The 112,005-nt window shown below is 41.4% G+C and overlaps 1 protein-coding gene across 3 annotated transcripts; it reads left to right on the top strand.

Annotated features, from left to right (window-relative positions):
- The first annotated feature begins 36,582 nt into the window (after positions 1-36,582).
- On the top strand, positions 36,583-107,501 carry rad51 (RAD51 recombinase). 3 transcript variants are annotated; one of them, XM_080202032.1, is made up of 10 exons: positions 36,583-36,726; positions 41,591-41,672; positions 55,113-55,250; positions 58,507-58,624; positions 83,422-83,513; positions 84,077-84,171; positions 90,318-90,431; positions 92,653-92,782; positions 96,574-96,695; positions 106,467-107,501. In XM_080202032.1, exons 2-10 carry the CDS (start codon positions 41,592-41,594, stop codon positions 106,588-106,590), a joined length of 1,014 nt encoding a protein of 337 aa, XP_080058158.1. In that variant the 5' UTR covers positions 36,583-36,726; position 41,591; the 3' UTR covers positions 106,591-107,501. The 3 variants fall into 3 exon arrangements, with proteins under 3 accessions (XP_080058158.1, XP_080058157.1, XP_080058159.1); XM_080202031.1 differs by having other exon boundaries at positions 41,570-41,672; XM_080202033.1 differs by lacking the exon at positions 36,583-36,726 and adding an exon at positions 38,063-38,078 and having other exon boundaries at positions 41,570-41,672.
- Positions 107,502-112,005: the final 4,504 nt, after the last annotated feature.

Raw genomic sequence — 112,005 nt, 5'->3', positions numbered from 1 at the left:
TTCTAAACTGCACCCCCCCCCCCCCCCCCCCCACTTATCTTGACGCTGTGCCCTCTAGTCCTGCTGTCCTTTCTGAGCGGGAAGAATCTATTGACCTCTACCCTATCCATCCCTTTCATTATCTTATACGTCTCTATAAGATCCCCCCTCATCCTTCTAAACTCCAGCGAGTACAGACCCAGTCTACTTAGTCTCTCTTCATAGTCTAACCCCCTCATCTCCGGTATCAGCCTAGTGAACATAAGAACATAAGAAATAGGAGCAGGAGTAGGCCATCCAGCCCTTCGAGCCTGCCCTGCCATTCAATAAGATCATGGCTGATCTGTCGCTGCTCAGTTCCACTTTCCCGCCCTCTCCCCATAACCCTTAATCCCCTCTCCTATCAAAAACCCATCAACCCGCGTCTTAAAAATATTTAGCGAGGCAGCCTCCACCACTTCAACGGGCAGAGAATTCCAGAGATTCACCACCCTTTGAGTGAAGAAGTTCCTCCTCAACTCCGTTCTAAACCGCCCCCCTTTTATCTTGAGGCTGTGCCCCCTAGTCCTAGTGTCTTTTTTGAGCGGGAAGAGTCTTTCCACCTCTATCCTATCCATCCCATTCATCATCTTATACGTCTCAATGAGATCTCCTCTCATTCTTCTAAACTCTAACGAGTACAAGCCCAGTTTATTCAGCCTCTCCTCATAGCTCAACCCCCTCAACTCCGGTATCAGCTTAGTAAACCTCCTCTGCACTCCCTCCAAGGCCAAAATATCTTTGCGTAGGTGCGGCGCCCAAAAATGCACACAGTATTCCAGTTGCAGCCTCACCAATGCCCTATACAGCTGCAGCAAGACCTCCCTACTTTTATATTCAATCCCCTTCGCTATGAAGGCCAGCATCCCATTCGCCTTCCTGACCACCTGCTGCACCTGCAAGCTGGGTTTTTGCGACTCATGCACAAGGACCCCGAGGTCCCTCTGCACCGTCGCCTGCTGCAGTTTTTCGCCTCGTAAGTAATAGTCCTTCCTACCATTTTTCCTACCAAAGTGGACCACCTCACACTTGCCAACATTAAATTCCATTTGCCATTTCCTGGCCCATTCGCCCAGCCTATCTAGATCCTTCTGCAGACTCTCAACACCCTCCGCACAATTTGCCGTTCCCCCAATCTTGGTGTCATCAGCAAATTTCGACACTCTACACTCGGTTCCCTCCTCCAGATCATCTATATAAATGGTAAAAAGCTGAGGCCCCAGCACCGACCCCTGGGGCACTCCACTAGTCACCATCCGCCAATCCGAATAGCACCCGTTGACCCCCACTCTCTGCCTCCTATTTGACAACCAATCCTTTATCCACGCTAACACCCTACCCCCAACTCCATGTCCCTCGACCTTCCCTCGAACCTCCCCTGCACTCCCTCCAACGCCAAAATATCCTTGCGCAAGTGCGGCGACCAAAACTGCACACAGTACTCCAGCTGCGGCCTCACCAATGCCCTGTACAGTTGCAGCAAGACCTCCCTGCTTTTATATTCTATCCCCCTCGCTATAAAGGCCAGCATCCCATTCGCCTTCTTGATCACCTGCTGCACCTGCAGACTGGGTTTTTGCGACTCATGCACAAGGACCCCCAGGTCCCTCTGCACCGTAACATGCTTCAGCTTTTCGCCCTTTAAACAGTAATCCCTCCTACTATTGTTCCTGCCAAAGTGGATAACCTCACACTTGCTAAAATTGTACTCCATCTGCCAGGTCCTCACTCAGTCGCTCAGCCTATCTCGATCCCTCTGCAGACTTTCCACACCCTCCGCACAATTTGCTTTTCCACTCATCTTTGTGTCATCAGCAAATTTTGTCACCCTACACTCAGCCTAAGGAAAGCGAAATCTGTATTGTTGGAATGGCTTTCATTTCAATGGCATCGGGATCAGTGTTCTGGCAAATTAATTAACTAGAGCTGTAGAAAAGACTTTAAATAATGGCAGGGAGGGCTCACATGAGGGGAGATGTAGACAGTTAACAAGGTCAGGGTAATAGTACAGGCTAGTGATATGATTAATGATAACCAGACTGTGACATGGAGAGAGGATACAAAGGTAAGAGTGCACAAAGTAGGGGAAAATAGTAAAAAGAACAGAAGGTTTAGAACGGAGTTGAGGAGGAACTTCTTCACTCAAAGGGTGGTGAATCTCTGGAATTCTCTGCCCGTTGAAGTGGTGGAGGCTGCCTCGCTAAATATTTTTAAGAAGCGGGTTGATGGGTTCTTGATAAGAGAGGGGATTAAGGGTTATGGGGAGAGGGCGGGAAAGTGGAACTGAGCCACGACAGATCAGCCATGATCTTATTGAATGGCGGGGCAGGCTCGAAGGGCTAGATGGCCTACTCCTGCTCCTATTTCTTATGTTCTTATGTTCTTATTAAGGTTCTTTATCTAACAAGATTGATAACAGGATTAATGAATTGACAGCATTAAGAGCTATACAGATGTCTGGTTGCAAGATGACCAAGGCTGGGACTGAATATTCAAGGTATCTGATATTTTGGAAGGATTAAAGGGAACCAAAAGGAGGTGGGGAAGCTCAGTTAATAAAGTATGAGGTCAATACAATGGTGAGAAATGATTTTGGCTTGGAAGATCAAGATGTGGAATCTTATTGGAGTTATTGATAGGAGTAGTTCATAGGCCCTTTAACAGCAGTTATACATTAGGATAGAGTATAAATCAAGAAATAATGGGGGCTTGTGTTATGACACAGAAGTTGACCCCTTTTTGAGAAGTATCGCTGAATCCCCCAAAGAGGAATACCTCACCTCGTAATCTGTTAATTGCGTGGGAAGGTGTGAACTGTTCTTTGGTGGGGTTTAGTGGTTAACTGGCAAAAATATGTGACATTCACTTTAAAATGAACACTTAATTTATTTATTTAACTAACAGGGAACTTTAACTAGACAAGTAACGTACCGAATAAAATAAGATTCTAAGGGAATGCTGTTCAAATAAATACAATACTCATTCACCAAAAAAGTTATAATAATGGAATTCAGTCACAATCAGAAATACAACCAGGTTTGTGGCTTTCGAAGTTCTTACTGATCTGGTACCTTATGCTAATTAGATGAGATATCTGAAGCTGGCAAAGTTGAGAGCTGCTCTCTGCCTCTCAAGGCTTGAGAGGTGGCAGTTCTGTTGCTCTCCTATTTTTTACTCCCTAGACTCCCTTTGATACCTGTGATAACCTATCAATTTTCCTACAATAGGATTGGTCTGATGTTGTCAACACCATCAAATTCAGATTTTATAGGTTCCTGGTACTGAGTGCCTGCTTTAAATTGATTAGACTAAATTCAAAAAAACAAGTTGTCTTGCCACGACTACTGCTTGACTTTTTGATACGTGGTGCAGCTTGGACCCTTTGTACTTTGCATTTTAAACCTCCAAGCACCGAAACACCACAATGATTTTTCCTTCTAACATTTTAAAATTTCTTTTACCAACACTAAATTCCAATTTCACAAGTTCAAATAAAGAGGGATGTGCTGGTGTTGAAAAGGGTCCAGAGAGATTCACAAGAATGAACCCTGGAATGAAGAGCTTGTCATATGAGGAACGGTTGAGGACTCTAGATCTGTACTCATTGGAGTTTAGAAGAAGTGGGGATCTTACTGAAACTTACAGGATACTGCAAGGCCTGGATAGAGAGGATGTGGAAAGGATGTTTCCACTGCTAGGAAAAACTAGAACCAGGGGGCACAACCTCAGATGAAAGGGACGATCCTTTAAAACAAAGATGAGGAGGAATTTCTTCACCCAGAGAGTGGTGAATCTGTGGAACTCTGCTGCAGAAGGCTATAGGGGCTAGGTCAATGAGTGTCTTCAAGAAAGAGATAAGTTCGTGATTAATAAGGGGACCAAGGGTATGGGGAAAGGCAGGAGAATGTGGAAAAGTAAAATATCAGCTATGACAGAATGGCGGAGAAGACTCGATGGGCCATGTGACTTAATTCTGCTCCAATGTCTTATGGTCAACTTTGCAACACTTGAAAGAAACAATCTGCAACAAACATAGGATATTTTAATCTTCATTGAGATTGGACAAATCAAAATGGCAAAGGTAAACTTGAAGATGAATTCGTAGTGTGTTCAGGACAGCTTAGAACAATTTTTTCTAGAACCAATCAGGGAACAGGCTATCTTAGATAAAAGCAAATTACTGTTGATACTAGAATCTGAAACATAAGCAGGAAATGCTGGAAAATCTCAGCAGGTCTGACCAAATTTGTGGAGTGAGAACAGAGTTCACATTTCAAATCTGAAAAACCTTTCGTAAGAGCTCTGATGAAAAAATCATCCAGACTCTAAACATTGGTTCTGTTCTCTTTCCACAGATGCTGTCAGACTTGCTGAGATTTTCCAGCATTTTCTGTTTTTGTAACAGGCTATCTTAGACTTGGGTATGTGTAAGGGTACAGGATAAAGACCCTGTAGTATATGATCCTCCAGGCAAGATCAGAATATGACTGAGTCAAACTAGTGTCTTAAACTTAAAATCATATTATGCAGGTAAGAAAACAAGAGTTCACAGTATCTCCAAATTATTACAGCGCAGAAGGAGGCTATTTAGCCTTTAAGTGTCTATGCCTCTCCAAATAAGCAAATCACTTAGTGCCATTCCCCACCTTTCTGAAACCCTATACATTCTTCCTTTTCAGAAAACAGTCACATTTCCTCCTACACCTCTGTTCAGCCATTCGTGCATTCTGATCACTTAATGGAAACTTCTTAGTACCTTCTTAGCCTTCTATATCCTTATTTATATTCCCTTTGATCCATTCCACCCCCACCCTCATAGTATAAATCTCTACTGATTCTCCTTGCTTATAGCTCTGTCGAAGGGTTATCCAGACTTGAAACATTGGCTCTATTCTCTCTCCACAGATGCTGTCAGGCCTGCTGAGATTTTCCAGCATTTTTTGTTTTTGTTTTGGATTCCAGCATCCGCAGTATTTTAATTTAAATTTCCTTTTGAATTCACTACACCACAGAGCTGTGGAATCTGTGTCATTAAATATATTCAAGGCTGAGTTAGACATATTTTGCTCAATAAAGGAGTCAAGAGTAATGGGTGGCAGCCATAATCAACACCTATGATCCTACTGAATGGTGGTGCATGTAGAAAGGGCTAAATGGCCTATTCCCATCTCTTTTTACGTTAATACCCAAAAATCAAAGCACCTTGGTTTTGAATGTGTTTATTGACTGAATATAGCTCTGGGTTAGAGAATTCCGAAGATTCACAACTGTTTGAAGAAATTTCCCTGAATGGCTGATCTCCTATCCTCAGACTCTGCACCCCATCCCTTCCATTCTAGATTCTCCAGTCATATGAAATAACCTCTCATCACCTAAGCAATGTTAAGCCCCTTAAGATTGTTATCTTTCATTGAGATAATCTTTAAACTCCAGAGAAATACAAGCCTTTTTTGTTCAATCTCCTCTTAGAAGACAACCCTTTCCCATAATATTCTCTTTAATAAGAATATTGTCGAGATAGTGATTTAAACATTTGAGGTAAGGTACAACAACTGATGAAGAAAATGAGAGAAAGGGACATAGGAGCAGGGTATACCATGTAATTGGGAATAATCGTCGTGTATTGTGTGCAGAATAAATAGCAACATGGACATGTTTGGCAAAATGTTTGTTTTGTAACTCATTTGAAATTCTTTGTATTCTTTAACTTTAGTTAGTAGTAATTTGCATAACATGCCTTGAATGCCAGATATGGTTCAGTCAATAGTATTCCTTCATCAGTGGGTTGTGGATTCAAGGGGTTGAGGATTCAAGTCTCAATCCAAGACTTGAGTACAAAAGTCATGGCTGACAATGTAATGCTCTTCAATGCTGCATTGCAGTGGTGTTGTCTTTTAGGTGAGATGTTAAACCAAGGCTTGCACTCTCCTAAAGTGGATGTAAATGATCCCATCATCATATTTTGAAGAGTAGTGAATTACTCCCAGCATCCTGGTAAAATATATTGCTCAATCAATGCCACAAAAACAAGATCTTGCCTTTATCACATTGTTGTTTGTGTTAATTTACTGTGCACAAATTGGTGCTGTTTGCTTCTTTACAACAAAGTTAAAGTTTATTTATTAGCCACAAGTAGACTTACATCAACACTGCAAAGTTACTGTGAGAATCCCCAAGTCACCACACTCTGGGGACATGGGGAGAACATGCAAACTCTGCACAGACAGTGACCCGAGCTGGGAATCAAACCTAGGTCCCTGGTGGTGTGTGGTAGCAGTGCTAACCACTATGCCACCGCATCACCTTAATGACCACACTTAAAGTACTTAAGGGTCATAGATGTTTACAGTATGGAAACAGGCCTTTCAGCCCAACTTATCCATGCTGCCCTTTTTTTTAAACCCCTAATCTAATCCCAAATAGCTGCATTTGGCTCATATCCCTCTGTACCTATCTTACTCATGTGACTGTCTACTTGATTTTTAAAAGACAAAATTATACCTGCCTCTATTACTACCTCTGGCAGCTTGTTCCAGACATTCACCACCCTCTATGTGAAAAAATTGCCCCTCTGGACACTTTTGTAACTCTTCCCCTCTCACCTTAAACCTATGCCCTCTAGTTTTAGACTCCCCTACTTTTTGGAAAAGATATTGACTACGTAGCTGATCTGTGCCCCTCATTATTTTATAGACTTCTATAAGATCACCACTCAGCCTTCTACAGTCCAGAAAAAAGTCTATCCAGCCTCTCCTTATAACTCAAACCATCAAGATCCAGTAGCATCCTAGTAAATCTTTTCTGCACTCATTCAAGTTTAGTGATATCCTTTCTATAATAGGGTAACCTGAACTGTACACAGTATTCCAACTGTGGCCTTACCAATGTCTTGTACAACTTCAACAAGACGTCCCAACTCCTATATTCAATGTTCTGACCAATGAAACCAAGCATGCTGAATGCCTTCTTCACCACTCTGTCCACCTGTGACTCCACTTTCAAGGAGCTATGAACATGTACCCCTAGATCTCTTTGTTCTGTAATTCCCCCCAATACCATCCCATTAACTAAATAAGTCCTGCCCTGGTTCAATCTACCAAAATGCATCACTTCGCATTTATCTAAATTAAACTCCATCTGCCATTTGTCAGCCCACTGGCCCAATTGATTTATTGATTGTAAAGCACTTTGGGATCTTTTATGGTTGTGAAAGGTGTCATATAAACGCAGGTATTTTTCTTTGTTGGCTTTTCTCTTTGCTCTCCAGCAAAACATATTAACATTTACCAAAATATGGATGAAATCTATTATTGACCAGTACCTACATTGGCCAATAGAGGGAGCTTGTGTCATACTACATATGTTGGTGTTCACTCTTTCTATAGCACTGTCTGCATTTGACGTGGTAGAGAATGACCCAATGCTCATTCATGTCCCCAAATCCCTATGACGCTAATCTTTGTCTCTTCTTCGGACACAGGTGAGGTCCCAGAGGACTGGAGGGTAGCTAATGTGGTACCAATGTTTAAAAAGGGTCGTAGGGATAACCCTGGTAATTATAGACCAGTGAGTTTGACATCGGTGGTAGGAAAATTATTGGAAAAAATTCTTAGGGATAGGATGTATGAGCATTTGGAGCGTTGCGATCTGATTAGGGATACGCAACATGGCTTTGTTCAGGGGAGGTCTTGCCTTATGAATCTGGTAGAATTTTTTGAGGAGGTGACAAGAATGGTTGACGATGGGCGAGCCGTTGATGTCATCTATATGGATTTCAGTAAGGCGTTTGACAAAGTCCCTCACGGTAGGCTGGTAGAAAAGGTTAAGGCACATGGAATACAAGGACAGGTAGCTAGATGGATTGAAAACTGGCTGGGCAGTAGGAGACAGAGAGTAGTAGTGGGTCAGTAGTAGGTCAGTCACCAGTGGTGTGATGCAGGGCTCAGTATTGGGACCTCTCCTCTTTGTAGTATATATAAACGACTTGGAAAAGGGCGTACGTGGTGTGATCAGCAAGTTTGCAGATGACACCAAGATGGCAGGATTGGCAGATACTGAGGAAGACTGTCAGGTGACACAGCAGGATATAGATGGGTTGGTATATTGGGCAGATAGATGGCAGGTGGCATTTAATCCTGAGAAATGCGAGGTAACGCATTTTGGAAGGAATAATGCAGGGAGGAGTTACATGATAAAAGGTAGACCGATTAAGAGTATAGAAATACAGAGGGACCTGGGGGTGCAGGTGCACAAGTCTCTGAAGGTGTCAACACAGGTAGAGAAGGTTGTGAAGAAAGCTTACGGAATGCTAGCCTTTATAGGAAGGGGTATAGATTATAAGAACTGTCGTCTAATGCTTCAGTTGTACAGAATGTTGGTTAGGCCGCAATTGGAGTACTGCGTCCAGTTCTGGTCACCTTACTACCGGAAGGACGTGGAGAGGGTGCAGAGGATGTTTACCAGGATGTTGCCTGGCATGGAAGGACTGAGTTACGAGGAAAGGTTGGAAAAACTGGGGCTCTTCTCCTTAGAAAGATGGAGATTAAGGGGGGATCTGATAGAGGTGTATAAAATAATGAAGGGAATAGATAGAGTCAACAGTGGTAGGCTTTTCCCTAGATTGGGGACAACTATTACGAGAGGTCATGATCTAAGGGTGAGGGGGGAGAAGTATAATTTAGATACTAGAGGAAGGTTTTTCACGCAGAGGGTCGTGGGGGTATGGAACATGCTACCAAGTAAGGTAGTGGAGGCAGGCACGTTGGACTTGTTTAAGGTTTACTTAGATAGACACATGAGCGAAACAGGGATGGAGGGTTATAGTAGACAGTATTAAAAAGGGTCAGAGCCTCGGGACGACACTGGAAATGTAGTATTACATGTTAATGTTTTTGTCTCTTTTAATCCACAGGTGTCGGTCCACCTTGTTGTCAAACGAGGGGCATGCACACGGTGGGTCGTGCGTGGGCTGCTCTTGGAGGTTTCGAGAGTGGCCTAGTACTTCGTGTCGCTGTGTGTGCTTAATCCTGGACCAGCAGACGGGCACCACAACAGCTCAGTGGCTATCACTGCTAGCTGTGCAGATACATGGATTTGGGCCTGTGTCTGTGGGAGTTTGCGCATTCTCCCTGTGGTTGCGTGGGTTTCCTCTGGGTGCTCCGGTTTCCTCCCACACCCCAAAGATGTGCTCTTAGGCTGATTGGTGTACCAAATTGACCCTACACTATTCTCCCCTGAACCTGGCTACATTAGGGGTTCCATTCACTTACACATGGGGCAGGGTAGGTGTAGGAAAATGCTTTGTTGAAATGGCGGCGCGGGCTCGTTGGGCCGAAGGGCCTGTTTCCCGTGCTGGGTTGTTCTTTGTTCTTTGTATGTACGATGAAGTGATTTGACACAGGACTGGTCCTGTAACGTACATAGTGAGGCCCAGTCTCAATTAAATTGACTTAGGGAAGCAATGAGCAAAGTTGTTATAACAAGTTAAAAGAAAATATCACTTCACCCCTTTATAGCCAAGTAAGCAATTTGAACAGAACTAGTTATGTATGAAGTAATGTGAGATTTTGTGAAGATTTCCACTTTTCAGTGTTTACCAGTATGTTTATCTGGGAAATGTTTCTTTTTCTTGTTACTTAAATGGTGTCCATCTGAATATCAGAGCTGAGAAATTTAGTGCAACAGAGTTGCACTCCCCATGGCTTCCAGGAGCTTTGAAACGATTTTGTGGGAAAACAGGAATGACCAAAGTCTGGCTTTAATTCTGACTTTTGGATAGGCTTGATGTTCACCATCTCCTGACAAGAGAAATGAAGTAGGTGGTCCCTCCACATCAACGTTTTAGTTAAGAAAACCCACCAATGTGTCTGCTTTCACAGAAGACTAAGGAAATTAGGCATGTCCACTACAACACTCATCAACTTTTACAGATGCACCATAGCAAGCATTCTTTCTGGTTGTATCACAGGTTGGCATGACTCCTGCTCTGTCCAAAACCACAAGAAACTACAAAAGGGTTATGAACGAAGCCGTCACGCAAACAAGCCTCCCATCCATTGATTCTATGTAAGAAATGAGGTTGAGTATGAGGTTATATACCAGCTAACTCAAGAACAGCTCCTTCCTTGCTGCCATAAGTCTTTTGAATGGACCTACCTCATTAAGTTGATCTTTCTCTACACCCCAGCTATGACTGTAACACTACTTTCTGCATCCTCTTTTCCTTTGATATGAGCAGTGTGCTTTGTCTTTATAGTGCGCAAGAAATCATACTTTTGACTGTATACTAATGCATGTGATGATAATAAATCAATCAACTTAAGTGTCAAAGTCATATCTGAAGAACTGCCATCATGATATGCTGGAATCCAATTTATGAAGAAACTGTTTTTTTTTGATTGAGTTGTATTTTTGGTACTTGACCTTGCATTTCTGAAAGATTTAGCGAGTGCAGTGTTTTCTTGAGAAAGAACACAGATTTGGCTGTCTTCTATCAATACTGTCAATGGATCATGTAATTTGAAACTGACCTTGTGCAGATGCCTAATCTCTCACAGCTACCAGAGCATTTGTCCTTTATTTGGCTGAAATCCCATGATTTACTTCAGCCAACATCAAAGTTGTTTGGAATGGACATGGTGCCCTGTAGCACCAGATGTGAATCTACTTGGCATGAACCCAGATGGGCTTTTTGATTGGTAGATGTGATGCCAGTCTGCAGTCATAACTTCTTGCTTGATAGGATTCCAACTGGCCATATCCTTCTGCCAGACCTTGCACATAATCAAGGATCTATTTACTTCCCTTTTTCTGAATCCTTCAAAACAATCAGCATCCACTGTACTGCAGGACTGTTTATTTATCATTGGCAAGAAGTGCATTTTAATTGCTGGCATCACAGAGATTTTTGAGTTGAAATTCACAACATGAATCTGCAGCTGTGTGCATATATTCTTGCCTCCCTGTTTTAATGGTCCTCATCATGCAGTAAAATGAATCAATGCAATACCCTGAGACTGGCAGTTCCAGCTTATACATTTTAAGATGGCATAAGTGCCATTATAATGCAATAATTCAGTCCCATGTGTAAAGTTTGAGTGCATCTTGCAATTTCAAATACAGATTGGAAGTTAAATTTATCTCTTAGCTTATTCTTAAAGAAAGTGGACATTTCATATTTTCTTCCATATCCTCCAATATCCTTGAGAATGTGCTGGAGGTTCTACTGAATTTAACATATTAATTTGGTGACAGGCTCATTGCCAAATATAATGGCAAAAACAGTCTACTGATAAAAGCATCATGGATCATGATGTGTTTGCATTGATGGATTCTTATTTTGAGTTTTGATCTTATTCAGTACAGTACTGCAGTTGTTTTATTACTGGACTAATAATGCAGAGAAGTTTATTGACAGTTTGAGAATTTAAGTTTTAAAATCTGGAAATAAAATGTTGGTTTTTCCAGTGACATCTAATAAATCAAAGTTACTCGTTTGGATTATGCTTATGTTCTTTTTCAGTCTATTTAGGAAATTAGTTGTGTTTAAAACTTACAACTTACATGATGGAGATGGCAGTTTCTGTATGGTGTTTCCTAGTGTACTAGCCATAAATAATATTTGCCATGAAGAATAGTTTGGTGACTAAAGGGAACTTAATGAAACATAAGCTTGATTGGACAGGTTGAAAGTTAGCCCAGAGAAAATGGCCAGTCATACACTTTGCTGGGAAATCACTTAAATTAGTATGGGAAAAGCTGATGCATACCAACATACAGAAATTAAATACAGCAAAAGACTCAGGAGAGAATTTTAACCCCAAGTATGAGTAGTGTGGGAGAAAGTATGAAGATTAAATTCTCAAGCCTAACTCAATTCGCCACCAATTTCCAAATGCAGGTGACTAACCCTCTGGCAGGTCACTAACCCCCGGCAGGTCACTCGTTTTCATTTTTTGAGGAGACTGTGTGCCTCTATTTTAACTAGCTTTTATTTATAATATGCAAGAATTCCGATTCCTGGAGGTGAGAAGGGCCACTTCCATGCGATAAGTGCACTTACAGCAAAGCAAAAGTGTTTCATCCATGCCTAACAAGCTTACTTCCATACAATCAGATTCCCATAATTGGCTGATCAGTCCATGTGATGTTGCTTGGGAATGGGCCCTCTCACAATGACATCCAATTCTCTTCCCACCTCCACCGCCCTGCAAAGTTCAAAGCCCACCACCACCACCCATGCTTTTACAATGTCTAATTTTCCCTTTCCTGCAATATAAGACTCAGCTGGCATCAGTTCCCTGGTTGTAATCGTACCTGACAAATTGTCAGCCTATCAATCCTCTTCAAACTGTTGAACTAGAAACCTATTGAGAAAGTGTAAAAGACATCCTGTGCCTTATTTCTGCAGAGTGACAATCATCTGGAAATTCTTCGCACACTCCTTTCTTCCTGGCCATGTGTCAACTTCAGAGGCCTATTCCCCGCACAGTCATTATACTTTGTGAATCACAATTCATACACTCATAAAATACACTCGTGGCCATGAGATCCCTCAGGCAAGGTTTACAGAAGATACCAATGCAGGCAAATTAGAGGGATTGGGGAAATACTGGAAAATTTCTCTCCAACCCTCAAGTTAATATGTTATCCTCAATCACATGGATCCTAATCCTGTGCAATAAACTCGAGTGGCACCTTATCTAATACTTCTTGAAAATTCATCCACAGGTATCCTCTTACTTGTTGTGAACATATGAATTAGGAGTAAGCCATTCGGCCTCTCATGCCTGCTCTACCATTTAAAATTATGATTCCTCTGATCGTGGGCTCAACTCCACATTCCACCTATTCCTGATAGATTCTTGACTGACAAGGGAGTCAAAAGTTATGTACCTCTCTCCCTCTGGGGGAGGGCGTTTCAATGATTCATGACCCTCAAAGAAAAACTTCTAATATCCATCTTAAATGGCAGACCCCTTATTTTTAAACTGTGCTTTTCATTCTAGTCTCTCCCACAAGGAGAAACATACTTACAACATTTGCCTCAGCAAGTCCTCTCAGGATCTTAAATGATTGAGTAAGATCACATCTCAATCTTTTAAACTCCAATGGACACAAGCTCAGCCTGTCCAACCTTTCCTCATAGGATAATCCAATCCATCCCAGGTATTGGGTGAATGAACCTTCTCTGAACAGCTTCAAAAGCATTTATATCCTTCCTTAAATTTGGACACCAGAACTGTACACATGGTCTCACCAAATGTAGTAAAACTTCCCTACTTTTATATTCCATTCCCTTTGCAGGAAATGATATTCAATTTGCCTCCCGAATCACATGTTGTACCTGCATACTATATTTTATGATTCGTATACCAGGACACCGAAACCCCTCTGTACTTCAAATTCTGCAATTTCTCTCCATTTAAATATACTGCTTTTCTATTCTTCCTGCCAAAGTGGGTAAGTTCACATTTTCCCACATTATACTCCATCTGCCAATTTTTTTACATGTTCATATGTCCCTTTGCAAACTCCTTTTCTTCATATTTTCCTACCTATCTTTGTGTCATCATCAAGTCATTGACATAAATTCCAAATTGTTGAGGTCCCAGCATTAATCCCGGTAGCACTTCACTCTTCCATGATTGCCAACTCCAAAAAGACACATTTATCCCTATTCTGTTTCCCCTTAGTTAACAAGTCCTCTACCCATGCTAATATGCCCCAGATCCCATGAGCTTTTAATTTGTCTAGTGATCTTTGATGTGGCATCTTGTCAAATGCATTTAGGAAATTAGTTTCAGCACTTCCACAGATCTCCCTTTATTGACGTTGCTTGTTATTTCCTCAAAAAACTCTTAATGGATTTCATAGAATCTCTACAGTGCAGAAGAGGGCCTTTGGTCCATTAACCACACCATCGACTTGCACCAACCACAACGCCACCCAGATCCTATCCCCTTAACACCATGTATTTTCCCTTGCTAGTCCCCCTTGTTAAGGGGTAATTTAGCATGGCCAATCTACCTAACCTACACATTTTTGGACTGTGGGAGGAAACCAGAGGATCTGGAGGAAACCCATGTAGTCATGGGGAGAATGTGCAACTCCACACAGACAGTGACCCAGGCCAGGAATTGAAGCCAGGCCCCTGACACTGAGGCAGCAGTGCTAATCACCATGCCATCCCTGGATTTGTCAAACATGATTCCCCTAACATAAAACAGTGTTGACCTTGTTTAATCATTATGAATTTTTTAAGTGTAAATGCTGTTACAACCGCAGCTGATATTAATGCTCCTCCAATCTCAGACTGAAATCCGAATGACCTAATCTTAAAGTTAAAGTTCATTTATTAGTCACAAGTAAGATTTATGTTAACACTGCAATGAAGTTACTGTGAAATTCCCTTAGTCACCACACTCAGGCACTTGTTTGGGTCAATGCATTTAACCAGCACATCTTTCAGACTGTGGGAGGAAACCTGTGCACCTGGAACCCACACAGATTTTGGGATAACGTGCAAACTACACACAGTCAGTGACCCAAGCCGGAAATCGAACCCAGGTCTCTGGTGTTGTGAGGCAGCAGTATTAACCACTGTGCCACCATGATGTTCATTGGAGACCAATGAAAATTTAGGAGTTGTTGCTGAATTGTAGAAATGAGGAAAGAAAGCTACTGAACTCAAAAGCATGGGACTCCAGTCATGATCTTTAAAATTTGAAGAATTAAAATGTTTATTAAACAGAAGAAAATCTAAACACAAGATTGAGGTGACAATGACTGCCTTTGACATTTAGGCAGCATTTAGAAGAGTATAGCATCAAGGAGCCCCAGCAAAACTAGAGTTAATGGGAATTAGAGGGGAACCCTCCATTGTCATACTGGGCACAAAGAAAAATAGTTGCAGGGACTGAAGGTCAGTCACCTCATTTCCAGAGCATCACTGCAGGAGTCTCTCAGTGTAGTGGTGTAGGCCCAACCGTCTTCAACTGCTCCAATGCTCATGGGGTCAGAGATGGGGATATTCGCTGATCACCACCACCATGTTCAGCACCATTTGCTGTGACTCAGATACTGAAGCAGACAATGTGTAAATGCATCAAGATCTGGACAATATCCAGGTTTGGGTTGACAAGTGGCAAGTAACACCCGTTCCAAGGCAATGACCATCTCCAACAAGTGAGGATCAAACCATTGCAACATGACATTCAATGGCATTACCATCGCTGAATCTCCCACAATATCAGTCTCCTGGAAGTTACCATTGACCAGAACCAGAACTGGACTCGCCATGTAAATACTGTGGCTTCAAGAGCAGATCAAAGGCTAGGAATTCTAACGTGAGTAATTCACCTCCTGACTCCCCAAACCATGTCCACCATGTACAAGGCAGAAGTCAGGAGTGTGATGGAATGCTCAACTTGCTTGGATGAGTACAGCTCCAACACACTTAGGAAGCTCAATACCATCGAAAACAAAGCAGTCTGCTTCATTGCTACCCCTTCCACAAACATTTAATCTGTCCACTACTGACAAACTGGCAGAAGTGTATAGCATCTACAAGATGCACTGCAGGAATTCACCAAGGTTCCTTAGGCAGCATTTTCCAAACCCACAACCTCTACCATCTAGCAGCACAAGGGCAGCAGATACCTGAAGACACTATCGCTTGGAGGCCCCCCTCCTTATTTATTCACCATACTACCATTCCAGTATTGTTCCTGGGTCAACATCCTGGAATTCCTTCCCTACCAGTATTGTAGGTACACCTATACCTCAGGGACTGCAGCAATTCAAGGTGGTAACTCACCATCACCTCAAGGGCAAATAGGGATGGGCAATAAATATTGGCTGAGCCAGCGATGCCCACATCACATAAATGAATAACAATTTTTTTTGAAGATACACAGTTAGAAATAAATCTTACAAAATAACCCCCAAAATGCTTTATCAAAACAAAAAGCCTTTATAGATTCTTAACCACAAAATCCAGGAAATATTACTCAAACCAAAAAAGTGTTTTCAATTTAAACAGAAGTACAATCCACAACTTCCCAGGGGTAGTCCACATTGATGTGTTTTTCCAAAGGGAGAATCAAAACCAACTGCTTCTCTGGGCAAATCTGGTCCAAAAGTGACCTTCACAGTTTTTTAACATACTGCAAAAGTTTCAGTTGAATCTTCCTCCACAGCAACTACCTTCATCTGAAAAAACGTTTTCATAAATACTTGTACTCCCTTTTCATCTTGGCTCTCCATTTTCTTTAAATGTCCCTTCCAAAACACAGCTTTTAAAATATTAAAACCTTTCATGTTCCTATTTTGATTCTATTTTGGGTCAGTAAATTTTAAAATTCACCCCCCTCCCGTTTACACTGCAATGAAATTACTGTAAAAACACCTAGTTGCCACACTCCGATGCCTGTTCGGATACACTGAGGGAGAATATAGCACAGCCAATGCATCTAACCAGCACGTCTTTCTGACTGTGGGAGGAAACCGGAGCACCCGGAGGGAACACGGGGAGAACATGCAGACTCGGCACAGTGACCCAAGCTGGAATTGAACCCTTACTGTGGTGCTGTGAGGCAGCAGCGCTAACTACTGTGCCACTATTTACTCATGGATCTTCTGAAAACATGCAATGTTATTTAGCACCTTTGAGATTCCTTTGAAATGCAACCTTCAAATTTCAACACACCTTCAAATTCAAATGTCAGATCTACTCTGTTTACTTGTACATTAGACCCACCGTAGGGCTTCATTACAAAAAATAGGGTGTTTTATCTTTCATCCTTTAGATTCTACAATCAAACTCCAAAATATCACCATTTATTTACCCTGAGCACATACTGATATAGCTTTATCTTACTTACATAGTATATATACATAAACACAGAAATGTAAAATATGTACCTATCTCATCACAGTTACCACATCCCTAATAATAGACTAGCATTTTATGATTACAGATGTTTAGCTAACTAGTCAATATTCCCTGTCTCTTCCCCTACCTTCCTCAGGGAGGGGATGAGGAATAGAGGGAAACAAAGTCACTAGTGAGAGTGGTCTATTGGCTCCTTATTACTAAACTCATCTCCAAATTCCATGGCCAACCCTTGGCACCTCCCTCTGTGACTGGATTCTGAACTTCCTAACTCACAGACCACAATCAGTAAGGATAGGCAATAACATCTCCTCCACGATCATCCTCAACACCAATAACCCACAAGGTTGTGTTCTCAGTGCCCTACTATACTCTTTATACACCTATGACTGTGTGGCCAAATTCCCCTCCAATTTGATTTTCAAGTTTGCTGACGACACCTCCATAGTGGATCGAATCTCAAACAATGACAAGACAGAGTACTGTAATGAGATAGACAATCTGGTGCGGCAACGATAATCTCTCCTTCAATGTCAACAAAACAAAGGAGATTGTCATTGACTTCAGGAAGTATAAAGAAGAACACGCCTCTGTCTACATCAACGGGAACGAAGTAAAAAGGGTTGAGAGCTTCAAGTTTTCATGTGTCCTGGTCCCCCCATGTCAACACTACAGTTAAGAAAGCCCACCAATGCCTCAACTTTCTCAGAAGACTAAGGAAATTTGGCACGTCACCTATGACTCTCACCAACTTTTACAGATGCACCATAGAAAGCATTCTTTATGGCTGTATCACAGCTTGGTATGGTGGCTCCTGCTCTGCCCAAGACTGCAAGGAACGTACCCCAATCCATCACACAAACCAGCCTCCCATCCATAGACTATGTCTACATGTCCCGTTGCCTCAGCAAAGCAGCCTGCATAATTAAGGACCCCACAAAGCCCAGACAATCTCTCTTCCACCTTCTTCCATTGGGAAAAAGATACAAAAGTCTGACATCACGTACCCACCGATTCAAGAACAGCTTCTTCTCTGCTGCTCTCAGACTTTTGAATGGACTTACCTTGCATTAAATTGATCTTTCTCTACACCCTAGCTACGACTGTATCATTGCATTCTGCACTGTCTTGTTTCCTTCTCTACGAACGGTATGTTTTGTCTGTATAGCATGCAACAAACAATACTTTTCACTGTATGTTAATACATGCGACAATAATAAATCAAATCGTACTACAATGTAGGACAAAGTATACTAGAAATTTTGGGGGCTTCTGATAAAGGGACAGCAATAATCATTGTGATATTAATCTACATAGAAGACTTTGTTGTCGAGTTCATAGAATGCTTTTGAGATAGTTTCGTAGAAAAATGCATTCTGGAACCAACCAGAGAACAGATTATTTTAGAGTTGGTATTCATACAACCATAGAATCTATAGAGTGCAGAAGGAGGCCATTTGGTCCCTCAAGTCTTCACCGACACTCCAACAGAGCACCCTACCCGGGTCCAAAGGTATAAACTCCAGACAAACACATTGTGCAATGTGACTGGAGTAATTAATGCCCTCAGAATCAAGGCACCCTTAGATAGCAATGACCACAATATGAATGGATTTTAAATTCAGTATGAAAGGGAGAAGAGTAGGATTAAGGCTAGTATTTTAAACTTAAATAATGGCAAACTATTTGGACATGAAAGCTCAGTTAGTTGATGTTAACTGGGATAAAAAACAGAGAAGCAGTGGCAGATATTTTGGGGAAATTTCAGAATACTCAGCATAAATACATTTGAAGAAAAATACTAAAGGGAGGACCCACCATCTGTGGTTACCTAAAAAGATTAGGGAAAGCATCAAAATAAGGAAAAAGCATTACTATGCAAAGGTGAATGGGAGGTCAGATGATTGGTCAGAATATAATGAACAGTAGAGAATGACTAAAAGGTTAATCAGGAAATTAGCCAAGAGGATATCGATATACATGAAAAAAAGAGTCTGAGGTTTTAGTCTGCTGACAAAAGGAAGAGCTTGTTAGATCACACAGTTCGAACGCACAGCTGAAGAGACAACAATAAGACCAAGGTAAATCCGACACAGGAAAAGACAATGCTACAGCTGATTGGAACTTTTGTGTTCAACTGAACTGACTCTCTACTCTCCTGTCTTTGTAAAGTATCACGTTTTGTGCTTATTGTGAAATATCTTAATAATCTGTTGGGCCTATTCCAACTCACCTGTGTCAGAGTGGTCTATGGTTAGCCACGGATGGGTCTTTTATCCAGACATAGCTGGAAACATACAACTAAATTGGTCTAATAGTAAATGTCCTCTGCACCCTTTCTCATTTCTTGACATCCTTCCTAAATTCAGCAATACTCTAGCTGAAAGGTAACCAGTGATTTATGAAGCTTTACCATATCTTCCTTTTTAATTCTACGCAAGTATTTATAAATTCCACTGTGTTCTGCCAAATGCTTTTTAAACAGCCTTGAAAACTCGCTTGCAACCTTAAAAAAATTGTGCTGTTAGTCCTCAGGTTCCTGAGCCCATTTGAAATTGTACTATATAATATACTTCATATTTCTTCCAAAATGCATCACGTCACACTTCTCTACATTAAATTGACTTTAAATCAGCAGTATCCAAAAACAAAGAAGAAAAATATTGGCAGAAAAGAAAATGTAAAAATGCTAAAATGGAAGAAAACTAACAAATGCCTAGATGAAATACAGGAAAGGAGCCATGAATGAGGATTATTTTTCACCTGAAAATATTTTCTCTTTAGTGGTTGAATTTCCCCAACCTCCTGTCAGGCTACTTTTTAAAAAGCAACTCATGTTATGGGTGAAAGCTTGGAACTTGCAAACTTCAGATGCCTGACAACTGAATATGAGCTTTCCACATGCAAATAAGGTTGAATTACGATAGAGTTTTAAAAAATTCCAATCCCTAAATATGATTTCATATTCAATGTCTTGTGAATCACTCAAGAGACTCATAAAATTTACCCTTGCATCTACTGTGCATGGTGTCTGAGAGTGCTTGATCATGATGTAGGACGAGAAATGGAAGAATGCTCTATTCACCAACGCTCTTCACTTGAAGTGTAAAATAGGGGAGCCAAGGAATAGCTCTATCAGGTACTTTTCTGGAGTTGGGATTGATAAACATTTATAATGGAATCACAGTACCAGTGGGTCTACAACAGCATTTCCCAAACTATGTTCCAATGTTATCCCATTTTAACACCTGAATAATAACGTGTTCCCAGATGCCAGCAAAGGCACAAAACAATAAAGCAGCACTTAACATTCATTATATAATTACTAAAGCTCATGTATTATAGTTTAACATATTACAATACCATATGTACTTTAAAGTACTTCTTTAAAAAAAATTTGTGTGCTTTGATAGGTTCTGGCTAAGTTCTCCATATTTCCTGGTGACAGATTTAAGTGAAGCCCTTTGTCCTTAATTCCCAAGCACAATTTGTAATCACCCCCTCCCACCAACACATAGGTACACAAAGAGACATACTGGTCTCTCTTCCCAACCCCCTACTAATTCACTGAGCAGCCCCTCTTTCCAAGACCCTTAACTTGTCTCATACATACACTCACTATCCCCTCACTCCTTTCCTTTTGGGTCTAATTGCTCATGCCTGTGAAACAGGGTTGGTATCCTGGAGTAAGGAGCCTGTGTAAATATTAATTTGATCCCAAGCCTGATGGTGAAATATGGAACTAGATACCAATACTTTTATTGATAAGTTTATTTACAGTATGCAACATTACGTATGTCTGCTTCATAGCTGGTGCCCAAGTGTCCCAGCAGTCCAGGATTCAAAGTACATGGGGCGGAGGATGAACTTGGGGTGACAAATGAGAGAAACATTGCTTCAGTGCGTGGAAGAGACAGAATCTGTGAGGAGATGCTGCTCCAATCTACTCCAATCACAGCTTCTGGGTACAATCTTACCAACAGTTCTGCTGGCTGATGGCTGTGGTGAGCCAGTAAGATTGCACGAGAGTCAAGAAGTCAGGTTCTTGCCCAATTTCTCATCTCTTGCAATCTTACTTGCGCTGGACATGTCTGCCTGACACTGCCCAGGGGGCAGGGCCTGAAGAGGGCAGGGTCTTCTTGGGGAGGGAGAGTGGTGTGGATGGGTGCTGCACACTTTGCAGTTGTGATCAGTGGAAAAGGGAGGGGGGCTTCGCTGTCACTCTGCAGGTGATTGGCGGGCAAGGAAGGGGGCACCCAGCTGCCACTCTGCAGATCGATGGGGGTTGGTGCCCCGTTACCACTCTAGGTGATCGGTGAGGGAGGAAGGGAGGTCATTTGGTCTGGGCGGCGATGTGACTGGGTGGGGGGGGTGGTTGGTGGTGGCAAGGGTGATATTTCTGGGCAGTGTGGGACTCACAATCGGCCATGGGTCCCCAGGTATGAGGCTTCTCAGATGTGTCAGACTGGTTGCCATTGCACATGTGCAGCCAGAGGTCTCCACTGCTACAGCTGGCTGACTGGCAATCTTAGCCCCGCCACCTTCCCCAACAGGCGAGGAATGGCTGAGTCCATCTTTTTTCATGCACTCAGAATTTGAACCCGCCCAAAAAAACAGATGAGAAATTCTCCTGTTTTCCCACCCATCCTGGATTTTGAATTCGTTTGGTAAGATTGTACCCCCTCCCTCCTGGTCATTTACTCCTGCTTCTCCAATCACAAGTTCCTCTCTCCCACTCTTGCTACTTCTCAAGAGGCAGAGGGTGCAATCATATGACATCAACCCGCCCGACTTTCAGTAAGGTGACAAGATCGGGTGAGAGGCAAAAAATGAGAAACATGCCCGTTTTTTCACCTATCCAAATTGTACCCACCCTGTTTTGCCGGTGAAATCAGCTTGATGCCCAGTAAGGGCATGAAGTGGATTTAAATATTAATGACAACTGTGATGGCCTTGCCGGGGGTATCAGAGGCCATTGAAGCCCTGCAGATGGTTCAGGGGGTAAGGCCAGGTGTGCCCATGGGGCTGTGCCAGCTTTGGGGGTGGGAAGGGGGAACACAGGAGAGCTCTGGGAGATCGGGGCACCTGCGTAATGGTGCTCCAGGAACTCAGCAGCCGGCTTTCTCAGCAAGCTCAGACTCTGCTCATACCCCTGCTGGTGAGACTCGCACCCTAGGACTTTTTATTGCACGAAGTGCCGTAAGATTGAGACTCGAAATGCGCAAAAAAACTGGCAAGATTCTCTCCTATTTTCTTGCTCATTCAGCACATAGAATTTTTTTCATATGATTGAGTCTAGAATTCAGTTTGGAGGAGTAGCAAATGAGGGAAAGACGGAACCTATAATTGTAGGAGCTGCAACAGTTATTCTGGTTTGTTCTGCTGCCACCATCACCAATCACTTTGAGAGAAGGTACTTTTGGAGAGAAGGGCTTCTGCTCTTAGGCTTAGATATCCTACATAAATTAGGGTAGGGTTTGCATTTGGTGAATTCAGTTGGTGTTAGATAAATGAGCTAAATTAGCTATATTAGGTACAGTGGTTCTTTTTCAATCATCAAATCTTTACACTTGATTTGATTTAGATTATTATTGTCACATGTCTTAGCGTACAGTGAAAAATATTGTTGCTTGCTTGCTATACAGACAAAGCATACCATGCATAGAGAAGGAAAGGAGAGGGTGCAGAATGCAGTTGGACAGTCATAGCTAGGGTGTAGAGAAAGATCAACTTAATGCAAGGTATGTCCATTCAAAAGTCTGGTAGCAGCAGGGAAGAAGCTGCTCTTGAGTCAGAGAAGGTGGGAGAAAGTTTATCCGGGATGCATGGGGTCCTTGATCATACTGGCTGCTTTTCCAAGGCAGCGGGAAATGTAGGCAGAATCAATGGTTGAGAGGTTGGTTTGCATAATGAACTAGGCTTTGTTCATGACCTTTTGTAGTTTCTTGCGGTCTTGGACGCAGCGGGAGTCATACCAAGCTGTGCTACAAACAGAAAGAATGCTTTCTTTGGTGCATCTGTAAAAATTGGTGAGTGGAAAATTTCCTTAATGTCCTGAGAAAGTAGGGATGTTGGTGGGCATGGAGGGATGAGGACAAGCTGCTGGTGATCCGAACACCTAGAAACTTTATGCTCTTGACCATTTCCACTTCGTCCCTGCTGATGTAGACAGGGGCATGCTCTCCACTACCCTTCCTGAAAGCTATAACTATCTCCTGAAGGAGAGATTATCATCATCACATCAGTTCACCAGATTCTGTCTTGTACTCTGTCCCATTGTTATTTGAGACCCACAATTGTGGTGTCATCAGCAAATCTGAAAATCGTGCTGGAGACGAATTTGACCACACAGGTGTATAAGGAGCTGATGACACTTCCTTGTGAACCACTGGTGTTGAGGATGATCGTTTAAGAGGTTTTATTGCCTATCCTTAGTGATTGTCATCTGTGGATTAGGAAGTCTCGGATCCAGTTGCAGAAGGTGGAGGTGAGCCCCAGGCCTTGGAAGTTTGGAGATGGGTTTTGTAGGAATAATGGTGTTAAAGGCTGAGCCGTAGTCAATAAATAGGAGAATGACATAGGTGTCCTTGTTATCTAGGTGTTCCAGGTTCAGTGAAACAGGGAGGTGGCGTCTATTGTGGACCTGTTGTGACGATAGGCAAACAGTAGTGGATCTAGGCAATTTGGAAGACTGGAATTGATTTGTGCCATGACTAACATTTTGAAGCACTTCATAATGATGGCTATCAGAGCTAATGATTGATAGTCATTAAGGCACACTGCCTGGCTTTTGTTCGGTACAGGGATGATGGTCATCTTCTTGAAGCAGATAGGGACTGCAGATTGGTGTAAGGAGAGGTTAAAGATGTTTGCAAATACCCCTAGCAGCTGACCTGCACAGGATCTGGTTGCTCATCCAGATAGTCCATCCAGGCCAGTCGCTTTCTCTGGGTTCACTTTTGCAAAGGCTGATCTGACGTCTGTGAGGTTTGGCCGAGGCTTCTGAGGTGGAGGGCATGTTCTCACTGACCTCTTGCTCAAAACAGGCATGGAATGCGTTGAACTCATCAGGGAGGGGTGCATTGGTGCCAGGGATCCTACATGCCTTCATCTTGTAGCCTGTTACGTCATGCAGACCTTGCCATAGTAGTTGGGAGTCCATGTAGCTAGCCTGGGACTCTCGCTTGGTCCAATACTCTCTTTTGACATCTTTGATGGATCTCTGTAGTCGTATCTGGATTTCACTCTCTGCCCCTCATGTTTTGGAGAATATACCACATCCAGTGCAGCAACTTTCCTGCTTCTGGCATGCAGGTGATCAGATCTGTTATCTCTTTACATTATATATTAATTATCTGGAAGAGGGAACTGAATGTATTATTTCCAAATTTGCAGATGATACAAAGTTTGGTGGGAGGGTGAGCTATGAGGAAGATGCAGAGATGCTTCAGCACAATTTGGACAGGCTGAGTGTATGGGCATCTGCATGGCAAATGCAGTATAATGTGGATAAATGTGAGGTTATCCACTTCGGTAGCAATAATAGGAAGACAGATTAATATTTGAATGGATGTAAAGTAAGAGAGGTGGATGGATACTCAATGAGACCTTGGAGTCCTCGTGCATCAGTCACTGAAAGTAATCATCCAAACACAGCAAGCAGTGAAGAAGGCAAATGGTATGTTGGCCTTCATAGCAAGAGGAATTGAGTATAGGGATAAGGATGTTTTGCTGCAATTGTGTAAGGCATTGGTGAGGCCACAGCTCGAGTATTGTGTGCAGTTTTGGTATCCTTCTCTAAGGAAGGATGTCCTTGCATTAGAGGGAGTACAGTGAAGGTTTACCAGGCTGATTCCTGGATTGGCAGGTCTGTCAATGTGAGGAGAGATTAAGTTGGTTAGGATTATATTCACTGGAGTTTGGAAGAGCGAGAGGGGATCTCATATAAACTTAGAAAATTCTAACAGGATTAGACAGGGTAGATTCAGAAAGAATGTTCCCAATGGCCGGGGAGTCCAGAACTTGGGGTCATAGTTTGAGGATAAGGGGTAAATCTTTTAGAACTGAGATGAGAAATTTCTTCACCTAGAAGGTGGTGAATGTGTGGAATTCACTACCACAGAAAGTAGTTGAGACCAAAACGTTATCTGATTTCAAAAAGAAATTAGATATTGCCCTCGGAGTTAAAGAGATCAAAGGGTATGGAGAGAAGGGGGAATCAGGATATTTAATTCAATGATCAGCCATGATCAAGATGAATGGTGGAGCAGGCTTGAAGGACCAAATGGCTTACTCCTGCTTCTAATTCCTATGTTTCTATGTTATGATATTCTCTAGGAAAACCTTCAGGACATTCAGAATACAAGTGTATGTCAGTTATTTAAAGAAAAACTTCATTTGCTAGCTTAAGCCTATTGTTTTTTGCCAATTTAATGCAATGTCTATTATAAAAAGTATGGCATTTGGGGTTACGGTTTGTGAGTTAACCATTTCTATAAAGTGTTTTAAATACAATTAGGGTGTACTTATGCTTATCTATGTCTTATTAAAGAAAGAATGATTATGTGAGCAGATGCATTAGCTTGGGGAAAATACATCATTGAAATGTGAAGTACATGTGAATTAAACAATTTGTATCTGACAGTTAGCTTGGTACTGCAAAATTAATTCACATGTATTCCCCTTGTTGCGTATTTGGAAATCAGCATTCTAATGTCAACAAGAGAAAATGTTGGAAAATCTCAGCAGGTCTGGCAGCATTTGTAAGGAGAGAAAAGAGCTGATATTGTGACTCCAGGTGACCCTTTGTGAAAGCTAAAAGGCATAGAAAGTGGGAGGTATTTATACTGTAGGGTGAGCGAATGAAAGATGAGTCATAGCCACAGAAACCAGGGGAAAAGACTGCTAATGGCAGTCCATAGAGAAAGTAAAGGGTACGAATGGTCAAATGGCAGAGAAGCTGTAACTGATGAAGACGTTTGGGAGAGGGGAGGGAGATCAGACAGAGACAAAATGTACAAAAGGGGAAGCGGGGGGAGAAAAGATAAGGGGAGGGGAATAAAGTGGGGGGAAAGAGTGGAGGGGGGAGGAGGAAAGAAAAATGAAGAACAACAAGGAATAAAAGGTAGAGAAGAGTAAAATTTTAAAATAGAATGAAAACAAAGGGGATCGAGGTGGGGTACAGCAAATCATCTGAAGTTGTTGAATTTGATGTTGAGACCAGAAGGTTGTAAAGTGCCGAGCCAGACAAGGAAATGCTGTTCCTCCAGTTTGCATTGAGCTTCATTGGAACATTGCAGCAAGCCAAGGACAGGTATGTGGGCATAGGAGCAGGATCGTGTGTTAAAATGGCAAGCAACTGGAAGGTCAGGGTCCTGACTGCACATAGATCGAAGCTGCTCAGCAAAGCGATCACCCAGTCTCTCCAATATAGAAGAGACCACATTGGGAGCAACAAATGCAATACACCAGATTGAAACACTGCTTAACCTGAAATGAATGTTTTGGACCTTGGATGGTAAGCATAGAAGAGGTAAAGGGACAGATGTGGCACTTTCTGTGATTACATGGGAAGGAGCCATGAGTGATAGGAGAGGTGTTGGGTATAGTAGAGGAGTAGACTAGGTTATCCTGGAGGGAATGGTCTTTGCAGAATGCTGACAGGGAAGGGAAGATGTGTTTGGTGGTGGCATGGCAGAGGTGGTGCTTTGCATGCAGAGGCTGGCGGAGTGAAATGTGAGAACAGGGGGGACTCTATCCTTGTTCGGGGAGAGAAGGGATGAGGGTTGTGGAGCGGGAGGTGGACTGCACACTGGTGAGGACCCTGTTGACAACTGTAGATGGGAATCCATGGTTGAGAAAAAAGCACATATTAGGAGCACCACTTTGGAAAGTGGCATCATCAGAACAAATGCAACGGAGGTTAAGGAGCTGAAAGGGATGGAACTTTACAGGATGTGAAGTGTGAAGAGCTATAGGCCAGATAGCTGGGGAGTCAGTGGGCTTGTAATGATATTGGTAGATAGTTTATTGCCGAAAATGGAGACAGACCAGGTGAAGGCAATGGAGGGGTGGAAACTGGAAGCAAAGTTGACTAATTTTTCGAGTTGACTAATTTTTGATTTGGAGAAAGTGGGATGAGTTAAAGGAGCAGGAGAGAAAGAAGGAGTTCAGCCAGGCAAAGGAGTGGTGGTGGTGGATAGGAATTTTTCAGGCCTCTTTTCAAGAATGAAGAACTCTCAGGCTATCCTGGTGTAGGATGGATGTGTAGAGAGATTGCACATCATTAGTGAATAGGAGACAGTTAGGGCCCGAGAACTGGAAGCTGTCAACATGACACAGGGCATCAGAGCAATCCTGGATGTAAGTGGGAAGGGAATGGACCAGGGGAATGAGGATGGAGTCAAGATAAGAAGAAATAAGTTCAGTGGGGCAAGAGCATTCTGACATAATACATTTACCAGGACAATCCTTTTTATGGATTTTAGGAAGTAGTAGAAGCGAGCTGTCTGGGGTTGGGAGACTATGAGGTTGGAAGCTGTGGGAGGAAGGCATCTGGAGGAAATGAGGTTGATGACGGTGTTGGAGATAAATGGCTTGATGTTCAGTGGTGTGGTCATGGTCCAGGGGGAGGTGGGAGGAAGTATCTGAGACTTGGTGCTTAGCCTCTGCAAGGTACAGATCAGTATGCTGGATGACAACAGCACCCCTTTGTCAGCAGGCTTAATGATAATGTCAGAGTTGGATCTGAGGGAGCAAAGGGTGGAAAGTTTGGAAGGAGAGAGGTTGGAATGGGTGAGGGGGGCAGAAAAATTAAGACGGCCAATGTCCTGATGGCAGTTCCCAATGAAAAGATCGAGGGCAGGTAATTGTACCGGTGGGGTGTCCAATTGGAGGCAGAATGTTGGAGGCATGTGGAAAGATCTGTGGAACAGGGGGAAGACTCTTGCCCAAAGAAGTGGGCACGGAGATGAAGGCAGTGGAAGGAGTACAACATCATGTTGAGCCCAGAATTGAGGTGGGGACGTAAGGGTACAAAACTGAGTCCTTTGGTGAGAACAGCACGCTCAGCCTCAGAGAGGGGAAGGTCAGAGAATATGACGAAGACATGGCAAGGGCTGGGACTTGAAGAAATGGAGTTCGAGGGATTGGGACTGGTGGAGAACCTGGAATGGGCAGTGGTTGTGATAAGTTATTGAAGCTTGCATTCCTTTACATCTGCAAGAAACAGGAAAAGTTTTTTGTTAAGATGTCAAATGACGCGGAGGATGAAATGAAACTGATGACAGGGACAACTTTGAGACAGAGTAAGATGGTGTTGCCGGAGAGAGATGTCGAGTGTCTTCATGTGGCAGCGCATGGAACTGAGTGTGGCTTTCAGGATGCTGTAAAAACAGTGGTTCGAAGAATGCTGTATATCCTGGAGGTATCTTTAATCCTGGAGGTTACATGCATGGTGGAATTTGAGTTGAAATCCAGGTGGAGTAAGTCGGAGACGAAGACAGTCACTGAGGAAGGAAATGTGGCTATGAAAGTGAGTCTTGATGAGTACCTTGTCCAACACTAAGAAAGAAATGGAAAGCAGTGAAGGTGGCTAGATGGGGGAGAGACATATAGAAATCCTATTGGACAGGAGATCAGTACTTCTTCTGGGTAGGCATTCCTGGAAGTGGCAGTGAGTTAAACACTTGATAAAAGCAAATTACTGTGGCTTGTAATTTGCTTTTATCAAGCATTCTAACGTGTTTGTTAGCACTTGCTTTAAACAGAAATATATATTTTTAAGAAACATGAAATTGGCAGAAGAATACTGGCGCACAGGTTGGTATCCTCGAAGAGCCCCACCAGGTAAGCTTCACTGGTCTCCTGCAGGGCCATGATGGCCGAGCTTTGGAAATCCTGGATCTCCCACACCAGGCACTGGAAAGGCAGTTTGCGAATTAACAGCTCAGTGGGCTTCTGGTAATGGTGGATCTCCTGCTGGGCTACAGTGCCGGGGTGCTGGATCTCTTGGTCTACAAAAAAGATTGATATTACTCAAAGATGATCCTAATGGACTGTGTGGAGTTTACATATCCACTCAACTCAGTTGAATGTCTTTTCCAGATCCACAAGTTTTCCCGTTGCTGAACATTAAAATTTTAAAAAAATCATTTGAGAGATAATGAGTCACTGGCAAGGCCAGCATTTATTGTCAATCTCTATTTGCAAGGTGGTTGTGACTTCTTGAACTACTGTAATCCATGTGAACTAAGTACACTCATACAATTATTAGGAAAGGAGTTCCAGGATTTTGACCCAACGACAGCTAAGGAACAACATTATATTTCCAAATTAGGATAGTGCCTGGCTTGTAGGGCAATTTTCAGGTGGTGGTGTTCCTTATGTCTGTTGGTCTTTTCCTTCCAGGTAGTTGAAGTTGTAAGTTTGGAAGGTGCTTGCCAAAGGAGCCTTCACTGATTGCTGCAGTGCATCTTGCAGATCACACACATTTTTGCCACTGTGGGCTAACGGTCTACATGGCAAATGTTTAAGGTGGTGGATATGTACCTTCTTAGAATAACATATTAAACTAGAGAATGTGTTGATGCAGTCTGATGGCACTTTTTCCATTGCTAAGTCTTTCTTATTTGGTAGACAATTTTTAAAATAACTGATAAGCCTTTTGTGGTATTTAACATTACACAGTGCTCTCTATTCTGTGCTGCAATCATCTCTAACTCTACTTACCAAATTGCATGAAATTACTTGTTGGTATGTTCTATCAAAGTAGTTGTTTTTACTCATTATTGTAAAGTGCCCAAACATCCTGGAATCATAGAAAGGTTGCAGCACAGAAGGCGGCAACCTTTTGTCCTGTCAAGCCCATGCCTCTCTGTAAAAGTGACTTAGCTGGTACCACTGCTCTGTCCTTTCCCTATAACCTTCTCATAAATCGTTTCTGGATCCTTTCTAAAGTCTTCATGTCCTTCCTAAGTGTCATGTTTAGAATTGGACAGAATACTTCAATTGAGGCTGTAAAAGTGCTTTATAAAGGTTCATCATAGTTTTCTTGATTTTGTATTCAATATCTCCATTTATAAAGTCCAGGATCCTATATGCCTTTTAAACCATTTTCTCAATCTGCCCTGCCACTTTCAATAACTTATATGTGTGTACTCATTACTTCCTCTAGCACCCTTAGAAATGTACTCTCCTCATTTTGTTTATGCCTCTCCTCATTCCTCATACCAAAATATATTGTTTCAAATTGTTACAAATTTGGGTACAGTAATTGTAGATTGGTGTAAAATTGTAAAATGCTTAGGGAGAAAGCAATGTATGGTCCCTTTAAAAGATGGTGCTTTTTCTGAGCTTATGAGAGTTTAAAAAATGCAAGTACACAGGGAGCCCCAAATTGAAACAGTTGCAAAGAAAGGCCAAGCAGCAGTTTTTATCAAGACGACAGGCTTTTGGATTTAGCCAATCTAATTTGAATCAGGCAGTTAGATACCAAGATCTTAATCTTACCAAGAATTTAAATCTAATGGTTTTGACAACCTAGGACCAATCCTATTTTGGGAAATATTGATATGTGATCACAGGTATAAAAGGGGATTGTGGGACAAAAAGAGAGACCAACTGCCACCTGCCAGAGTTAACAGCTCACAGCTCTGAGAGATAGAGAATTCTTGGCTCTCATAGCTTCATCTAGATAGCAAAGGTACCAAAGGAAGAAGTTCCAGACAGAAAAATCAACAGAGAAGGCCCAGAATATTCCAGAAGACACAAAACCTGATTGTAATCTCAAGAATGACTAAATTTTATTTTTGTTAATGAGTGGGAATTGTAGTTATTGGAACAGCATACTATTAGAATTTGTTTTATTTGGGAACAGTTAGAAGCAACTTATTTCCTTGTTAAGAATTTAGTTAATTTGTTCACTGTTAGTTAGGTAAATAAATTGTTGTGTTGATTTTAGAGTGCGTGTCAGGGGTTTATTTTGTATTTAACCACTAGAAGTTGCTGAAACGCAGGTCACACCACTTCACACACACTTTTTACAGATTATAAGGCGTGGTACTCCTCTTTGAGTGTTTCAATGTTAGCTCGCAGGGGGAAGGTCATCCTCCGCTTTATAACAGAATTTTTCTGCAGTAAATTTTATCTGTCATGTGTTCACCAATTGCACCCGTATGTTTATGTTCCCTTGAAATTCATCATTATACTCACAGTTGACAATACTTCCACCTTTTGCAAAATTATGCTCTGTACACTAAGTTTATATCATTGTTATATATCAAAAAAATGCACTAATGTTAAACTTTGGGAAATCTCACTTTATACCTCATTTCAGTCTGAAAAACAAACAACCAATCACCACTACTACCTGTTTCCTGTCACTCAGCCAACTCCCTATACATGCTGCCATTGTTCCACTTATTCCATGAGCTTCATTTTTGCTGACAAGCTTGTTACGTTGTACTTTATCAAATGCCTTTTGGAACACCATGGACCAGTGGTTTCCAACTGCTGTGCCGCAGCATACTGGTGTGCTGTGAGAAGGATGTGAGTGTGCCAAGGCCATTGGCACTCCTGCACACATGCCCCTTATATTTTAAGCCACCCAATAAGCCCCAGCAGTTTTTCTCAGTGACTGCCCAACTAGCTGCTGCTCAAATGTTGCGTTCTCTTCCCAACAGCTGCCTTGATTTCTGTGATTGCACATTACCCTTATCCCATGATCCAAGGAGCGAAGCAGTTCAACATCTTTCTCTCTCTCTCTCTCTCTTGCTGACTGCTTGTAATTAGTCTTCAGCCATGGCTTTCCCTCACTTAGAAATCTTCTGCTGTCCCATCATAAGGCTGTGACCAATTTTGTGCTGGGCTTCCAGCCTGTCTTCTTTAACGCCATCTGTATCGCCAGCGCTAGTCTGAGTCTGATTGGCACCCTCTGTCAGGTCATGCCAAAAAGACTTGGCAATGCAGATTCAGCCAGTGGTTGACACAGCATTTTTTAAATTGTTTTCTAAGTTGAGTAAAATATTATGTTTAGTGTCATTAACTAATGCTTTATAACCAATCAGAGCGATTCTTATTTACAATAATGTATTGCTGTTTTATTCATGAAGAAATGACATAAACATTGAAATAGGCATAGTTTGAATTGATGTCTTGCATTAATACGTGTCAGCAGCAAGCACCAACAATAACAAGATGCCTTTTAACAGTTGGGGTTGGGTAGTACACAAAAAGCAAAATACTGCAGTTGCTGTAAATCTGAAACAAAAAAACTGCCCTAGAAAATGCTGCCAACACTCAGCAGGTCAGATGGCATCTGTGGCGATTACAGACAAGATGGGATTGATTTTAACATGGAAATGGGTTGGGCAAGATGTAGGGTGGGAAGAATACAGGGTAGTAGGGATTAACCTTCTCCTCAAATTATTCATCATTTCCCCATTTCTCTACCCCATGCCATTTTAACTTCTGGGTCTCATTAGCATTTGACAGGGCCATCTCCTGTTCAAAACAGGTGAGAACAGGAACTTGGGTGGGTGCTCAAAGTTGCCACAGTCCCAAGGGAACAGTCTCTGGAATAAAGACAGTGTTGGGTGTGTGTGGCTGGTGTTTAAGGGAACCCCACCCCCCACGGAATCCACCACCCCATTTCTGAATCTCTATAACAGAAGTCTCCTCAGAAGTGCTCCCTGTTATCGATATATGGACCATTCAAAATAACTTTTTGGAATTTACTTCATGAGTTGCTCACAATTTGGCGACATCTTCATCAGTTATTCTATTAACTTTGGTGGTTCTAATTTTTTTTTTAGTCTTCTTATTTTGAAAGTTTTTCATCAGTGGTCATGAATTTTCTTTATAATATAAACACAAAATACTGCAGACGCTGGAATCTGAAACAAAAACAGAAGAATGCTGGAAAATCTCAGCAGGTCTGACGGTATCAATGGAGAGACCAACATTTTGAGTCTGGATGGCCCTTCATCTGAGCATTTTCTTTATCTCTCTACGGTCTTTACAACAAACTTGTATTAACTCAGCATAGGACGGGAGATGAGCCTGGACTCTAGTTGGGCGAGGGGAGGGTTGTTCCATTTTGGGGATGGCTGAGTTGGAAGGGGCTTGCCGAGTGCAGGCCTGCACAGGGGCAAGACCAGTAGGTAAGTGGGGAGGGGAAGATTCACTTCCCTTAACCTCAAAGGGAGGGATGGACAAGCCGCTCCATTGGTGCAGAATCTGCGGTCTGGGCTCGAACGTTCACAACCATCGTCTTAAGTCACTCACTTCTTTACCTCAGAATAAATGAGTGATGCATGCCCTCTGCTCATGGCTAGCGGCTGTCTGTTAATAAGCTGTGATTCTCTCTATGGCCTTGTTACCCTTATGAAAGCAGAGTTCTTCTCTATTTTCACTGAGGCTTAACCACTCAGTTGTATAGGTTCATTATTATCTCCTTTATATGCTATATGCCTTTTTATATAAATCTAGAATCTCATATACTCTTGCAGATTTATCACTTGTCTTTACTCCTTTAAAGATTTATGTTCTTCTGCTCATTTTAAAGTTTTATCAGATGGTATACTTCCTCTTGTTATTCTTCCTCAAAAAAATCAACCCAATCTTTTTTGTTTAAAATTTCATCTGATGCTTAGATACTTAATCTGCTAACTTTTATTCATCACTCTTAAATCACTTGAAGTCCTCTTCATAGTTAGCCAGAGTCCTTATTTTTATGTTGCCTACAAAATTTGATATTGTATACATTATATCTAAGTTCATATCATTTATCAATGTCCATATCATTTAGCTATACTGATATCAATGGTCTCAACACTGATCTTTGGAGGACACCACTCTACATCTGACCAATCCAAAAAATGTCTACCAACTGCTACCCTGTTTTTCAAGTTTTTAAAAAATTAATTAATTCAAGCAATGTGGACCTTGCTGGCAAGGCCAGCATTCATTGCCCATCCCTAATTGCCCTTGAGTTCCTATCTTTGTTGCCACACTCCTGTTAATAATATGCCTTCACTTCAATGCCTCCAATGCAGCATCTTATTAAATGACTTTTTGAAACTTGCAGCAAAGTTGTTTAAGAGAACTACAAAATAAGCACTCCAAATCTGTTGGATCCACAATATGTTGACAATGAATGGTAACAAGAATGCTCATGAATGGTTTCTAGATTTAATCATTGGCCTTCTTGTAATAATGCTACTATCATTTTCAAGGTGAAGTAAGCGATTTTTTTTACCCATATGTTGACTTCATGATGCAAAAGCAAATTTGGCCATATTCCTTAAAACCTTAACCAACTGAGAGTAAATGGATGCTTCAATAGATTTAGGAGGCAAGTGGTTAAATGATGTTTTGGCTTCCAAAATTAGAACCATAATCATACTTGAACATCGTATAGCTTTCAATCCCTCATATATCTGCAACATGAGATCATAATTTTTCTCATAATACATGGTTTGGACAGGAAATCACAATTCCTTCTAATAAATGGCTCATGGTGTTCTGTAGCACAGAACATATGTTAACCTCCAAGAGGTCCTTGGTTTATTTATTTATTAGTCACAAGTAAGGCTTACATTAACACCACAATGAAGTTACTATGAAATTCCCCTAGTCGCCACACTCTGGCACCTGTTCAGGTCAGTGCACCTAACCACATCTTTCAGACTGCAGGAGGAAACAGGACCAGCCAGAGGAAACTCACGCAGACATGAGAAGAACGTGCAAATTCCATATAGACAGTGACCCAAGCCAGGAATCGAACCTGGGTCCCTGGCGCTTAATGTGCTTCCGTGTTGCCCTAGGTAGAAAAAGATAGATTTTAAGGGGGGTCTTAAAAGGAGGTAAGTGATATGGAGGGATGTAAGGAGTCTGGGGCCTTGACAACTGAAGCTACAACAATCAAGGCAGGTATGATTGGAAATGCACAACAAGCCAGAATTTTGGATCAAGATTATGGAAGGTAGAATGTGGAAGATCTGCAATGAGTACATTCGAATAGTCAACTCTGGAAGTAACAAAGGGACAGGTGAGCATTTCAGCAGCAGACGAGTTGAGTCAGTAGCAAAGTTGAGCAATGTTACCGGGGTGGAAAAAAGTGATCTTGAGAGTTGGCATGAACGAGGTCAGAAGCTCATCTCAGGATCAACCTCGGTTGCACCAACATCACGAAAAATGATTATCTGATCCATTCAACCTAGGATGATCTGGTTTTTCTGGGACAGTCCCACAGTGCCCTGAACATTGTTCAAATGTCCCCCCACTTCAGCCTTTTCCCTTTTTGGCCAACTTCAAATTATGGCAATGGGAACAAGGTGGTGGCAAAATAATGATGCAACCTGGGCAGTGGGAGGAACTACCCTGAAATGACTGACAGCTGGACTTGCACTCCAGGAACTCACAGGACATCTGTCTGGGTTACTTTCTCTGGTGTGGTTTTGACAGCAACACTGAGGAACCATGAGCTCACTGATGGCGGATGACATTAGCAGGTGACATGTGGCAGATGGTGCAGCTTCAGACAGAAGCTTGTACTCAATGAGGGGTAGCCAATGAGGTTTCACTGAAGCTTTACCTGATGCAATTTTTCAAAGCCATCTTGTCTTTTGGCTAAGATGAAGTGTTAGTTCAAGCTGGGGAAGGGATTTAATGCCTCATCCTGTCAGCTTGGGTCTTGTTTGACTGAGCCTAAGATGGGATGCAATGCCTTGTCTTGTCAGCTTGGATCTGGTTAGTCCCTGGTGTGGGGACTATAATTGGATTTAATTTGAACTGGCTTTTTTAATTAAAATTAAAGTTTATGTTTATTATTAATGTCACAAAGAGGCTTACATGAACATTGTATTGAAGTTACAGAGAAAATCTCCCTTGTTGCCATACTCTGGTGCACAGAAAGAGAATTTAGCATGGCAAATCCATGTCCAGAGCACCCGGAGAACATACAGATTCCACAGTGACCCAAGCCGGGAATCAAATCCAGGTCCCTGGCGCTGTGAGGCAGCAGTGCTAATTATTTTGCCACCCGAAAGTACCAAACGAAAAAAATGAGGTGGCCTGAGGAGAGAGAAACAGTCCAATGCCACATTAAAATTGCGCACAAGTACAGACTCTCATCGCTCTTTAAATGTGAAACTCTCAAAGGCAATTCGAATGGGCAATAAACGGCAGTCTACCCTACAATATAATTAAAAAAAACTTCGATCAGATCAGTGTGAACTGGTTTTGACTTTTGAAAATCTGTTCACCTTGTTTCATGCAAAAAACATTACGCGATCCATTCATGCGAGGACAGTGCTTGGCTCAAGCCGGCTGTCCAACTTGCTGCTGGCTTTAGATCGTCTCTCCAGGCGCGCCATGGGGCCCAACCGCCCCCAGCTGGGCGCCTGCCAGTGGGCGGACAGCACGCACGCGCGCTGGTGTGGGAGGGCGGACCGCGCGCGCGCGCGCCCACGCCGGCGGGGGGGGTGGATAACGCGCATGCGCGCCTGTGCGGGTAGTGTTGGCTAACCCGCACGCGCCGTCGTTGGACAGCGCGTATGCACACTGGTGTGCAGCGTCGGTCAGCGCGCACGCGCGCCAGTGGGTATCGTTGGGTAGCGCACGCGCGCTGGTGTGGGGGTCGGACGGCGTTTGGCGTACGGCGTGCGTGCGTCAGAACGCCACAGTGAAGTGGCGCGCTTTATGGAATAGTCAACAGTCCCACTCGTGAGGCGGCGCGAGAGTCGGGGCGGTTAACCGAGAACGGCTGGCGTGAGCGGAGGGCGGTTGACTGTCCGTCAACCTCTTATTCCGAGGTAAAGGAGTGAGTGATTTCATGCGGTGGCTGTTGGCCGCTGCGACCCACACTGCTGGAGCGGTTAGCCCATCCCACTCTCTTGGGATTAAGGGGATTGAAGTTCTCCTCACCCGGGCCGGCTTGTGCTCGAGCCGAAGCGATCATCGGCAATAACAGAACAATCCTCTCTCAACTAGAGTCCAGGCCCATCTCCTGGTTTGTTAACTGGTGAAGTTAACTAATGCAAATTTTTAGTAAAGCAGTTCCGATCGACATTCTGGGCCGAGGATCCAGGAAGAGAAAGGAGTTGGCCCACTGGACCTTAATAGAAAATAAACTAACCATCCAACTAGCAAGAGTTTGACTTTGAATGCTGGCTGCGATGTATGCTGTAGTTGAATAGTCTCCAAGATGGTGTCTCCCAGCCAAAAACCCCTTTCCTCCTCTGTTGAGGTTCTGGACCTCAGTGCTCCAGAGAGGGATCAAGAACATTGAAGAACACCAACATGGGGATGGTGGACTCGCCGACTATTTTAAACCATTTGTTATTGTTTTCAGTGAAAGCAGGATTATCAGATTCAAATTTGACATTGTTACCTGGTATCAGCCACATGACACAGATTATATGGAGACAATGGGGTAGAAGGTTGTTGATTTTGTGGCCATGGATCAAGTGTAATTTAGACCAATTTCTGGATGCAAAATCCTGAACTTAATCTGATGCACTATATTGAGCCTCACTTTTTAAGTATCACGTGTCCACTGAAATCAACACTGGATTGATTTAAATATAGAAAAAGTGCCCATGACCTGTTCATTCTTTACTCCTGTGCTTGCTGGCTTACTTTGCACCCCCTGACCCCGAATCATCTAAAAAGTCTGAAAACACCAGGTTTTAGTCCAACCGATTTATTTGATAATAGACTCACAAGCTTTCGGGTTAGTCCCTTCGTCAGGTGAATGGAGAGTTCTGGCCTCAGACAGAGCATATAAAGCACAGACATCCTGAGATTGCGAAACGTGCTAGAGAAATAAATTTATTTTCTTCCTCCATATATGCTCTGTCTGAGGCCATTCACCTGACGAAGGGACTAACCCGAAAGCTTGTGAGTCTATTATCAAATAAATCGGTTGGACTAAAACCTGGTGTTGTCAGACTTTTTACTGTGTTTACGCCAGTCCAATGCTGGCATACCCACATCATGCCCAAATCACCTGACAGTGCCTTGTTTTAAATCCCACATTATTGTTTTCAAATGCTCCATGGCTTCGTTCACTGACATTTCTGTAACCGCCTCAAGCCTTCACAATTTTTCTCCTCCAAAGCTGATCTCTTGTGCATTGCTGATTTTAAAGGTTTCACAATAGGAGGTTGGTACCTAAAGTGGCTTTGGCTCAAAATTCTGAAACTCCTTCCTGAAACCTCTGCCTCTTTTTTTCCCCCTGCCCTATCCCTGGGTTTTAAGATGGTTCATTGAAACTTCCTTTTGTCTGAATGTCCTGACGTCTATCCTGATATCTCCTGTGGCTGTTTATTATGCTCTAGTTGAATCTCTCAAGTTGTTTTCCTAAGTTAAAGGTCCTACATGAATGCAAGTTATTGCTGATTGCTGAAGAAGTGGTAGTGAAAATGTGTCCCTCGGCTCCAAAACACCTCAATCTCCTTAGAATTAGAATTTCTTGATCTTTCATCCTATTGTAGTTTCATCAGTACCTTTTATAACCCCCTGCCCTAAATCCTGGTCTTTAGCACTATTCATCCAGCACCATGTCTCTCCACATTTCCTGTCACTGTGGTGTACAGTTCAAATACATTAGAATCTGAAAATAGGGGAAGATTTGATAGAGCACATTGTGAACTAGGTGGAACTGTTCTGCAGTTGGTGTTTGACACTCCTGAATTAAAATTTATTATAATTTATTTGGGCTATATTGGAGGAAGAAAATAAATCTATTTCTCTAGCACGTTTCGCAATCTCAGGATGTCTGCTTTCGCAGCAATTTAAGTCCTTTTTGAGGTGAAGTGACTCATTTTAGTAGATTTGTGAACAGCTTCATCCCAAAAGCAACCATGAGTTAGAACACTAAATAATCTGTTTTGGTAATATGGTTTACAACAACAACAAATTTTAGTTATATGGCACATTTGATGTAATAAAACATTTCAAAGCATTCATGGGATGTTATAAAGCAAAATGTGGCACTGAGCCACCCAAGGTGATATTAGAGCAGATGACCAAAAACTTAGTCAGAAATAAGTGGAGAGGTTTAGGGAGGGAATTTCAGAGCTTGGAAAACCCCAGAGTTTGAGGCAACACCCCTGCTTTGTGAATGGTACAATTGGAACTTTTATTCCACCCAAGAGTATCAGTAGGCCTTTCGTTTAATACCCTGAAAAAGGACACTTGTTACAATAAAGTACACCTCCAGTATTGCCCTCAAGTGTCAGTTTAGACAACATATTCAAGTTTATTGAAGTGCTTAATCCCACAATTTCCAGAGTTTGATGGGAGAAAGATACTAATTTGCCATTAATATAGAATAGGCTGTAGAGTAAATTTTCATGTATTTTGTTTATCCTAACAGTAGTTTTCCTCATTGTCCACAGTTGGTTCAGTCATAGCATATGAAATAATATAGTTCTCAAAAGTAATGGAATATTTAAACACTGCTACTATGCCATTAGTGCCACCCATGAATGATTTTTCTATTACATAAGTGCTGCATAAATATAAGTTGTTTAAGTTGTTTATTAGTGTCATAAGTCCGTTTACATTTAACACCGCAATGAAGTGACTGTGAAAACACCCGAGTAGCCACACTCACGCGCCTGTTTGGGTACACCGAGGGAGAATTGAGCATGGCCTATGCACCTAACCAGGAAACTGGAGCACTTGGAGGAAATCTGTGCAAACACGGGGAGAACGTACAGACTCAGCACAGACAGTGACCCAAGCAGGCCATCGAACACAGGTTCCTGGTGCTGAGGCAGCAGTGCTAACCAGTGTGCCTCCATGCTGCCTTATAATATAAATATAAGTAAATGTATATTTATATCCTATGATTGTTTAACAGGACCCATCAACTTAGAATAATTTTGGACAGCTTTATACAATAATAATTGGTAAAGCAGATAAGTATGACAATTTCTTCTCGTAGGTGCATCTGGAACAAGGGGTGCTAATCTTAAATTTCAAATTAATTTAATTAAATTTAAACTTAAAAAATATATTTGAGAAAGAGAGTTGGAAATTTGGATTAAAGAACAAGATGTCACTGCTGACAATGGCAGAGCAGGCAGAGGTCAACCAAATAACTTCTGGGAATATCTTCATAGGGTTGCTCTTCATTCTACTTCATTCTACTTTCCATTAATTTCCTGATAACCAAGTTTAGATTAACATCTCTAATTACAGCTGAGTCTCCGTTGTCTATCTCGAATGAGAACATTTCCAGTTTTTCAGTTGTCAGATCATTCCAATGTATCTCTGAGAGTTTTCACATTCCCTGTAGAGATTGAAATTTTTAAAAAGAAATTCAAATTTCCATTTAATAGCTGTAAGAATTTCAAGGTTTAAGATGCTTATGGTAACAAATTACTAAATTACTAAGTAAACACTATATTTGTAGGCAACTTGTATTTGAAGATGAGTGGATTCCCCTTATTCTTAGCCCAACTAAAACAGTACACTTCACAGGTATATTTTACACTATTCTTTAGATAGAATTCAGATTTCCCAAAATCAATCCAAAGTAATTTTCCGCTCCTGAGGGTTTGTTCCTGTTCATTTCTCAGCCTTGTAACTTATAATCTTCGAACTGCCATTCCCATGAGACTTTCGTATCCCAGAGACCATGCGTCTAGGTCAAGCCAAACTCTTCCAGCCTCATTTTAACTCTCCACAAATTTGGTCTCTTTGTCCAAGCATAAGTTTGCACTTGCATTCCCACATTGCGAATCATTGACACCCTTTTGCTCCTTCTTTTCTGGATCTGGGCAAACACAAAACATTGTGACGTTCTGGGAAACCCTGTAACCTTGGTCTGTGCAGTGGCTTCCTCTGCATCCTTCATCATGGCAAGGTGAACCACGTGGGTCTTGTATCTAAGTAGAGGTGTTAATTAGCTATGTTTGAAAGCCCAACTGTCTTTCATGTTGGACCTAAATGAAATTAAAGCACAACTGTTTAGAAACCAACATTGTCAACACTTCTGGGACTTTGGAGACCCTCCAGTCTCCACACACATTGCTACCATCAGTCTTTCTTTGATCTTTAATAATCAAATCACACAGGCTTATCATCAGACAGACTTCAAAACAGATTGCATGGCCCCTTCATTTTGCCTTAAATTTAAAGACAAAGCCTCTAAATATAACAATCTTATAAACACCGTAATTGTGAACGAGTCAGCGCTTCATGAATCTCTGTTGAACTTACCTAGAATGTATGCCTGTTGATGTTGAAGTCTTAAAGGAGCATGCGCACCATGTATTTCAAGTTTGACATTATCCAATTAATGATTCACAGGAACTATTGAAGGATTTCACATTTATCACCCTTACCTTCTCATTTTGATTTTCCAGTGAACTTCTTGAAGGTCTAGTTCCTCTCTGAGTATTTTATTTCACACTATTGTGCAATTCCTAATGAACTCCAAAGCTTATGATTCATTTTGGATAGGTCTGTGTTAACTCATTCACAGCTTTTCACAGCTTTGCCTTGTAGCAATCTATTCTGAGTTTAAGTACAACTGTTGGCTTGGTGCAGGGCACGGTTTGTGGCAGCAATGTGACAAAATTGTTGAAATGTTGATGCTATCTACATAATCGTTTGTCAGTTTTAACTGTTTTTAAATTTCAGCTTCTGTACTTGAAATTCCAGAATGGCAATGCAAGTACGAACTGAGGAGAATGCTGCAGTTGAAGAGGAAAGTTTTGGGCCTCAAGCTATATCTCGTTTGGAGGTAAATGTTACAAAAAAGTTTTGATAATTGAAGGAGCTTAATGCGACCCTTTTTCTAACTCAAGTACGTCAGATCATGTTGTGTAGCATTTACTAATTGGTTGGGTCTGTTTTGCTCATGACTTTACATTGAGACTGATCTGCTCCAATTTTTCAGTCAGTATTAAGATTTTGTTCAAGTGTAATGATGGATCTGTAAAATGTTTTTACTATATTCACTTAAGAGTGGCAAAGCATCCAGCAGTTCAGTTTAATTTCATGTGCTTTTTCTCTCCTCATCCTCCTTTCCCTCACTCCCCAAATCTGTAATGGCATTTTTGCTGATGTCAGTGCAATAAATTGTTCCTTCGTTTCTGTTTTTTGAAGCTGTTATTCCAGGTACCCACTTCAGGATCATACTGGAAGGCAAGATCAATCTGAGGATTCATTTCCCCATGCCTAACTATTTAATCAAATCCCTTTTCTCCTGCCTTCCATCTTTATCTGCAATACTTAATACAAAGGAACCATGGAATTTATTGTCTTAGATTTAAACCAAGTTCGTATCTGCTTTTGCCACCCTTCGTTCCCCCATTCCATCCTCATTCTCTTGTGGCTTGAGTCACTGTCTGTGTGGAGTTTGCATGTTCTCCCCATGTCTGCGTGGGCTTCCTCCATGTGCTCCGGTTTCCCCCCACTCTCCAAACATGTGCGACTCAGGTTAATTGGCCATGCTAAATTGCCCTTAGTGTGGGGGAATAGCTAGGGTAAATACATGGGTTATGGGGATAGGATCTGGGTGTGACTGTGCAATTTCTTTCCCATTTCCCCCTTGTGTTTACCATACAGTTGTGATGAAACCTACCTTTAATTTTCTTCATCATTTAGCTTCCCAATTTAGCAGTGTTAAAAGAAAATATTTAAATGAAAGGAGTATGATAAAGAATGACAAAGGAAGGAAAGATAGAGTATGAAACTAAACTAGCTCTAAATATAAAAAATGATAGTAAAAGTTTTTACAAATATATAAAGAAGAAAAGAATGGCTAGAGTGAATGTTGGACACTTGGAGGACAAGAGGGGGATTTAATGGTGGGAAACGAGGAAATGGCTGAGACTAAGTTTTTTGTGTCGGTCTTCACAGAGGAGGACACAAATAGCTTACCAAATATTAAAAACAGAGAGGGTTGGTAGGGGATGAGGTCCTTAATACAATTACTGTTACTAGAGAGGTGGTGCTTGGTAGACTAACGGGACTGAAGGTAGACAAGTCCCCGGGACTGGATGGAATGCATCCCAGGGTTCTGAAAGAAATGGCAGAAGTAATAGCAGATGCGTTAGTAGTTATTTATCAAAATTTGTTGGACTCTGGGGAAGTGCCGGCAGATTGGAAAACAGCTACTGTTATGCCGCTGTTTAAAAAAGGTAACGGACAAAAGGCAGGTAACAGGCCGGTTAGCTTAACATCCGTAGTTGGGAAAATGCTAGAATCCATCATTAAAGAAGAAATAGCAGGACACCTAGAAAAGAACGGTTCGATCAAGCAGACGCAGCATGGATTCGTGAAGGGGAAGTCCTGTTTGACGAATTTACTGGATCTTATGAAGGTGTGACTAATGCGGTAGACAGAGGGGAACTGGTGGATGTGTTTTTAGATTTCCAAAAAGTGTTTGATAAGGTGCCTCACAAAAGGTTGCTGCAGAAGGTTAGGGTACACAGAGTTGGGGGTAAGTGTTAGCGTGGATTGAAGATTGGCTATCTAACAGGAAGCAGAGGGTTGGAATAAATGGGTGCTTTTCTGGTTGGCAGTTGGTGACTAATGGTGTGCCGCAGGGATTGGTGCTTGGGGCCTCAACTGTTTACCATATACATAACCGATGTGGAGGAGGGGGCTGAACGTAGGGTAACAAAATTTGCTGATGACATGAAGATGAGTGGAAAAGCGAATTGCATGGAGGATGCAGGAAGTCTGCAGAGAGACCTGGATAGGCTGAGTGAGTGGGCAAGGACCTGGGAGGTGGAGTATAACGTTAGCAAATCTGAGGTTATCCACTTTGGAAGAAATAACGATAGGATGGAATATTATTTAAATGGTGAAAAGTTGCAGCATGCTGCTGCGCAGAGGGACCTGGGGGTCCTTGTGCACGAACCGCAAAAACTCAGTCTGCAGGTGATCAAGAAGGCGAATGGAATGTTGGCCTTTATCGCGAAGGGGATAGAATATAAAAGCAGGGAGGTCTTGCTGCAACTGTACAAGGCACTGGTGAGGCCACAACTGGAGTACTGTGTGCAGTTTTGGTCCCCTTATTTGTGAAAGGATATATTGGCCTTGGAGGGAATACAGAGAAAGTTCACCAGGCTGATCCCAGAGATAAGGGGTTAGCTTATGAGGAGAGATTCAATAGACTGGGCCTGTACTCGTTGGAGTTTAGAAGGCTGAGGGGGGATCTTATAGAGACTTACAAGATAATGAAGGGGCTAGATAGGGTAGAGGTAGAGAGATTCTTTCCGCTTAGAAAGGAAACCAGAACTAGAGGGCACAGCCTCAAAATAAGGAGGGGGCAGTTTAGAACAGAGTTGAGGAGGAACTTCTTCACTCAGAGGGTGGTGAATCTCGAATTCTCTGCCCATTGAAGTGGTGGAGGCTACCTCATTGAATATGTTTAAGTCATGGGTAGATAGACTTCTGATAGACAAGGGAATTAAGGATTATGGGGAGCAGGCGGGAAAGTGGAACTGATCCACTTCAGATCAGCCATGATCTTATTGAATGGGGGGCAGGCTCGAAGGGCTAGATGGCCTATTGCTGCTCCTATTTCTTATGTTCTTATGTTAGTATGCCTCTCAAGATCAATCAGTGCACAAGAGATAAGGGAGGTGATTAACATTACAACTGTTGGTGGCGCAGTGTCACGGGTGGCATGGTGGCACATCGGTTAACACTGCTGTTTCACAGTCCCAGGGATCTGCATTCAATTCCTGGCTTGGGTCACAGTCTGTGTGGAGTTTGCACGTTCTCCCCATGTCTGCATGGGCTTTCTCCATGTGCTCCGCTTTCTTCCCACTCTCCAAATGTGTGCGACTCAGGTATTGGCCATGCTAAATTGCCCTTCGTGTCGGGGAAATAGCTAGGGTAAATACATGGGGTTATGGGGATAGGTTCTGAGTGTGGTTGTCATTGGTGTAGAGTGGATGGGCCAAATGGCCTCTTTCTGCACTGTCTGATTCTATGATTGTTGCTATTGAACTAATAAGAAAACATGGATCCTGTAATCCCTCGATACACTGGCTTATAAACTGTGCCAAGCCAGTCAAACTTACAATTCATAATATATTTCTTTCCTTTTTACTGTAAATGTGTTTAATAAAACATTTTCTGAATGAGGAAACAAAGGTAGACTGCCTCTAAATCCATGGGTTCATCTTAACTGTAATACAGATGCTCAGGTGGTCTTCTCTGTTTGATGTGGGTTACGGTGGACTTCCTAGTTGCCACACTCTGGCACCTGTTTGGGTACACCGAGGGAAAATTTAGCATGGCCAATGTACCTAACCAGCATGTCTTTTGGACTATGGGAGGAAGCCGGAGGAAACCCATGCAGACATGGGGAGAATGTGCAAATGCCACACACACAGTGATCCAAGCCGGGAATGGAACCCAGGTCCCTGGTGCTGTGAGGCAGTAGTGCTACCCACTGTACCACTGTAATGTTCATTGGAGACCAATGAAAATTTAAAAGTTGTGGCTGAATTTGAAGTCTTATCTAATGCCGGTGAAGATGAGACAACTTCAAGTTCATTCAAGCTGGAGTGAGAAGGTGAGACTGTTGGCATTCCTTGATTTTGAGATGGCTCACTGAGGGGCACTCTATCGCTATCTATCTATCTATCCTGACTTGGAACTATGTAGCATTTCCTTCACTGTCGCTGGAACTGCCTTCCTAATAACACTGTGGGTGTATCTACACCACATGGACTGCAGTAGTTCACAAAGGTGATTCACCACCAACAATAAGTGCTGACTGACAAAATCAAAGTGAAACAGCAAAGCCAAATTTCACTTTGATAGAGCTGTCAAATTATTGCCAGTGCTCGGAATTGGAGGCTGCTCTCCCCCTTTTTGAGAGAGAAAACTGATTGGTGGTAATTTTAAGCTAAGAATCACTACACATCAGGCAAGGAGCAAGGTTCAGCAGGCTGGCTTTCATGAATAACCTGTGTCCCGTGGACAAAAATAAATGTTCTGTGGAAGGATCATGTGGACTTTAAATATTATTATTAATTTTTTATGTCTGCACAGATGCTGACAGACCAACGGAGTTTATTATTTAAAAACTTGTGGCGTCGGGCACAGACTCAATGTTTATCCGCTGCAATCGCTGTCGACTAAAACAAAGTACTATATCTTTCCTTCCACTTCTTCAAAGAAATTGACTTGTACTCATTAAAAATTTCTTGTGTCTGCTCGTGAAATGATAGGATCTCATTTTGAGGTACAGTTTACAACTTATTGCCAGTTTTTCAATATCTCTATTTACTTTTGAATATCAAAAATGGCTTCTTGCTACTGCCTTTATGTGGACTATCCCTGGTGCACTCTTGATGAAGTTAATCTAACAATCTATTTTTAAGCCTTGGAAGAAAAATGGCTCTTAAACCCACAGGAGAAAGCTTTAATTTATACTATTCGTTTCTACATGTAAAATACTTCTGCAGTTTCTCAATACATATTCTTTGAGCCAATCATGGAATAATTGAGCACTTTACTAAACAGCACATCCTTGCAAGCTTTTTAACCGATTCACAGATAACAAACTAGAAATGAATCCATCTTCGTGGGAGATCTTGAATGAAGACCCACAATGTGCATGATCTGCTGTCTTTATAGAATGGGATATCTTAATATTGGCTAATTTTATCATTTGGTCTTCCTTGCTCAAAGACCACTTTGTTCTCTGCTAGTGCTTCTCCAGTGACGTATGTACTGATTCGTTCTGCAAGTAGCTTGATCTAGTTTAGCTGTATTTTCTGAAGCGTACTCCTTCCCATCAAGAAGACTGTTCCCTCCTACTACTACCTGTGACCGGTATTAGGGTGTATTACCATATTATAACCTAAAGTTAATTTCACCTCACACTGAAATACTGTTACGGGAGTAACAAGTTAATTTTACACCGGTTTTGCATAAGAAAATGGCCCTTAAACCCACAGGAGAAAGCCTTAATTTACACTCAGTTCATTTCCTTCAGAGGGAAGGAATGCCCTCCCTCCGAAAGAGACACTACTGCAGGTGTATGAGTGATGATGTTCATTTGTTGTTATTGTGAAGGCAGAAAATAAATTTTGAGCCCTTTAATTCTCATCTTTCATGTGCTGTTTTACTTGTTTTCTGATTATAGCTCTTGACTATTGTGCTTGATAATAGCAATTTTTGTTTCCATATCTAACATATCTATCACATTGGTTTAGCTCAGTTGTCTGGATGACTGATTAGTGATGTAGAGCAATGCCAACAGCGCAGGTTCAATTTCTGTATTGGCTGAGGTTATTCATGAAGGCGAGCCTGCTGAACCTTGCTCCTTGCCTGAGGTGTAGTGATTCTTAGCTTAAAATTACCACCAATCAGTTTTCTCTCTCAAAAAGGGGGAGAGCAGCCTCCAATTCCGAGCACTGGCAATAATTTGACAGCTCTATCAAAGTGAAATTTGGCTTTGCTGTTTCACTTTGATTTTGTCAGCCACGGCTGTTGCTAGTTCTAGCTTTGGTAGTGTTTTAGCTAATGGAAGAGTAGCTTAGGTGCAGTGTGTTATGGTTGCTGAACTGGGCTGCTTTCCACGCCCTCAGTGGGTGTGTTTTTCCTCAAGGGTTGCCTTATACACGTCTGTGCTGGAACTACTTGACTATTTGACAGTTTGGAAATTTTCACTGCTGCCTCAGCCTTTCCATTTGACTGAGGACAATATGGAGATAATGTGTAGTGCTGAATTTCCTAATCATTTACAAGGCACCAGAATTCTTTGCTCAGGAATCGAAGACCATTGTCACTCATCACATGTCATAATAACTGAAGTATGGTTTCAGACGTTCTGCGATGTGACAAATCATTGACATCAGCTTGTCTAATTACCAATAGTATAAATAATTGTCAATGTTGACAAGGTAGTCAGTTCAAAGAGAGGTCTATTCCAAGTTTCATCTATGGTCTTTCTGGGATGTCACAAGCTGCTTTTTAGTTTGCATAGCCTGATGTTCATTATAAGTGCTGCACTGACTAATATGGGTTTTGATCACATTGCTTATGTTTGATTGATGGAGCACTTATCTTGCCTTCCTCAGACTAGACTCAATTCCTTTACGGCTTTCATGGATTTTCTTCTGCATTTATTTCCTGATCTCGTTAAGGATGATGACACTAATTCCTTTGTACAAGATGCCACCTTGAGCAATTGTTTCATCCTATTTACCTAGATTTACATAGATGTGTGCTTGATCATTTCTGACATCCTTTTATTGCTACTTTCTGCAGTACTTGGAGAGTTACAGCTCATCGTGTAGTTTGCTTGACCTGAGAAAAGAGCTGTCTGTCAGATTCAGTGTTTCTTTTGGTTTAATGACTTCTGGACAATATCGATGTTACTTCTCATTGAATCTGGGAGATTTTGCACTCTAGTTCTAGCATCAGCAACTTTTTTTTTCAAAGGGAGCAGCTCTCAATAATACATCGACAATGTACATCCACTTGTTTGTTCTTCCAAATGATATCACTGCAAATGATGTAACATTCTTTGCAGGATGCTTTGGAGTGGTTAGAAATTATTTAAGAAAGATAGTTTAGTGGCTTGTTATCCAACTCTAACATCACAAACAAAGGACATAGCCATCAACTTCAGGAAACCCAGTGGAGGATGTGTCCCTGTTTACATCAATGGTGATAAAGTGGAAATGGTCTTGAGCTTTAAGTTTCTTGATGTTCAGATCACCAACTGTCCTTTCCTGGTTCCTCCATGCCGACACCATAATTAAGAAAGCACAACAACGCCTCTACTTTCTCAGGAGGCTAAGGAAATTTGGCATGTCTGCTGTGACTCTCACCAATTTTTACAGATGCACCATAAAAAGCATCTGTTCTGGATGTATCACAGCTTGGTATGACTTCTGCTCTGACCAAGACCGCAAGAAACTACAAAGAGTTATGAACACAGCCCAATCCATGCAAACCAATCTCCCATCTATTGACTCTGTCTATGTTTCTTGCTGTTTCGGAAAAGCAGCCAGCATAATCAAGGACCCCATGCAATCCAGACATGGTCTTTCATGTTCTTCAGTCAGGAAAAAGGGATAACAATCTGAGTCGTGTACCAACGAACTCGAGAACAATTTCTTCCCTGCTGCTGTCAGACATTTGAATGGACCTATTAAATATTAAATTGATCTTTCTCTTCACTCTAGCTGTAACTGCAACATTATCTTCTGCACCCTCTCCTTTCCTTGTATGTTTTTGTCTGTGTAGCACAAGAAACAATAATTTTCACTATGTCCCAACACATGTGATAATAATAAATAAAATTAAATTGAAACTTTGTCTTCTTAAACAGGGACTAATTAAAATGTTCCCATTGCAAAGACAATAGCCAGGCACACTTTCTTGATCTGTCCAAGGTACCATTTAGTTTGATTTAACACTGTGATGAGAACAAAACTAATTGGCTTTGCAGTATGAGGGTTGCACTAAGTCCTGTCTCGCTGACATCACACTGTTGGGTAACTTCATCATGGCACCTAAGCACTGGCATTTTCATCATTTGTTGTCTGATGTGAGTGAAAGCTACTTCTGTCCTGTGTCCAAATACCATTAAACATCCCTTGCATTGAGTTTGTGTAGTGCCTCACGTTCTGATGAGTTGAGAACGAACTTTGCTCGATACTTCATAATTCCCAACAAATCATTGTACTGCCTTCTGGGTCATAGCTCTTACCTTATCCAGAACAGGGGAAACTCCTTTTGTTGTCTACATGACCAATGTACTCCAGCATCTTCAGTTGCAATTTCTTCTAGTTCAGGTTCATCTGGTGAGCTCGTCCTAGCAGTCTTAGTAGATTCTGATCATGATCCTCGATGGCTTTTTTCATCTTATCTCCACACCCATAGACTAACAGATGACCTCCAATCACTTCCACTTCGGAAATGAACGTTAATTGTCTCATGCTGTCAGTGTTGATGCTCTTCCGGAGCAATAGAAATGCTAAATGGCATGCGCAGCCATATATATCTCCTAAATAATGTCCAGAAAGTAGTCAGAAAACTGTTGATTTCATCCAATGTCACTTCGCAGTATCAATCCTTCGCATCCAGGGTGGTAAGTTGTGGCAAAGTTTCTTTAGAAGTTTGCATAGGGTAGTGAGAGTCCTCCAAATCTTTACTGAAATCCTTTGGATCTGTGCATACTCAGCTTTCCAGAATTTTTAGCTGCTACTGTGTTGTTAATCCAGTCCGAAGGAGTGGTCGCTTTCTCAATTATTCGTATATTTTTAAGCTCCTTTATCTTTCAAACACCTGGAATTCATGTTGGAAGATTTGAGTTGATCGCACACATTCATCCACTTCAAGATTATAGGAAGATATCCAAGATCTGTGAAAACATCTTTGTAATTTCTTAGAATTTGTTCAGCGGTCAATGACTTTGTGCCGTATGAAACATTGTAAATCTCTTCTGTTACTTGGAGGGTTCAGCTGTGATGAGCGGATTTTGCTTCATGTCTACTATTTGGAACTAGAAATTTTCTTTATTCCCTTTACATTGGGTTCTCAGCTTAGTTTGCCCCCTTGGGTAACATTGTTCCATCATATAGCTTCAACTTTACTGTTAGCAGCTTCATTTGTAGTTACAATCTTGAGCAATTTCACACAGGTCTGCAAAGTTGAATGTTGCATGAAGTGTCTGTCTGACTGATACTTCATATTAATTTGATGCTGTCCATACATAGTCATCCATGTAGTAGTCATAAACCTTTTTTTCTTTGAGACTTGAGGATGTCAACCTGTTCTAAAGTGTAAAGCTATTCATCATGTTCAAATTGATTGGAGATAGTCAGCATGGTTTTGTAGCGGGTAGGTCGTGCCTTACTAACCTTATTGAGTTTTTTGAGAAAGTGACCAAAGAGGTGGATGGGTGTAAGGCAGTTGATGTGGTATATATGGATTTTAGTAAGGCGTTTGATAAGGTTCACCATGGAAGGCTTCTGCAGAAAATGCAGATGTATGGGATTGAGGGTAGTCTAGGAAATTGGATCAGGAATTGGCTAGCAGATAGGAGACAGAGGGTGGTGGTTGATGGTAAATATTCGTCATGGAGTTCGGTTACGAGTGGTGTGCCTCAGGGATCTGTTTTGGGGCCACTGCTGTTTGTAATTTTTATTAATGATCTGGATGAGGGTATAGTTGGGTGGATTAGTAAATTTGCTGATGACACCAAAGTCGGAGGTGTGGTAGATTGTGAGGAAGGGTGTCATAGTTTGCAGGGAGACTTAGACAGGTTGCAGAGCTGGGCCGAGAGGTGGCGGATGGAGTTTAATGCGGAGAAGTGTGAGGTAATTCACTTTGGTAGGAATAACAGATGTGTCGAGTATAGGGCTAACGGGAGGACTTTGAATAGTGTGGATGAACAGAGGGATCTAGGTGTATGTGTACATAGATCCCTGGAAGTTGGGAATCAAGTAGATAAGGTTGTTAAGAAGGCATACAGTGTCTTAGCGTTTATTGGTAGGGGGATTGAATTTAGGAGTCGCAGTGTCATGTTGCAACTGTACACAACTCTGGTGCGGCCGCACTTGGAGTACTGTGTGCAGCTCTGGTCCCCTCATTACAGGAAGGATGTGGAGGCTTTGGAGAGGGTGCAGAGGAGGTTTACCAGGATGTTGCCTGGTATGGAGGGGAGGTCCTATGTGGAGAGACTGAGGGATTTGGGGTTGTTTTCGCTAGAAAGAAGGCGGCTAAGAGGGGATCTTATTGAAACATATAAGATGATTAGAGGTTTAGATAGGGTGGATAGTGATAGCCTTTTTTCTCGGATGGAGAAAGCTAGCATGAGGGGGCATGGCTTTAAATTAAGGGGGGGTAGTTATAGGACGGATGTCAGGGGTAGGTTCTTTACCCAGAGGGTGGTGAGGGATTGGAATGCCCTGCCTGCTGCAGTTGTAAATGCGCCTAGTTTGGGGGCGTTTAAGAGATCCGTGGATAGGTTTATGGACGAAAAGGGATTGGTTTAGATTAGTGGATCATTGTTTTTTTTTTAACTGGTCGGCGCAACATCGTGGGCCGAAGGGCCTGTTCTGCGCTGTAATGTTCTATGTTCTATTATTCAACTCCTCTCCGGCAATCATCTTTTTAGGCTTGTTTTCCTTCTTTGCAGCAAAACATCCATACAAAGTGATTCAATTTCTTGCAGTTGGAGCATGGCTATCCCTGTGCTGAACATGCTTCCTTTTTTTGTGTGGTGTCTTCCATAGTACTTGCATCGGTACCCTGGCCTTGATCTGTCTGTTGGCTCTTCTGGAAGTGGTTCTTCCATCAAGGTTTGCTGCCCTAACCTCAAAATCTGGAAGTTGAACTCTGTCAGCTGACTATACTTTATACTGTTGTAGTTATCTGGGATGTGGGAAGCGAACTGGAGTTTTCATATGACACAAGATGTGTTGCACTGGATGGGACTAAAGTGTTCTGCCATACCTCTATTTACATTCTTAACAAAACTCCATAAAAACCCCAAACACTTAGAAAAAAAAGCTACTCATCACTCAGCATATTCCCTTGTGGTGTCTTCATTTAGGTTTTTTTACATTTCCCTGAAATGGACACTTTCTCTACGTTGCCAGATTGAAGCCTACTCTGAGGGCCTTGCTGATAATCCTGTTTAGCTGCTCTGCTGTTTGACTCGAGCTCCTTTAGGTGCACGCTTTTATTTCTAGGCTCTCGGCTTTTATGCATAATTTTCTTATTAAGTGGAGAACTCTGACCGTTCAATTATTAGGGACTTGAATCCCTAACCTTCTGACTGAGTTTGTCTCAGGAGTGGCACTCTTGGATCTGACAGAGTAGGGCTAATTTAGCCTTAGCTAGGCTAGTTTAGATAATTTCCCTATTTGTAATCCACATTAAATATGGGCATTAAATATTTTGTGCGGATGGAAATTGGAGAAATGGTACTTTTTCTACCATTGATTTCTCAATTAAATACTAAATTTAAGTTTAAGCCTCCAAGTTTCCCAGTGTTGCATTTGGGGTATTTCACTGATGCGCCAGGGAATCCCTGTAAGAAGTTCCCACGTAAAGGTTTACCTGGGAACTGTCCAGAAGGTCTAACTTCCCTTGGACAATTCCACTGGGTTGGGAACCCAACCTGACTGGACATCCCATTCCTTCCACCACAACTCCTTGTCCGTTCCAACTCCACTCATGTCAGGGCTTCCTCCCGTTCTTTGTCTGTCTGTCATGCTCTCACCAAATCCCCGTGCCCCCTGTTCATGTCTCCCTCACTTGCTTTATGGCAGCTTGTGCTGTAAAAAGAGGTGCATCTTTCCTCTCTGCGCCTCACACTGATGCAACCAGGGGGCATGCTTCATTGCTCCTGTCTTACTGAGCCTGAGAAAGGAAGGTTGTGCAAGGCAGTAGCTTTGGAATTTCAACGAGGACAGGTCCTCCAGTGGATATCCACTGGTGATTGCCAATCCAAGGAAGTTATTGACCATAATTTTTTTGATTGGGGAGGATATATTTCACAATGTCCAGGTGTAATTTTTGTTGTGCATGGCAACAAAATATCTCAATATCCATTGTTCAGCTGAGTTCATTCCTCAATGTTGCAGGAGATTCAACTGTCTGGCTTTGTGCATTGCAGTCCAGTCAGTCCCATTCCTCCATTAATGCCTTTAGTTCTGAAAGTTAATTTCCCTCAAGCAGCTATCCACTTTTCTTTTGAAATCATTGCTTCTCTCCACTTCCACCATCCTTGAAGGCAGTGAGTTCCGGATCATTACCACTCTCAGCGAAAAAATGTTGTTTTTCGTGTACCTCTTGTCCACAGATTTAAAACTGTTTCCTCTAGTACAACAATCAGCAACTTTTTTAACTGAAGAGCCTTTAAACAAAAAAAATTTGCAAGGCAAAAATTCAGTATTTCTGAATCAAATGTCTGACATATTACCAGGTGTCTCTGGTACAATGCATAATTTGGATGTATAGTCAGATACAAGTATTGAATTTTAAATATATTTTGAATTTATGTATCAATAGAAAAAAATTAAAAAGACAGGCTTTTTGTCTTTCACCCAAATTTTATCAGTAAAGTTATCTTTAAAACAAATTTTAACTTGGGGTATAGAATGAAGAATTTTTTCGACTATTGATTTTCATGATTTAAAAACAATGCTTCCAATAGCACATTCAGAAATAATTTATCAAATCAGCTATATTAGAAACAATAACAATTACAACCAGAGGCATTGTGTATAACTGTATTGCAGCTATACTGTTCACTTTATCTAGCTTTTAATTCTCACGATTAAAAAAAATGCTGAAACTTATTTCTTGGCATAATTTTTTTAGACTTTTTCATGTTAAGGTGATCAACTGGAAATGGTTGAAAGCTGTAAATCAGATTTTAAAGAGTTGCATGTGACTTTGAAACCAGATTGCAGACCCCTGCACTCGTCCTTGTTTGGTCAACTAATGGAAACAGTCTTTACTTCTCTATCTGATATATATCTGTCGTAATCTCCCTTCCATTTCCTTTGCTCCAAGGAGAGCAAGCCCAACTTTTCCAAACTAACCTTGGAGCTAGAATCCATCATATCGGAAACCAATCTCCTCTGCACGCTTTCAAGAACCCTCGCATCCTTCCTAATTTGTAATGACCAGAACAGTACTAGTTGAGGCCCAATTAGACTTTCAGGAAGTTCAGGATTAGTTCCCTGATTTTGTACTCAACACCTCTACTTATGCTCTGCTAACTACTCTCAAAGTATCCTGGCACCTTCAGTGACCTATGCACGGGAATCCCCATGTCCCTCTGTACTTGTGCACTCTTTACAGCTGTGTCAGCAAATCTATATTGCCTTCCTGTATCCCTTTTGCCAAAGTGCCTCACCTCTCAATTCACCACTGTCTCACCCAGTTTGCCTCAATAACTTTGTTCTGTTTTCTTTTCACTTGCACTCCTAACTTCTAACAGCCTACTTCTCATTCCCCATCCCCTTCCCTTCACCAGTGGCATCTATGTTGCAGTTCACATGCCGCGACCTCTGTAACTGCCTTTCAAAGCTCCTCTACCTTATCTCTTCTTTCCAAATTCTACAGCAATCTATTATACTTGCAAATTTACTGTATGTGTGAGATTCAATATTAACTTGTGGCAATTTTATAGATTGCTATTCCTATAAAATTAAATTGACTTTGCTTCTATTCTTAGCAATGTGGGATCAGTGCTAATGATGTGAAAAAACTGGAAGAGGCTGGTTTCCATACAGTGGAGGCAGTGGCCTATGCTCCAAAGAAGGAACTGCTAAATATTAAGGGCATCAGTGAAGCTAAAGCGGAGAAGATACTGGTAAGAGTGGAACTAGACTGTGTATTCATTTCAATTTCTTTTTGAAAGTGAGGGGAAAATATTTTCTGGTAAGTTGTTCCTCCTGAAAACTGTAAAACCTGTATAGTTAACAAGTAAAGAAAATTCTGGATTTTAAATGCTAGCTGTTGATGTTTTATGCCGATTTTCTAAAGCACTAGTTGTTGTACGTTAGGTTTATAGGTCCAGTTTAAATGTGTGAGAATGGGTTGGTGGCGGGGAGGATATGGGCGACAGTGGGGATTGGAAAGGGTGGTGGGGTATGGAGTAATCGATTCTGGTTAGGGGGTTTGTTGGATCTGGTCGGAGGGGCCGGGGTAGTTGGGACTGGTTGGAGGGGATTGGGGTAGTTGGCACTGGTTGGGATCGCGTGGGGTAGTTGGGACTGGTGGCGAGCAAATGAGGTAGTCAGGATTGGTCAACGTGGGTGGGTAGTCTGGACGGCTGGGATAGTCTGGAATGAACTGAGTGGGTGGGAGAGATGGGTCTGGTGGATAGGACGGGGAGTGTGGGGTAGTTGGGTCAAGTGGAAATAAGTGGGATAGTCGAGTCTGGTCCAGGGAGTCCGAGTAGTTGGGTGTTGTGATATTCATATTAGTTTGGGGGGGGGGGGGGGGGATGCGTGTCAAGTGGTCAGGAGAGGCAGTTAGTCTCGTTGGGATTCAGTGGAGTTGTCAAGATATAGTCGGGGTAGGGCAGAGGGTTGGAGGGAAGAGTTGGTCAGTGTGAGTGATTGGATGGCGTTAGTTTCGGAGTTACAATGTGATTTTTCTATCACATTTCCTGGGTAACTATTTCAATAAGTACATTACAACTGTCAGAAGTCTCTAACTGTCGCCCTGAATTGGAGACATTCACGGAGAGTCCAGGAAATCAGGGGGATTGCTCATTGTAAGTTCAAATTTCTCAGCTTGGGGGAGGTCAGTGATAGAACAATGTAATATTGGTTTCTTCCATCTTATGGTTTCATGAAAGCTTGCACTAACCCAACTGATGGTGGCAGCAAATGTCCATTATTGATGGGTTGCATACTGTAACTCGTGGGAACGTTATACATATTTTCACAGCCTATCTTTAATTCAAAATGTTTTAAATATGGATTCTCCCAAATGTTTTCTAAATGGAGGATACTACAGGTAAAAAAATTTGATTTTTTTCATAAGTTAGTGGTGACTGCTCAATCTTGCAGAATGAATTCACGAACAAGTAAAACATGGCTCAATCAGTAGTGCATGAACATGGTATTCAGTAACTCCATATGTGAATTTCGTGAGGCATACTAAATTTAACAAACTTTTGTGGTTTATCGGCCTGTTTTTCATGTTACAAGACACGTGGCAGTCCAGAAATGCCTGGGGCCCTTACTTCACAGTGGTGCTTATTCTTTCTCAATTGATGTGCATTTCTCAAATGGCGTGCAGTGATAATGTTGCTTATGTGTACTCATTATTACATTATTTATATGCTCCCTGCTCAACTTGGTGCTTTGTAAAGTTGTCAGGGCTACTGAATAGCATTATAGGATTTCCTAATTTGCAGATGACTTGTAATGAGATTAGTTCCAGTTAAATTACTTAATTTTCGCTCCCGTCCCATCTTTCCTAAAAATGTTGATTCTTTCTAGAATATGTTTTCAGAAGTCTTCAGATGCCTTGTTGAAAGGGTGTTTATTTTTGAGAACTATGTAATAAATGTGGCTTTGCCAAGATATGTGTCTGGATTGCGCATGTTGACAGGCTATTTAGATATTCTCTGAAGGGCATCACAGTCAATGTAATTTTTATAGGTTACCAATGCACATGTTTTTTTCAGTAGATGAGATGATAATATTGACTTTGTGACAATTTAAAAAGGTTGGAAGTGAAGTGGTTGCTGTGTTACATCTTTCTCAAGTATTTCCATTGGAGAGATTTAGAACAGTTTGCCAATTTGTAGTTGTTCACTTTACACTGTCAAAATTGGAAATACGCCAAGAGTGAAAACTATGATAATTTATTTAATTTCCCTGAGCCTTTTTCCACCATTACTAATCCCAGTTATAATACTGAAGCAGTTGTCAGCTGGCACAATTAACTTGAAAGTTTGAGATATATTTATATGTATGATGGGTAATGCACTATGTGGCCTGGAACTTGTAAAAGTGTAAAAAGAAATGTGAAAGTATTGGGAGCTTGATATGTGATGTTTCAGCATATTAAGCTGTAATTTAAGAAAAAATACAACTTTGCTTTGTGTGTGGGCACCATCCCAGTGACACTAATTATAAGACATACCAATAATGTTTGTTGCATCATTTTAATTAAAAAAGACCACATAACTTACTGAAATTGAATTGAAAGTTATTACCGAGCAGTGTGGGTTTTTGTGCCGAGCCGACTGAAATTAGGTTGTATTGCAAAAACCACAGTTCCCACAGAGTAATGCTGTGCAACCATTTGTTGAGAAAATCCAGCCTGTGCTCTTGGAAGGCTACCAGTAGTTCATTTAATTTTGACTGTGAATTCGAGGATTAGAAATTGAAACTATAAAGAAGGGGGGACTGAATTGAGAATCTGAGTTTCTCCTTAATTCACACATTTTGTTGGTGTGCTGGGGAAGAGGAGAAACTGGGACTAATTCTTTTTCAAAAATCCTATCTATTTGTATAAATATCCTGCTCCAAAGCCCTTGAACATGTTCCCCTCCAAATCTGTTTCCATCTTTCCAGGAATTCCACGTTTTAATTGAATTTCTGAAGACAGGTTTCTACATGTACCGTCAGTTTGATATTTCTTGCATACCATCACAGAAAGATGATAACACATAACAAGTAATGAAAACAGATTTTGACTTATTCAGTTCATTGAATTAGGCAGCTCTTGGAAATCAATTAAATCAGTTTTTAGTGATGGCGCTAGCGCATTTGTAAATGCTTGATCATATAAACAAAGTGGACAAAGTACACCCAAAGCCAGAAAATTATTGTGAGAATCAATATTTAACAGAATGCAATATTGAAAACTTGGAGATAAAAATCTGGTTTCTGGATTTAATTATGGTCCTAAAGGTATTTCTATGCCCACGTCAATTAATGTTTACTGGGGTTGGCAGAGGACTGGGGACTTATGGGCATTTGTATTTATAAAGGAAAATTATAGCTTTTATTATCACTTCATTATAAGCTTTGTCGTTAAATTTGAATGTCCTTCCTAATTGCACAGCTATTACCCTATCACATCTTTGTTCTCTTTTGTTTTAGGCTGAAGCAGCTAAACTTGTGCCAATGGGCTTCACTACAGCTACAGAGTTCCACCAGAGGCGCTCAGAAATCATTCAGATTACAACGGGGTCGAAGGAACTTGATAAACTTCTGCAAGGTACAAAATATAATTTTGTAATTTTGTTCACTAGCTTCTATGTGTTGGAGTAGTGAGGGAAGAGGCATTGAGTGAATTGAAGCAACTTCAGTTGCCTCATCCTATTCTCTCCTTGCCCTGTACATATCCTGGGACTCATAAACCTCCTTCCTGTAATATTCAGCCTGAGCCTATGAACTCTGTCTGTAGACAGTTGTCACTGCTTCTCTCCACACTTGCCTCAAATGAATGTATGTTCGTTTGCTAATAGAGCTCTTGCCATCTATGGACTTAATATCGAAGCGCAATCTGACATTATGGCTTTGATGAAGAAATGGCTAAGAAGTGATGACGATTTTTTCCTTTAATTAAGCTTTATTGAGGCTATATTTGCTCAGTTCAAACCATTGCATCTTCTTCTGGCAACTCCTCTACGCATATCACCTTGTTCCACTGCTCGCACCTCTCATTTAAAATTCTCATCCTGTATTGCCCATTCAAATGTCATTACAAATTCCTCAAATATCTTCACTGTTTTCCTCCCTTTGCCTCTGCAATGAGCAACTTATTAACCTCCTTGTCAATCTTATTCTCTTTGCTGAGTTTGCTACCCTCCATTTCTCTCCAAATCTCTCCTTCTGTATAATTTTTCTTACCCACGTGGAAGCATAGAAAATAGAAGCAGGAGTAGGCCATTGTCACTACCAGCCCCCAATCTTGTCATCTCTTGTTATCTATATTGTTATCAATGTTAAAGCGGCCTGTGATCATTTCCTTGTGTCATTCTCTACCCACATTCTATCTGTATCCTCCCTCCTCAGCTCACTTCTTCCAGCCTCTAACCCTGAGGAAGAAACTCTCCCTCCACTCACTCACCACAGCAGTCTCAAATTGACAACTATCTTGACTATGGCCTTTAATTTATTGTGACATCTTGACAGCTCCGAAAGATAGCTGCCAATTCCTGAAATGACACGTTCTGAATCACCTTTGCCTTGTCCCCACTACAACTACTATTTATCCATACGTTATTTGCTCCTCCCTAATATAATACTCCTCTCTACTTCATTAACCCCAAGGGAGGCAGCTTAAACATCTTTGGTGAAAAACATATTTAATTATTCATTGCCAGATCTGACTGGACTGCTTAAAATATTATTGGCCAATGCTCTCCATCACAGTCCACTATTCAAAGATCATCAGCAAGGCAAAGATAATTCTGGCTTAACTTCGCCATTCGCTATTGTCTTCAACCTTCCTTCCCTGCCACTTCCACCCTTAGTTCTGACAGTAAATGCAATCATAGGCTTTTATTTTACAAAAATTGAGGCTATCTGTATAACTGCCACTATTGCTTCCCACCTTCCACTGTCAGACCTGGCTTAACTTCCTCAAAGTTCCCCTTTGCTCTAATGTTGAATCTGTATCTTTGTCTTGTTTCTTTCCCATCTCCACATATGTTTTCTTTGAGCTCATCTTGTTGATCAGACTAACCTCTTACTCCCTCAACATTATTCCTACTAAACTGTTGATCATTCAGCTTCCCTTCCTGGTTCTCATGTTAGCTGGCATTATCAATGGTGTTCTTGTCTCAAAACTGCCATCCTTACCCCTTCTTAAAAATGTCAATTCTTGACCCTTGCAAGCTACCTTCTTTCTCAAGTTCTTGAATGTGTTGTTGCCTCACAAATCCATTCTCTAAGCCAATTTCCTCGTGTCTCGATTAATAATCCAAACATTATGACCCTTGGGAGTTTGTGGACAGTGAGACAGTATCGAATGAACATATATACAGTTGTTATTTCCAACTTTAATGTCTCCAGCTGGAGTTTGAGCTGGAGATACTCCTAACACATAGGGAGCACCATCTGGACAGTTTGCTCCAGACTTCAGAAAAGTATCGATGTGATATATGATGTGCTAACTGCGAGGAATCCAAGTGAGATAGGCAATAGGGATTCACAGAAACTGATCTTATTCCACAGATACGATTTATGTACTACCTGTTTGGATAAGGAAAACAACCATCAGACAGGCTTGAATATTCTGCGAAAAATCTAACTTTGCCATCACATGACCACATTGGCCAACCATCCCAATGAAGTCTCACTCTACAAAACCCTTGGGGAGCACAGCAGAACAGCATTCATTCAGATTAAAACCAACATTCTAGCCATTAAAAACAATTATGCTTTTGCAACAATACAGGATGCTAGTAGACACTATGGCTCCGACAAAATGCTGAGGACTCAACATCCTGTAGAAAAACATGATTAAAATATGTTTTTTTAAAGGCACAGTATTGTCACAATGTGTTACTGAAAAATTGGTGTGAGAGAAATGAGTTTCGGTTCATGGGGCATTGGCACTAGTGTGGGGAAAGTGGGAGCTGTATCTGTTTGGATGGTCTTTACCTGAACTGTGCTGGGACCAGTGTTATGGTGAGTTATAGAACTAGGATGGTAGAGAAGCCTGTAATCTAAATAGTGGGGCATGAGTTTGTGTGGGAATATGCCAGAATTTCAAGAGAACAGGTTTCAATAAGGGAACTGATAAACAGAGCTTTGCAGGAAGGGACAGAATGTACAAACTTAAGAGTAAGCCAGCAGTTAACATTAAAGGTTGTGAAAATAGAAGGACAAAAATATAGACTCTACCTAAATGCACGGAGTGCTCAAATTGGGGAAAAAAAAGATCTGATTGCCATTGAGATGACATGGCTGTGAGATGACAAAGGCTGTGGCATGAATATTCAAAGGTATATGATATTTCAGAAGGTCAGAAAACTAGAAAAAGATATCTCTTAATTAAAAGTGGCATTAGCATGTTAATGCGGGATGACCTTCTGAAGATCAAGATGTGGAATCAATCTGGGTAGAGTTGAGAAATAGTAAAGGTAATAAGTCATTTGTGGTAGTTCATAGGCCCCCTAAAAGTAACACACTGTAGGACGGGCTAAATAGGAGGAAATAAAGGGGGCTTGTGACAAAGGTACAATGATAATCGTGGGTAAATTTAATCTGCATCTGGATCGGATGAATCAGATTGGAAATAGTAGCCTGGGTGATGAGTTCATTGTATTTTCAGGCAGTTTCTTAAAGTAGCATGTTTATAGCTAACCAGAGAACAGGCTATTCTAGATCTGGTAATGTACAATGAAACATGATTAATTAATAACCTCATAGTAAAAGAGCTCCTAGAAAACAGTGATCATAGATGATTACATTTTGCACTCAGTTTGAGGGAGAGAAGAGTGGGCCCAAGACAAATGTTTTAAACTTAAAACAAGGGCAATTTAAGGATATTAAGGCAGAGTTGGCTAAAGTGAATTGGAGAACTAGGATAATCGATAGTAGAGATGCAGTGGCAGTTATTTAAGGAGACGTTTTATAACATTTGAAAAGATTTGTCCCAATGAGAAAGAAAAAATATTTTGGGGGAAGGATGCATTATCCTTGGCTAACTAAGGAAGTTACAGGTAGAATCACATTGAAAGAAAAAGTACAATTTCACCAAGATTAGTTGCAGCTCATAAATTTGCTTCAATGTAGACAAATGTAAAGTCATCCATTTTGGACTTTAAAAGGAAACCAGGTACTTTGTAACGGGTTTAAAAAAAAGACACAAATAGCGGATCCAAAGAGACCTGGGGATCCAGGTACACGCATCAATAACGTAATGAAACAGTACAGAAAATAATCAGAAAGGCTGGTCTTTATCTCTAAAGACTAGAATATGATGGTTGGGAGACATGCCTCAGTTATCCACAACCCTGCTTAGACCCCCTTCTAGAGCACTCAAGTGCCTGGGCACCATGCCACGGGAGCACTATATTGGCCTTGGAGGAACTGCAACAAATGATGCCTGGACCTCCAGGGGTAAATTATAAGAGATTACTGTAACTAGGAATAAAAACAAAATGCTGGCAATACTCATGAATTTAATAGAAGGTCGTCGATTTGTTTGTTCCGGGGCAGTCACACAACTTGGGCAAGATGCTTCTGATTTGGTCCATTTTCAGAGCCAGGAATGTGTGACAGCAAACAAGACAGGAATTCCACTTCCTTTTCCCTGCACCTTTGCATATTCCTTCTATTCAAATAACTAATATTCTCTTACATGCCTCGAATGAACTTGCCTGCACTACACGTCAAGGCAGTGCATTCAAAACCTGAACCATTTGTTGTTGTGAAAAAGTTTTTTCTCCTATCACATTTACTTCTTTTGCAAATCGCTTAATATCTGTGCCTTCTTGTTCTTGATCCTTATTTGAGCCGAAACAGTTTCTCCATACTTCTCCGGCTCCTTCGTGATTTTGAACGTTACCAAGTCTCCTCTTAGCGTCATCTTTCAAGGAGAACAATCCCAATCTATCCTCATTACAAAGTTCCTTATGACTGGAACCATTCTTGTGAACCTTTTTTGCGCTCTTCAATGCATTCACATCCTTCCTATAGTGTGGTACCCAGAACTGTGTGCAGCATTTCAGCTGAGGTCTAATTAGTGCCTTCTAAATGTTCAGCATAACATCATTACACATCTATTCAATGCCACAATTACTAAAACCTAGAATGTGACATGCTTTATTAATTTTTCTCGCAACTAATCTACTACCTTCAATGATCTGTCTGCGGGTTTGCAGGGGAGAGAGTCTGGGTAAGGTACTCTGTCAGAGAGTTGGTACAGACCCGAAGGGCCAAATGGTCTCCTTCTGCACTAAAGGGATTCCATGATTACCACCAATGCATCTTTCATCTCTGGAGCCATTCCTTTTAAGACCCAAGGATGCAGGCCATCAGGTCCGAGGACTTGTCAATCTTTAATTCCATTAGTTTCTTAGCTTTATTTCTCTCGTGATTATGATTATTTTAAGATCCCACCTCTCTTTTGCCCCCTTTTTTTCTACTATTCTTGGGATGGTGAAGACAAATACAAAGTCTGCCATTTCTTTGTTTCCTATTATTAATTCCCCAGTCTCAACTCTGAGACCAGTACTGACTTGTAACTTCTCTTCTCCTTTTTATATCCTTATAGAAGTTCCCTACGCTTTGATAATTCTTGCTACTTTCTTCTCGTGCATCAGTTTCTCCCTCTATTATTTTATTTATCCTCTGCAGTTTTTAAAAATTCTCCCAATCTTTTGGCCAATTGTTAATCTTTGTAGCATTGTACATCTTTTCTTTCAATTTGATCCAATCCTTTACTTCATTAATTTGCCATGAATGGTGCATTCTTTAAATGTCTTCCAGTATTTCTCTATTGTCTAACCTTTTAAGTTGCTTTCCCATCCACTTTTGCCAACTCTATTTTCATAAATTTAAATAAAGCCTAGTTTCAGGCCCACATTTCTCATCCACAAACTGAATGTGAAATACCAGCATGTTATGATCAGTGCTTACCAAGAGCATCCTTTACTTTGAGGTCACTAAATAATCCTGTTCAATTATATATTATCAGATGTAAAAATGTCTCTTTCCTGGCTGGTTCTAAGAAACTGTCCTGAATATGAAGGCTGCCTTTTACAAATTATTTATCTAAGTCTTATGAAGGTTAAAATTTCCCATTAATGTTCCCATACCTTTCTTACAAGCCTTCATTATTTCTTGATTTCTCCTCTGTCTTACAGTGTAGCTCTTGTCAGGGGGCCTATAAACAACTCCCACCGGTGATTTTATCCCTTCCCTATTTCTGATTGCGCTCAAACAGTTTCTACATCGTGATGCTCCACACAAGATTATTTATCACTACTGTACTGATTTAACTATTTATTAATATGCTATCAATGTCCTATCAATTACATTATTAAGTTTTGTTAATGTCAATTACATTGTCAGGGCAAATGGGTGATGAGAATATGGGATGAGGAGTGTCTATGATAAGTATTGACACTGAACATAGTCAATAAACTCAGCAAGGAAAGGGTGGCAAAAGGAGCATGAACAATCAGGAACCTAAAAGGGAATCTACACATGGGAGCTGGGGGTATGGCTGAGGTATTAAATTAATATTTTGCATCCATCTTTGCCAAGTAGGTAGATACGACCCAGGACGTAGTGACAGATGAGGAAACTCTGTCCCTGGAAGGGCTCAGAATTCATAAAGAGGAAGCTCCGAGTAGATTGTTGGTATTGAAAGTTGACAAGGCGCTGGGACCAGATGAATTTGCGTCCAAGGATAATAAAGGAAGTGAGAATGGAAACTGCAGAGGCACCGGTCATAATCTTTCAGTTTTCTCTAGGCTCAGGGGAGGTGCCAAAGAACTGGAGAATAGCAAATATTATTTCTTTGTTCCCAGCAATTACAGGCCAGTTAGTTTAACATCAGTGGGTTGATTAGGAAGAATCAACATGGATTTCTGAAGGGAAAATTGTGTTTAACTAACTTGCTGGAGTTTGTTTTGAGGAGAAAGCAAAAAAGTCAATGAGGGTAAAAAGGTCGAGGTGGTGTAAAGACTTTCAGAATGCTTTTGAAATTGCTACACAACAGAGAAAAAAGTTATAGCTCATGAATAAAAGCAACTGTAGCAATATGGATACAAAATTGGCCCAATAATAGGAAGCAGAGAGTAATGGTCAATGGATATTTTTTGTGCTGGAGGCTGATCTATCATGGTGATCCCCAGGGGCTAGTATTAGGACTCTTGTTTTTCCAGATGTTTATATTAATGACCTAGATCTTGGTATGCAGGGGACAATTTCAAAGTATGTGGATGACACAAAACTTGGAAGTATTATAAACTGTGAGGAGGACAGTGAAGAACTTCAAAAGCATATAGACAATTTGGTGGAGTGTACAGATGAAGTTCAAGTGAGATGCATTTTGGCCAAAAGAACACGGAGAGAGAATATTAAAAAGGGGGTAAAATTCTTAAGGGGTGCAGGAGCGGAGTATATATGTGCAAAGGCTATTGAAGGTGGCAGGAGAGTCAGGGTCACTTAAAAAAAAATTCATCAGGCCATCATCATATTGGTTATGGGACTTTGCTGTGCATAAATAGGTTGCTGTGTTTTCTACAACAGTGACTACTTTTTAGAGCACTTGATTTAAATTTCTTTAGGGTATCCTGAGGTTGTGAAAGGCACTTTAAAAATACATGTTTTTATTTCCTTTCTTCATATAGTTTATGTTGCACTCTCCCAAAAATGCTTCTTCCTTGTGCAGTCTTTGAAATGTTTGAGGTCAGAGCAGGGTAAATGGCACTATTTTGTACCATGAATACTGCTTGCCTTGATGGTTGTTGTTGTTCGTCCATTGTCATTGATGAGGACCTCGACACCATTTGTCATTTTGAGGCTGGTTGCGGGTGCCCGAAGATGACTGATCAGGCCAGTTCGGGCGTGAAATATCCTGGCACATATTGGACAGACACTGTAGTTGTTGTGCTGGTGGCTCTGGACTTGTGCAGCTCGCACTTAAGTTGTGCTTCAGCAATACACCTTGCTTCGTGAGCCTGACGGCGTTTGTGAATGAGGCAGCGCCAGGTAGGGCGGTTTTGTGCCAGCATTTCCCAGGTGGTCATGTCAATGTCAAACGACTTCAGAGAGGCTTTGAGTGCGTCTTTGAAATGTTTCTTCTGCCCTCCAGTGAGCGTTTTCCAGCAGAGAGTTCCCCAAAAAGGAGCTGCTTGGAGATGCACTCGTCTGACATATGGATGACATGACCTGCCCACCGGGTCTGCGCTCTCATAGCAATGTGTGGACTGATGGTAGACTTGCTGTTGAGAGAACTTCAGTGTTTGGTACTTTGTCTTGCCAGCAGTTGCGTAATATTCTGCGAAGACAAGTCATGTGGAAATGATTGAGCTGTCTTGCATGCCTTCGAAACACAGTCCACGTTTCACAGGCATACAGGAGGGTAGTTAGTGAGTACCATGGCGCTGTAGACCTTCAGTTTTGTTGCTGGGCTGATTCCTCGACGTTCCCATACAATGGAGCACAGTCAACCAAAAGCAGAACTTGCCTTTGCTGTTCTGCCTTGATAAGCTACAATTGTCAATAATACTTATAGTATGTGAAGTATGCTTATAAGCTTTTGTTGTTTAATACCTTGTGTTGAAGGATCTTTTTATGTTGTGCTTTTTTAAGGTATTGATATTCAAAGACTTGGAAAATGTTGATATTCTTATCGATTTGTACATCTGGTTTTCATTGCACAAATGGTATAACAAACTAGTAATTTATAGAAGGCCCCTGCTTAGCATTCTGATAAAATCTAACAGATTATTATAATTTAAATCAATATTTTTGAATGTAGTACTTTAAAGCATACTGAGTTTTTATACCAACTGGAGTTGCAAGCATAATTATAATATTTAATTAATTGTTTTCTTAACATTGTTTGGTCTTGTAGAATTGTACTGAGGTGCACATCTTGTAACGTTACAGTTTAAATAGCTTCAGGAGGAAATTTGAATTCTTGTTTTGAGCTACTTCTATATAGTGCATATGAACAATCTCAAGTGAAATACTATTTGTCACTACACTTACAAAAAAAACGCGCAGAACAATGTTCAATCAAGCTGAATAGTTTTTATGTTTGGAAATTGCAGACGAAATGAAATTTTAGACTAAATTTTAAATGACATTACTCCAAGATTTTCATTCATGACAGTTGTGGTGATCTGATTCCTTACTGATTGTTGCTGTAAAGGAGCAAGGAAGAAGTGGATAAAGAAAGCACAACACTGCTGGAAAGCAAGATATCCTTTACTTAGCGATCCCAATGTTTATCACATGGTTCATTGTAGTTGAAGGAACATGCCTGCATTGCCACAAAATAATATTTGTGCTGGCATACAGACTGCAAAAAGAGTGCATATGTTCACCTTTCCAACTGCCAAAGTATGTGGTTTTATAGCTTTTGGGCACAAAATATATTTAACTGCCTACCAAATAACAAGCATCCATTTTGCATTTTACAATCAACTGCACTGTAAAGTTATCCAACTTACCCTTTCAGTTGAACGGCACTCCAGGTAAACATTTAACTGAGAACATCCTAGTTTTTCTTTAGGGTTTATGATATTTACTACAGTCAAACTGTGGTATACTACATTTAGAGACAGTAATTGCAAACATTTTTCTGACTGGTATGTGGTTGCTTTCACCCCAAGGGTCTAATTGCACTTCCCTGTTCTGTACATAGACATCTATATGCAAATCTTGGGTATAACCCAGATAGCTAAATGGTGTAGGATAGAATCAGAGTTGAATCTTATCTCCCGAGAGACATTTTACGTATTGTATTCCTCCAATCAGTGCCAACACCTTCAGTTAATGCTAATCACCTGAATACAATAAAGAAAGCAGTTAGAGATGGACAGCAAATGCTGGCCTGGCCAGCAATGTTCACAGTGAACGAATGAAACCTAGTTAACATACAAGTTCTAGTTTACAATAGCACCAGCGTGGAGTCCTTTGTACTACAGTATCAATATAACTGTCCATAAAACTAGATTAAATTGATTAAATTTAAAGATTTTATATTTATTTCATATTTGGATTACCTGTGCCCAGTATTTTTATAGCTTTTTCGGTTTGGTGTTGATCAGTTATGATGTCAGGGATGTTGATGGCAGAGAATTTGTAGATGATATGCTTGAATCCATCATCAAAGAAGAAATAGCGAGGCACCTAGAAAGGAATGGTTTGATAGAGCAGACGCAGCATGGATTCGTTAAGGGGAAGTCGTGCTTAATGAATTTATTGGATTTCTATGAGGGTGTGATTAGTGCGGTAGACAGAGGGGAACCGGTGGATGTGATGTTTCTAGATTTTCAAAAGGCGTTTGATAAGGTGCCTCGTAAAAGGTTGCTACAGAAGGTTAGGGTGCACGGAGTTGGGGGTAAGGTGTTAGCGTGGATAGAGGATTGGTTGTCTAATAGGAGGCAGAGAGTTGGTATCAATGGGCGCTATTCTGATTGGCGGTTGGTGACTAGTGGAATGCTGCAGGGATCGGTGCTGGGGCCTCAGTTATTTACCATTTATATAGATGATCTGGAGGAGGGGGCTGAGTGTAGGGTGACGAAATTTGCTGATGACACGAAGTGGAAAAGCAAATTGTGCGGAGGGTGTGGAAAGTCTGCAGAGGGATCTGGATAGGCTGAGCAAGTGGGCGAGGACCTGGCAGATGGAGTATAATGTTAGCAAGTGTGAGGTTATCCACTTTGGCAGAAATAATAGTAGGAGGGATTACTATTTAAAGGGCGAAAAGCTGCAGCATGCTACGGTGCAGAGGGACCTGGGGGTCCTTGTCCATGAATCGCAAAAACCCAGTCAGCAGGTGATCAAGAAGGCGAATGGAATGCTGGCTTTAATAGCGAGGGGGATAGAATATAAAAGTAGGGAGGTCTTGCTGCAACTGTACACGGTACTGGTGAGGCCGCAGCTGGTGTACTGTGTGCAGTTTTGGTCGCCGCACTTGAGGAAGGATATATTGGCCTTGGAGGGAGTGCAGAGGAGGTTCACTAGGCTGATACCGGAGATGAGGGGGTTGGACTATGAAGAGAGACTAAATAGACTGGGTCTATACTCGCTGGAGTTTAGAAGGATGAGGGGGGATCTTATAGAGACGTATAAGATAATGAAAGGGATGGATAGGGTAGAGGTCGAGAGATTCTTCCCACTTAGAAAGGATAGCAGGACTATAGGGCACAGCCTCAAGGTTGGGGGGGGGGGCGCTGCAGTTTAGATTGGAGTTGAGGAGGAACTTCTTCACTCAAAGGGTGGTGAATCTCTGGAATTCTCTGCCCGTTGATGTGGTGGAGGCTACCTCGCTAAATATATTTAAGTCACGGGTAGATAGGTTTTTGACAGATAAGGGAATTAAGGGTTATGGGGAGAAAGCAGGAAAGTGGAACTGATCCACTTCAGATCAGCCATGGTCTTATTGAATGGTGGGGCAGGCTCGAAGAGCTAGATGGCCTACTCCTGCTCCTATTTCTTATGTTCTTATGGTAATGTCATTGACTGTCAAGGGCAGGTAGTTAGACACACTTGTGGGAAGTGGTTATTCCTTGGCAGTTGCATGGTGCGGATGTTACTTGCTTGCTGTTTAACAACAAAGCCTGAATGTTGTCCAGTTCTTTTTACATTGGAGAGCAGACTGCTTCATTATCTGAGGAGGTACAAATGGAACTAATTGAAAACTGCAGTCATCAGAGTATAGCCCCACTTCTAACTCATGAAGGAGGAAAGATCAGAGGAACTGCTAAAGCAATGCCCTAGGATAGAGATGATATGCTTCAACAACCACCAACATCTTTCTTTTGTGCTAGATATGGCTGCAGTCAATGAAAAAATAATTTTTTTGAAAATCTAAGTAGACAGTGTCCTTTGGACTTCCTTCACCCACCACCTTGGTAACTTTGAATGTACAATCCAATTCAGAAGATATAACATTTTTATGGAACCGTTTTGGGTGTCTTCAGTAGGCCCTTCTGCAGAAAAGCAATCTTGTATTACATCTCTGATGATTCACTGTCTCGAGCATTTTTCAATAACTGACGTGAAATTAACGAACCAATATTTATCTGGGTCCATCATGTCACTTTTTTTAAAGATGGTGTTCAATACATTGTAGAAGTTCACAATTCTAGCTTTAAAGAGTTGTAGCATATTGTAGTTCAAGTGATACTTTGCAGATCTACCTGGCTCAGTACATCATGTTTTTGCTTAATTTGCAACATAAGCTCCAAGAAATATGGTTTGGAACAACAAATCTTCTTGATAACTTTGGCAGATATTGTATTTGTTAGAAGGCCTTTAATAGCTCCAAAAAAAGCACAAATAAACCAACTTGGCTTCCAAAGGTACCCAGTTTTCATTTATGACTCAACATGTTGACATTCATGAAGGCCAAATCCTTTAATGCCAGAGGCTACTTCATAACTGTGCTTAAGAGTTGCAGGGGAGGAGATGCAGCTGAAAATTATTGGCGGTTTCTGTTATTGCCACCACCACCTCCACCCCCAACTGTAGAACTTGCTCAGGTGAGGCTGGGAATTCCTGCCCGAGGTCAATGGAGATTTCCACTGTTAGACCCCCACCTGTGCTGATTCTGTGGCAGGTGACGTGGTAGAGTTCCGGCCGCTGACAATTATGAACCTTTAGATAATTGCCTTGTAGGTTTCAGGTATAAGACTTCAATTTTCTTGATTGATCCATGTTTGAGGTCAAAAATTATTAGACTAAAAGATGTAGGAGCAGAATTAAGTCACCTGGCCCATCAAGTCTGCCCTGCTATTCAACCATGGCTGTTAAATTTTTCCAACCTGATTCTACCACCTTTTCCCTGTAAACTTTGATCCCGTTATCAATCAAGAATTACCTATCTCTGTCTTAAATACACTCAATGACCTGGTGTCCACAGCCTTCCGTGGCAATGAATTCCACAGATTCACCACCCCCTGGCTGAGGAAATTTCTCATCTCAGTTCTAAAAGCTCATCCCTTTATTCTGAGGCTGTCCCCTGGATCCTAGTCTCACCTACTAATGGAAGCATCTTTCCCATGTCCATTCTATCCAGGCCTTTCAGTATTCTGTAAGTTTCAATGAGATTCTCCCTTATCCTTCTAAACTCCGAACGAGTACAGACCCAGAGTCCTCAAATGCTCCTCGTACGTCAAGCTTTTCATTCCTGGGGTCATTCTCGTGAACCACCTCTGACCCTCTCCAGAGCCAGCACGTCTTTCCTTCGATACGGAGTGCAAAATTGCTCACAGTTGACCAAATGTGGTCTGTCCAGAGCCTTCTAAAGCCTCAGCGGTACATTCCTGTTTCCGTATCCTAGTCTTCTCAGAATAAATGCTAACATTGCATTTGCTTTCTTAACTACCAACTCAACCTACAAGTTAATTTGAAGAGAATCCTGAACTAGAACTTCCAAGTCCCTCTGTGCTTCCGATTTCTGAATTCTCTCCCTATTTAGAACATAGTTTACACCTTTATCCTTACGACCAAAGTGCATAACCTCACACTTTCCCAAACTGTATTCCATTTGCCACTTCTTTGCCCATGCTCCTAACCTGTTCAAGACCTTCTGCAGCCTCCCTACTGCCTCAATACTACCTGTCCCATCATCTATCTTCGTATCTGCAAATTTAACCACAATGCCCTCAGTTCCTTCATCTAGATCATTGATGTATAAAGTGAAAATTTTGACTCCACTGGTGACCAGTTGCCATCTTGAAAAGGACCCTTTTATTCCCACTCTCTCTGCCTTCTGCCAGTCAGCCAATCCTCTTTCCATGCTAGTACCTTGCCTCTAACACCAGGAGCTCTTACTCAGCAGCCTTCTTTGCTGCACCTTGTCAAAGGCCTTCTGTAAATCCGAGCAGATAACATATACTGGCTGTCCTGTGTCTAACACTGCAATGAAGTTACTGTAAAGATCCCCTAGTCATCACACTCTGGCATCTGTTTGGGTACACAGAGGGAGAATTTAGCATGGCTAATACACCTTACCAGCATGTCTTTCGGAATGTGAGAGGAAACTAGAGCACCCGATGGAAACCCAAGCAAACGTGGAGAGAATGTATAAACTCTGCTCAGACAGTGACCCAAACCAGCTATTGAACCCGGGTTCCTGGTGCTGACAGAACAGTGCTGACCACTATGCCATTCACTGCAATACCGTTACATCTGACTCCAGCTTCTCCCTCTCAAACTGCAGGGTGAATTCTATCATATTATGATCACTGCCTCCCAAGGGTTCCTTCACCTTAAGCTCCCTTATCAAGTCTGCCTCATCCAGAATTGCTTGAATATACCAAATCCAGAATTGCTTGTTCCTGAAAGGCTTCCACCACAAACTGCTCCTAAAAGTCATCTCATAGACATTCCAAATTCCTTTTCTTGGGATCCAATCTGATTTTCCCAGCCCACCTGCTCATTGAAGTCTTCCGTGATCAGTGTAACTTTGCCTTTCTTACGCGCCTTTTTTAATCTCCTGGGGTATCTTGTGCCCCACATCCTGACTATCGCCTGGGGACCTGTACATAACACACATCACAGTCTTTTTACCCTTGCACTTCCTCAACTCTACCCACACAGGTTCTACATCTTCTAACCCACATTGTTCCTTGCTATCGACTTAATTTCTTACTAACAAGGCAACATCATCCCCTTTGCCCATTTGCCTGTCTTTTCAATAGGATGTGATTTGATACGATAGGATTCACTCCCAGAAAGGAAAAGATAGTACTCAATTTCGTGTAATTTGAATTTCACCAAAACTAATAGGAAACATTGGTAAGGATGTAACTTCAAAGCCTGTGACCTCAGTATAAATGGGGTGCTGAAAAGGGTGCAAATAAACTGAAATTGGCTGAAGAACTCAGTGTGACCTGACTCCCCAAAGCCTGTCCACCATCGACAAGACATAAATCAGGAGTGTGAGCGAATACTGTCCACTTGCCTAGATGAGTGCAGCTCCAACAATACTCAAACGTCATTACCGTCTAGCACAAGGTGGCCCACACGATTGAAATCTTATCCACCACCTTAAATGTTCACCGATCCACAGTAGCAGCAGTGTGTATCATGTGCAAAATGCACTGCAGCAACTCACTGAGGCTCCTTCAACATCACCTTCCAAACTCATGAACTCTGCCATTGAGAAGGGCAAGGGCAGCACGAGGGAACGTGATCATTTGCAAGCTCCCCTCTGAGTTGCTCAGTATCCTGACTTGGAACAATATCTCTGTCCTTCACTGTAGCTGGGTCGAAATCCTGGAACTCAACCACCTCATCCACCCACTACCACCACCTGCAGCAGTGTATATGTTCCTATATTGCATGGACTGATACCGCCTTCTCAAGTTGTGGGCAATCATTGCTGGCCTAACTGGTGGCACTCGCATCAAGTTAACAAATTTTTAGTCTTAACAGCAGGGAATAAAAACATCCTGGCAGAGAGGAAACAAAGAGTAGGAATAAATGGGTCTTTTTCCAAGTGGCTGACAGTGACTCATCAGGTATCACAGAGATCGGTGCTAGGACCCCAGCTATTCCTAATGTATAGTGATGATTTAGATGAGGGAACTAAGTGTAATATTTCCACATTTTTTGAGATGACGTAAAGCTGGGTGGGAGGATGAGATATGAGGGCAATGCAGATATGCTTCAGTGTGATTTGGACAAATTGAGTGAGTGGACAAATGCACAGCAAATGCAGTATAATGTGGATAAATATGCGTTTATCCACTTTGGTAGCAAAAACAGGAAGGCAACGGCTATAGATTGGATGAGGGGAATGTGCAATAAGATTGCAGTGTCCCTGTACACCAGTCACTGAAAGTAAGCATGCAGGTGCTGCAGGTAGTAAAGACAGCAAATGGTACGTTGAACTTCATAGCGAGAGGATTTAAATACAAGAGCAGAGTGTCTTGCTGCAGTTATACAGAGCTTTGGTGAGACCACACCTGGAATGTGTGTGTAGTTTTGGTCTGCTTATCTGAAGAAGAATGTTCTTGCTATGGTGGGAGAGCAGCAAAGATTTACCAGACTGATTCTTGGATGATAGCATGAGGAGAGATTGGGTCAGTTAGGATTATATTCACTGGCAGGGCTGGGTGGAGAGATGGGACAGTGGGGCGAACAGCCTAAGGATACAGGATAAACCATTTAGGACTGAGATGAGAAGAAATTTCTTTACCTATAGAGTGGTAAGACAGTGGAATTCTCTAACACAGAAACCAAAACATGATGGGGGCAATTCTCCCATTTGGCTGCGTTGCTTTTTGTAATGCATCGGGCCAGGAGAAATCAGCGGCAGTGGATTCGCACTGGGCAACCAGGCTGCTGTGCACCTCCCAGTCTAAGTCTTTTTCACATCAACGGATCCACGCTGAAAATCAGAATAACGGCGATCTGCATTAATTAATATACGTTAGCATGTTATTAGCGGGCCCAAGACTAGAATCTTCACTCCTGCTAGCGTCTCTCTATTCTCTGGCAGGGTTTACAACTGCTTTGTAAGTTGGTGTGGCAGTGTTGAACAGGAATAAGGAGGTAAATGTCATGGAGCTGCAGCCCCCAGAGTGCAGGGAAGGTTGGAGGCAAGACCTGGAAAATTTTTGCTTGGGGTGGGCCAGTTCCTGGAGAGCTGGAACTGCTATCCCCAGGCCCAGGAATGTTTGATGTAGCTTGTATGGGGTGGGGTCCTTTACTGAGTGCAGTTCAGATGGTATGTGGATACAGATGCACTGTGGATACAGATCCACAGATGTGTGTGGGGTACGACGAGGGACTGTACTGAGTGCTGGGTTTTTAGGAAGGGCTGGAGTGGGGGGAGTGCACAATGTGCTGCTTGGGGGCTGAACAATTCAGGCAGGTAGTGCTTCAAGCAGGAGTGCTCGTGTTAACATAGACATTCGTACTGCATGTACTCTGCAGTGAATGGGAACTCATCTTGTGATAATTAGGAGTCTGTCTCTGACCATGCCTGGAAAGGAAAGCTGTACTCGTGGCAATGGCTCATGGCCTTGCCCGATCACCAACCATAAAACCATAAGACATGGGAGCAGAATGAGGCCACTCGGCCCATCGAGTCTGCTCCGCCATTCAATCATGGCTGATATTTTTCTCATCCCCATTCTCCTGCCTTCTCCTCATAACCCCTGACCTCCTTATTAATCAAGGATCTATATATCTCAGTCTTAAAGACACTCAATGACCTGGCCTCCACAGCTTCCTGCGGCAAAGAGTTCCACAGATTCACCACTCTGAAAAAATTCATCCTCATCCCTATTTTAAAGAATCATCCCTTTAGCCTGAGGTTCTGCTCTCTGGTTCCAGTTTTTCCTACTAATGGAAACGTCCTCTCCTGTCCACTCTGTCCAGGCTTCGCAGTATCCTGTAAGTTTCAATTAGATCCCCCCTAAACCTCAATGAGTACAGACCCTAAATCCCCAACCGTTCCTCATACAACAAGTTCGTTACTCCAGGGATCATTCTTGTGAAGTTCCTCTGGACCCTTTCCAAGGCTAGCATATTCTTCCTTAGATATGGGGCCCAAAAGTGCTCACAATGCTCCAAATGGGGCCTTATACAGCCTCAGAAGTACATCCCTGTATGATCTCCTTGCCTGCCGTGTTTACAATGCCAATGGCAGGCAATCTAATCAGGTGATGCATGGCACCACAAATTGTATTGTGTTGTCAGCATCCAATAGTGGGAATACTGGTCTCAGTGAGGGACTGGGGCGGTGCGAATGTTGGTGCAGGCGTTCGTGTAAGGGTTGCAAGCAATGACCTATGTATCAATCTCTCTCTCTCTCTCTCTCTAACTCTCACCATGCATAATGGATTTCGGTCTTCTGGATGTAGAGCTGGCCATCATGGTTGAGGACGAGGAGGAGATGGCTCAGGAGATTGTGTATTTCCTTCTTGCTCTCTCTTCAGTCTTCAAGGCAGGCCAAATAGCCTTTGTCTGTAAATCTAAAAACCTAAACATCCAAAAATCACACTTTGTAACCTCATCAGACCTCTAGCATTGCAAGTCTAATTGTTTGTCTGCATTGTTGACCTTGCAGTATTTGCGATGAATGTGTCAAAACAAAACTTACAGGTACCCTGCATTTATTATTCAGTGATGCATCTTATTTTCTATTCATTTTATTTACTTTAGATTATAGTTAAGCTTAGGCTATTGTGATGTACTGTAATAGACAGTACCTGAAATGCAATCAAGTTTAAGATAAAGTATACTCAGCCTGTATTGACCCTGCACCTGAAACATCTAAAATTATTGAAATAACTATTAAGTCTCATTGTCCAACATCTTCAAAGTTCTATCCTGATCCAGCTCGCCGGCATTGCTTAACCATATCATTACTTATCTTACTGTTCACCTACACGCTTCATTGAATTATCTTACATTGCCATAAATACCTCCAGAGCTTTTGCTAAATCTGACATCGATACATAATCATATAGCCTCCCACTAAAGTTATGTTCAGATTTTCTACTCTGTTTTTATCAGTGCTGAAACTGATGGTACACAGACTCATTGTATACATTTTTCTCTCATTCCCTGTTATTTTCTCACACTTTATTCCCAATTATATGCTTATTTTATTAATACTGCAATTCACGGTGCTCCTGAATTTTCCATATTTATATGTCAAGCTGCAAATATGCTGCCAGAAGAATATCTGTGACAATTTATAAAGAGACATGTTGCAGTGTGCTACTTTTTTAAATATATTATCTCCCTTTCCTTTAGTTCTACAATGCATAACAATCACATAATTGATCTTTTTTAATTTTATCTACCTTTTTTCCTTTTCATCCGTGGCTCTTGGCCTTTCACCTTGCCTTTTCAATTTAAAAGTAGGCACTAGTCTTATTTACTATAGTAATAAGAATATGCTTTAGGACTATGACAGTTATGCTGATGTGTTGCTTTACTGTGTCATTATGTGCCTTGCGGTGTTCTTAATGCATAACCTCAAATTATGACCATCAGTTCTTTACTATTACTGAACAGCTCTCAATACTTTGCAGATTCAAGATGTAGACAGTGTCGACAATTTGATTGTATTGATGGGTTTATGCTCAGAATTTAAGGGGGTATGATTTTTTTAAAAAAACATGCTTAGTTATCTAAAAGTAAAACACCTCAGAGGCTGAAAATCTGAAATTGAAACAAATGCTGGAAAAATTCAGCAGGTCTGGCAGCACCTGTGGAAAGACAAACAGAGTTAACATTTCAAGTCTGTATGACTTTTTTTGCAATGTATTCCTCCATGCTAGATACAGTGAGCCATTCAAATCTCTTTGACTGCTGCAGGACAAGAGAATTATTGGAGCAAAGGGCTGGAAATTTCACTCATTGCTTTTTCACCAAGAGCTAGAAAAAGATACTGGTGTAGAGAGATGAGTCCATGAATGGATTTAGACATGACCATGAGAGCTTACATTTGTGTTGGATGATTGCAGCTAATATAGGGTAATGAGGATGGTAGTAAGGCGTAAGTAGGACTTGTAAGATAAGGTGAGCTGACCTTGAAGGAACGTGTGGTCAGAGGCTGACCAGGAGAGCATGAAAGTAATTGTGCCTGGAGATGACTCTTCCTATTTTCAAGAAAGGAAACAGGGATAGCCCGGGAAATTACTGACCGGTGAGTCTAACCTCAGTGGTTGGTAAGCTGATGGAGAGAATACTGAGGGACAGGATTTATGAACATTTAGAGAAGTTTAGTATGATCAGAAGTAGTCAGCCTGGCTTTGTCAAGGGCAGGTCATGCCTTACGAGCCTAGTTGAGTTCTTTGAAAATGTGACTGAACACATTGACAAAGGAAGAGCGGTGGATGTGGTTTACATGGACTTCAGCAAGGCGTTTGATAAGGTCCCCCATGCAAGACTTCTTGAGAGGGCATGGGATCCAAGGGGCTGTTGCCTTGTGGATCCAGAACTGGCTTGCCTGCAGAAGGCAGAGAGTGGTTGTGGATGGGTCTTTTTCTGCATGGAGGTCGGCCACCAGTGGATTGCCCCAGGGATCTGTTCTAGGACCCTTGCTGTTTGTCATTTTCATAAATGACCTGGATGAGGAAGCGTAGGGATGGGTTGGTAAGTTTGCCGATGACACAAAGGTTGGTGGTGTTGTGGATAGTCTGGAGGGATGTCGGAAGTTGCAGTGAGACATAGATAGGATGCAAGACTGGGTGGAGAAGTGGCAGATGTACTTCAACGCAGATAAATGTGTAATGGTCCATTTTGACAGATCCAATGGGATGAAGGAGTAAAATATCAAGGGTAGGACTCTTAGCAGTGTAGAGGAGCAGAAGGACCTTGGGGTTCGGGTCCATAGGAGTCTTAAATCGACTTTGCAGGTGGAGGATGTGGCCAAGAAGGCGTACTAGCCTTCATTAATCGAGGGATTCAGTTTAGGAGTCGGGAGATAATGCTGCAGCTTTATAAGACCCTTGTCAGACCCCACTTGGAGTACTGTGCGCAGTTCTGGTCGCCTCACTGCAAGAAGGATGTGGAAGCTATTGACAGGGTGCAGAGGAGATTTACATGGATGTTGCCTGGGTTGAGTGGTATGCCTTATGAGGATAGGTTGAGGGAGCTAGGTCTTTTCTCCCTGGAGAGACGAAGGTTGAGAGGCGACCTGACAGGTTTATAAGATGTTGAGAGGTATAAATAGGGTGGATTCTTGGAGGCTATTTCCCAGGGCTGAAATGGTCACCATGAGAGGACACAGGTTTAAGGTGCTGGGGAGCAGGTACTGAGGGGATGTCACGGGTAAGTTTTTCGCTCAGAGGGTGGTGAGTGTGGGATCGGCTGCCGTCGGTGGTGGTGGAGGCGAACTCGTTGGGGTCTTTGAAGAGACTTCTGGATGAGTACGTGGGATTTAATGGGATTGAGGGTTATAGATAGGCCTGGTAGGTAGGGATATGATCGACGCAACTTGTGGGCTGAAGGGCCTGTTTGTGCTGTAGTGTTCTCTGTTCTAGGTATGCACAAATGAGACCAGTGAGGTGAGCTGCGACAGGTTGAAGGGAGACAATGTATGGATGAAAGTAGTCTTTATGATGGAAGGAATGTGGGGTTGGAAACTCAACTGGGGCAAAAGAGGATACCAATGTTTTAAACAGTCTGGTTCAGTCTAGGAGTGAGGCAGTAATTGTAGTTCTGGAGTTTGGTGGCAACGTCAGAATATAAGGTGGCTTTGGCCTTCCTGATATACCTCTGGGGAAGCCAATTCAAGACTGGATGATGTTGGGCAAGCTTCATGAGGTGAGGTGGCACAGTGATGTTGTCACTGGGCTAGTAATCCAGAAACCGAGGGTAATGCTCTGGGGGCCCCAGTTCAAATCCCACCATGCCGGATAGTGAAATTTGAATTCATTAAAAATCTAGAAACAAAAGTCATGTTGCAGCTTTATAGAACCTTAGTTAGGCCGCACTTGGAATATAGTGTTCAATTCTGGTCGTCACACTACCAGAAGGGTGTGGAAGCTTTGGAGAGGGTACAGAAAAGATTTACCAGGATGTTGCCTGGTATGGAGGGCATTAGTTATGAGGAGAGCTTGGAGAAACTTGGTTTGTTATCACTGGAGTGATGGAGGTTGAGGGGAGACCTGAGAGAAGTCTACAAGATTGAGAGACATGGACAGAGTGGATAATCAGAAGCTTATTCCCAGGGTGGAAGAATCAATTACTAGGAGGCATAAGTTCAGGTTGCAAGGGACAAGGTTTAAAGAAGATGTACGAGGCAGATTTTTACACAGAGCAGTGGGTACCTGGAACTCATTGCCGGGGGAGGTAGTGGAAGCGGATACGGTAGTGACTTTTAAGGGGCGTCCTGACAAGTACATGAATAGGATGGGAATAGAGGGATACGGTCCCTGAAAGGGTAGGGGGTTTTAGTTAAGTCGGGCAGCATGGTCGGCGCAGGCTTGGAGGGCTGAAGGGCTATAATTTTCTTTGTTCTTTGGCCGTGAAACCATTGTTGGTTGTCATAAAAACCCAACTGGTTTACTAATGTCCTTTAGGGAAGGAAATATCCTATCCTTACCTGGTCTGGCCTTCATGTGACTCCAGATCCACAGTAATGTTTTTTAAAATGCCTTCTGAAAGGTCCTAGCAAACCACTGAGTTCAAGGGAAGTTAGAGATGGGCAATAAATGTTTGCCTTGCCAGCAACACTCAGATTCCATGAACAAATTTTTTAAAAAGCAGTTTGAAAATATGGGTGTTGTTGAGACGTAAAGCATACCTGTGGAATTGTACCTTGCACCTTTTTGTAATGCTACTTGTAGATATGGAAAATGTGGAGACTGGGAATGAGACACTGGGGCACTTTAGGGTGGAGAACAACCAATCACTGGAAATATCTTGCTGTTTAGGAGGTTTCGTTTGAGGAATGGCACTATAGTATGACTGATATTTGTGGAACTGGTATCTCACATCAGTCAGTGCCTTAAGTAGAGGAGAAATGGTAAAGGTTGATGGAATACAGAGAAAGTAGGAAAGAACTCAAACAGGGAGTTAGAAGGGCGAAAAGAGGTCACGAGATGTTCTTGGTAGACAGGATTAAGCAGAATCCAAAGGCATTTTATTCGTATGTTAGGAACAAAAGAGTTGTTAGAGAAAAATATCGAACCTCTCAGGGACAAAGGAGGGGAATTATGTTTAGAGCCCAAGGGAATAGGGGAGATCCTGAATGAATACTTTGTGTCAGTATTCACAACGGAGAGGGACTTGTTGCCTGGGAGTGTCTCAGAGGGAGTTGTTGACCCGTTGGAGAAAATCTCCATGACAAGGGAGGAAGTGTTAGGTTTTTTAGGGAACATTAAAACTGACAAATCCCTGGGGCCTGATGGCATTTATCCTAGACTGCTCAGGGAGATAAGAGATGAAATTGCTGGGCCTCTGACGGAAATCTTTGTTTCTTCTTTGGACACAGGTGATGTCCCAGAGGATTGGAGGATAGTGAATGAGGTACCATTATTTAAAAAGGGTAGCAGGGATAACCCGCGTAATTACAGGCCAGTGAGCTAGACGTCCATGGTAGGGAAGTTGTTGGAGAGGATTCTTAAGAGATGGGATGTGTGCGCATTTAGAACAGAACAATCTCATTAGTGACAGACAGCATGGTTTTGTAAGAGGGAGGTCGTGCCTCACAAATCTGGTGGAATTTTTTTGAGGACAAACAGTTGACAAAGGAAGGGCTGTGGATGTCATCTATATGGATTTCAGTAAGGTGTTTGACAAAGCAGGTGAAAACGGTTAAGGCTCATGGGATACAAGGACAGGTGGCTAGATGCGTTGAGAACTGGCTTGGCCACAGGAGACAGAGGGTAGCAATGGAATGGTCTTTTTCTAGCTGGAGGTCTGTGACCAGTGGTGTTCCGCAGGGCTCCATACTGGGACCTCTGCTACTTGTGATAAATATAAGTGATTTGGAAGAAGGAGTAACTGGTGTGATCAGCAAGTTTGCGGATGACACAAAGATGGCTGGACTTGCTGATAGCGATGAATAGTGTTGGACAATACAGCATGATATAAATAGGCTCGTAAATTGGGTGGAGAAATGGCAGATGGAATTTAATCCAGATAAATGTGAGGTGATGCATTTTGGAAGAACTAATGTGGGGGGGCAGTTATACAATAAATGGCAGGACCATCAAGAGTATAGAAACACAGAGGGACCTAGGTGTGCAAGTACACAAATCCTTGAAGGTGGCAGCACAGGTGGAGAAGGTGGTGAAGAAGGCATATGGTATGCTTGCCTTTATAGGAAGGGGTATAGAGTATAAAAGCTGGAATCTGATGTTGCAGTAGTATAGAACGTTGGTTAAACCACATTTAGAGTACTGCGTCCAGTTCTGGTCGCCGCACTACCGGAAAGACATGGAGGCCTTAGAGAGAGTGCAGAGGAGGTTTACCAGGATGTTGCCTGGTATGGAGGGTCTTAGCTGTGAGGAGAGATTGGGCAAACTGGGGTTTATTCTCCCTGGAAAGACGGAGAATGAGGGGAGACCTAATAGAGGTGTATAAGATTATGAAGGGTATAGACAAGGTGAACAGTGGGAAGCTTTTTCCTAGGTCAGAGGCGACGATCACGAGGGGTCATGGGCTCAAGGTGAGAGGGGCGAGGTATAACTCAGATGTCAGAAGGACGTTTTTTACACAGAGGGTGGTGGGGGCCTGGAATGCACTGCCAAGTAGGGTGGTGGAGGCAGACACTCTACAGTTGTTTAAGACTTACCTGGATAGTCACATGAGCAGACTGGAAATGGAGGGATACAAAAGAATGTTCTAGTTGAAGATCAAGAGCCTCAGGACGTTACTGGGAATTAATAGATTCCTATCAGTCATCCAACAAATTTTAAGGTTCACCTTGTCACTTACGTTGGAGCTATTGGGGATCTTCCATTAATGTCTGTGTAGCCTGTCGTATGCCTATTGATATCTCCTTTTACATCCACAGGTGATTCGGTCCGCCTTGTTGGCCGACAAGGCGCACACGCAGTGGGTCGTACGAGGGTTGCTCTTGGATGTTGCTTCAAGAGTTGCCTAGTGCTTCACGTCTGTTAGTGTATGCTTAATCTGGACCAATTGACAGGCAACACGTCAACTCAGTGACTGTCACTGTCTGCTGTGCAGTTACAGGGACCCGGGTCGGATCTCCGGCTTGGATCAATGTCTGTGGGAGTTTGCACATCCTCCCCGTGCTTGTGTGGGTTTTCTCCGGGTGCTCCGGTTTCCTCCCACAACCCAAAAACGTGCTTTTTAGGCTGATTGGTGTCAATAAATTGTCCCTGAATTGGATCTCCCTTAATCTGGCATACATATAATTACCTAAATTTCCAACCCCTTTATTGTGGAGTTCCACTAGAGGTAGACAAAAACGTCGACGAGCAACGAAAGACTTGAATAAGGCACTCACTGAGTGTTAAAATGGGCGGCACAGGCTTGTAGGGCCGAAGGGCCTGTTTCCTGTGCTGTTCTTTGTTCTTTTGCAAGAATAACTTGTAGATCTAACACTTCTGGATTTTATTTTCTCTCCATCAGATTTTAGTTTGTTATCTTTCCAATTTGATCTTGGCATACAACAGGTGCAGACTTTAAGATACCTATTAGCAAAAACAAAAGCTATTAATAAATGTTTGCACAATTCTGGATTCTTCAAACTCCATCATAAGCTGGAGAAATGAGTGATCTGTGGAATTCTTTACAATAAGTGGCTTTAAAATGAATCCCATTATTGTTTTAACCAGTATCTAATGTGGTTTTATCATTTCTGGGTTAAGACCTTCTGCCAGAATTGTGTTGTGGTACTATCATTTGTGCTTGGTGTTGCAGGTGGAATTGAGACTGGTTCAATCACTGAGATGTTTGGAGAGTTTCGTACTGGGAAGACCCAGCTCTGTCACACATTGGCAGTGACATGTCAGGTACTTAGTGTAGCAGTATTTTTAAATTCTCTTGATCACGTAAGTTAACTGTATTCCTCAATTATCCTGCTTATTGAGGTCACAACCTCTTTCACTCGCCTCCACCAAGCATTGCTGTTTGATTTTATATATTTCCTTCCTGCTAGTGCCATTCTGAATCTTCATCTCTGCTGTACTTGACTTATTTATCCTCTGGGAGAGTGTTTTTAGTAGACTTGATACTTCCTAAGAGCCCGTTCATAATTTTACCTCTTAGAGGAAAAGAAGTCTCAGTAGGTTAATGGGAAATTGAGAATTTTCATTTTAGAACATTGTACAAATAGGTTGTTTAAAAACAATTGCATAGAGCCTGCCACTGCCTTCCAGAGTAATTATGAAGACACTAGTGTCTTATGAAAATGACACCTGTTCAGTGTGAAATACCATTGCAGTGAAGTAAATTCCTTCAGTGCTTCCCAGTTAAAGATGACTACAAGGATATTGGAATTGTTGATGTTAAAGGAGACAAGATTTTTCTGCTTTGTTGAAAGCTTATTTATTTCTCTTCTTTCGTTGACTCGCAGTTACCTATTGACCGTGGTGGTGGAGAGGGAAAAGCTATGTACATTGATACTGAAGGTACTTTCCGCCCAGAACGGCTTCTTGCTGTTGCTGAAAGGTTTGTATTGCAGTGTAATCAGTCTAATATGTTTTTTGTATCAGATTGGATAGTCTTTCAAAGTTAATAGTTGACAGTTATATTTGTGGGGGTGAGAGGGAGGTGTGGGGAAACTATATTCCCTAATTAATTCATTACTTACAGTCAGCAGTGTGATTTAGACAACTGAGGCACACTTGAACTGAATGAAAAGCAGTGCGCCATCCCAAGACTCTGCACTAATCAAGAGATGGTTTGTTTCGATGGACAGTAATCCATTGTGGTTGTCCTAAGTGTTGAACAGCGGTAAGAATTGGGAGAAATGACCACAATTGTGGTCAAAAATGCATATTTGATGGAAAGATGTATCAAGAGAAATACATTTATGGAGTTGCAATGAGTGGGGGCAAGATAATTGAAAGCCCTGCTTCCAATGGATCAGCAGGGGAGCACTGGAGGCAAGAGTCAGAGGACTAAAGAATATGGGTTGATGGGAATTGCTGAATTAGATTTATGACCAGATTTGTAAGCAAGGACATTGACTTTGAAATCCATATCTTGGAGGACAAAGATCCAGTGAAAGTTGACATGGATACAAGTGATCAATAAATGGAACATTCTGCAGGGCAAGATGTGAATATATATCTTTGTGTGAGTAATAGATTATGATTACTAGAACTCTGTCAGACAGCTTTGAAGATGTCAGTTTTCAGGTATTAGAAGAAGGTTCAGAGTTTCAGCTACAAAGAAGAGAGGCAGTTTTGTTTGTGTGAAAATAATAGATCAGATGAGATATTTGAAATCCAGTTGCATGGAACAGAACTAGGCTGCTTCAAGGTGAGGAAGCAACTGGTGAATTAAAATGCAGGCACCTTAAGGGTGTGGAGTTTTAGTAGCAGGTGCTTAAACTTGATTTGGTTTACCTAATGAATTTCATACAGTTCTGTACAACTTATTTGCAGCTTGGGGCAGGCAGTTTAACAATTCAAGTAGAGAAGTGACACTGATAAAGAGACTTAACCCCATGCCTGTGGGCACATTCTGAGGGGCACATGCAAGTGAAGAGAAGGGAGGAACCCAGATGGAACTTCGGAGCACTCTGGTGGTCACCATATTAAACTAGAAGGAAAAGCCTAGACATTTGGTTGGACAAGTAAATTGGGAACAAAGCAAGACTTATTCTCTGGAGATGGAGTAGGAAGAAGGTGGTGGAAAATGGAGGGCTTGACCATGTAGAATATTATTGAGGTTAAGACAAGCAGCTTCTTTTCGATGAAGATTTTGATGGAATAGCGAAAATGAGATTCAGGAAGGGAATTTGAGAGGAGATATACAATGAACTGATTCTTGGAAATTGGAGAGGGATGGATGGTCAACCGTAACAGTTGAGAAGAATAAAGATATGATTTTGAGTAAGAAGTCTCACAACACCAGGTTAAAGTCCAACAGGTTTATTTGGTAGCACAAGCCACGAGCTTTTGGAGCACTGCCCCTTCATCAGGTGAGTGGGATTTCAGTTCACAAACAAGGCATATAAAGACACAAACTCAATTTACAAAATAATGGTTGGAATGCGAGTCTTTACAGGTAATCAAGTCTTAAAGGTACAGACATTGTGAGTGGAGAGCGGGTTGAGCACAGGTTAAAGAAATGTGTATTGTCTCTAGCCAGGACAGTTAGTGAGATTTTGCAAGCCCAGGAAAGTTGTGGGGGTTACAGATAGTGTGACATGAACCCAAGATCTTGGTTGAGGCTGTCCTTGTGTGTGGAACTTGGCTATCAGTCTCTGCTCAGCGACTCTAGTCATAACTGCCAATCTCCAGATGCAATTTTACAACTCATCCATTTCATCCTGGACCACAATGTCTTCACCTTCAATAACCAGTTCTTCATCCAGACACATGGAGCAGCCATGAGGACCAAATTTGCATCTCAGTATGCCAACTTCTTCATGCAAAGGTTCGAACAAGACCTCTTCACCACACAGGATCTTCAACCTATGCTATACACTAGATACATCGATGATATTTTCTTCCTTTGGACTCATGGTGAACAATCACTGAAACAACTATATGATGACATCAACAAGTTCCATCCCACCATCAGACTCACCATGAACTACTCTCCGGAATCAGTTGCATTCTTGGACACATGCATCTCCATTAAGGACGGTCACTTCAGCACTTCATTGTGCCCCAAGCCCACAGATAACTTCACGATGCTCCACTTCTCCAGCCTTCACCCTAAACATGTTAAAGAAGCCATCCCCTACGGACAAGCCCTCCGTAAACACAGGGTCTGTTCAGATGAGGAGGATCTCAACAGATACCTCCAGACGCTGAAAGATGCCCTCGTAAGAACAGGATATGGTGCTCAACTCATCGATCGACAGTTCCAACACACCACAGCGAAAAATCTCACCGACCTCCTCAGAAGACAAACACAGGACATGGCGGACAGAGTACCCTTGGTCGTCCAGTACTTCCCCAGGGTGGAGAAGCTATGACATCATCTCCGGCACCTTCAACATGTAATTGATGAAGATGAGTATCTTGCCAAGGCCATCCCCACACCCCCACTTCTTGCATTCAAACAACCACACAACCGCAAACAGACCATTGTCCACAGCAAACTACTCAGTCTTCAGGAGAACAGTGACCACGACACCACAACCCTGCCACAGCAACCTCTGCAAGACACGCTGGATCATTGACGTGGATGCCATCATCTCATGTGAGAGCACCATCCACCAGGTACACGGTACACGCTTTTGTGACTTGGCCAACATTGTCTATGTGATAAGCTGCAGGAAAGGATGTCCCAAGACATCGTACATTAGGGAGACCATGCAGACACTATGACAATGGATGAATGAACATCGCTTGACAATCACCAGGTAAGAGTGTTCTCTTCCTGTTGGGAAACACTTCAGCGGTCATGGGCATTCGGCTTCTGATCTTCAGGTAAGTGTTCTCCAAGATAGCCCTCACGACATATGATAACGCAAAGTCGCTGAGCAGACACCGATAGCCAAGTTCCGCACACATGAGGACGGCCTCAGCTGAGATCTTGGGTAAATGTCACACTATCTGTAACTCCCATGACTTGCCTGGGCTTACAAAATCTCACTAACTGTCCTGACTGGAGGCAATACACATCTCTTTAATCTGTGCTTAACCTCTCTCTACTCAGTGTCTGGACCTTTAAGACTTGATTACCTGTAAAGACTCGCATTCCAACCATTATTTTGTAAATTGAGTTCGTGTCTTTATATGCCCTGTTTGTGAACAGAACTCCCGCTCAATGAAGGGGCAGCACTCCAAAAGCTAGTGGCTTGTGCTACCAAATAAACCTGTTGGACTTTAACCTGGTGTTGTGAGACTTCTTACTGTGTTTACCCCAGTCCAATGCAGGCATCTCTACACTATGATTTTGAGGGCAGGATTTGGGATTGGTGTCTCAGCAAATCATTCACTGCCATATTTGAGCAAGGAGAGGAAATCCAGTGATCAAAATTGTGTTGACATGAGTTTGAAGGTGCATTGGGTGTGATAGCTTTGTGGTTATTTTACCGTACACGTAATCCAGAGATTTGGATTTACGATCTGCAGACAAGAGTTCACACCCTACCATGGCAACTGGGGAATTTAAAAATAATTAGTCAAGTAAATCTGGAATAAAAAGCTAACATCAGCAACAGTGACATGAAACTACTGAATTTTTGCAAAAATATTTTGAGTTCACTAATATTCTTTAGGAAAGAAAATCTGCTGCCTTTTGTTATGATCCTGGACCAGAACCACAAGGTGTATTCTGAAGCTAGATTAGATCTCAACAATTTTTTTATTTGGGCATAAATGTGAGCAAACGATGCTTCACTCCAAGAGTAATTCCACTGTCAAATTAGTGTTTTATTTTATCAAAACAAGTTTTATTTATAACAATCTAAGTTTAACTCTAACAAAATGAAGCAGCTTAATGTTAGCAGTTGAGCAATCTTTAAACAACTCTAATTTCTAACTTATCGCTATTTCAGTTCAAATAAGCAACATTCTTCTTACAGACTTAGAACCTTTTAAGTATATTTAGCAATCACAAACATATTTGCTGTAATGAATGTAGACAGCCTTAGAGTTTTCAGAGATATTGAGCTTTCAGAAGCCAGCAAAATTCTCTGAACTTCAACCAGAACAACCAAATTCCAGCTCCTTTCTGCAAAAGCATGTTTGTTTCATCTACAGGTCCAGGACCGCACATAAACCACAACTTCACATGACCCTATCAATAACTCTAATCTGAAAGCCTGGGGAAACTTGGGTGAACAAAAGTTCAATAGATCTACTTAACATAACCACATGCAAGGTTGAAATAAGTAATTATCCTTCTTCCCAGTGTCCGAGCTGTATTCTTTCCAGACATACTGACAACCTGCAGACAAAAGATGAACTTTAAAGCATTCTCTTGAAACATAAAAACACGATATATATACATATCATGTGCATACTTCCATCACACCATATCTGGTCGTGCCTACATGTGATTTCAAACTCTCAGCAATGTGATTGACTCTTGGCTGCCTTCTGAATTGACCTAGCAACATACTCAGTTGGCAAGAAGATGGCATTTTGCAGATAGTTGGGGATGGGCAATAAATGTTGGCTTTGCCATTAATGGTCACATCCTATGAAAAGATGAAAAAAAGCAGGAGGTGGACCTTAAATTAGTGATCAGGGCTGTGGGAAATGCTAGTTTTGAGCTGAGGATTAGGTTTTGTGGTGAAGGAATAGGTGGTGGCCATTTCTGAGGAACATCTGAGATTTTACTTGCTGCACTGTTTTAGCTCTAGTCATGTGGATTAAATTTTGAAGTTTTGCTTGGTGAATTTATTTTTGAAATTGTACTTTATGTAATGCATTTCTGTTCCCTGCTGCTTAGGACAATTCCAGTAAGAGCTTTCAAAATAGGAGAAATGAATAGGTTACCTTGAATTCCCTAACCTCTTCTTGGGCAAGTAAAAGCATCCATATAAATTTTTGTTTAGAGGAGGGGATGCAATGGTAATAAAGAGTTTGGAATCGGAATTCAGTTTTGTTTTTCTTTGAACACAATGTGCTTAAAATCTCCCAACAGAAAAGGTCAGAATATATGAATTAGATAAAGATCTGTTTTTCCCATTTTCTTTGTCATGCCTATGGAGTTTTGATGTATCACGTCATTGATGTATCACGTCATTCATGCATCTCCAATGTTGTTTTGTTGATGATAGAGAGGAGGTTCATTGCTGAGTACTTCAACTGAAAGCTATACACTGCTACACTTTAGTAATCCTCACATCACATGTACCTTTTGATTGCATTCAGGAAATATTGTTGTAACTACTGAGTTTTTGAGCAGTTAGGAGGAGGTGTTGAAATTTCTTGACAGATTTATGGACTGAGGACTTGGCAGCAATACATGTATTATGGCATTGTAGCTGAAAATGTATTTCTCATTCTCTCTTTCTCTCACTTCCATTCCTCCCCCCCAACCCTTGCCACCATGTTCACACTTCAGTCTTCTGCCTGCTGAAATGACCCAGTGAAGTTCAACACATTAACACTTTGTGCTGGACCAATACAAAAGCAGAATACTGTGGACCCTGAAGATCTGAAATAAAAATGAAAATGCTAGATAAACTCCACAGGTTTGACAGCATTTGAGGAAAGAGAAACAGAGTTAGCATTTTAAGTCCTTCTTCAGAGTCTCTCTCCAAAGGTGCTGCCAGATCTGTTGCATCTATCCAGCATTTTATGTTGTTATATACTCTGGAGTACTGCTTTCTTTGTTTACTGCAACTATCAACATTTGCTTTGTCATTTAATCTTTGCTGCAGTCAGATTAATCTCTGACTTACCTGACCATCCCCCCACCTCTTTTGAACAACATAAGATCATTGCTTTTCTACCTCTCTTCAGTTCTGAAGAAGTGTCATATTCATCATTAATTCTGTTTCTCTCTCCACAAGTGCTGCTAGACATGCTGAGTTTTTCTAGCACTTGTTTTTATTTCAAATTTCCATCATCTGCAACAATTTGCTTTTACTCATCAATTCAGTGACTGCATATTTTGACCTGACGTTGCTGTTAATACTTTTTGTGATCATAGGCATCTTTTCTTGTATCTTTTAGATATAACCTTTCAGGAAGCGATGTACTTGACAATGTTGCATATGCTCGAGCTTTCAACACTGACCATCAGACCCAGCTGTTATACCAAGCATCTGCCATGATGACAGAATCCAGGTATCAATTTGTTTAATGAGCACTTGCAGTGAGACTGTTCAAAATCTCATGCCCTACATCAAAGTTCATTAGTTCCACTTGTTTTTGTATCTCAGCAGTAATCTTGACCTATTAATTATTAAGTAGCTGTTGCTCAAGTTCACATGGAAAATCTCATTTTCTACCAGGAAATGTATGGATTATTCACATATTCAGTACATGGATTGGATTTGCATTTAAAGCCTATTCTGCACCTACTGTTTTAGGTTTTTGTTTGGTTCAAAACTTTACTGCTCTTTTCACATGAAAAATACATAAGACTATAAGAAATAGAAACAGAAGTAAGTCATTCGGCCCCTTGAACCTGCTCTGCTATTCAATAAGATCACCGCTGATTCAACATTCCTCATGTCCACTTTTGCCCTTTCCACGTAACCCTTGATTCCCTTACTGATCAAAAATGTATTTCTCTCTCACTTAAATATACGCAAGGACTATGCCTCCACAGCTCTCTGTGGCAAGGAGTTCCAAAGATTCTTAACCCGCAGAAGAATTTTCTCCTCATCTTGGTCTTAAACTGGCACCCCTTTATTCTGAGACTGTCTCTTCTGGTTGTAGACTCTGTCATGAGGGGAAATATCTGTTCTGTAATTATCCTATCAAGCTCCTTAAGAATCTTAAATGTTTCAAAGAGATCACCTCTCATACTTCTAAGTTCCAGTGAGTAGAATCCCAACCTATCTAACCTTTCCTCATAAGACAATCCCTCCATAACAGGGAGCCTCCTGGTGAACCTTCTCTGAGCTGCTATCACGGAAATAATGGGGCGATTCTCCCATCCTGACATGCTATAAAAGCAGCTCAGTGAGCTGGGAAACATGATCGGGTTCCATTTCATGGGCTCCCTCCTGGCCACTACAGCATCCATGCATCTTCAGCAGCTGGATTTGCGGTGTCATCAGCTCCACACCAATTTCTGGCACGGAGCTACATAATTTGTGTAGATACGCATCTCCATCTCTTTTAAATCTCATTAGCAAATCCGGGACAAATCTCTGGGCATGCTAGCCTCTTTCTCCCACCCCGCCAAGAGTGGTTCACTCCGCTGGGGTTTAGTATAGCTCCCTGCTTGCAGGGAATTGGCAGCCAAACTCCGCTGGAGTGAAGGGGGCCATCGAGGGAGGAGGGCTGCCTCCTGGGCATTGCCACCTGGGCAATGTCAGCCTGGGCCTCCTGACATTGCCCAAGAGCAAAGTGCCAATGCCCAGGTGGCATATTGGCACTGGCCTTAAAGAGGAGCAGAACTGCTCACAGTACTCCTGATGTGAATTCATAGGATTTACTGTACAGAAACAGGCTATTAAGACCAGAGTCCATGCTAGTGCTTATGCTGCACTCAAGCCTCTTCCCATTTTTTTTCTCATATAAATCTGCAATCATCCATCTCCCTCAAACCTCTTCTGTCTCTGCTTTCTCTCTCAAATGATTGTCTAGCTTCACCTTTAACGCATCTGTACTAGTCACTTCAACATGACTGTGATAGCAAGTTCTATATTTTTGCCACTTTATGGGTAAAGAAGTTTCTTCTGAATTTCATTTTGGATTTCTTAGTGACTATCTTATATTGATGGCTTCTACTAATGTTCTTTCCTACAAAAGAAAATATTCTCTCTGTATAGATAGTATGCTTACAAGAACAGGTCAGAGGCTTGATATACTGCGGTGAGTAATTCAGCATCTGACTCCCCATACCTCATAGATGTTGCACAGGTTTTGAGAAGTTAGGAGGTGAGTTACTTGCCACAGAAGTCCCAGTCTACAACTTACTCTTGTAGCCCCAGTATATATAATGTATTGGTCTGATTAAATTTATGATCAATGGTAACCCCCAAGATATTGTTGGTATGAGATTCAGCACTGACAAAACCATTAGATGTCTTGGAGTGATGAGGAGATTCTCTCTTGTTGGGGATGATCATCATTGCTGCATATGGACACAGACTGTTTCATTCTCTGAGGAGATGCAAATAGTACCGAACACAGTGCAATCATCGGCGAATATGCCCACTTCTGACCTTATAAAAGAGGGAAGTTCATTCAAAATTCATCTGGATTAAAAAGTGCTGAAGATGAATTTGGATGGGACAAATAATTTTTCCTTGCGTACTTCTGATCTGATATTGTTAAGAATTCTGTAATGGTTGTTGAATGCAGTTGTTTTATGCTCCTCTTTCCAAACTAGATATGCATTGTTAATTGTGGACAGTGCAACAGCCTTGTATAGGACAGACTACTCTGGGAGAGGTGAATTATCGGCTAGGCAGATGCATCTTGCACGTTTTCTACGAATGTTATTGCGACTGGCAGATGAGGTAATGCTTCTCAAATTGTATTATTATTTTTCACAACTTTGAATTCAGAGGTATATTTGTAAACCAGGTTAGTTAGTAGGGCCAGTCAGGTTGTCAGGAGCAAGATAGAGTTAGACTTGTAATAAATGTATGAAAGTAAAGAATGAGAAAAGGAAAATGCAGAACAATATTGCTTTGAGCTGGGAATCAATACCAACAAGCTTCCTAACATTGTGTGAGTATTAAACTTTGTAGAGGACAACTATGGGGGCTGGGGATTCACATTAAGTGAAACCTAAATGATTGAAAACATTCCACTTCGCAAAATGTTTACCCAGTACCATATTATTTCACATGTTTTTTTGTTCCTAGATTAGAAAAGTTAAGGACGAACTTAGAGGAATGTTCTCCAGAACCATCAACATTTACAGCAGAAGAGAATGGGGGAGATCTTGAATGAATACTTTGCGTCGGTATTCACACAGGAGAGGGGCCTGATGTCTGGTGCTGTGCTTGAGGAGTTTGAGGATCCGTTGAGGGAAATAGTCATCACGAGGGAAGAGGTGTTGGGACTTTTAGACAGTATAAAGACGGATAAATCTCCGGGGCCTGATGGCATCTATCCCAGGCTGCTAAGGGAAGTGAGGGATGAAATTGCTGGGCCTCTGACGCAAATCTTTGTCTCTTCTTTGGACACAGGTGAGGTCCCAGAGGATTGGCGGATTGCAAATGTAGTACCGTTGTTTAAAAAGGGTCAGAGGGATAACCCAGGGAATTATAGGCCGGTGAGCTTGACTTCAGTTATAGGCAAGCTAATGGAGAGGATCCTCAAGGATAGGATGTATGAACATCTGGAGCGCTGCAATCTGATCAGGGATACGCAGCATGGCTTCGTTACAGGGAGGTCGTGCCTTACGAATCTAGTGGAAATTTTTGAAGAGGTGACAAAAACGGTTGACGAAGGACAAGCCGTTGATGTCGTCTATATGGATTTCAGTAAGGCGTTTGACAAGGTCCCTCATGGTAGGCTGATAGAAAAGGTGAAGGCTCATGGGATACAAGGGCAGGTATGTAGATGGGTGGAGAACTGGCTTGGGAGGAGGAGACAGCAGGTAGTAGTGGAAGGCTCCTTTTCCAATTGGAGGTCTGTCACCAGTGGTGTGCCGCTGGGCTCGGTACTAGGACCTCTTCTATTTGTGGTATATATTAATGACTTGGAAGAGGGGGTAGGTGGTGTGATCAGCAAATTTGCTGATGACACTAAGATGGTTGGATTGGCGGGTACTGAGGAGCAGTGCCTGGCAATGCAACAGGACATAGACAGGCTGGTAGATTGGGCAGATAGATGGCAAATGGAATTTAATCCGGAGAAATGCGAGGTGATGCACTTTGGCCGGAATAATGTGGAGGGGAGTTATACGATAAAAGGTAGAACTATCCGGAGTATAGATACGCAGAGAGACCTGGGGGTGCAAGTGCACAAGTCCCTGAAGGTGTCGGTGTCGGTGCAGGTGCAGAATGTGATGAGGAAAGCGTATGGTATGTTAGCCTTCATAAGAAGGGGTATAGAATATAAGAGTAGGAGTCTGATGTTGCAGTTGTATAGAACGTTGGTTAGGCCTCACTTGGAGTACTGCGTCCAGTTCTGGTCGCCGTACTACCGGAAGGATGTAGAGAGTGCAGAGGAGATTTACCAGGATGCTGCCTGGTATGGAAGGGCTGTCTTACGAGGAAAGATTGAACGAACTTGGGCTGTTTTCCCTTGAGAGACGTCGGCTGAGGGGGGATCTAATAGAGGTTTATAAGATTATGAAGGGGATAGATAGAGTAAATGGTGGTAAGCTTTTTCCGCTATTAGAAATGAATAGAACGAGGGGTCACGGGCTTAGGGTGAGGGGGGCTAGGTATAAGACAAATATTAGAGGGCAGTTTTTCACGCAAAGGGTAGTGGGGGTGTGGAATGCGCTGCCGAGTAAGGTGGTGGAAGCAGGCACGCTAGGGTTGTTTAAGAGTCACTTAGACAGCCACATGAGCGGTCTACATATAGGGGGATATAGCAGGCCTTACTAAACATTGTAGGCTTGGGATTCCGTTTTTGCCTCAGGGATGTTACAGTCTTTGCCTGTTTAATAATGAATTTTTTGTCTCCACAGGCATTTAAGTCCACCTTGTTGACCAGCAAGGGGCATGCATGCGGCAGGTTGTAGTGGGCTGCTCTTGGATGTTGCTTCGGGAGTTGCCTATTGCTTCATGTCGTTAGTGTGCTTAAACTGGACCATCTCGAGGGCAACATGACAGCTCAGAGACTATCTCTGTTGCTGTGCGGACACATGGATTTGGGCCTGTGTCTGTGGGAGTTTGCGCGTTCTCCCCGTGGTTGCGTGGGTTTCCTCCGGGTGCTCCGGTTTCCTCCCACATCCCAAAGATGTGCTTTTAGGCTGATTGATTGGGTAACAAATTGTCCCTATATTGGACCTCCCTGATCCTCGCACATTAGGCGTAGACTAAAATCATGAATAGGTCACTGAGACAATGGGACGGCGGCGCGGGCTCGTTGGGCCGAAGGGCCTGTTTCCCGTGTTGTGTTGTTCTTTGAGAGACCATTTAATCATTGTTGTCTGCAATAACCTTCCTAGTCTAATGGCGCTCATCCTATAGCCCTGGTTCTCTGTGCAACCTTGTCTTTTCCGATGTTTCATGTATTTCTGCACTTTCTTGTGATGTATTTTCGGCCTCACTAATTTCTGTGGCAAATAATTCTATGCTCCAACAATTCTGCATAAGAATATTTGCTCTTAACCTCAGCTTGCTCAAATAGTTGACTTTAGCACTAGCTTCCTGTCAAATAGAAATAGTTTTGCCGAAGCTGCCCCATCAAAACTCATAATTCTAAATCTCTTGTTTATTTTTGCTGAAGGACAAATGCACATGGGTACTCAAGAAATTTGATTGGTAAATTGCTGGATCCTAGTAATGAATTTTGTATTAAAAGTAGAATATGTTGGAAATCTTAAGCAGATCAGGCAGCATCTGTGGAGAGGGGAAGAGTCAACATTTAGGTCGATGATCTTTCAAAACTGGTTCTGAGAGTCTGAAATGTTAACTCTTTTTCTCTCCCCATAGCTGCTGCCTGACTTGATTGTTTCCTACAGTTCCTGTTTCTATTTCGGATTTATTGTATCTGCAAGATTTTGCATTTGTATTAATTTGTATACTTACTCCAAAACCAACTTTGAATATGTACATTTGACCATAGGCTTTTGCAGTAGTTTATAATGTAGCTTTATATTATATGCCATGAAGATCATTTTTTTTACATACAAGGAACCACATCAACAGCACTGAAAAATGGGTTTCTGATATTTCAGTAGAGCTGTTTTCCTGCATTTCAAGTTTGCATGCTTTCAGTCAGCAGGGTCACTTATGTAATACATCAGTAGTGTCTGAATTAATTGCCACCATATTGGTTCTTACTCTCTCAAATATTGATAAGAATCATAGAATCCCTACAAAAGGAGGCCATTCGGCCCATTGAGCCTGCACCAACAACAATACCACCCTATCCCCGTAACCTCAAATATTTACCCTGCTAATCCCCCCCCAAAAAGATACCACAGGGTTCTGTATTTTTCGGTTATTAACTCTTCTGGGAAAAACATTAAGTTTGGCTTTCTGGAATGTTAATATATCCATTGTGCATAAATTTAGTGGACCCTAAAGGGGCATTAACTGAAAGAAGGATTGTGATTTCTGTAACCTCTACTGAAATTGGAACATCACATTTTAACATCTTGCACTTAATTTTCTTCTAGTTTGGGGTAGCTGTCGTAATAACTAACCAGGTTGTGGCACAGGTCGATGGGGCAGCAATGTTTGCCGCCGATCCAAAAAAGCCAATTGGGGGAAATATCATCGCTCATGCATCAACAACGAGGTAAGCTGGAATTATATGGCGGTGACAGGATAGTTGGCTGCTTTTCTGTGTTAAACAGTTTGGAAATAAAGTTTCACAAATTTCTACATGATAAAGTTAACTATCTGATTTAAAATTTGCTTTGCACTGTTTGTAATTGGGATACATTTGACAAGTGATGTGAGATTATTACCTTAAAGTTCTTTTAATTATTAGACAATTATTGATCAAAATTCTCCAATTGTTTGACCTCACACATGGAAGCATAAATCCCCTAACTTGGATATGGTTCCATGGACGTTGGTCATACTCTGATAGAACATAGAACATAGAACACTACAGCACAAACAGGCCCTTCGGCCCACAAGTTGCGCCAATCACATCACCTACGTACCTACCTGATAGCATAGAAAAGTGATCATTTTTCATGCTGGAGTCTCAGACGTTGAATATATTCATGGCTGAAATATTCATGGTGTTCAGATGTGAATCTTGATGCTTGTTAATTGCTGGATGATATTTGAAATAGAAACTCAAGCCATTTTAAAAAATATTTGATCAAATTCCAGGACCTGTCTCCAGAGATTTGGAAGGTAACAGTGTGCTAATAATGAAGCAAATTAAATGTCCCATCTTGAAACCTAGTGAAATACATAAGTAGACCCAACAGATAATACGTAAGGTTGAAAACCCTAACTGTGGAATTTTTCGATTATATTTTCAAACGGCGGTTTCAGTGAGAAAATCGAAGAGAATCCCGTCAGCGTCGTCAGTGAGAAAATTCTCAGTATCTTCAGCCACTTTGGAGAATTGGGAGTGGGGGGTCCTTTTAAACCTTTCCCTAGCACTTTTTCTAAGTCCAATTTGGGGACGGGAAGTGGGGTGGCAGCCCAGAAGACAGTCTCTCATTTCTCAGAGGGAGCCAGGTGAAGATGTTGGATGGGGTAGGGCAGAGACATGACATTCTTTATTCTCGCTTGGCAGGCAGCCAGTCTGCAAGATGATAACCTTGTGTGGGAGGCAGTAGCAACAATAATGAACACAGCTGTCCGTCTAAGAGGATGGGAATGTAATGCAGGAAGATGAATTACCTTCTTTGTGTAGCAGGATAAGTCTGCCTTTTCATATATCCACCTGCACCCAATAACACAGCCATCACTTCCATAGTGATCTCAATCCCATCCACCGTACAGGGTCCCAACTCTCATCTTGCACTCCTATGCCATTATCCCCCCACCCAGTGACCCCTCTCCTCACATCCATGCTCTCACTCATCTACCACATATGCCTGACATCATTATCATCTGACTGGACATGAGTTCTTCCTACGTTCTACCCATCTGTCTTGTTGCAAGACACGCTAGCACAAGCAGTGGGTGTACCTACACCACATGGACTGCAGCAGGTCAAAAAAGAGGCTCACCATCATCTTCAAGGTCAATTAGGGATGAACTATAAATGCTGGCCTAGTCAGCAGCACCCCACATCCCATGAATGGAGAAAAAATGCATAAATCCTTAGGATTTAAAGCATTTCCACACCAAGTAAGCTATTGGAAATATAATTTCACTGCATTTTATTATAGTGCTATTTTGGTGTTTGTGTTCACTTTTTGCAGGAGTTTGTCTGAATTGTATTGCATTTTGTGTAGCATTAAATTTCCTCCTAGTTATTTCTAGATTTTGTTCTGTAAATATAGTAACCCTATTTAAACAGTTTGATATATCATTATATTCAGTGCCAGTCTGAAACCAATTGCTAGCAGGTGTATAGCACAAGTGGCTGCGGTTGAGCTGTCATGTGAAGTGTAAAATGCCTTTCCCTGAGACTTAATGAAAGTGCAGCTGTGATTGTAAAAGTAACATGTGGAGAACTGTGGACAGGAATCACTCTCGTCCTTCTCCAAGGTACAATAGTTGGTGATCTGAAACAGCTCTGAAACTTATTTTAAATGTCTCATTTTAATAAATAGAGTATTTGTTGTGGAATACAAATAAGGATCTTGTGACATGTAGTCATATTCTGTTAATCAAGACTACTTCTTTAAACTCTTCCTTCAAGCTTTCTTTCTCTTCCATTTCCAAGTCCTCTATCTTGGTGAGGTTTTCTTATTTATAGTTCATTACTCCTTGACATAACACCTCTGCTGCCCACTTACTCAGTTGCTCACTTGTACCAAGTCAACCACCTTGTTTATCCATTAACAATTCCAATGGAATGGAGCAAGACTAGTTTTTACATGTACACCAATAACACCCAACCCTGCTGCTCCATTTCTTTTCCTAGACCACATCCATGCTGTTGGACTTTTGCCCAACATATTATGGATGAATCACAACTTCCTCTAATCAATCATCAGGAAAACCAAACTTATTGATTTTGTCACCTGCAACAAATAGTGTTGGTTCAAGGCCCAGTACTTCTCTGCAGAAAATGTGACAGGTCAACCATAGCTTCCTTGCTGACATCATTCCTTTCCTGGCTCCCATCAGATTTACCTAGACCATGTCAAACCTTAGACACCTGTTCAACCTTGACCTGAGCCTCAACCCAATATCCAGTTATTTGCCATAAGATGTAAAAGTAGGCCATCCATTTTGCCCATCAAGTTTGCTCTGCCATTCAATGAAATCATGATCGTGATCTGCTAAATAGTCCTCAACTCTGCTTCTCTACCTTATCCCTGTAACCGTTCATTCTTTTACTGATTAAAATTCTTTTTATCTCAGACTTAAACATACGACGCAGCCTCTACAGCTCTCAGTGGTAAAGAATTCCATCAATTAACTACCCTCAGAAGAAATTCCTCTTCATCCCAGTCTTAAATGGATTGCTCTGAGATGATGCCCTCTGGTTCTAGCCCCTCCCGCAAGGGGAACCCTCGTCTCAGCATCTACCCTGTCAAACCCTCATGAGAATCCTATGTGTCTCAATAAAGTCACCTCTCGTTCTTTAAACTCCAATGAGTAAAGGCCCAATCTACTCAACCTCTCCTAATAAGAAAGTCCCTCCATACCTGGGATTAACCTAGTGAACCTTCTCCGGACTGTCGCCAATGTAAGAAAATCTTTCCTTAGTTAAGGGGACCAAAACTATTCACAGTATTTCAGATATGGTGTACCTAGTACCTTGTAAAGTTTTAGCAAGATTTCCTTATTTTTGTATTGCAATCCCTTTGAAATAAAGGCCAACATTTTAGATACCTTCCTTATTACTTGCTGAAACTTTTTGTGATTTATGCAAGAGGGCCCCCAAATCTTTGTGCTGCAGTTTTCTGCAGTCGTTCTCCACTTAAATGATATTTAACTCTCTTATTCTTCCTACCAAAGTGCATAACTTCATATTTTTCTACATTATTTTCTATCTGCCAAATTAGATACCTTGTGTAATCCTTCCCACTTATTTTTGTCATTTGTAAATTTGGCAATAGTACATTTACTTCCCTTGTCCAAGTCATTAATATGTATTGTAAATAATTGTGATGCCAGCACTGATCCCTATAGCACTCCTAGTTACAGGTTGCCATCCTAAAAATGCTCCTCTTAATCTCAATTCCCTGTCTTCTATCGGTTAGCCAATCCTCTATCCATGCTCATAAATTACCACCAACGTGGGCTCTTCTCTTACTAACTATCCTTTCGTGCGGTACGTTGTTGAATGCTTTTTTGGAAATCCTAGCATATTACTTATACTAGTTTTGTTTTATCTATCCTGTTCATTATCACCTCAAAGAACTAATAAATTTGTCAGGCATGATTTCCCTTTTGTGAAGCCATGCTGACTCTGCTTGATTATGTATTTCAAAATGTTCTGCTGTTACATCCTTTACCATGAATTCTTAACATTTTCCTAAAGACAGATGTTAAGCTAAATGGCCTGTTTTTTTTGTTTCCCTACCCTTTTGAGTAAGGGTACTCATTTGCAGTTTTCCAAAATTAGAGGATTTTTCAAGAATTTAAGGATTCTTGGGAGATTACAGCCAATGTATTTGCTATCTCTCTAGCTACTTCCTTAATATCCTAGAATATAATCCATAAGGTCCAGGGGATTTATCGGCCTTTAGCCCCATTATTTTCCTGAGTTTTTTGGCAAGAGGTAATTATTGTATTTATTTCCTCTTCCGCTTTTGTTCCTTGATTGCTTAATATGTATGAAATATTGTTAATGTCTTCCACTATGAGGACTGACGCAAAGTATTTATGTATCTCCTCTGCCATTTCCTGGTTCACAATTAATATTTTCCCAGTCTCATTCTCATAGAAGCTCATGTTCACTTTATTATTTAAAGAAGTTCTTTTTGTCCATTTTTATATTACTCTATTCACCCTCATTTATCTTCTCCCTCATTTTTCTGGGATATAGCTTTGTTGTGAGTTTGAACGTATTCTTTCCCTTCTATTTCTAATCTTGTAGGCATTCTCAATGTAGCAGTTTTGATTTCCCCTGTCACTTCATGTAACTATCATTTGATTTGTTGCTGGTAAATTTAAATTAGTTAATTAAATGATGTCTACTGTATCAATCAACATGTTACATTTTCAACCTCCTAATACCGCTTCTACAAACATTCAAGGATCTGACTGTAGGGGCGCTAAGTCATTGTGGGTTGATCAGTTTTTAAAACTTTCCTAAATGGAAACATTTTATGTTCCTTCTTTTAGTTTAATACTACACTTAACTTCCTTGGCTAACCATGGTTAATTTATCCCCTTCCTAACATCCTTCTTTCTCACTGGGATATAGCTTTGTTGTGAGTTTGAACGTATTCTTTCCCTTCTATTTCTAATCTTGTAGGCATTCTCAATGTAGCAGTTTTGATTTCCCCTGTCACTTCATGTAACTATCATTTGATTTGTTGCTGGTAAATTTAAATTAGTTAATTAAATGATGTCTACTGTATCAATCAACATGTTACATTTTCAACCTCCTAATACCGCTTCTACAAACATTCAAGGATCTGACTGTAGGGGCGCTAAGTCATTGTGGGTTGATCAGTTTTTGGATCTCTTCTGCAATAATATTGAATGTTGCTGAATTTTTTGCTTGTCTCCCTCTGACTTTTTAAACTGCATTTATCTTACTGGGTGTCTGTCCTTCACTGCCTCCTCTCTTTGCCCAAGAATTGATCTATTTTACCACAGTTATCACATTGTTTTCTATCTGTCCCTGATTTGCTCAGACTATCTCTGACAATGTGTCCTCTCTTCCTGCATGCATAACAATTATTTACTTTAGATGTGTGTTGCTTTTCTTGTGTTCCTTGTTCTGTAAATCCTCAGCTCTCATCGCCCAATTTAGTATCTCTATATGTGTTCCCCATTGGTATTCCCATTTTGATAACACAAGTTAATTCTGGACTAACTCCATCCATCAACATCGATAGGAATATGCTGTCATCCCTATTTGGTTTGTCTATTCCCCCATTTTCTATGTAAGCATGGAACTTCCAGCATATTCCTCGCCTGGCTTCATTTTATTATTGTTACCCTCATCCAATTTGCAATTCCATCCCCAATACTCATTTTAGTGCCCATTTGTAATTATTGTATTTCCCATCTTCATTTATTCCCCCTTGAGTTATCCATTCTGTACCTTCCAATGCATCGGATAACATTTCCCAAACTGGTCCCACTAATTTTCCTTTAATAAATATTCTTACATCATCTAAGGTTGAGTGATGTATATTCTTTGCTTCATCCATGCATTCCCAAAAAGCTGAATTCTTATAATTCCGTTTCAGGGGACCTAATGCATCTGCTATCATTTGTTTATCAGCTGATGATAAAGGTTCCAACAGAAGACTTTTCCCTACTCCCATGTGATTGAAGTACCTTTGTTCAAATTGGGACCACAGATTTTTTTCTTCATAGAACTCACAGGCTTTGATTTTCCCTTCAACTGTGTTTTTGTTTTCTGATTTTTGCCTTTTCACCACTAGGTGGAGTTTTTCTCAACTTTTATTTTTTTCAAATCGACTAATAATTCCCTCTGTTTCTTCCTTAGTATATCCATCTGATGATAAGAAATCTGATTCTGTACTTTTTACAGATTTTTTTTATTCTCATGTTCATGAGTTTCCTGATCTAACTTTTTAAGGTATGTTTCTTTTTCTTAGCCTTCTCTTGCCAATCGCTTTCTCGTAGTGGCAGTTAAAACAACTCAGGCCATTTCTGATTGGTATTTAGTCTGCTTATTCCACCAACTTTTCTGTAAATCATCAGATGCTTCAAGGTCATAGCCCTTCTTGATCATTTTCTTAATTAATTTACTATTTTCAATAACAACAGATTGAATTACTGGTCCTTCAACTCCCCATTCCTGATTATTTCCTTCTGCCATTTTTACTTAATTTGTAAAATTTGTGTTTTCTTTTTTCTTCTATCCTTGAATCTCTAGTTCCTGTCTCCGAGATTCCTAAAGTAAATTTATAGATTTTTGTTGAAAGTGCAACTTCCCTATTAACTTAATTTCCCCTTTCTTGCAAACTTATTTTTTAAAGCTGTAACACCTCCTTCATTCCCACGACTATTTAATGTTAGCTACCATCTACTCCTACTTTTCACTGCCCTGGTCAGCTTATGTTTAAATGCATGGGCATTTTATGACTGCTGACAATGGAATTAGATTTTTTTTCAACCTTAATTCCCTGGATTACACGCATCTTCTATGACTGTATTCACTCACCGTTTTGGGTCGGCTACGTGGGCCGTCTTCCCAACCCCCACTTTAAGCGCGAATCTACTGTTCTGACAGTTTTACCTTTGCAACTCCACAAGGGGTTCAGATATATCTAATTAATCCAGTGATCCAGCGCGAGCCTCCTATAAAATAAGGTGAGCTATTCTTGATAAAAAGTATATACTCATTTCAGAAGGTGTGCTCGTTTAGTTGTCAGTTCCTATGACTACACCCCATCCTCGTCACCAAAATGTAGCAGGGAATTTTGATTCAGTGGCCAGATGCCTTTAGAAAAACTAATGTAATTCTGAAAATGCAAACTTCACAAAGGTAAAGTGACTCAGGTTTAAAAGCATAACAATTTATTTAAAACTAATTTATTAAAATATAGAAAAATCAAACATGACATATAAAAAGACAGAACAATATCTTCGGCTTAAGGGAGACCTCGGATATGGGAGGCAGTGCAAAAGTACCACAGGACTTTCTGAAAAGATCTCGTCTTTCATGCCAAAATACAAGATAGTTATACTCTGTTGTTATTATAGTTCAACCCATTAATTAGCTAAGTATGATTTCATTTATTATTTAATATGACAATCTAATCATGACAGTATTTTAAATCAAATAAAATCTGTCACCTTAAATTATGTTATTTTGTTAGTTCATTCTGATTAGCAGAAGTCCATCTCTTGACATAGATTGCTTTCTTGTTGCCATAGTATCCAAGAAACCTTCTTTTGCTTAAGTCAGCACTGGCTAAATGCCAAGACTTGGTCCAATGCCAAATGTGAGCCCATCACTTGCCATCATCCCAGGCCTGGGCAGCTTGAATCGTATAAAATGTATCATCAAATGTTCATGTGCACAGATATATTTTGTATGTATCTGTTTTCAACCATTGTTTTCTTAATGCAAGTTACATAATTTTATATCAAATGTTGCCAAATCTTGAATTCTTTCATTAATGTTACTGATTTCTTTAGTCACAGTACTGACAAATTGCATGTTTCTGTTTTATGAACTTAATATAATTCAACAGATTATTTTAATACATCAAATTATTTCTAAATCATTATTAACAATTTCATTTATATAAAGCATATCTCTCTATCCTAACTGTTAGCTGCTAATGCCTATTAACCCCTTCTACACTGATCAGCCATCTTTTTTGCTAAACTCCTTTTCCAGTACACTCCAGTCAACTCTGCCCTCATTTTTTGCAATTACCTTTATTTAAGTTTAGCAGTTGTTTCTGACCTATGTATCTCACTCTCAAACTTAATGCTAAATTCTGCCATGTTATGGTCACTGTTTCCTAGCTGATCATTTACTCTGAGATCGTTTATTATATGTGCCTCTTTACACATTATCTGATCTCTGGTTGGATCAACAAAATGTTCTTGGAAGCTGTCCCAAATACACTCTATGAATTCTTCCTCATGGCTACCTCTGCATTTGATTTTCCCAATCCAAATGAAGATTGAACTCACCCATGGTTATTGTACCCCTCTTTTTACATTTCTTCTCCATTTTATGTTGTAGCTATCGTTTACGAGGCCTATAAAATACTCCCACCAATGTCTTCTTCCTCTTGTTATTTCTTACCTCCAGCCTTATGGATTCTACGTCTTCTGATCCAAGACCATTTCTTGCTATCTTCCATCACGTACTAGCAAAGCTACTCCATCACTCTTTCCTTCTTGCCTGTCCCAACAAAAATCATATACTCCTGAATATTTAGTTCCCAGCTTTGATCTGGGATAAACATTGATAAACAGCCAAAACTGTTTATTTCCACCTCTGCAATAATTGCTACCTTGCACTCATCAAAATCCATTTCCCACCAAGATTCTTATCTATGCTTTTGAAGTCCTCTAGACTCATCCTAAAGTCTCTTTTGCTGCCTTTTATCCCCCTGTGCTGCAAAATCCAAAAGTCCTTGAAGGCTGCTGTCTGGAGTTTAACCTGTGGTATTCAGCTTACCTGCAACCTTTATTGATTTACATTGCTTCCTTTTGCCTCACGCAAAATTTCAAATTCCTTACTATTTTGCCCAATCCTATTTTTGCCATTTCATTTAGCTTTACAACTCCTGTCATACCAATTAAGTCCTCCAACAGGACAGCCTTTCTCTGTCCGCTTTACTTTTGACACACCATTGGTAGAACAGCCTTTAGTTGCCTTGAATTTGTTCTCTGGAAGTGTCTTCTGAAACTCCAACTCTTCTCTCGTCCTGTAAAAACACTTCTCAAAACTCATCTTTACAACCCGGTTTTGGTAACATTTGCAACCTTTTCTACAGCAAAGACAGTGCACAAATATGTTTTGTGTTGTCTCAAGACATTGTACTTAATACATCAGAAGTCTGTAGCTCATTGGAGAATTTTTAAGTTTGATTTCCTCTTCTCCTCTTGTATTAAACGTTCATGTTTCCATGTAATAGGTTGTTTAGTATTCGGTTATTATTGAAAGATTGATATATTGATAAGTTAATCCAGTATGAAGTCTCACAACAGCAGATTAAAGTCCAACAAGTTTATTTGATAGTAAACCCACAAGCTTTTGGAATGCTGTTCCTTCGTCAGCTGAGTGAAGGTGAACTTTCCACTCACCTGACGAAGGAACAGCATTCCGAAAGCTTGTGGGTTTACTGTCAAATAAACTTATTGGACTTTAACCTGGTGTTGTGAGACTTCTTACTGTGTTTAGTCCAGTCCAACGCTGGCACCTCCACACCGTAAATTAATTCACCATGGAAGTTGATCCTGTTCTCAGCCAACATCCAGTTATAAATCTTCAGCAATAAGGAGCAACTAGTTGATCATCTTCAATTCCACGTAACTGAAGCACTTATAGCATCCTTCTGTTTTTCTGAGAACTAACCCAATATCTGTTAGGATTTGAACCATTGTGATTCAGCTGCTCACTGAATTAATTAACTGAGCTATTAAGGGAGTCTTTTAAGGTGTCTTTTTGTGATAATAAAGACCAAATATTCTTGTCAATGAAGAATAAAGAACAGTGAAATGACTTACTTAAAAGTGATAAAGGTTGTGCTGTGGGGACAGCTGCAAGAGAATTGCACATTTTTTAACCTCTTTTCTTTTTCAGATTGTACTTGAGGAAAGGGCGAGGTGAAACCCGAATCTGTAAGATTTATGACTCTCCTTGTTTGCCTGAGGCAGAGGCTATGTTTGCTATCAATTCTGATGGGGTTGGGGATGCTAAAGACTAAATGTGAATGACCCTTCCCATTCTTGGACTGGAAGCTATCAACTGCAAGCTAACATGCCCAGGACAATTAGCAATACTCTGTGTAGACATTGCACTAACCTGCTGAATGCTGTAAGCTATTTGAACTTGCGGTGGCTTTCAACTTCGGGGTATGAAGCCTCACTTAATTGAGAAATGATGTTTCAGGCAGATTTGATATTAAAATTGGGTTTCATAGGATAGATAATTTCTTATGACCTGATGTTTGTAACGTTTGGCTGGTGTTAAAGTGGGCAGAGAAAGCTACATTGAACAGTGATTCATACTGCGTTTGTGTTAAATTATTTCCAGATTCATTACCTGCAGTTTCAGTGGTGGAGGCCATTGGTAGCAACTGGAAATCTATTGAATGCAAAAGGTGGCAATGTAACATGCGTTGTAAGATAGTTTCCAAGTTTTTTCGATAAGAAGTACCCTTTTGCAAATGAAAAAGAATGAACTACATAAGTGACCATTGAACAATGGTAACAAATTGGCTCACATGCCTGTCTTATAGTGGGTCACTGAACCTATCTACGCTGCAAGAAGAATATTAGAAAGCATATTCCCTTCTTTTAATTTGTTTCTTTGATTTATTTTAAGTACCGAAGTTTATTGAGGGCGTAGAAATGGGTGCATTTAGTGCATAATTTTGTTGAACTGGGTAACGATGAAAACGCATTGCTTTAACAGAGGAATTTGTAATGTTTCTGTTTCTCAATACATCCTAAATAGGATGTCATTTATCTTTTATAAGTAAGGCTAATAAAAAGTCATTCTTGGTAATGATGGAAAACTTGAAATTCATGTAAATAAACTATTATGGCAATTACTTTAATTATATTTATGCAATTTTATTTTGTTGAAATGTGCTCTTTAAGCATTGTTTAGTGATGCCGAGTGAACCAATTTTCACTTCAAAATCACAGTATTCTTGGGGCTATCTTGTGGCATAGTGGGTAGTGTCCTACTGAGACAGAAGCTCAGGGTTCAAGATCCACACCAGGACTTGATGGCTAAGGAAGCTGCATTCAAAATGCAGCAAACAGGTTGAACATAACCTGTGAATCCTTCTTGAAGGACACGCCTCCCTAAACTGTAAAATCGTAAGATTTTAAATCCCAACACTATGGCCATGTCCATGAACTGTAAAATGTAAATTTCAAAACGTCAGGCTCGAAGGGCTAGATGGCCTACTCCTGCTCCTATTTCTTATGTTCTTATGTTATGTTCAACACAACATAAAGAAGTCAGCTATATAAGAAGGGAGAGTTAATTATAACATTGCAGAAGGGTCAGTCAACTCTGGCTTATGAGATTGGAAGAAAATTATCATGAACAATGTTGCAAGGTAATTGCATTGCCTAGTGCAATTGGAGACTGGGAGAGACATGACAAACAATGGTCCAGGACAACTGTAATTATACAACTCAATTAAGAAATTGAGAATACTGTTATCATAAATAAATGGAAATAAACTAATGCACAATGGCCATTAGCCCCTGCCAGGAAGGGAAGGAGCATTCACACACTGTCAAACCTGGAGCCAGGTAGCCCTCACTGGGGCAGGGAATATATTGTTTCCTGTTATGGAAATAACATGAGAACTGATTAACTCCATCCAGTCCCATCTAGATCAGGACATAGAATAAACTAAAGGTTTGGAAAGGTGTCTACATTGGACAATTCAGCAGGATGACAACAGGACTTGTACTTGTGACATTGTGATATGAATTATAAAAGGAGGATGACACTGGGCTTGGTCACTAGTCAAAGAAAAAGAATGCAGTGGATCATCTCTAGATCCAGGCCTACAATCAACAGTGGTAACAACGAATTGAGAGTGATTGTAAGTTTCAGCCAAACTATAGAAGGATTTGTACTGGGACAATATTGTAAGTTACAGTCAAATTGCAGAAGGGTTTGAACTGGAAATTTGTGAGAGTTTTAGTCGACCTTGGGTAGGGAGTTTTGTATTGTGAATTTTGTGTAAATTCCCAATTCACAGGAGGATTTGTACTAGGGAAGAGACTTGAGCCAAATAAACAAATGAAATTGGGGCTTAGCCAAACTCTGTATAGTGTGCATTTTGTTCTTGTAATTCCTGAGATCCAAGAACTATTGTGAGAGAGAATGGGAAACTTACATGTGCCAATGAAGGTGTCAGGAGTGGGAGAGCGTTCCAGTCAGTAATGCGATGGAAAGAAAATTGGAGTTTCATCATGATTCATTGCAATTCAGATTTCATGCAGGCAGGGAGGTGCTAGTTGGCTCAGTTGATAGGTCAGCTGATGTGGATTACATTGGTGCCAACAAGCATGGGGTTTGATCCCCATTCCAGCTGGGGTTGATTGTGTATCCATCTCCTTGCCTTACTTTGGTGGAGGTTGATGCCCTGTGGATTGGGTTGGCGTGTGGATGGAAGAAGTAATATTATTGCGCCAAGTTAGCACAGTTATACAAAGAACAAGGAGAAGTACAGCACAGGTTTAGGCCCTTCAGCTCTCCAAGCCTATCCCGATCATGATGCCCTAAGAAAAAATAGCTTCTGCCCTTACTCGGTCCATATCTCTGTTTCTTCACTACTCATGTACCCATCCAGATGTCTCTTGGATGTTGCTAATGTGTCTGTTTCCACCCCATCCTCTGGCAGTGCATTCTAGGCACCCACCACTCTCTGCATGAAAAACGTCCCCTGCACATCTCCCTTAAATTTTGCTCCTCTCACCTTGAACCTCTGCGCCCTTGTAATTGATACTTCCACCCTTGGAAAAAGCCTCTGTCTATCCATCCTTTCTATGCCTCTCATAATTTTGTACACCTCTATCAGGTCTCCCTCAATCTCTGTCCTTCCAATGAAAACATCCTAGTTTATTCAACCTCTCCTCATAGCTAACACCCCTGAGACCAGCCAACATCCTGGTGAACTTTCTTTGCACTATCTCCAAAGCTTCTACATCCTTCCGATAATGTGATGACCAGAATTACATGCCATCTCCAAATGTGGCCTAACCAAAGTTTTATGCAGCTGCAACATGATTTCCCGACTCCTGTACTCAATGGCCTGGCTGAAGGCAAGAATTCCATATGCCTACTTAAGCACCTTGGCTATCTGTGTTGCCACTTTTAGGGAATTGTGGACATGGATTCCTCTATGTTGATGTTCCTAAGGGTTCTGCCATTTACAGTATAATTCAGAATATAGTATAACCTAAATTTGATCCTCCAAAATGCATCAGCTCGCATTTGTCCAGATTATATTCCATCTGCCATTTCTGTGGCCAAGTCTCCAATCTATCTATATCCTGTTGAATCCTCTCACAATCCTCAACACTGTCAGCAACTCTGGAAATCTTCATGTCATCCACAAAATTATTAATCAGACCACCCATGTTTTCCTCCAGAAGTCCCAGCACTGATCCATGTGGAACACCACTAGCTAAGATCTCCATTCTGAAAAACACCCTTCCATCCCTACTCACTGTCTTCTATAACCAAGCCAGTTCTGTATCCATCTAGCCAACCCACCTCAAATCCCATGTGATTTTATGTTCTGTACCAGTCTGCCATGTACGATCTTGTCAAACGCCTTACTGAAGTCCATATAAACTACATCCACAGCCCTTTCCTCATCAATTTTCTTTGTCACCGCTTCAAAAAATTCAATCAAGTTGGTGAAACATGACTTTTCCCGTACAAAACCATGCTGCCTGTCACTAGCTAGTCCATTTTCCTCCAAGTGTGCATATCTCCTGTCTCTGTGTCTTCTCCAAAAGCTTCCCCACCACTGACGTTAGGCTCACCAGCCCATAATTTGCTGGATTATCTCTGCTTCCTTTTTTAAACGAGGGAACAACATTAGCTATTCTCCTGTCCTCTAGAACCTCACCTTTGGTTAAAGAGGATGTGAAGACTTCTGTTACAGCCCCAGTTTTTTCTCCCTTTGCCTCCTGCAATAACCTGGGATAGATCCCATCTGGCTCTGGGGACTTGTCTCCCTTAATGCACTGTAGGATGCTCAACACTTCCTCCTTTGATGTATTGACATTCTCAAGAGCATTTACACACCTATCCATGACCTCAACATCCACCATGTCCTCCTTCTTGGTGAATATCAATATAAGGTACTCATTAAGGATTTCACCCACTTCCTGCGCAACTTTCCTCCATTGTCCTTGAGTGGGCCTACTCTTTCTCTTGCTACCCTCTTGCTCCTAATATATGAATAAAAAGCCTTTGGACTCTCCTTGACTCTGTTTGCTAAAGACATTTCATGGTCCCTTTTAGTCCTCCTAATTCCACATTTAAGTTCCTTCCTACTTTCACTCTACTCCGTTTTTAGTTTTTAGATGCCCAGACCTACTGAATGCTTCCTTTTCCCTTTTGACTAAGTTTACAATTTCTCTTGTCATCCACGGTTCCCGAATCCTGCCATTTCTATCCTTCATTTTTGCAGGCACATGCCTGTCCTGCACTTCAATGAACTGACCTTTAAAAAACCTCCACATGTCAGATGTGGATTTGCCCTCAAATAGCTGCTCCTAATCTACATTCCCCAGTTCCTTTCTAATTTGCATGTCATTGGCCCTCACCCAATTAAGCATCCACACACAGGAGCCACTCTTGTTCTTATCCATGACTACCCAAAATCTTACGGCATTATGGTCACTAAACCCAAAATGCTCCCCCTCTGAATCATAAATCACTTGGCCTGGCTCATTCCCAATACCAAGTCAAGTATGGCCCCATCACTGTTGGATTGCCAATATACTGTATCAAAAAACCCTTCTGGACACTTCTAACTCATCTGGTTGTAAGGGATTCCCAGTCAATGTGGGGGAAGTTAAAATCACCCAACACAACAATTCTGCTTTTGTTTTGCGTCTTTTCAGTATTTGAGTACGCAGCTGCTCTTCTGTCACCTGTGGGCTGTTGTGAGGTCTATAGTACTCTCCCAACATTGTGATTTCACCCTTCTTATTCCTGAGCTCTACCCATAATGCCTCACAACAAGATCCCTCCAAGGTGTCTTCCCTCAATACAGCTGTGATCTACTCCCTAATTAGCAATGCAACTCCCTCATTCCTTTTGTCTCCTCTTCTGGTGCCCGTTGGGCACCGCAGGGGCTGAGGTGCCTTATAGACCCCGACAATCACATTTTGATTTGACGTGTCTCAAGTTTCCTTTGTACTTTTTGTTTCTGTTCGGGCCATTCCTCCTCCTTTTGGGGAGCCACCCCCTTTTTCTTTGTCCGAATGTAATTTAAGTTTGTTTACTTGGTTTGACCTGAAAGACACCCATCTAAAACAACAAAATTCTGGAATGTTAAGCTGCCAATCCTGTCCCTCCTTTAACCCTGTCTCCACAATTGCAATCGCATCATAATTCCATGCAGTAA

This window comes from Carcharhinus amblyrhynchos, chromosome 14, assembly GCF_965287045.1.
Source record: "Carcharhinus amblyrhynchos chromosome 14, sCarAmb.v2.hapA, whole genome shotgun sequence".
Classification (NCBI taxonomy): domain Eukaryota; kingdom Metazoa; phylum Chordata; class Chondrichthyes; order Carcharhiniformes; family Carcharhinidae; genus Carcharhinus; species Carcharhinus amblyrhynchos.
This window is presented reverse-complemented; position numbering and strand designations above follow the sequence as displayed.

Bases quoted from the DNA above. Each gene is read 5' to 3' on its own strand.
- rad51 (XM_080202032.1), top strand. From the start codon at position 41,592: ATGGCAATGCAAGTACGAACTGAGGAGAATGCTGCAGTTGAAGAGGAA. The intron at 41,673-55,112 runs GTAAATGTTACA...TTCTATTCTTAG, and splicing joins AAGCTATATCTCGTTTGGAG to CAATGTGGGATCAGTGCTAA. The intron at 90,432-92,652 runs GTATCAATTTGT...TTTCCAAACTAG, and splicing joins GCCATGATGACAGAATCCAG to ATATGCATTGTTAATTGTGG.